At 60.1% G+C, this 135,276-nt stretch overlaps 6 protein-coding genes and 1 non-coding gene across 31 annotated transcripts in view; 6 read left to right on the top strand and 1 right to left on the bottom strand.

The window, feature by feature from the left end:
* The window catches only part of PNPLA7 (patatin like phospholipase domain containing 7), a 57,785-nt gene extending 43,681 nt beyond the window's left edge, over positions 1-14,104 (top strand). For 7 of the 13 annotated variants that reach the window (XM_064490815.1, XM_064490818.1, XM_064490813.1 and 4 more), the window contains 14 exons: positions 868-931; positions 1,022-1,190; positions 2,394-2,576; positions 3,168-3,286; positions 8,581-8,737; positions 10,309-10,425; positions 10,561-10,630; positions 11,229-11,345; positions 11,847-12,022; positions 12,388-12,540; positions 12,622-12,732; positions 13,120-13,204; positions 13,385-13,515; positions 13,690-14,104. In XM_064490815.1, coding sequence (XP_064346885.1) covers positions 868-931; positions 1,022-1,190; positions 2,394-2,576; positions 3,168-3,286; positions 8,581-8,737; positions 10,309-10,425; positions 10,561-10,630; positions 11,229-11,345; positions 11,847-12,022; positions 12,388-12,540; positions 12,622-12,732; positions 13,120-13,204; positions 13,385-13,515; positions 13,690-13,788 — 1,751 coding nt within the window. In that variant the 3' untranslated portion in view covers positions 13,789-14,104. The other 6 variants (XM_064490820.1, XM_064490819.1, XR_010382858.1 and 3 more) reach the window with 5 other exon arrangements.
* Positions 14,105-14,868: 764 nt separating this feature from the next.
* NSMF (NMDA receptor synaptonuclear signaling and neuronal migration factor) lies at positions 14,869-23,702 on the top strand. Of its 9 annotated transcripts, none has more exons than XM_064490827.1 (15): positions 14,869-15,140; positions 15,543-15,604; positions 16,280-16,780; positions 17,932-18,007; positions 19,057-19,125; positions 20,002-20,075; positions 20,412-20,505; positions 21,059-21,179; positions 21,298-21,381; positions 21,498-21,531; positions 21,631-21,701; positions 21,859-21,938; positions 22,075-22,202; positions 22,401-22,476; positions 22,562-23,702. In XM_064490827.1, exons 1-15 carry the CDS (start codon positions 15,070-15,072, stop codon positions 22,587-22,589), a joined length of 1,569 nt encoding a protein of 522 aa, XP_064346897.1. In that variant the 5' UTR covers positions 14,869-15,069; the 3' UTR covers positions 22,590-23,702. The 9 variants fall into 9 exon arrangements, with proteins under 9 accessions (XP_064346897.1, XP_031306927.1, XP_064346895.1 ...); XM_031451067.2 differs by having other exon boundaries at positions 14,872-15,140; positions 20,002-20,054; positions 20,412-20,501; positions 21,055-21,179; positions 22,075-22,177; XM_064490825.1 differs by having other exon boundaries at positions 14,873-15,140; positions 22,075-22,177.
* A 10,970-nt stretch (positions 23,703-34,672) lies between these two features.
* Positions 34,673-38,889, top strand: ENTPD8 (ectonucleoside triphosphate diphosphohydrolase 8). Its single transcript, XM_064490812.1, has 10 exons — positions 34,673-34,731; positions 35,984-36,129; positions 36,216-36,333; positions 36,736-36,886; positions 37,014-37,173; positions 37,266-37,496; positions 37,574-37,837; positions 37,982-38,092; positions 38,287-38,421; positions 38,498-38,889. The coding sequence occupies exons 2-10, from the start codon at positions 36,004-36,006 to the stop codon at positions 38,687-38,689; spliced, it is 1,488 nt and encodes a 495-aa protein (XP_064346882.1). The 5' UTR covers positions 34,673-34,731; positions 35,984-36,003; the 3' UTR covers positions 38,690-38,889.
* Positions 38,890-38,963: 74 nt separating this feature from the next.
* Positions 38,964-48,400, bottom strand: NOXA1 (NADPH oxidase activator 1). Its single transcript, XM_064490811.1, has 14 exons — positions 47,918-48,400; positions 45,919-46,001; positions 44,941-45,049; positions 43,669-43,803; positions 43,457-43,564; positions 42,582-42,641; positions 42,294-42,337; positions 41,647-41,779; positions 40,343-40,382; positions 40,077-40,135; positions 39,680-39,834; positions 39,408-39,522; positions 39,206-39,320; positions 38,964-39,114 (listed from the first exon to the last, which is right to left on the bottom strand). Exons 1-14 carry the CDS (start codon positions 48,092-48,094, stop codon positions 39,026-39,028), a joined length of 1,422 nt encoding a protein of 473 aa, XP_064346881.1. The 5' UTR covers positions 48,095-48,400; the 3' UTR covers positions 38,964-39,025.
* Positions 48,401-48,599: 199 nt separating this feature from the next.
* Positions 48,600-122,702, top strand: EXD3 (exonuclease 3'-5' domain containing 3). 5 transcript variants are annotated; one of them, XM_064490808.1, is made up of 22 exons: positions 48,600-48,752; positions 55,780-55,901; positions 63,561-63,625; positions 72,143-72,316; positions 72,668-72,835; positions 77,739-77,792; positions 78,801-78,916; positions 84,477-84,577; positions 89,510-89,583; positions 89,690-89,728; positions 91,443-91,609; positions 92,061-92,184; positions 92,459-92,669; positions 92,758-92,867; positions 93,374-93,536; positions 93,660-93,826; positions 94,107-94,262; positions 102,084-102,137; positions 102,351-102,482; positions 115,912-116,005; positions 117,634-117,759; positions 117,953-122,702. In XM_064490808.1, the coding sequence occupies exons 2-22, from the start codon at positions 55,811-55,813 to the stop codon at positions 118,264-118,266; spliced, it is 2,700 nt and encodes an 899-aa protein (XP_064346878.1). In that variant the 5' UTR covers positions 48,600-48,752; positions 55,780-55,810; the 3' UTR covers positions 118,267-122,702. The 5 variants fall into 5 exon arrangements, with proteins under 5 accessions (XP_064346878.1, XP_031306891.2, XP_064346876.1 ...); XM_031451031.2 differs by having other exon boundaries at positions 78,777-78,916; positions 117,634-117,672; XM_064490806.1 differs by having other exon boundaries at positions 78,777-78,916.
* TRNAA-CGC (transfer RNA alanine (anticodon CGC)) lies at positions 100,503-100,577 on the top strand. Its single transcript has one exon. It is a non-coding gene; the product is annotated as a tRNA-Ala (tRNA).
* Positions 122,703-123,564: 862 nt separating the features above from the next.
* On the top strand, positions 123,565-124,475 carry NRARP (NOTCH regulated ankyrin repeat protein). Its single transcript, XM_064490810.1, has one exon. The coding sequence runs from the start codon at positions 123,936-123,938 to the stop codon at positions 124,278-124,280; it is 345 nt and encodes a 114-aa protein (XP_064346880.1). The 5' UTR covers positions 123,565-123,935; the 3' UTR covers positions 124,281-124,475.
* The last annotated feature ends 10,801 nt before the right edge of the window (positions 124,476-135,276 follow it).

Below are 135,276 nucleotides of genomic sequence, written 5' to 3'. Positions count from 1 at the left end.
GAGCAGCCCTCCAGTGGGACCCTTGCCCCAGCACCCCTAGAGGGGCTGCTCCCCTGCATCAGCAGCCACACCGTGGGCACCACCACTGTGCAAAGCTCCCCTACTCCGTGTGTCTCTGAGAAAGCAGGTGCTGCCAGTTAAAATATAGCACGGTGACTTCTCACCTCTCACCCTCCTGGAGAAGCGCGGGTGTAAGTGCAGGTATGAGAGGAAGCCCTAGGGAGGGGAAGGCTCCAGGTGCCTCCTGCCGCAGTGGGCCTTCTGCATCCTCCCGGCGGCCAGCGCATGCCAGGCAGCCTTCCTGAGACTGAGCGCGCCCAAGCCCCAGCCCCTGGTGGCCTTCTCATGTATTCTGACGTTGCCCCTTGGGCTGAGCGGTAGGCTCTGTGTGGGCAGTGGCTCTAAGAGCCACCGATGGAGGTGGCGTGCTATCTCAGAGACACAATGTGAGGGCTGGTGAATACAGCTGATGGGGTGGAATCCAGCCAGCCTGGCTGATCTGGATTTGGGAAATTGTATTATCTTGAATTTTACAAGCCCGTGCTTCTCCTGCCCCAACACGTACACCCTCTCAGGGCTGCAGAGATTCGACCTCTTCATGTGTAGAGGAGGAGACTGAGGTTCAGAGAGGCTGCCCATCCCTGTACCTGGTGCGGCCTTCCCACTGATGCATCAAGCAGACTCACCTGCCCAGAGGGTCTCCTTCAGGGCCAGAGGGAATGTCACCTCTGGCCACATGCACTTCCTCCTCCTGGAAGCTTCTCATTGCTTTCCAGAAGAGCAGACTTCCAGGAGAAGGAAGGAGCTCACTTGTCCTCCAAGGGGGTTGCCAGCACAGAGTTCTGTAATTGGTGGTTGTCTTTTCAGGCCCCATCCTGCTGCTGACCAGTGACAACATAAAACAGCGCCTTGGCTCTGCTGCTCTGGACAGGTAAGTGGGCCCCACGTAGGGACAGCTGGCTCCCTGCTCTCAGCAGTCCCAGCCTAGCTTTACGTGCACCACCGTGTCTGTGCCTGCCAGTGTCCATGAGTACCGGCTGTCCAGCTGGCTGGGGCAGCAGGAGGACGTCCACCGGATAGTGCTCTATCAGGCGGACAGCACGCTAACGCCCTGGACCCAGCGATGCATCCGGCAGGCCGACTGCATCCTCATCGTGGGCCTGGGTGAGCAGGAGCCCACGGTGGGCGAGGTGAGCTGGCTGGTGGGTGGAGGGCCCCGGGAGTGGGGCAGTGGGAGAGGTGTCTGTGGGTGGGGCCGTGAGGTGGGTGGGGAGAGGTGCTGGGTGGGGCGGGGTGGGCAGGGTGACTGGTGGGGCGACAGGGTGGGGCCACGCGTTGGGCAGGGTGGGGCGGGGCGGCAGTGGGTGGGGTGACGGTCTGCAGGCTGGGCAGGTCTTGGCTGGGGGGGGCCACTCTCTTCTCAGACCCCCTTTCTCCCTTTTGCTTTGAATGAAATATTTCAAGACTTCAGGAAGGGATGGATAATAAGAGTAAACAACCAGATATCTGTTCTCTACGTTCTGAAAACATTTTTCTGTATTTTCCTCTGGTGATGGGCAGATACCCTGAAGCGGCCAGTCCCCCCGCCCTGGCCTCCGTGTTTCACATTTTTACTGTATGTGTATACAGCACTGTTTTACTGTAAATTTACAGAATTCAATTCTACATAGGTGGTATTCTGTTTTATGTTAGTTTGAGATTTCCTTTTTTCCTCAGCATTTCTGCTTTTGAGCTTTATCCATATTGTTTCACTGGTTTTATGGCTGTTTAGTTTCCTGTTTGTCACTGCCCTGCCCTCTGCCTGTTTTCAGCCAACAGGCTGTGGAGTTGCTCCACGACAGGCTGTGTGCAGGGGTATCTTCAGGGCACCACGGGAAGTGCTGCTGAATCAGGTTCCCCAGGTGTGGCCAGGTTGCTCTCCTCCTTGTGTGTGTGACATTGTGGACAAGGCCTGGGGCCGGTGTCCCCTGGCTCTGCACTGTCGGTCGTTTGTCTCCATCATTATGGTGGGAGTCAGCGTCTCATAGTCCTTCACTTCGCACCCCTTTCCTCTGTCCCACCACTCTGTCCTCATCACATGCTTCCGCCCCTGGTGCTGCAACAGCTCCACTCCTCATGGGTTCCTGTTCTTCAAGGAGTGGTGCTCCCCAGTGGGGGAGCGTCTGTAAGAGAAGTTCGCAGCGTGTGTTCCTTAGGTCCCCCCCCCCCCCCGCCATCCCTGGTTCACAGAACCGAGGCACCGCTCACCAAGCCTGTTTCGGGCTGGTTGACGAGGCAGCATCCGGCCCACACCAGGGACCTCTGTAGACAGCCCCATGCTAGCCTTCAGCCCTGTCCTGCCCCAGTCAGCAGGCGCTCCTGGGCTGCCTGACACTGGGCTCTGCTCTCCTCAGCTGGAGCGGATGCTGGAGAGCACGGCCGCGCGCGCCCAGAAGCAACTGGTCCTGCTGCACCGGGAGGAGGGGCCGGCGCCCGCCCGCACCGCCGAGTGGCTCAACATGCGGAGCTGGTGCTCGGGCCACCTGCACCTCTGCTGCCCGCGCCGTGTCTTCTCCAGGAGGAGCATGCCCAAGCTGGTGAGGGCCTGGGCCCCGGTGACCGCGACCACCCTGGGCTGGCTCTGAGAAGGGCACTCATCCACTGTGCTGTGAGCTCACACTTTCCTGAGCCTGATCATTGGAGTTCCTGTGGCCACAGGGTGGTTGTATGCCCCCCAGACAGGCGAGACCACTGGGGCCAAAACCCCAGAAAGAGAGGCCTAAGGTTCTCACATTCAGCAGAAGCCTCAGAGAGCCCTCAGGTCGGCACTGCCTCCTCCTTAGGGGTCCTCAGCCCTGGAGGCTGGGTGCACAGCCCCCCTGCCCCGCAGCTCATTGGACAGCATCCTGACAGCCATGTCTGTGCCCAGGCATCCATGTCCCAAGCATCCTCCACTGGGGGCTGGCAAGTTTCAGCTGGGCCTGGGGGTGTGTGGCCCAGCTGCCTGCGCTATCCGCTCAGCCACGGGCCTTTCTGGGCAAGTCTGGGCACCAGGGTGCTGACAGGGTCAGGATCAGACCGACTGGGTGTCCTGGAGAGAGCTTTGGGTCAGGATGGAGGTGACCAGCCTGGTCAGGTCTGCTGTGTGCAGACTCGGCCCAGCCCTCTCGTCTGCCGGCCTCTCTTAGGTGGAGATGTATGAGCGGGTCTTCCAGAGGCCCCCAGACCGGCACTCGGACTTTTCCCGCCTGGCACGGGTGCTGACCGGCAACGCCATCGCCCTGGTGCTTGGGGGAGGGGGAGCAAGGTGAGTCCTGTCCCTTCCAGCGAGCAGCTCCCCATGTGTGTGCACATGTGTGTGTGAGTGCATGCACGTGCAGATAAAGAGGCCTCCCTGTGGCCCCGGGAGACCAAGCACCCTCTGCACTCAGGGCCCGGTGCCTCTTACACTCTGCCAAGGGCCAGGGCGGGACTGTGGCCAGTGCAGCAGAGGATCATGTACTTCTCACTCTGACTGTCTGTTTGCCCGTTAGCCATTTGTCTCCTCTTCTGAAAACTCTGTTCTTATCCTTTGCCAGTCCTTCCATTGGGCTCTGGGTGAGTTTCTTTCCATTTTAATACACACCTTATAGAATAACGATCTGACCTGCTCAGAACCTCATGAAGCATTGTTTAGCTCTTTGGGATGGTGGGTTCCTTAAAGGGCTTTTATCCCAAATAACTTGCACCCCACATGATCAGCCTGACCCTTGCTACCCTTCCCTTGACCTTGGTGAAAGAGAAATGTACACGTAGAGCAGAACTGGAGGGGCCTGTGTGTGGTGAGGGTGTGAGGGGTCGAGGGCCTCTGGTCAACTGGACGGCGCCAGGAAGGGCACACCTGTGCTGGACCCCACCCCTCTGAGGGCCGGGTGCAGGGCCAGGGGTGCCCCATGGGGCGGAGCCCCTCACGCCCTCGCCGCGGTGGATGCTGGCACTGCCACCAGCACGCAGGGTGGCCCCTGGGCCACTGGCACGTGCTGCTTCTCCAGCAGGGCCTCCTGACACGCTGTGTCTGCGTGCCAGCCCTGCAGACAGTGCTGGCCACCCTCTCCCCCCCTCCCTCTCCCCCTCCCCTCCCTCTCCCACCCTCCCTCCTCCACCCTTCTCTCGCCCCATCCTGCCCTCCCTCTCCCCCTCCACCTTCTCTCCCCTCTGCCCCCTCCCTCTCTGCTCCCCCACCTTCCTTCTCTCTCCTCTGCCCCCTCCCATCCTGCCCTCCCTCTCCCCCTCCCCAACCTTCCCTCTCTCCCCTCTGCCCCTCCTCCCATCCTGCCCTCCCTATCCCCCTCCCCACCTTCCTTCTCTCCCCTCTGCCCCCCTCCCATCCTGCCCTCCCTCTCCCCCTCCCCAACCTTCCCTCTCTCCCCTCTGCCCCTCCTCCCATCCTGTCCTCCCTATCCCCCTCCCCACCTTCCTTCTCTCCCCTCTGCCCCCCTCCCATCCTGCCCTCCCTCTCCCCCTCCCCAACCTTCCCTCTCTCCCCTCTGCCCTCCTCCCATCCTGCCCTCCCTCTCCCCCTCCCCAACCTTCCCTCTCTCCCCTCTGCCCCTCCTCCCATCCTGCCCTCCCTATCCCCCTCCCCACCTTCCTTCTCTCCCCTCTGCCCCCCTCCCATCCTGCCCTCCCTCTCCCCCTCCCCAACCTTCCCTCTCTCCCCTCTGCCCCTCCTCCCATCCTGCCCTCCCTATCCCCCTCCCCACCTTCCTTCTCTCCCCCCTGCCCCCCTCCCATCCTGCCCTCCCTCTCCCCCTCCCCAACCTTCCCTCTCTCCCCTCTGCCCCTCCTCCCATCCTGCCCTCCCTCTCTTTCTCCACCCCTCCCCCACCCTCCCGCCTCCTCTTGCTTCTCCTAGATGCTCCCTGGTTGTGCTGCTCGGATGTGGCCTTGGAATCTCCCTTCACTGTGATTCTGGGAACTGCCCTTGTATCTCTCCTGTGTTCAGCTCTGTTTCCTGGATTCCATGTCCTCCTCTTTCTTGATATATTTCTTTGTTGGTAGATTTCACACTCTAGAAATATCCCTAAGAAGAGAGGCATGGGAGATAAAAGTTTTAAGACCATGCTTAGCAGAAAATATCCTCATTCTACTGTCATTCCTGAATGACAGTTTGGATGTGGAGCTCTAGGTGGAAATAATATTCCCAGAGAATTCAGAGTGTGGTTCCATTGTCTTTTTAGCTCCCAGGATTGCTGTTGAGGTCAAGGCCGTTTTTACTTGGGAGGCTATTCCTCCTGGCATCTGTAGGGGAGTCTCAAGTACTTGATGGTGGCCCGGGTGGCATTCTTCTCCCATCGGGCAGTTCCCAGGGGGCCTTTCAAACTGAGAAACTGACGTGCTTCAGTGCTGGGGCGTGCTGGCGGCGTTCCCCTCTGCTTTCTCTTCCAGAGCAGCGTCCAGACGACCGTCTTGCCCTGGCATCTTTTCTCTTCTCTCCCACGTTTTCCATCTCTGTTTTTTGTTCTACTTTCTAGGTGATTTTTCTCGAATGTATCTTCTACTGGATCTTTTTGCTCAAATGTTTTTAATGTCTGAGTGGTTTTTTGTAGTTTTTTCTTGTTCCACTAGTGCAGTATCGAGTTTCTCCAAAGATGGGGACGCAGGTTCTTACTCACTTAGGTTTTCCGCCCTGTGCTGGCCTGCGTCTGGCTTGGTCCCGCCGACCCCATGTGTGAGGTTGTGTGTGTGTCCTTGACTGCATCAGTGGCCTTGCTACAGGGGATTCTGTGGTCTCCACGATCTGCTATTCTTCCTCCTGTCGATGGACATTTGGGTTGTTTTCTGGTTTTGGTTGTTATGCACAAAACTGCTATAATCATTCTTGGACTAGTCTTTTTTGTGGACGTGTGTGCTTTTCTCCTGGGCTAATGCCTGGGAGTGGAGTGACCTGGCTTGGGGTAGTGAGCAGTTTTACCCGCCCCCCGCCCAGTTCTGAGAGTTTGGGCTGCCCATGGTCTTGTCCCCCTTGGTATCATCAGAGGGTTAAGTTGCAGCCAGCGCCGGGGTGTGCAGCTGTGCCTTGTGGTGACGTTGACCCGCGTGTCCCTGGGCCGCGTGCATGTTCAACACATTCCTGTCACAGGTGGCTTGTCGTCCACTGTTTTGTCAGAGGAGTTGTTGAAATAGTCTGAATACAGGCCTTTTGCCAGATATACTCATAACTAATATTGTCTCTCAGTCTTTCACTTTCTTTTCCTATTTCTTAACGCATTTTTTATGAACAGGTTTTAATTGTGATAAAGTGTGGCTTTCCAGTTTTTTATGGTCACTACTTCTGGTGTTCTGAGAGCTCTTGCCTGTCCGAGGGCACAAAGGTATTCTGTATTTTCTTCTAGAAGCTGGTACGTGCAGGTCTGTGATCCGCCTGAAGTTGCTTTCCGTGCGTGATGTGAGGTGAGAGCTGAGGTGGCTTTTCTCCCACATGGTAACCTCACTGAAGACTTTCCCTTCCCTGTGGAGCTGCTGAGGGTCTGGGCCAAGCCCCAGGCAGCTGCGTAGAGGGGAGCTGCACCTGCCCCGTGTCCCTGTGATGCGCCTTCTGTCCTGGCGGCGCCATCGCGCTGTCTCGATTACTCTAACTTTACAGGACATCTTCTCATAAATCTCCAGGTGCTGTAATTCCTTCAGATTATTTTTCTTTAAACTGTTTTAGCTATCCGAGGTCCTACCCCAGGTCCTTTGCGTTTCCATGTAAATCTGAGAATCAGCTAAGTATTTTGTGGGATTTTTTGCTATTGTAAATGGCATCCTTTAAATTTCATGTCAAATTCTTTGTTGCCGGTATGTAAAAATGGTATCTGTAAACTGATGTCGCATCTTACAGCCTTGCTAAATTCACTTCTCCTAGTAGCTTTTGTGGTAGCTTTTTTGCACTTTGACGTATACGGTTATGCCTTTTGAGAATAAAGACGCTATTTCCTCTCTTTCCAAAATCCACGAATGCCTTTGGTTCCCTCTCACCTGAGCCGCTGGGCGGAGTGCAGACCCCGCCGTGCCCTCAGTTTGGCGGTCAAGTGCGAGCGGGGCTCTGGGTCTGCAGACGCCCTTCGTGGCCTGAGGGCTTTTCTGTCTGTGCTTCGTTTTCGTCTCAAGTGGTTGCTTCCACAGGCCTGCTGGGATGATTGTGTGACTGTTCCTTTATTCTGTTAACGAGGCGAATCACACCGTGTGATTTTAAAGGAGCAACTCGCCTGCCTTCTTGGGAGGGACTTGTTTGCTTGTGGTGTGCGGCCTGTTTCTGTGTCACCAGACCCCCGAGTCAGAGCTTATGGGCCACACCCATCCTGTCCTGAAATGTAGGTCCACTTGTTTGCTGCCTGTACAATTCACTAGTAAGACCATCTGGGCGTGAAGTTTTGTGAGGATTTGAAAATTAAAGATTCTGTTATTTTGATAGTTACAGCACTGTTCAGATTTTCTATTTCTTGCACAGGCTTGGTAAGTTGTATTTTTCTAGGGACGTGTCTGTTTTATCTGAATTTCCCTGCTTCAGGCATGAAGTTCACACTGGCTTCTTACTTCTTACCTGAAGCATCTGTACAGAGGCCCCCTCCTTTCTCAGTCCTGATACTAATTATTAAGGACCCCCCCCCCCAAGTCTCTCTCCCTCTTTTTCTTTTTCTGGATCAGCCTTACCAGGAGGTATCAACCAAATCCATCCTTTCAAAGCACTGACTTTCAGCTTTGAGGACCCTCTCTTTTTCTGGGCCATTCATTTCTGCGCCAATCTCTTATTTCCTTATGTTTATTCTGTTTGATTTGAACTGTTCTTTCTTTCCCCACCTTGCGGGCCAGCGGGTGACGGCATGAAGGCTGGAGGGGAAGTCCGCGGTCTCTGCAGCTGGCCGAGCGGGCGGGGTGCGTCGGCCCTGGAGGCAGTGGGTTTAGTTTTTCCCGCCTTGGGTTTTCAGTGATGTAGGGACAGCTTTCTTCTGATTCACACTCAGAGTTGAGGGTGCTTTTTGAGCCTGAGGCTGACATTGGTCATCAGTTCTAACACTTGCTAACCTGTCTCTTGGGTATTGCTCCGTCCGCTCCCACTGTCTGTCCTTCCTTCCTCCTGCTGCGACCACACAGTCTTTTCTCACATGACACTATTTCTGGTTGAGTGGTGGACACCACGTGTGAAAACTGGTAAGGATAGTCTCAGCCCGATGCTGGCCTTCCTGTCCGGGCAGGGCTCATCTGGGTCCTGCTCACCCGGCCCTGGATGTGGCCCTGGATGTGTCCCCTGGGTATGGCCCTGGGAAGTGTACCAGCACCCCTTCCAGGGGCATCCACTTGCCTTCCCCACCCTGCCTAGTTCCGTTCAAAGCCCATTCAGGGTCATGACCTCTCAGACTCGGAGGGGTGGAGGAGGCTGAGAGCTGGCTGCCTCTCAGGACACCAGAGAGGCACCTAAAGGGGGTCGGCAGCCCCTTTGAGTCGGCGTCTCTGCCCATTTCTCTGTGACCCACACAGGACTCGGGCACTGAGTGCAGGGGTGGAATGGGATGACCCTCTCTGGGGTCCCAGCGGGCACGGTGGGGCACTGACTTCTTGCTCTGTGCTCCTGGGGCATAGAGGCTGTGCCCAGGTTGGTGTCATCCGGGCCTTGACAGAGTGCGGCATCCCTGTGGACATGGTCGGAGGGACGTCCATTGGGGCCTTCATGGGGGCCCTGTACTCCGAGGAGCGGAACTACAGCCAGATACGGATCCGGGCCAAACAGTGGGCTGAGGTGAGGACCTCCGCGCCATCCCTGCAGTGCTGTGGGTGGAAGGAGGGCAGGGGACCCATGGCCCCTGCGTGTGGCTCTGTGGGGCTCTGGCCTTGGAGTGAGGCTTGTAGGTTGGAGTGAGAACACAGAGGCAGGAAGCTCATCCGTGTTGGGGGTTGGCTCTGGCTGGTGTCTGATGTCTTAATTTATAAAGGGGGCTGAGGAGAGGTTAATGGACCCACAGTTCTCCGCACGGAGAGGCATGCCTTCCCCACAGGGCCCCCAGGGCACCGGTGTCAGTTGGGAGGCAGGGGGAGGCATAGGTCAGGGCCCTTATTGGGGTCTCTGTGGGAAGGGCGAGGCAGGGCAGGGTACACAGCTTAAGGGCCACCCGTTCAAATAATTCTGGCAGGTCTGGGGGCATCGGGGCTGTCCCCCGTTGTCTGGTACCTTTCCCCGGGTGACTTGGGCTTGGTGTGTGGGTTAGAGAGAGGTGGTCGGGGTGGACACTGGATGGGTTGGGTGAGTCCTGGGCTGTGACTCTCCCGGGTGTACAAGACCCCAAAGGCCAGAGCGTCAGGGACACGGAAAGTATGAAATACACATCGTTAGTACAATGGCCGCGTGATGAAGGGACGCCGGTACAGCCCAGGCTCTGGGAACCCAGACAGAGCAGAGGGGCTGCATGTGGGAGGGCAGGCTGCAGTCTGCCCTTCTTGGGCTCTACTTGTTTTTGTGGAACAGAATGGAGCCCTGGGTGAAACCATGAGTGGGATCGAAAATGTTTGCAATTTCCTTTCAAACAGAAAAGGAGACTGGTCATCCTCTGCGCAGGTCTCAGAGCAGGCTGTCTGTCCTGTTCCCTGAAGTGAGCTGTCCTGGGGGCCACAGGCTGCTGGCTTGTCACTCAGGACAGCCCAGGAGAGCAGTGGCCGCAGGGGCAGTGCTCCAGCCTCAGCAGGGTTCGGGTCACAGGCCGGGCAGCCCTCTCCCTTCCTTACTCTGCTAGTCTGTCACGGGTGTGGGACTAGCCAGGCAGCTTTGGGCCTAACGTCCCCGCATCGTGCGTGTGTGCTGGACGGAGGGGCTGCCCTGTGGGGCATGTGGGATGGAGCCCTCCCGGGCCATCTGCTGGCTCCTCCTGTCTGCACGGACCTGGGCCCTGACATGTGGGCGTGGTGGCCTGGTTGTGGGATCTGCCAGGCTCTGCTCTGTGGGCCCCTCTGGTTCTGGGCAGGGATGAGGCCCGTCCAGGACCAGGGCCACTGAGCGTCCACGCTGCCCTCCCCGGCTTGCTGGGGCTTGGCCTTCATTCCACCGTGGCCTCGTGCCAGTGTGCCTTCACTGTCCCCACTGAGCAGGCCTGCGGGGGGCCAGCTGCTGTTCCCATGGGACCTCCAGGCCCTGACACTCCAGCCACATCCTTCCGCTCCAGGCCCCCCAGGATGCTTCCTGGGTGGCCTTGTCCCTGCTCCCTTCTCCTGATGCAGGCTCTTGGCTGGATGACGCAGGGTGGCCTCCTGCCTGTGCCTGCAGGTTGGGGTGTGGGCCCTCCTGCTCTGCAGGGGTCTCATACGTGCTCCCCCACTCAGGATATGACATCAGTGGTGAAGACCATGCTGGACCTGACCTACCCCATCACCTCCGTGTTCTCGGGGGCCGGCTTCAACAGCAGTCTCTGCAGTGTCTTCCAGGACAAGCAGATTGAGGTGCCCCCACAAGGACCGCCTGAAGCCCCAGCAGGGCCCACAGCCTCCTCCTGCCTGGGTCTGGGTGCCCTGGGCCCATAGGGTGGAGGGCTGGCTATGGTGGGGCAGCCCCTCTGAGCCCCGCTTCCCTCACAGGACCTGTGGGTCCCCTACTTCACCATCACCACGGACATCACGGCCTCCGCCATGCGGGTCCACACCGATGGTGAGCACAGCTCCCAGACTGCAGGCTCCCCGCCTGGGGCAGAGCAGCTCAGGGGAGGGGCATTAAGGGGCCAGGTCCAGGCCAGGCAGAGGGAAGCCCCAGGGTCGCCCAAAGGAGGGAGGAGGCTGAGGGAGATCTGAACAGAGATGACTCTGCCGTGGACCCAGAGGCTGGAGGGTACGCACGGAGTGGGGGTCAGCTGCGGGGAGGGGGCAGAGCGAGGGCACACTTGGGTCACGGCTGTGTGTGGACTGAGTCAGCACTTGGGACTGCTGGACAGGCCCCAGAGGAGAGAGCCGACCATGGCTGGGCCACTGAGGGCCCTCTTCCAGGGCAGAGTGTCTGGGAGCCACGTGAACTGTGTCTGGTTGGGGGTGTGAGTCAGGCAGCAGGGCTGGCAAAAGGCGGTGGCACAGTGGGATATGGGGAGATCCAGAGCTGGCCTGGCCCTCTGGCCTCCAAGTCCCTCATCTGGCCGGGCCTGGTGCCCTCAACCAGAGGCCAGGCATGCAGGACTCTGAGCCAAGGGCCTAGGGTGGGAACTCACCTTGGGCATGAGGGCTCCTTCCCCTCCCGTGACCCGCTGGACCCTTCCCAGGCTCCCTGTGGAGGTATGTGCGCGCCAGCATGTCGCTGTCGGGCTACATGCCCCCACTCTGCGACCCCAAAGATGGACACCTGCTGATGGACGGGGGTTATATCAACAACCTCCCAGGTACTGTGGCGGGTGGGCGGGCTGGGAGGGCTGGGAGGGCCTGCCCCCTGGCCCTGTCTCAGCGCCCCGCTCCTGCATGACAGGGAATCCAGGCCCACGCACGCACATGCGCAGCACCACATGCTCCCGGCATATGGCTCCGTTTGTCGGCTCAGCAGTGCTTAGAACCGGGCCAAGAGAGGAGCGGAGCAATTATGCCCCGTCTGCACACAGTCAGAACTAACAGCCTGCAGGTGTCGTATTTGCTCCGGGTGAGGCCCCTCCTGGGGCACACCTGTCACCTGCTGGACAGCTCTGTTCACTGGCTGCCCTTCCACAAGCCCTGGTGACTGTGGAGAGGAGACCACCCTCCTGACCTCCCTCACTTCCCAACCCCCAGCTCCCTCCTCAGGTTCTCTCAGGCAGGCTCTGCCCCCACCTCCACTTCATCCCTGTCCTCCCCTACTCTGCCCCCATTCCCCAGCCCTGGTCCCATCTGGGGCTCTGTGTACCTGTCCCCAGTGGTAACCAAGGCCGTCTCCTCCCCAGCGGATGTGGCCAGGTCAATGGGCGCAAAGGTGGTGATTGCCATCGATGTGGGCAGCCAGGACGAGACGGATCTCACCAACTATGGGGACGCGCTCTCTGGGTGGTGGCTGCTGTGGAAGCGCTGGAATCCTTTGGCCACGAAAGTCAAGGTCGGGGCACAGCCCCATGTACCCACCCACTCCTCGTCACACCCTGGTGCCCGTGTCCCTGAGACCCTGAGACCCTGAGATGGGCAGTGAGGGGGGTAGCCCTTTCCAGGCTCCAGGTCCAGTGGGGCTGTGGGCACTCACTCACCGTCCCTGCCCACCTGGGACCAGCTTTCGGGAAGGGGACAGGCCTCAAGGCCCCAGAACTCCTGGCTGGGCACCCAGCCTTCCCTCAGTTCTAGCAGAGATAGATAGACCCCACTTGGGAGTGGGGAGGGGCAGGAGGGGGCCAGGGCTCCAGACACAGTGGCTCCACCCATGGCCACGTGGGGACAGGACAGCTGTGCTCAGTGGCCATGACATAGCAGGTGTTGAACATGGCGGAGATCCAGACGCGCCTGGCCTATGTGTGCTGTGTCCGGCAGCTGGAGATGGTGAAGAGCAGTGACTATTGCGAGTACCTGCGCCCCCCCATCGATGGCTATGGCACCCTGGACTTCGGCAAGTTCGACGAGATCTGTGTGAGTGTCCCAGCTGCCGCCTCCCCCAGGGCTCCCTGCTCACACACCTGAGAGGTCATGGGGTGCCCACTGTGCGTGCAGGAAGTGGGCTACCAGCACGGGCGGACAGTGTTTGACATCTGGGGCCGGAGCGGCGTGCTGGAGAAGATGCTGCAGGACCGGCAGGGGACCAGCAGGATGAAGCCGTGCGACGTGAGCCAGGCTGGGTGCTCCTTCCCCACCGTGACTCGGCCTCCACTGCCCCATATGGGAGAGGTGCAGGCTCCCTGCAGCCGCAGCCCCTCGGCACACCCTCTCACCTGCTTGGGCCTGTGGGCGCCACCCCTCCGCCCCCTGGGACAGAAGACAAGGGCGAGGGCAGTGAAGAGGACTGGGGGGCTGTGTCCTGACCTCTGCCCAGCAAAACCCTCTCTTTGCCCACCTCTGGTGCTCAACCCTTGAAAGGCTCCTGTGGGAGAAGACAGTGCCCACTGTCCATGCCTTGGCCCCCACCCCGCCCCCACTCTAGAACTAGACCACAGAGAGGGTGGGGCTGTGGTCAGCAGCTTGGCCAGATATCTCCTCTGCCTTGGCCCCCAGATCCTCACCTGCCCCAACGCCTCCTTCACGGACCTGGCTGAGATTGTGTCACGGATCGAGCCTGCCAAGGTAGCCACTGTTGATGGTGAGTTGGACCCTAGGACATGCCCACACAGCTAAGGGTGATGGTGGCAGCGTCCCCTGCTCCCCCTTGATACCCCCAACAAGCCGTCCTGGCCACCAAGCTCCCTCTGGCAGCCCCTGGACCTGTTGGTTGCATGTGGGGACCTGTGCCCCTGTGTCATGGTCCCTGCCCTCTGAGAAGACCAGCATGGCCCTGCCCTCCACCCAGACGAGTCTGACTACCAGACCGAGTATGAGGAGGAGCTTCTGGATGGCCCCCAGGATGCATACGCTGACTTCCAGAGTGCTCCTACCGACTTGGGCTCTGACTCGGTGAGCTGCTCAGACACCCTGCACCCCTCGGCCAGACCAGCTCTGAGGGCCGCAAAGCAGGCCAATGGCTCCCTTCCTGCTGCCCTGCAGCCCAGGGCCAGAGAATCCCAGCCTGGGCTCAGCCCTCCAGACTTAACCCTACTTTGACCTTGACCGTGTGTGGTTTACTTCCAGGAGGACGAGCCCTCACTCCGGCACCGGCACCCCATACTGGCTTCCCCCAAACCATCCCAGGACTCCTCATCCCCCTGGCTCTTCGACCAAGATGGGTAGAGGCCTGCTCTTGGATGCGTCCGGAAACCAGCGTGTCCTGTGGGTCGGTCTCGAGGCCCAGCTCCCACAGCTCTTCCACAGCCTGCCAGGGAGACCCCGCTGGGGCCCAGGGTCCCACCGTCCAGTGCACCCAGCTTCTCCCGAGCGGGGAGCCAGGCTGGTGTTGGAGTATCTGGGGCCTCTCCGCACTGGCCGCTCCTGGGGATGCACTGGGTCCAGACAAGCCCTGCACACACAGCAGTCCTGGAGGGACTCTGAGATGTCCGAGCCCCCGACGCTTCTGCTTAGCCTGTCAATAAAGGTAGATGTGATTGTGTGGGACACGTCGTACCTGCGCCAAGGTATCTGTGAAAGAGGGCAGTACCCAGACGGGCCCGACTGAAGCCAGGGGGCAGCCTGGCCCCCATTACTGGCCCACTGCAGGGGCCACAGCCCTGAGCCCGCGGTGGGCGTGTGCTGCCTGCCCGCCTGCGGGGTCACCGTGTGGGGGCCCCAGGCCAACGACTCCAGGCCAGACAGGCAGGGCATCCAGGGTCTGGGATGGAGCTGGGGTCGCCCAAACTAAGGATGAGGTCCTCCTAAGAGCTCAGGCACTGTTTCCACTCGGTACACAGAATGTTCTTCCCTAACATGTGACGCCTGCACCTCACTTTCTAGATCATTAAATAGCGGCGGGGAGTCCTTTTGCACAAAAAGGGATACCTGTCGGCCCTGTGACTTTGGGGCCCACGATCCGCACAGGTTTCAGAGCAGGGCACGTGGGTCTGCAAGGGGCAAGGAGACTCCAGAGCCTAGAGCTTCGTGGTCAGTTGACCACTGGCGTCGGTTTGCCAGCTCCAGAGGCAGCGGTGAGTGGGCGGAGAGCCAGGTGGTCCCGCCCCAGCCGCCTAGCCCGGCCCCTGGCCCCGTTCCTTGCCCGCGGCCGGAGTGGTGGGCGGGGCTTCAGCCTGTCCCCCTCTGAGCCCCACCCCGGCATGACGTCACGGGGCGGGGTCTCCCGGGCCCTGTCATCCACGTCATGGTGGACGGCCCCGTCGAGCCCCGCCCCGGCCTGACGTTGCGGGGGGCGGAGCGCCACCCGCGGGCCGGGCGGCGCTGTCCGGTGCTGCGGGACGTGCGGAGGGCCCGGCGCGGCCATGCGGGTCCCGAACCCGAACCCGAACCCGAGCCCGAGCCCGAGCCCGAGCCCGAGCCCAAGCCCCGGCGTGGCGCGGGTTCCCCGACGGAGGCGGCGGGCGCGGGGCGCGCTCTGAGGCCAGGGGATGCGCCGCCGCCTCGACCATGGGCGCTGTCGCCTCCCGGAGGAGGGCGCTGAGGAGCGAGGCCATGTCCTCTGTGGCGGCCAAAGTGCGGTGAGTGCAGCGGGTTGACCGCCAGGACCAGCGCCGCCCCCGTCCCCGTCCCCGCGGCGTCCTCCCCGGCGCCCCGCCCCCACCTCCGTGCGGCTCCCCTCCTTGAGGCTGAGATGGGCGAGCTGCCCGACCTCACGACCCCCCCACACACACATTGGGCGGCAGAGGCTGGACGGTAAGAGGCCTGAGCCCCCGCCTGGAGGTCCCGCCAAAGTGCACGGAGACCCAAGGGTCCTTGGAACCGCGGCCTTACAGCCCTGGGCTTTCTGGGGGTGGGATGGGAGTGCTTGCCGTCTGTGACCCGCAGCCCTCCCTTGCTGGCGCCTAGGGCCTGGGTGGGGATGGGGACGCCTGGGTGGGGGTCTTGTGCACTGAGGGCGCACCTCGCTGTCCACCCATCAGAGCAGCCCGAGCGTTTGGCGAGTACCTGTCCCAGAGTCACCCTGAGAACCGAAACGGTGCAGGTAGGAGCACGTAAGGTGGTGCCAAGACGGGGTCCATACATAGCCCCCTCCACCTAGGGGAGGGATGCTGTCTTACGTGCAGGCCAGGCCCAACACCTGCGCACCGTGGGGCGCCAGCAAGCAGCTGCTGTCCTGCTGGGCTGGCTTCCTCACGCCCCCTGCCCTCCCTGGCCCAGAGCCCCAGGAGGAGCTCCGAGTCACTCATCACCATGGCACCCACCCAGCCTGGGCCGTTGGCATAGCAACAGGCCTCCTGGCACCCCCAGGGCTGGCACCACTGTCTCTCGGGGCCAGCTGGTGGGGGGGAGGGGAGGTATTGGCACTGGGTGCACGGGTGCGGTGGCAGGCTGGGAGGTGGCCTGCTTGTTCCTGCCCCCCATCACCTACAGGTAGTACAGCCTGTCACCCCCACGCACGTATGTAAGGGGGGCTTGCGGCCCAGATAGGAGTGAGGTGTGAGCCTCTAGGGGGAGTGCGCATCTCGGAAATACCTCCTCTCAAGTCACCAGGGCCTAGGGTTTGGTCAGTGGGGCTGGGAACAGCCCTAGCCCCCCACCCCCACCCCCGCATCTGGACTAGGCACACACTGGGTCTCCATTCCATGCCTTCAGAATACCAGCAGACTGGGAGGGCAGGGCCAGCAGGCTGTTGGCTCACCTGGTGCCTCTCCCCTAGACCACCTGCTGGCTGACGCCTACTCTGGCCACGACGGGTCCCCTGAGATGCAGCCGGCCCCCCAGAACAAGCGCCGCCTCTCCCTCATCTCCAACGGCCGCTATGAGGGCAGCCTCCCAGAGGAGGCCGTTAGTGGGAAGCCAGCCGGTGAGGGTCCGCAGCCCCTTGTGTACACCATCTCTGGAGAGCCAGCCCTGCTGCCTGGCCCAGAGGCTGAGGCGATCGAGCTGGCCGTGGTGAAGGGGCGGCGGCAGCGGGAGCGGCACCCCCACCACCACAGCCAGCCCCTGGGTGCCAGCCCAGGCGGCAGCCGTGAGGACATCAGCAGGCCCTGCCAGAGCTGGGCGAGCAGCCGCCAGGGCTCCAAGGAATGTCCCGGATGTGCCCAGCTGGCCCCCAGCCCTTCCCCTCAGGCCTTTGGGCTGGACCAGCCACCTCTGCCTGAGGCCACCAGCCGCCGTAAGAAGCTGGAGAGGATGTACAGCGTTGACCGTGTGTCCGGTGAGGGGGCTTGTCAAGGGCATGGGACGCTCGTGCTGGGCTGAGGCTTGGATGGGTGCAGGCTGCCCAGGTCATGGCATGCAGGTGCAGCCCTTCCACCACGTCCCACGTCCATGTCAGGCCTCACGGCTGGCTTTGGCCTTGCCAGCACCAAGTCATTCTAGGAGTGCTTCTCCGAGGAGGGGGCCTGGGAAGATCTTAAGGGTTGAACAGACAGAAAACATTGGCTGAATTGAAAGACAGGGCTGCCTTAGGGGAATCCTGGGGAATAGTCCTTGCCCTGGGGCCCTCCAGGTGGGGCTCCCACTCATCAAGGGAGGCCCATAGGTGTCTGGGGCCTGGCTAGCACTCCCCAGGAGGGTGGCTGAGGAGCCCTGGAGGCCTCTGAGTCAGGAGGAGGCCCGTTGGGACATCTGTGTAGCCCCACACCTTCTGGCTCTGAGGTTGTCATCCCCTGAAGAGCAAAATTCTAACCAGCTGAGCCACCGCAGCCTCCCAGGAGATCTCTTGAGCCTCCAAATCAGCAACCCAACTGGGCAGCAGGGCGCAGACCCTGCGTGCAGGCAGTTCACCTCCACGGCCCGCAGTCCTCTGATTAGCACAAGCGAGGGGTGGGGAAGTGGTCAGGGTGAGAGGGCAGAGTAAACCGCACTTGGCCCACCCCGCCTAGCAGTTGTAAGAACCCTAAGAGTGGGCAGTCTCTACCTCACCCTCCTAGGAGGGTCTGAGGGAGAGAAGATCTGGCCGAGTGGACACCAGAGTGGGCTGCAGAGAAGGGCCTGGAGCCCCCAGGAGAGGCTGCAGCCATTGTCCTTGCCCTGCCCTCGTGCCCAGAGGGAGACAAAGTCAGCCCTGGGCACCCTGGAGCAGGCTATGCCTTCAAAGGAACACTCATCAGCCGTGGGCAGTGGAGGAAGAGCTAAGCAAAGACCAGCGTCATGAAGCCACTGAGCTGCTGCAGTTTGAACAGCTGAGCGGTTGCCCCAGGCCCAGTGGCATTGTGCCGGCCTCCCCCGCCTGGGGCAGGGCTGGGGAGCTCCAGTGCTTCCCCTGCGCTGCGGTGGCAGAAGCCCTGCCCTCCCTGCCAGGTTGGGGCAGAGACTTCAGGGACCTCCAGGCCACTCTAGTTACTGTTCCTGTGTCTCTTCCAGATGACACCCCCATCCGGACCTGGTTCCCCAAGGAAAACCTCTTCAGTTTCCAGACAGCAACCACAACTATGCAAGCGTGAGTTGTGTCTGATGTGAGGCAGGGGGCCTCTCCCTGGGGCTCAGGAACTACTGTTAGACCCTCTCCCATCCTCTGAGCCCAGCTGGTGGCTGTGTCTGAGCAGCCCCACGTGCCCACGTTCCGCCAGGTCTGCCTGCAGTGATGTCGGGCTGGAGGAAGGCAGGGCTGGCTGCTCTTCCCAGCCAGCTCCCCTATCCTTCTCAGACCCTTCAGTCAGTCTGTCCCTTCTGTCCTCCAGGGACCTGGCTGGGGGCTGCAGCCTACATGTGGGCCATGTGCACAGCAAGCGATCACAACTTAGGAGGCCCCCGGGGATGTACTCTTTTTCATCTTCACTCGTCTGGGTGGCCTGTCAAGGGGTTCCTTCCAGAGAGGTGCAGTTTGCCGCAGTGTCTCCCACCTGCTCCCCCGGGAGCTCACCACCACCTTCAGGCTGGATGGGGGCCGCTGTCTTTGCTGCTGGTTCCAGGACCAGAGGGGCAGTCAGGCCTCCCTGCAGCCTGACCAGGTCACAGCGCCTGGGCCACGGTGACCTCAGTGTCTGTTGTCCTTTCAAAGGCTGGCCCATAGCATAGCCACAATCCCGCTGGTGCTGAGAGTACCGGGAGGGGCCCCAAGTCAGTGACAGGAAGGGGACTAACTGCAGGGGCGGAGGGCTGAGGGCGGAGGGCCTCTGCTCACTGTGTCTTCTTTTTCACGCTGCCCCTTCCTGCCACGACCCCAGCATCTCGTAAGTACCCTGTGGGACCTCAAGCCTGAGGGCACGGTGGTTGTCCCTGGGGAGCTCTCCTGCCCCAACAAGGTCGGGCAGGCCAGGGACCCGGGCTGGGCCTTGACTGTGAGGGCGTGCTGTGTCCCAGCACGCACTGAGGCTGCAGCAGGCCTGCTGGGAGCCAGGCCGAGGACAGGGCAAGGCAGGCCAGGACCCTCTGCCTGGCCCGGTGTCCTGGATGCCCTGCTGGGCCCTGTGCACGCGCCTCTGTCCCCACGTCTCTGTCCCTCCTGCCTGCGGCCAAGGGCAGTGCTGACTCGTGGCGGTTTCCCAGGGTGTTCAGGGGCTACGCGGAGAGGAAGCGCCGGAAACGGGAGAATGATTCCGCGTCTGTAATCCAGAGGTAGGGCCTGCCAGCCACTCGCCACCAGGGTCCGTCTCTTGTCTGTGCTGGTCTCGCCTGGGCCCACCCGGCCCGGCAGACCGATGGGGGAAGGGCGGTGGCGACCACTGGCCTGGCCCTGCTCTGGGGACGCGACAGGCAGGAGAGGTCCTGTGGCCTGGGCCCCCAGGCCTGTGTTTTGGGGTACATTGACAGGTGGACTGCAGCCAGCTGGCCCACCTGTGCCTCCCTCTGACCCTTGAAGCCCAGAGCTGTGGGGTCAGCAGCCAGGCTTACCCTCCCCGGTCCCTACCTCGGGGATGTGCCAGGAGGCTTGTCTGTCTGTCTTGGATGTTGGGCCTTGGCAGGGCATAAAGTTTGGGGTGAGGAAAACCTGCCTCTGAGGTGGCCTGGGGACACAGTGGCAGGGAGGGTGCATCTGCAGGCCCCAAATCCCCCTCGGGGGGTGCAGTTATGCTGCCCTGGCCACTGTGCCAGGAAGCAGGAGCCCCCGACCACCTGGGGACGGAAGCTGGCAGGGTTCAGAGTGCCTGGGCCCAAGCCTGGAAGGGAAGGGAAGGGTGGGCAGCAGAGGAAGGGTACCGGATTGCACAGAGGAGCAGCCCTGGGATGGGGTGGGGCGGCGTGGCAGGAGCAGGCTTGGTGGTGTGTCTTTGTCCTGCCAGGAGAGGGGGGCCCTGGCAGGGTCTCAGTAGAAGAGGGACTGGGTGAGCCTTGGGCCAGTGGGAGAGCATAGGGGCGCGGGAGGGCATGCCTCAGGCAAAGGAGTGATATCAGAGACGGTGGCTGTCAAGCAGTGGGGAGGGGAGCGAAGGAGACAGGGGCCGCTGCCCACCTCCTCTCGGCCCTCACCAGCCCCTGTGCTTCCACCCGCAGGAACTTCCGCAAACACCTGCGCATGGTCGGCAGCCGGCGGGTGAAGGCGCAGAGTAAGACCCGGGGGCGAGCAGGTGGGTGGGTGGACAACGCTGCTCTTGGCCAGCTGGGGCTTCGTGTGCTCGCTGCGCCCCAGACCCGCGTCCGCAGACTTGCTGCAGCCCCTGGCCCCGCCCCGCCCTGGCTACGCCCAATGCCTTTCTGCCGTCCGTCCCCCCCCACTCCACCCCGTCCCGCCACACTGGTGTCCTCCAACTGCCCTGACCGCGGAGACCCTCCAGCATCCCCACTGCCTCCCCTAGCCAGCCCACCTTGCGTCCCTGCGGACCTCCAGTGGCCGTGGGCCCCGCCCCAACCAGGCCCCGCCCCCAGACAGGCCCCGGCCCTAACGGGTTCTGCTCTCACTGCAGCGTTCGCTGAGCGGCGCGAGCGGAGCTTCAGCCGGTCCTGGAGCGACCCCACCCCCATGAAAGCCGACACTTCCCACGACTCCCGAGACAGTAGGTGCCCGGCCAGGCCGGCCCTCCTCCCGCAGAGGCCCCTTTAGGCCATCAGCCCCGCTTGCCCGCCAAGAGGACAGCTAGGCTTCTGCGCTTCCGCTGAGCCTCAGTTTACCGTCTAAGGGGGCGCTCCCGCACCCCACTTTCTGGGCAGGGGTAACTGAGAGCTGTGGCTCCGCTGGCTGCCTGGCCTGTGTGCCACCCTCATGCCAGAGGCCCGGGGACCCGGGTGCTGCAGTGCCCAGCTCCTCCTCCGCCCGGGCACGCGGTCCGCCTGGCTGGGGCTGCCACTTGCACCCTGGCTCCCACCTGCCTCACACCAGGGCCCTCTAGCCTCCAGTTGGGCAGCTCCTGGCTGGTGGCATTGGCCAATCTGGCCGGGCTGGTGGGGACACCGGCTTGGCTCTCTCACCCACTGCCGGTTTCTTGCTGGCCCGGAAGACCTTCCAGGACATGGCTTATGGCTTTGTCCATCACCCACCTCTGGGGCTGCAGCTGGGACAGGAGGGGCTGCAGCTGGCCTGCAGTCCTAGTGACCCATCCTGCCCTTCAGGTAGTGACCTGCAGAGCTCGCATTGCACCTTGGGCGAGGCCTTCGAGGACCTGGACTGGGAGACGGAGAAGGGCCTGGAGGCTGTAGCCTGTGACACTGAGGGCTTTGTGCCCCCCAAGGTTATGGTGAGGCCCGGTGCAGCCGTTGCAGGCTGCCTAGCAGTCGGGGGCAACCTCACAGGGGCTCCTGCTGCCCGTGGGTTCGAGGTGGCAGGCCCTGAGCAGGTCCCCTTGTCGCCCCCAGCTCATCTCCTCCAAAGTGCCCAAAGCTGAGTACATCCCCACCATCATCCGCAGGGACGACCCCTCCATCATCCCGATCCTCTACGTGAGTGCCCGCCCTGCCCTGCCTTGGTGAACGCGCGCATGCGCGCGTGTGTGTTTGTGTGTGCGCGCGGTGCCTGAGAGGGGTTCTTATGTGGCTGTGGCTTTCATCTGTCCCAGGACCATGAGCATGCGACCTTCGAGGACATTCTGGGTATGTGTTCCCCGACCCCACTGCCTTCTGCTCCTGGGACTGGGGTGCACGTGGGCTGCAGGGGCACTGGGGGCAGCACTCACACTGTGCCTCCCCCAGAGGAGATAGAGAAGAAGTTGAATGTCTACCACAAGGGGGCGAAGATCTGGAAGATGCTCATTTTCTGTCAGGTAGGGCTCAGCCCCTCCCCGCCCAGGGGTGGGGTCGTGGATGCCTCTTCCCTGTGTGAGCACGCTCACATGTGTGCATTTGTGTGCATGTGTTGTGGGGAGCAGTGGTTGGACACCCCCGTGTGCAGTCGGACCAGCTAACTGCAGCCTCTTACAGGGTGGCCCAGGGCACCTGTACCTGCTCAAGAACAAGGTGGCCACCTTTGCCAAAGTAGAGAAGGAGGAGGACATGATCCAGTGAGCAGGGGCCGCTGTGGAGCTGGGGGGGGGGGGTGGAGCCAGTGTGCCATGCCCCCACAGTGCCTTCCTGGGTGCCCTCCTTGTGCCTGGGACCCTAGGCTGGAGGCTCCAGTGACCACCCCTCCCCCACCAGCTTCTGGAAGCGGTTGAGCCGCTTGATGAGCAAGGTGAACCCGGAGCCGAACGTCATCCACGTCATGGGCTGCTACATCCTGGGGAACCCCAACGGGGAGAAGGTACCGGGACCCCAACCCACCTCAGGTGCAGACCCCGGGCCCATGGGAAGGCTTGACAGGACACTTATGTTCAGACTCCCTTCCCCTCTCCTTTCAGTCCTCCCAGAGAAAGCCCCTGTGCTTGATCCTCGCCAGCGGTGGGGGACTCCTGCTCCCCAGCCACCCACCCCAAGTCCCTCTCTCTTTCCCTGCCCTGAACTCACGGCCCCACCTGTCCTTCTAGCTGTTCCAGAACCTCAGGACCCTCATGACCCCTTACAGGGTCACCTTCGAGTCCCCCCTGGAGCTGTCGGCCCAAGGTGAGTTTCTGGGCTGGCCCCAAGCCGAGGGAAAGGGTTTGGGAGGCAGCGGCCTGAGCCCCCCGCCTCGCCCCTCCTGCCTCAGGGAAGCAGATGATCGAGACCTACTTTGACTTCCGGCTGTACCGCCTGTGGAAGAGCCGCCAGCACTCCAAGCTGCTGGATTTTGAGGACGTTCTGTGAGGGCAGGGCTGCCATCAGCCGCTTCCTCGGACCGGCGCCTGGGGCTGGGCCGCTCTGTGCCACCCGTGTGCGTGGGTCCTGGTCTTCACGGCCACTTCAGGGCACCTCAGATGCCACTCAGGTTGCCTCCCAGGGGTCTGGTCCTCAACGCGCCACGGGTCAGAGGCCACGACTCCTCGGCCCGGGGGAGCCTCGCCCAACGCGGCTGGTGGATGCTCCGTGGCCTGGGGTTGCCCGGGTCTAGGCCTCGTCTGGAGGCTCAGCATCGGGTGGCTCCCCCGCAGGTTCATAGAAATAAGTGCAATTTTCTACCCTCCTCCCCCCGAGACAATTCAAAGGGAAGCAGCATTACTAGTTAACTAGTTAAGGCTATGTTACTAGTCATGGCATAGACCACCTGGCTCAGCGTGTGTTCAGGACCCGCTCCGCCCCAGCTCCCCAGCCCTACCGTATCTGATCACCAGCACCGGGGCGCCGTCTGCCGGCCTGGCTCCTCCCTGGCCGAGTCCCTGATCGTCTGTGCTTGGACTGCTCCTACCACCCTGCTTCTCTGACCTTGGCTGTGCCGACCCGGCAGGGCGCCTGGGCAGCAGCAGGGAGGGTTTGCCTGCCTTTCTCCCACAGGGACACCGGGTTGAGCCAGGCCCTACCTGCTCCCCGGCTCCCCCCACACCTGCCTGGCTCCCGGCTGCTGTCCAGCTCAGCTCTCGGCAGCCAAGGTCTGGAGGCCTCGCCTAGTGCAGAGGTCTGGGGTCTTGGTGGGGGCCCGGCTGGGCTGGGCCCTGGTAGGCAGGAGCCCTGCTGTGCAGCGCAGTGTGGGGCTGGACCCCCGCAGCCCGGGCCCAAGGGCTGGCAGCTGGTGGGCTGGGAGTGGGCTCTCTCTTGTACATAGCTGGGGCTTGGGGGCTGGCCCCCCTTTGCAGAGCCCAGTCTGAGAAACCTGGCTGTGCCCTCACCAAGGGAGGGCAGGGGCTTGTCCAGGGCTCTGAACAATGTACAACACCCCTTAGAGTGACCATTAAACCTGATCCCCCGCTGCGGCTTCCGCGTGGGTGTTCTCTCTCAGCGCCGTCTGCTCCCTCCGTGGGCCCAGAGGCTTCCAGGCCTGCTGGCGTGAGGTTGTTGCTGGAGTGGCCACCTGCACACCCTAGCTGGGACCGAGGGGCTGGGGCGCTAGGCCTCCCCAGCAAGGGCCCACTCTGTGAGAGGTCTAGGGGTGGGGCTCTGGAAGGGGTCTGGGCAGGAGCAGGTCCCCGAGATGGCTGCAGGGGCCGGTATGTGGTCCTGCAGGGCCAGGCAGGGTTGGGAGATGAGGGCAGTGACACCCCACCACCAGCAGTCTCTGCCCCTCCTGGACGCAGAGCAGGGCCCTGTTCCCCAAGCCATTCTCTGCACGTGGTCGGCAGTGTGGCCACCGCAGGAAGCCAAGAAGTGACCACGGGACCAGCTGGCCTCAGCCTCAGTCATCTCCAGGAGTGCCAGCGCCACCCCCTCCCTGTGGCCAAGCTGCTGTTGGGTCTCCGGGCCTGGCTACCCTGGAGGCTCCTGTGGACAGAGAAACAGGTGCCAGCTTGGCACATCCAGGGCCACCAAGTTTGGGGAGGGTGGGAGGCACGCAGTGGACAGCATGAGTGAAGGCTGGGTGGCCCAGGGTTCCGTAGAGCTGGAGGCCAACGGCCCTTCCTGGGGTGGGTGCGCCAGCTCAGGGGAGGCCCACAGCCCTGCAGCCTCCAGCTGCTTCCGGGGCCTTGCGGGTGGGCAGAGGGTTTGGTGCCACTTGAGTAGATAAGCTTTTAGAGCGTTAGATTGAATACGGAATGCCTACCTGCATACTTTCACTCACTACTCACTCGCCACAAAGTCGCACGTGGCTCAGGAATCCTCTGCACACTCTCAGTTTCTGAGATGTGACGTGTCTCCCCACCCCCCAGGCCTGGAGCCTGAGCGATGCTGCCAGGGGCATTTCTGTCTAGGGAAAGCCTGTGGTGGCCAGGAGGATAGCTCTCCACTGTGACCCACTCGCCCGCGCACTGTGTGCTCGGAAGGCACGGTTGCCTTACCCCAGGACCTGCCAGAAGCTTTGTCATGTGCCACTGCCCCTCTCCTGGCCTCTAGTGGGGACCCTGCAGTCTCGGGTCGGGCTGCTCCAGTGAGTGTGCTCACCCCGCGGTCTTTAGGGTCAGCTGTGGTGGGGAAAGGCTGGCAGGGTCTGCCCACAGGAGGCTTGAGGTCTTGTGTCTTGTTCACAGGGTTCCTTCCTTTACACCCCATAACCACCAGAAGTGTGATGGAGAAAAAGATGTTAAACCCAGAACGTGCCCAGAAACAAACCCAGTACAGATGTGAAGAGTGCAGAACGGGGTGGGGGGGTGTGCAGACGTGGAGGTGGGCTGGGCGGGGCCAAGGCAACCTCTGGGCTCCGCAGTGTCCCCGCACACCCACCCCAACTGAGACAGAAACCATGGCAGCAGCCAGAGAGGAGAGTAGGGAAGAAATATTTGCAACGGACGTGAAAGGTAAAGGATTAAGGTCCTTAACATACAGAGTTTTTATCTATTGACAAGAGACAAAAACCGAAAGGGAAAAGTGGGTAAAGGTCTGAGTTGTCGGCTCACAGAGGAGGACATTAAGTGGCTGGTGAACAGCTGGCAAAGGGAAAGTGCTTCCTGCCTGTCGGTTTGGGTGTCTGTACCCCGTGCTGGTGGCTGTGTGGAGAGAGGGTCCTGTGAATTGCTGTAGCCTTTTTGGAAAACAGTCTGGCAATAGCTCTTAAAGTATAGCAGGTGAACATTGAGCCAGCACCTCTCTCTGGGGCTTCTGCACAGACGTCCACTGTCACACTGTCTGTGTGATTAACTGGGGCGAGGCCAGGTCATGTGGACGTGGACGGCTACCCCAGTGGAAGCTGGTCGTTCAGAAGGCTTGTTGTTAGGGAGAAGAGAGGTCGGGCCTGCAGGAGGCCAGATACTCTCCGTTAAAATCCCAACTGGTGACGTCAAGCTCACGTAGGTGAGGTGTGTCCTGTTTACCCAGTGTGACACACACACCTTCACAAGTACCCAGAAGACCAAGCCTGATGTCGCGTCCTCGCCTCCCCCTGGCCCCAGCCTGCCGCACCCACCTGGGCTGCTCTCTCCAAGCCTTGCAGTGTGCAGGCCCAGGCCTGCGTGTCTAAGCCTCCTCAACAGCCCAAACAGCCACCCTTTGGCACCACCAGTGGGACAGAGCCCACCCTGGGGAGGACATCCAGGGCACATCTGCCTCGTCTGGAACCTTCCATCCCCCTTAGGCTGACGCTCACTTGGCTCCACCACTTGCCCTGCTTCCAGAAGGGACACACTGTGCCAACAGCTCCTTTCACTAGGTCTGTGTGCCCTGGGGGAGAGGTCTTCAGAGCCCAGGATTAGGAATATCATCAGAGCCACTGTGGGGGGCGCCCCCTGCTGGTCCCACCCCTTGCAGCTGTCACCTGGCTGAGGTCTGTCTGGGGACTCCAGGCAGGCAGTCACATGGACTAGACATGCTGTGTTCACAGGACCTGTTGCAGTAGGGCCTGGCTCAAGGGCCAGGAAGGGGGGCCCCAGAGGGAGCTGGGAGCTAGGGATCTAGAAAGTACAACAAAACTACCTTCAAAGGTATTTATGAGCCCCTGGCCCTGCACCCAGGTGTGTGTGTCCCAGACCCACTGCGGGTGCATCTGAAACCCCAGCATCCTCCACAGAATGGAGACAAGACCCCAGACTCACAGAGTGGTCTTCAGAACGTTGCACACCTGAAGAACCATGGAGATCTTGACCAGCAGGAAGAAGGCCGCCAGCAGGTCCCGGGGATGAGGAGGCACAGGTGTTGGAAGAGCTGGTGATCTAAAATAATGACACAGCCAGTAATCTACCAGCAGAAATGGGTTTATTTGGGAACAGTAAATACTTGGAGTTCAGGACAAGCAATCTATGGTGGATCACAGGCAAGTGCAGAGAACAAAGGAGAGGAAACTCTTATAGAGGAGAAGGGGGAGTTGGGAGGGGCTGATCTAAACAAAGAGTCTGTTGGAGGAAACTGGGAGTTGGAGGTGTAGTGGCTTTTCACTGGCTGAGCTGTAATGGTCTCTCGTTGGCTGGGCTGTTGCCGGGCAGGGAGAAAATCTCCCTTCCTCCTGCTGGGTAGTAAGTAGTAACCTTCTTCCTGTTGAGTCTGAAATTGAGGCTGAGCAGTAGATGTGAGAGCTCCCCTTTCTGGCCTCCTGACTCCATTTTAAATGAGGTTTCCGTCTCTTAATTTTCACATTTCCCCTGCTTTGCTCAAGATCTTACTCTGCAAGCATTGCTGATCAGCAGTCATGTCTTTCCTGGGTTCAGTGACTTTTTCTCTCTCTATGCCAGGAAAGACCTTTCCTGGGTGTCGTGTCCCACGTGGAAGTTCGGAAAGTGCATGGGCTGGAAACCTACTGAGGTCACATTCGAGTAACAGGGAGGAGTAGGAGGGAGATCTCTCAGGAATTTCCCATCTGAAGTCTGTGTCTTAGAACAGCAAGTGCACACTCACAGCTGAAAGAATGAAAAAGCACTTTGGAAATCTCAGTGGAGGGAAAAACGGCTGATAAGCCTTTCCCCAAGATAGCAAAACTTCAAAGATTCTTAAGTTTGGAACTAAATGTTTATCAGTAATACAACCTGTAGGTTATGCATTCAGAAATCATGAATTTGGATAAGAATCCACAGTCAGTTAAGAGTCTGGATGAAAGAGAGAGACTTGTGTGAATTCTGAACCTTTTAATAGGCCTGGTCCTGACATCTTGGGTAAGCTGTCTGATCAGATGTCATCTGCTTCAATTCCTGGAAATCTTTACTTTCAGGCCACCAGGTGGTGTGCAGGTCCAGTCAGCCCACAGCAGTGGGTTTCTCGGCAGAAACCATGGAGGCCAGAGGAAGCAGCACATTTTCAGGTGTGGAAAGAGAAGAGCTGTCGTGTCCATCCAGAATTCGACACGCACCAAACATCTCCTTCAGGAGGAAGGTGGCATGAAGACAGTCTGAGATGAAGGGAAACTAGAGAATGTGTAGGTGGCAGACCTGCTCTAAAAGGGCTGTTAAAGGAGATTCTTCAGACAGAAGGCACAGGGCACCACAAGGAAACTCAGAACACTGGGATTGAGGAAGATCAGCAGAAATGGGGAACATCATAGACTGTTCTCCCCTCAAGCTCTTTAAAATATGTTGGATGTTGGGCGCAGAATCGCAGCACGGTCTCGGGGATTCCAGCGTCAGACAGTGTGATGTTAAGACAGCGACAGCATGAAAGGTCAGGGCAAAGAGACCAATGTGGTATGAGGTTTCTACCTCCCAGCTGAGTGCCAGGTGCTGGTTGCGAGAAGACGGTGGGAACCAACAGAGCAGACACAGTCACAGTCAGAACAGAAAGGCTTAAACGGCATACTAAAAAAGTTCAGATAACCCAGAAGAAGGCAGGAAAGGGAGAAAAGAGGAACAAAATAATAATAAATGTCGGGCCTAAATTCAAATGACCATTTTGAATTGAATTTCCAAATTCGAATGACCCAGAATTGGATGTGATGTAAATGGGTGGGTCTCACAGCCCAGGAAGCTCCACGGGCTTCAGGAGCCACGAGCCAGGGATGGATGAAGGCCACGTGTATGTTTCTTATTGTAAATCACAACATCTGAAACTGTTCACAGGAAACTCACAGTAAATGCTGGAGAGGCTGTGGAGGAAAGGGAGCCTCCCACACTGCTGGTGGGAACGCAGTTTGGTGCAGCCACTGTGGAAAACAGTACGGAGATTCCTCAAAAAACTAAACATAGACTTACCCTATGATCCAGCAACCCCACTCCTGGGCATACATCCAGAGGGAACTCTAATTCGAAAAGATACATGCACCCCAACGTTCACAGCAGCACTATATACAACAGCCAAGACATGGAAGCAACCTAAGTGTCCATCAGCAGAGGACTGGATAAAGAAGTTGTGGTGTATTTATACAACAGACTACTACTCAGCCGTAAAAAAGACTGAAATAATACCATTTGCAGCAACATGGATGGACGTAGAGATCGTCATTTTAAGTGAAGGAAGCCAGAAAGAGAAAGAAAAATACCGTATGAGATTGCTTATATGTGGAATCTAAAAAAATAGGGACACTATGAACTCATCTATAAAACAGAAACAGACTTGCAGGCATAGTAAACAGTCTTATGGTTAATGGGGAAGGTGGGTGGGAAGGGATAGATTTGGGAGTTTGAGATTTACAAATGTTAGCCACTATATATAAAAACAGATTTTAAAAGTTTCTTCTGTACAGCACAGGGAACTATGTTCAATATCTTGTAATAACCTTTAATGAAAAAAATACGAAAACAAATATATGTATGTATATGCATGACTGGGACATTGTGCTGCACACCTGAAACTGACACATTGTAACTGACTTTACTTCAATTAAAAAATATGTAATGCTATAAATAAGTCACAGTAAAAGGATGGAAGATGATATACTGTGCAGATACTAATCAAAAGAAGACAGGAGTGAGTGGTTATGTTAATATCACACCAAATACATCTGAGAGCAAAGGGAATCACTGGGAAAGAGGGACATGACATATTGATAAAAGGGACAATTCTTCAAGAAGCCATAACAATTCTAAAGGTAGGTACCTAACAACACAGATTTAATAGAAAAAAATTTTGAAGCAAACATGGGCAGAACTGAAAGTGGAAACAGAAAATGCACAGTGACAGCTGGAGGGGGCAGCACTCCTTTCCCAGGAGCAGACAGGTGCAGGAGACAGCCAGCCAGCAAGGATACAAAGCGACTAAAAGAGCAGCTGGGCATGACGACCAGCACGCTTCACCAGCGGCAGGCAGCTCTGTGCGTGTTCTCCTCAAGTGCACGTGGAACAACCGCCGATAGGAAACACATCCTGTCAAAAAGACGAACCTGAGCAGATTTAAAATAATCAGTAACATACAGAATGTGTTCTCTGACTGCACAGAATTCAGGTGGAACTCAGTTAAGAGAGCGACGTCAGGGAAATCCCCCAGTCACCTGGGAATTAAGCCACACAATGCTAAATAATCCATGGACCAAAGAGGAAGTCTAAAACAAATCCTAAAACATCTTGACCTGAATGAAATGAAAATACAGCATAGGAAAGAACTGCGAGGCGCAGCTAAAGCAGCGTTTCGAGGGAAACGTGTAGTAAGGCTGCTTCCATTAGAAAAGAAGAAAGGTCTCAAGGCAGTAGTCTAAGCTTACACACTAAGAAATCAGAAAAGGGAGAGCAATATACACCCAAACCAAGCAGAAGGAAGGAAATAAATACAAGAGCAGAAACAAACAAGAAGCAATCTGAAAACCAAAGAAGAAAAAAAAAGTGTGAAACAGAAAGCTGACTCTTTGGGGTGATCAATAAAATTGAGAAACCTCTGGCAACGCGGGCGAAGAAAATGAGAAAAAACAAATTACCAATGTCAGGAATGAAGGAGGTCTGTAGCAAAGGGATGGGAAAGGAATGCATGCGTGACCCTCTTCACACAGACGCAGCAGCCCGAGTGAAGTGGACCAGGTCCCCAAAAGCCAGGAGCCACCGACACTCACTCAGCACGAACCAGGTGGCTTGAAGGGCCCTGTCACCACTGGAGAAACTGAGTTTGTAACTATCGTCTGAAGAAGAAAGTCTCAGATGGTTTCACTGGCAAGTTGTATAAAACGTTTAAAGAAGAAACACAAAGCCTACAACCCCCCACCCCCAGGAAGTGAAAGAGGAAGGACACCTTCCCAGCTCACCTGCAGGCCCGGCGCTGCCCCCATCCTGACGCTGGCACCAGAGAGAAGGCTACAGACTCCTGTGAACAGCTGCAAAAGCCCTTACTTGGGGTAACCTGTCCTGTAAAGTCACGGAAGACTGCAGGTTAGCCAGTTCAGAACCCCTGACCCTGGGAGAAAGGCAAGGGCGAGCTCCTGAGAGCCTCTGGTCACAGCATTTTGATCAGCTGATCAATGCATACCCTTGCTTTGTGTCTGTTTCTGTTTAAAGACACCTCACTTTATAATAATCAACTATATTTTATATGACCAATCATGTATGTATTTAACTCATTAAGCCTAGCTCACAGGCAGCAGGGCTGTAACTTGCCTGAACGGAGCTCCTCTGGCACGTCTCCTTGCCAAGGTGCGTCTGGCCTTCTCGCATTAGGACACCAGACAGCGCTTCAGCCCGACGCCTGGGTGCCGTTTCAAACAGAGAAATCGCCAGGAGAAGGCACAGCAGCACAGGAGCATGGCACTGAGCAGGCCGCGGGCGCCCTGTCCACGGTGGGAGCCGAGGCGGAAGCGGCCTGGCCTCACCCAAGCTCTGCCGGGCGTGGGTGCCGAGCTGCTCGAGGTTTGCTGCTCGTGTCTGAAGATGATCTCAGACGCGCTCGCTCCGAGTGTGACTCTGGGATGACAAAAACTGCGGAGGTTAGTGAGCACATCTGAAAGTAAAACCCACAAATAACCAGGACCGCTGCGCTGGCAAATAACATCCAGTAAGACACACAGGAACTCACACCCACAGCCAAGTGAAGCTGATCCCGAGGACGGAGGGCTCGCTTCACATTCAGGAAACTCGACTGGTGAAACCCATCACGTGGCACGACAGAAGAGGAGAAACCCATGGATATGCTTAGGGATGAAGACAGAGCACGTGACAGAACCCAGCGCTCACTCTGGTGAAAACTTCTCCAGCAAAGTGGAGGGAACGCCCACCCACGACAGGGCCTGTGTGAGACCTGCAGCCAACGCCATGCTTGACGCTGAGCCTCCGACGCTCGTGCCTTCAGGTCGGGAGCAGGCATGGGTGTGCCCTCGCCACCCGTCCGCACAGCTGAGGTCTCGCCAGCATGGCGGCAGGGAAGAGGATAAAAGGTGGCACATGCCGTAGAGGAGGTCAGCCGTCCCTCCTTATAGACCTGGGGGTTGTCCACGTCAGAAATCCCAGGGAGTCTGTGCATGAACTCCCAGAACTGAGAAGTGGGCTTGGCGAGGTGGCTGGAGCAGGGTCCACCAGGAGGACCATTGGCATCTACTTCCACTAGTGGACAACTGAAGACTGGATTTTTTAAAACTGCTGTTTAGCAGGGAGGGTCTAGCTCAGGGGTAAAGCACGTGCTTAGCACGCACAAGGTCCTGGGTTCAATCCCCAATACCTCCAGTAAAAAATAAATAAAAACAAATAAACTAACGCTGCAAAAAATAAATAAAATGAAAGATAAAAAAAATTCACATTATAGGGGTGCCAGCAAGAGAAGAGAGAGAAAGGACCTGAGACAATTTTTGGAGAGATGATCACTGGAAACTTCCCCAGCTTGGGAAAGGAAACAGTCACCCACGTCCAGGAAGCGCAGAGGGCTCCACACAGGGTCCACCCAGAGAGGGACACACCAAGGCACACAGTCATCAAACTGATAAAAAATTAAGAAGGATAAAAACCTAAAATCAGCAAGAGAAAACCAATGAATAACATGCAAGGGAGCTCCCATCAGGTTATCAGCTGATTTTTCAGCAGAAACTCTCCAGGCCGGAAGGGAGGGGCACGATGTATTTAAAGTGATGGAAGGGAAAAACTTGCAAACAAGAATACCCTATTCAGCAAGGCTCTTGTTCAGACTTGATGGAGAAATCAAAAGCTTCTCAGATAAACAACAGCTAAAAGAACTCAGCACCACCAAACCAGCTCTACAACAAATGTTAGGAACTTCTCTAGTCATCAAACCACAAGAAAGAGAACAAAAAGAAGAAAGAGGGAAAAAAGAAAGGCCTACAAAAGATTGCTTTGATGTTTGGGGTCTTTTGTGGTTCCTCATAAATTCTGGAATTGTTTGCTCTAGTTCTGTGAGGAATGTTGTATTCTGACAAGGGTTGCACTGGGTCTGTGGATTGCTTCGGGCAGTGTGGCCATCTTGACAGTGCTGATTCTTCCAATCCAAGAGCACAAGACATCTTTCCATTTCTTTGTATCTTCAATTTCCTTCATCAGTGCATTACAGTTTTAAGAGTATGGGTAACCTCCTTGGTTAGACTTATTTCTGGGTGTTTTGTTCTTTTTGATGTAATGGAAATGTTTATGCCAGTTATAAAATTCCAGTTTTTGAAGTGGAAAAAAAAAGTGAATGAAGGGCCACAAATGGCAAAACATCCTTCTTTCTTGTGGGTGAGCTGCCCTCTATTACACACATATGGTGCATCTTCTGTATCCACTCATCTGCTGATGTGCACTTAGGACGTTTCCACATCTTGGCGATTATAAACAATGTTGCTGTTAATAGTGGGGTGTATGTATCTTTTTGAATTAATTTTGATTTTGTGGTTGGCTTTATTCCTTTGATAACTATGCAAGCTCTAAATGTTCTTAGAAACAATGAACGGTGCATATATGCAAATTTTAAAAAATATGTGCAGCATATTGTGCATATGTATTTACATGCAACATAGGTAAATTGTAACAATTCTACCTGATAAAACTTAAAAATGAAAAAAAATCATTAGGGAGTGTTCAACTCCAAGAACAACAATAATTATTAAAAAATAAAAGAATAAATAGTGCCATTTACAGTAGCTCCCCACAAAAATGAAACACTTAGGTAAAAATCTAACAAAACATGTACTGGGTCCTTATTCTAAACACTAGAAAATGCTGATGAAAACAAATTTTTTAAAGACCTAAATCCTAAATAAATGGAGAAAAGCAAAATTGTGCTCATGGACTGGTAGGCTCAAAATGATAAAGATATTGATTCTCCCCAAAGTGATCACAGACTTTTGACGTAATGCCAAGTAACGAAAGGTTCAGGAGAATTTTTTGCCCGTCAAGAGGGGCAGACCGTAAAATATGCATGGAGGACACAGGAGCCGGAGCAGCTGAAACAGCTTTGATAAAGAAGAACAAAGCTGGAGGCCCAGACTGCACAGTGTGAAGACCTGTGACGTGGCTGCAGGAATCAGGACAGAGCTGGGAGGAGACAGACACCACAGAAGGTCCAGAAAATACAGCTCTTTGAACAAAGGTGCAAAGGAATTCGTCAAGAAAGGGTGGTTTTCTCAACATCCAGTGCTGGAGCTTCGGCCATCCGTGTGCAGAGTGGATGGACCTGCCTCAGCCGCACTTCTTACAAAGAGTAATTCAAAGTGGGTCACAGATTAAGTTACATCGTGAAAGTTGGTGACCTGAGGAGAAAGAAATCTTCATGACCAGGGGTGAGGCAAATAGTTCCTCGTGAACACGTGAAAAGTGCACCCACAGGAGAACGCATTGATGAACTGGGTTCATCACGGGTTTAAAAGTTTGTGAACCTCATACGTGACAAAGGACTACGTCTAGAAAGCATAAAGGAGTCTGTAAAGGGGCAGGAAGAAATCAAACACTGTCACTGTAAGGTGAGCGAAAGGTGTGACCACCAGCGGGGACGCCGTGTGCGGGGAGGACTGTCAGCTTCGAGGCCGCAGGTGCTGACTGAGGGCAGGAGGGCTCCCTCTGCGGCTGTCAGGGAGGCTGAAACGAAAACCTGTGACAGCGAGTCCTGAAAGAGTGCAGAGAAGCCGGGTCTCGCGCTGAGAACATTTGGGCAGTTGTGCTGTGCGCCTGGAACGCAGCCAGCCACGACTCCAGAGAGGCTGGGGCTCCTCCCAGGACCAGGTGGCCTTTGCTCCGGCCAAGCCCTAAGCCTCGGGCCTCTCCAGTCACCTGACTCCGCCCTGCTCCAGGCCTGAGCCCTGGCACCTGGCTCCCTGCTGGGGGAGAGCAAGTCGGAGGGCAAAGTCCCAGCAGCCTCCAGGGAGGGTCAGGGTGGCCCCAGGCAGCGGGGGGACGGGACCACCCCGGGCGGTGCCCCTGGGTGGGGTGAGCAGCCCTGGCCTCAGCGACCCGGGTCCCCAGGCTGGTTGCCGGCCTGGCCGCAGGCTGGGCCCAGCTGGGCGGTGACTGGCTGGGGGGTGGGGAGAGCGGGACGGCACCAGCAGTGCCCAGGGGACAGACGGCAGTCCTTCCTCCTGCTGCCGCCAGTCGTCCACCAGCCCAGGTGAGGGGCGTCCTGGTCGGGTGGGGGGGGGCTGACCCCACCCACTGGAGGCTCTGGCTGCCTCGCGCCCTGCAGGCTGGGGAGTGGGGTGGGGTCCCAGTGTTCCTGGCCCCTGCCTGTGACCAGGGTGCTGGCTGGGGACACAGGCTGGGCCCATCTGAGCCTGGCCTGACTGTGGCTCAAGCATGTCACCTTCTTCTCTGAGCCTCCATCTTCCCTCCTTGAAATGGGCTCATAACCCAGACAGCCTGCCGCACTGCCTGGCGGGCCAGGAGGAGGCCTGGGGCAAAGGCCGCTGCCTTCACCCGGGAGTCCCCACACCCCTGGCGCAGGAGGCACGTCAGTGAGGTCTGCATTCTCACAGGGTTGCTGACGCCACACAAAGTCCACACACCTCGAAGCTCTGGAGGCCTCAGACCACCTCCTCTGGGCGGCGACAGTGGCTGGCCTGAGGCTCCCGGTGGCCTTGTGCGCATGGCCTGCTTGGGGGCATTTGGGGGCTGGAGAGGCCCCGCAGGGCTTCAGCCACCGAGCTAGGTGCCTCGGCCCCGTGCGAACCTCATCCTGGGTCAGCTGGGCCAGCTGGGCCAGCTGCTGAGGGACCGTCCTGGGGCCAACTGAAATGTGTCAGTCAGATGAGAGACACCTGAGGCTGGGTTTTCAAACGGAAACCAGGTGTCGCTGTTCAGCACTCCTGGGTCTTCAGCTCCTTCAGCAGAGACAATGCGCTCCCTGGGACTCTGCTCACCTCACCCCTGGTTACCACGGGCTGCCCCGTCCCCTGGTTACCCATAGGCTGCAGGGCAGCACTTGGATGCCAGGCCATCCCCTGCCCCACCCGGTCCAGGCCTGGCTGCAGGGTCCGAGCTCTGGAGAAGACTGTCCTGGGAGAGGCCCCTGGTGGGAGGGAGAAATGGGGTCCTGGGCCCCCCAAGTTCTGTCTGGAGCTGACCGTCAGAGCTGGGGCTCCTTCTCCTGTGGGGGCAGGTGGGCAGGATGACACCCTGGGGTCGGCATTACAAAGGGCTGTGTCCGGGCCAGCCTTGGTGCCAGATGGGGCATCGGGGTGCACAGCCCCCGCAGGCCCCTCTGATGCCCGCAACACCTTGGGTAACCCAGCTCTCCCGGCCTGGTCTCTGGCCCTGCCCTTTTTGACCCAGCCAGGGTGTGTGGGCTGAGCCCCAGGGGGCATGGAGGGGCTCTCCATCTGCAGCTGGCAGATTCGGGGTGCCCACTGCTGCCCACCCCGCAGGTGCCAGTCCTGCCCCCACCATGGGGCTGACTCAGAAGGAGCGGGTCTTCACGGTCCTGCTGGGGTTCGCAGCCGTCTCTGGCCTTGTCACGCTCATTCTCATCCTGGTGGAGGCCACCAACGTCCTCCTGCCCGCAGACACCAAGGTGCAGCCCTGGGCCCCACGGAGGGAGGCTAGGCTGGGCTGAGCAGCGGGCGGCCCATGCCCTCCTCACCCTGGTGTCTCTCCCAGTTCGGGATCGTGGTTGACGCCGGGTCCTCCCACACGTCCCTCTTTGTGTATCAGTGGCCAGCAGACAAGGAGAATGACACAGGCGTGGTCAGCCAGGCCCTGGCCTGCCAGGTGGAAGGTCAGGGGGCCATTCCGTCAGCGGTGGGTGGCTGTTGGGAGCTGCCAACTGCTGCCTGGCAGGGATCTGGCACAGCCTTTTCTGGGGACCCCAGACACTCCCAGGCCTGCAGCAGCATCCCTCCAACCTCTCCGTCCCCCCGCACGTGGTCTCTCCCTGTGTCTCAAATCCCCCTTTCCCGTCTCTTGTAAGGACACTGGTCATTGGATTCAGGGACCTGGGGAGTCCAGAATGATATCATCTTAAAATCCTTAACTTAATTACACCTGCAAAGTCCTCTTTTCCAAGTAAGGTCCCATTTGCAGGCTCCGAGGGTGAGGATGTGGATGCATCGCTGGGGACTACCTTTCAACCTCCCACAGGCCTTTTCAGCCCAGCCCTGCCTGGGGTGCTGTGTTTCAGGGCCTGGAATCTCCTCCTACACCTCTGACCCTGAACAGGCTGGCGAGAGTCTGCAGGGCTGCCTGGAGGAGGCGCTGGCCCTGATCCCAGAGGCCCAGCACCAGGAAACGCCCATGTTCCTGGGGGCCACGGCGGGCATGAGGCTGCTCAGGTGAGGCGGCTGGCATGGGGCCCCGCAGGTCCGCGAGGCTCAGCGTGAGAGTGCTGGCCCCCGCCCGGGGCAGGGCGCAGGAGGTGTGGGCTTCCAGCCAGCCCCAGCCCCCGGCCTCTCTGTGCAGCCAGAAGAACAGCTCTCAGGCAGAGGACATCTTTGCAGCGGTCAGCCGCGTCCTGGGCCAGTCTCCCTTGGACTTCTGGGGTGCTGAGCTCCTGGGTGGGCAGGACGAAGGTGCCTTTGGTTGGATCACCATCAACTACATCCTGGGCAAGCTGGTCAAGGTGCCGCGGGCAGCCCCAGGGCCGGGGCCGGACTCCAGGCTGCGGGTCAGTGAGGCCGGCCCCGGGACTCAGTGTCCCCTGTCTGTGCTCAGTACTCCTTCTCCGGAGAATGGATCCCGCCTCTGGACGGGACGTTGGTGGGCGCCCTGGACATGGGTGGGGCCTCCACGCAGATCACTTTTGTGCCCGGGGTCCCCATACTGGACAAGAGCACCCAGGCCACCTTCCGCCTGTACGGCTCCGACCACAGCGTCTACACCCACAGCTACCTCTGCTTCGGGCGTGACCAGGTGCTCAGCAGGCTCCTGGCAGGGCTGGTGCAGGTGAGCTGGGCCCCGCGGGCCGAGGGTGCGGGGTCGCCAGCCAGGCTTGAGCTAATAGCTGCCTCCCGCCCCCACAGAGCAGCCAGGGCCCCCTGGTCCGCCACCCTTGCTACCACAGCAGCTACCGGGACACGCTGCCCTTGGCCCCCCTGTACGAGTCGCCCTGTGTCCACGCTGCGGCGCCCGCAGACCTGGCCCAGAACATCACGGTGGAGGGGATGGGGAACCCCGGGGCCTGCGTCTCGGCCATCCGGGGTCTCTTCAACTTCTCCAGCTGCAGCGGCCGAGGCGACTGTGCCTTCAATGGGGTCTACCAGCCCCCCGTGCGGGGCCAGTTCTACGTGAGCACGCCCGCTGCCCGCCTCGGGGCCTGACTTCCTTCCGGAGTCCAGGGGGCTGGGGAGCCTGGGACCCTGTGTGTGTGGGGCTGGGGCTCACCCAGGCTTGTCCTGCCCCCATGCCGCCCCCCATTTCCCCCCCCCCAGGCCTTCTCCAACTACTATCACACCTTCCACTTCCTGAACCTCACCTCTGGGCAGCCGCTGGCCACTGTCAATGCCACCATCTGGGACTTCTGCCAGAGGCCCTGGAAGCTGGTGGGTGGATGCCAGGGCTGCCTGACCCACTTGGGCCCCCCAGCTCCCTGGGCTGCAGACTTCACCGGGCAGGGGCTCGGTGGGACCCCATCCTGCTCCAGGCAGGAGACCCAGGGTCATGCCTCCAGGTGGGCCCAATCCCAGTGGGCCAGAAGGTGAGCCTCACCGGGCCCCTGGCTTCTCCGGGCCCGCAGGTGGAGGCGAGCTCGCCGGGGCAGGACCGCTGGCTGCGGGACTACTGTGCCTCCGGCCTGTACATCCTCACCCTCCTGCTGGAGGGCTACGGTTTCCGGGAGGAGACCTGGCCCAGCATCAAGTTCCGCAAGCAGGTGACCGCCTGGCGCAGGGTGGGCTGGGGGCTTGGGGGCCGCGGCCCGCAGCCCTGACCAGCTGTGCGGCCTACAGGCCAGCGGCATGGACATCGGCTGGACGCTGGGCTACATGCTGAACCTGACCAACATGACCCCGGCCGAGGCCCCGGCCCAGTGGCGGGCACAGAGCTACGGTGTCTGGGCGGCCGGGTTGGTCTTCATGGTGCTGACCCTCGCGGCCATCCTGGGGGCTGCTGCGCTGCAGCTCTTCTGGCTGCAGGACTGAGCCTGGCGCCGCCCCAGCCTCCCTGAGCCCTGACCCCTGGGGCCTTGAGGTCCCAGCACCCCCAGGACCCCACTCCAGCATGCCTCCCAGGGCAGCAAGTGCCCTTCTTGGGACCCTGCAGCCTTCCAGGGCCCAGGTGGAGACCGGAGTGGGGAGTGACTGCTGGAGACAGAAGGGGCCTGGCTCTTTGGGGGTTGTTGGCAGTGGGCCCTGGGGTCTTCCGGAGCCTCGGTCAGGCCCTCTCAGGGGCCAAGCCCAGAAGACGGACCACACCTTGGTGGAGGCAGATTGCTTTTATTAAACTCTCCTTCCACGGACTTCCTAGGGCTGACCTCCTCACGTGCGCTGGCCAGCTGGGACCACGAAGCACTTGGGGAAAATGCCAATTCGGCCATCACAGTGGCCCTCCAGCCACGCCTGGTCCACTGTGGGGGGACGTCGGGGTGTCTGCTCACAGAAACCACATGTGCCCCGTGGCCCCGCAGGGCAGTGGGGGTGGGTGGTGGCCTGCCCTACCTTCACACAGGACGTCCACCGTGTCTCCTGGCCGCAAGCCCAGGTCCTCGGGCCCCTGGGCGCGGTAGCTGTGCTGGGCCACCACCTGGTAAAGGACAGGCCGCCCGCCCACTCCCTGTGGCAGGGTGAGGGCTGCAGGTGAGCTTGGCACCAGGAGAAGGGCCGCCAGCCTGCCCCAGGCCCGCGCCCCACTGAGGCTCACCTGGCACTGGAGCTGCAGCCCCCCGCGGCCGGCAGCCGCACTTTGCCAGGCCCTCTGCAGCGCCTCCTCCCCAGTGAGTGGCACCCAGCACCTGTCATCACCAGGGTCTCTGTATCTGCAAAGAGACCCCTCAGAGTGGGCAGCGCGGGGCAGGGGCTTCGGGAGGGTGCTGACCTCTGACCTCCAGAGCTTCTGACGCGCCTAGCCCCTCCTCCAGGGCCGGGGCTGAGAGGTGCCCAGCTTGGAGCCCTCCGGCCCTGCTTTCCACCCACCTGAGCTGCCCATGCTGGGCCTGGGGAGGAAGGGCCTGGCTCAGCAGAGCCCGCAGGCTGGACAGGTCAGCTCCTCTTGGGGCCTTCAGGGCCAGGGTGAAGGCACACTGCACCATGATGGTCACCAAGGACTCAGGGCCCCCTGCAGCCACTTCCTGGGTCCAGGAAGAAAGGTGGTTGGTCTTCAAGGCCCCATATCTGCACGCCCAGGACCGGCCAGGGTGGGGGGCTTCGGGCCAGGGGGCAGGGCAGGGACTGAAGGGTGGGAGGGGCTGGGGCTGTCGATTTGTAAGGATTCCTCAGCTGGGGTCCCTGGGGGTGATTCAGAGGGATGGGGTCTGGCCTTGGGGCCCCCAGGTCCCTGGAGGGGGGTGACTCGAGAGCCTGTGCCTCTTACCCTAACACCCGCGGGGTCCTCAGAGGAGCCAGGGCCCGGTTCCCCAGCCACCAGCGGCCCTGTGGAGGTGGGGGTGGGGCTCAAGTGGCAGCCACTCCCCAAAGCAGTATGTTTTGGGAGTGGAAGAGTTGCTGGCACCACGTGTTCCCCAGAGGCCACCAGATTCCTCCCTGCAGGACAAAGAGGGTTCCCAGCCCCCCAGTACCTGCCTGGGGCTCCCTCTACAGAGCATCCCACCTGCCACCCGCCGCTCTGGATGCCCTCACCTGGAGGAACCTGCTGGCCAGCCTGCTCCACGGGGGTGCCCTGCAGAGAAAGCCAGAGGCTGGGCTCTGCTGGGATAGGGTGGGGGCTGGGAGTGGGGTCTTTGCTGGGCCTGGCCTCCGTGGGCAGGGGTGGAGCTCTGAGGGTGAAGACAGGTTTCCCCAGACTGGAGCTTGTCAGGGTAGTGCATGGACACTGTCCCAGCAGAGCCAGTAATGGGGGATATGGCCTGTGAGATGGCCTGGCCAGGCCGGAAGCCTCAAGTCCAGACCAGTTGTGGGTGACCTCGGGGCATGAGCCAGGTCCCTGCAGGCCTGGAGACCACAGACAGGCCACCTTGCACCAGTGGGCACCAGACTGTCTTCCCTGCCCACTATGATGTGGCAGTTCCAGCTGGGGGGTCCCTGGTGACCCCAGGAGGCTGAGGACGAATGCCAGGGACCAGCTGGATTTCATCCCCATGTTGGGACCTGAACAGTGGGCATGCGTGCTCGAGGGGCAGCAGAAACCCCAGAGGACATGTGTCCCGGCCACTCGGACCAGCTCTCTCAGATCCTGATCTCAGGTGGGGTCTAACAGTTGGACTATGTAAACGAAATGTGTAGATTCTTATCAGATTTAGCTGCTATTTAAAGCAACGAGGAAGCGACTGCCCATATGTCAGGAGAGTTAAGAGCCCGAACACCCAGCACGTGCCCCAGGCCTGGCGGGCTTCACCAAGCATGGCCGTGTGGGAAGCATGCTTCCGGGCCCCATTCTGTTCAGTGAGTGAGCTGGACTTCAGTGAAAGTAGAAATGAGGGCGGCCACCTCCTCTGCGCCAGCGACCTCCCCAGCTCCTGCTGCTGGCCGCAGGCAGTGGTCACCGCACCCACCCGGCCCACCTGCCCCAGGGAGAAGCCTGTGTCCCTTCCAGCCTCAGCCTCAGCCTCAGCCGGCACCTGGGGCATCGCGGGGAGTCCTGTGTCCGGGAAGGAAGGTGGGGCCCTGGCTGAGGGGCGGGAGCCTCACGTCTGGGACGCATGGGCTGCAGGCGCCCCAGGGCCCAGGCTGGGGAGCAGACCCCTGGGCTCCTGTGGTGCACCAATGAGCATCAGTGTCTCCTACCCCCTGTGTCCAGGCTCTGTGTCTGGCTCTGGCCAAGTCCCTGGACTGATGAAGCCAAAGCACCGTCCTCCGCAGGCAGTGAGGCCGCCTGCCCTGCCCTGCGACCCTCACAGTACTCACTGGGGCTGTCCCCAAGCTCAGCCTGGGGGTGGGGGTCCTCCCAGTACCATGGCCCTGCCTGTCCACCCAGATTCACTCACCTGCTCATCGGAGGTGGCCAGTGTGCAGGGGTCAGCCTGGCCAGCCTGGCCAGCGCTGACCTCCATCTCTGCATCAAGGGGTGTCCTGGGGTCGCAAAGGGTACCAGCCCTGTAGGGGCGGTTGTCACAGGCCCTGGGAGGGGAGGGGGCCCTCATTCTCAGGCCTCACTCAGCCCGCCCGGTCGAGAGCCTCTGTGAAAGGTGGGCCTGAGAGAGCCCTGAGCAGGAGAGGAGGCACAACTCCCTTTGGAGCACCCCTGTGAGGCTGCGTCTGGCGGGGCTGCTCGGGCCAGCCCACAGCCCAGCCTGCACTCTCCCCGCACCTCGGCTCCGACCACCCAGGCCTGAGCAGGGCTTCTGGGGGAGGTGGCTTCTACCCCTGGGGCAGAACGGACTCAGGACAGAGTGCCCCTGGGCCTCTGGACAAATAGGGGGCCCAGAGAGGGCTGAGAGGGGCAGGACGCCCCTTCCCCACACGGGGCTCTGGCCTGTCTGGAAAGGGGACGTGACAGTCCTGGCCACTGGCGGGGAGTGGCCATGCCGGGTCTGCACAAGGGCTCTGGTCTCAGGGGCTGGAAGCGGGCCTCACGCGGGGCCTCTGCCCCTAGGCGAAGCCAGCTCACCGAGGGGAGACAGCCCCTTCCTACCGTGTGGCAGCCCAGGGCCCGGCTTCACCGTGCACATCGTGGACCTATGGGCACAGAGTGCAGCCTCCTCAGGACGCAGGTCCCTGCAGGAGTGTCGGGGCAGGGGGCTTGGTGTCCCCAGCAAGGCTGCACGGTTTTCACAGACTTCACACAGGATGGGACGCCACCCCCCGAATTTAGATCAGAGGAAGGTTGGGGAATCCCTGGGGAGGGTTCAGAGCACCTGTGACACCTCCCTCCTTAACTGCAAAGTGCCAGAGAAGCCGGGGCTAGAAGGTGCCTACCCACCTGTGGCTGCTGAGGCTGGATGTCCTCATGCTGGTCATCAGGGACAGTGCAGGCCACCACCTGGTGAGGGACAGCAGGGGGTCGGCCGGGCCAGGGTGCCTGCCCTGCACCCCAAAGTCTCCGTGGCCCGAGGCTGCCGGACCCACACGGTGGGGGCAGGGAGGTGGCGAAAATATGTTTGATGAAGGACAATATCTGCACTTATTTTTAGTACAACTTTCCAAATAATTTTGTTCTCTAGAAACAGTCATCTCCTGCCATAAGAGGCCCCAAGTTGAGAGACTGTTGCAGCTCAGAGCCCCTCCTCCACTCAGGCCCCAGCAAAGACACAGCACCGAGCTCGTGGGTGACCCCGGGGGTGTTAGGTCTGGCCCAAGGGCCACCAGCCGGAAACCAGAGCGAGTCTTCTTGTGCACGCAGAGACGTCCCTTCCCCACAAGCCTCCCCGCCTGGGGTGAGCTGCCCCACCGCCCCACGGTTCTGCTGGTGCTGCCCCGCCCTCCCGGGCCAGCCCGGGGTCTCGCTCTCCAAGGCCGCCGAGATGCAGGGAGGTGCTGGGGCCAGAAGAACGTGGCCGGGCAGAGGTGGGCAGGGTCGGCGCCACCTTGCAGCGAGGGGAGCTCTGCGGCCGGGTTGCGAGACCCAGGTCTGTGAGCCCCGCCCGGACATGCCGCCCCTGACCCCGGAGCCCCACGCCCTCTTTCCACCCACCAAGGCCTTCATGACACCACGCGCCCTGCGAACGCAGCCTCGGGGCTCAGGACAGACTGTGAGCTCAGCGTGGGCCTGGCCGCTGACCCCTCTCTGGCCTGCCGGGCGCTGCTGTCCCCTGAGCTCCTGAGGCTCGAGAAGTGAGACTCTGCCCGCCCTTTTACCTTGGCCTTGCCCAGGAAGTCCACAGGCTCCAGGTGCTCCAGGCGTCGCCGGTGGGGCCGGAAGACCTCGCCCCCGGGGACCTGCCGAGGCTGCAGGGGGGCCTGTTTCTGGAGGGGATGGGACAGTCAGACTCGAGCATCTGCCCAGAACTGGGCCTACCAGGCCATCTGAGTCAGCTCAGGAGTCCAGCTCCCCTCACCTGCGCTCTCACCTGCACTTGGCCCAGGGCGACATCCAGGTCATCACGGGCCCCGTCCGGCCCCTGGGAGATGGCCTTCTCCAGGCTGCAGGTGGCCTCAGCCCAGAGCCCCAGCTGGCACTGCACTGCAGCCATGTTGAACCGCACCTGAGAGTGAGGGGGAGGTGACGGCAGGGGCCGGGACCCACCCGCGGTCCCACCTCTGGTTCTACTTCCCCCGCCCTCCTGGCCTCGCTCCCAGCCCTGGCCCTGCTCCAACCACGGCGCCTCCCAGACCCAGCTGCCCAGGGCTCTTCCAGGCAGCCAGCAGATGGGGAGCCTCTTGGCGGCCCAGGCTACAGACCCCAGCCGGAGTGGGCCAGCAGTCTGTCCATCACCCTGCTCTGGAGGCATCCTCTTGGCCTGTCTCCCCAGTTATGCGTCAGGCCTGACCCCCTTCACGGCCCCTCCTCCCTGTGCTGCCCTGCTCACTGAGCCTCCGCCTTTCCCTGTCCTGCTCCCTCACCCCGTGTGGAAGGAGATGGGGGACGGATTGGGTTAGCTGCTGTGCTGGGGGTGTGCTGTGGATTGCAGCAAAGTCGCCTGGTGCTCCTGGGAGCTGACCCCTCGGCCAGCACGCGGGTGGAGGACAGTGAGTGTGTGCCCCGTCAGCCCCTGTCCCCACGGTCTGCAGGGACACTGTGCTCCCAGAGCTGCTGCCACAGGGCCTGGTGGGGTCATGGCCGCCCGCTCCCCACAGCCTGCCTGCACCTTCAGCGCCCTGGGCCAGGGGACAGTGGGCTGTGGGCTCCACCCCATCAGGACTTGCCTCGTGGGCGGCTTGCTGGGACACAGGTGGTTTCCAGAGGGCTGGAAAGGCAGTGCGTTTCCGGGAGCACTGAGAGCGGGGGAGGCATCCTCCCAACGCCCCTCCCTCTAGGCCAACACTCCTGGGAGGCCAGGAACAGGGCTGAGCCTGGAGCCAAGGGCGGGCATCAGGGGCCCTCAGCCGGCTGCACTCCCGCCCAGCTCCACCTGCCTGTGGCCTCTTACTGACTCTCGGACCCTCCCTGCCCTCTCCCGGGGGGTGGGAGCGCTCCACCAGGGTTTGGGGCAGCTCTGGCCAGAGGGAGCATCCCAGTCAACGTGGCCCCGCCTGTGACAGTGGGACGCAGATGACAGGGCCTACAGGACTCGGGGCCTGGAAGGACTACCTGGGTCATTGGCCCCCAGACAGCACCCCCTGTGCCCCAGCTGGTCCCACCTGCCAGTGGCCCGTCCCTGCACAAGCCAGTGCAAACTCACCTCCCAGGCCTGCAGTTTGAACCGCAGGCCCAGCTGGGTGTAGTCGATGGTAGCGTTGTCCCTCAGCTGCGCCAGAGCCAGTTGAAAGTCGGACAGGGCCTCCCAGAACCTGTGGGCAGCAGGGAGGCCCTCACTCAGGGGCCACAGGGAAAGCGGTCGAGCTTTGCCCCATTCCTCCTGGCCCCGCTCCATCTGCCGTGGGACAGGTGTGCTTACCCAGGTCTCCACACATGGGGGGCACTCAGGTCCCGGGGACCAGGCCAAGAGGTCAATACATGGATGGGCTGTACAGAGCACGGGGCTGAGACGACACCAGCTCTGCTCTGGCTCTGACCTCGGCCCCCTGCTCCCCTGCTCAGGCCCCCGTCGGCACCCCAGGCCCTCTCCCTAACCTCAGTCCAAACCAGAGTGCCCAAGGCATTTCCCGCCTGCCTCTCGGGCCCCTGGCCCCTGTGGGCCTCCCCATGCAGAGCCCTGCTGGAGACCCCCAGCCCCACCAGAATCCCCACCTTCCCGGGGCAGGCTCCTGGGTTGATGAGAAAAGGAGGTTGCTCCCAAGCCTGCCTACCCAGGATGGGACCCTCTGTGGGGCTCGTCCTGCAACCCCGATTCCTTCCCTGGGAAGGGCCTCAGCGCAGAGAGCCCCCACCACCTCTGTGTCCTGGGACACTTCAGTCCCACTGCCCTGCCCTCAGTTTCTACGCCTGCAGAGAGGGCATAATCACAGCTCCCTGCTACACGGAGCCTGGCGAGGAGCAAAGTGGGGGAGGCCGGAGAAAGGGCTCCGTGACCCACAGCACAGAGGCCGGGGCCCCATGTGCCTCTGCTCTGCATCACCTCCTACAGGACCCCAGCGTCCTCTCCTGGGCTCGGCTGCAGCCCGGGAGGAGGGCTGGGCGAGAGGAGGCAGGAGCATGAGAAAGGGCTTTGCAGAGACAAAGAGCCATCAGAATAGGAACAAGGCATTGCTGTGCTCACCTCTCCAGCTGGAAGTTCGCCACTCCTCGCTGGAAGAAGCCGACAGCCATGCAGGTGTCCTTGGTCACCGCCTGGTCAAATGCCTGGGGACAAAAATGCCTGTGGAATGCCAAGGTCTGTAATCCAGCCCTTGTGTCACAGATCCAGTCCAGGCAGAGGGGATGCAACAGGTCAAGGGATTCTGTCTGCCCGACGACAGCCACCTGCAGGAGGAAGTCTCCCGTGCCGGGCCAGGGTCCCCGAGCTCGTGCCTGGTGCACACAGCACGGCCACAACCCGAACCGGCCTGAGGTCCTGAGGTGCCTTGCAAAAGGCTCAGGGTTCAGTTAGGTGGTGGCACAGGTCCACTTGTTTACCATGAGGACAAGGAAACACTCCAGCGTGTTAATCATAGTTACCTCCAGGGGATGGAGTTATGCTAGATTTTTGTCTTTTTAAAATCCTATTTTTGGTAGTTCATACAATATGACACACCTCTAATCTAATAGAATCAGGAAGAACAACAATACGAAAGGCTCAGCACGCACATAAAGCACAGCTCTTCCTTAAAGTGGATTCAGAAACCACGTCTCCTGCTAACGAGGGCAGCAGCCATCAGCTAAACACCAGCAAGAGGACGTGGCAGCCGGCAGGCCAAGCACAGGCAACGGGAGGGCCGCCATGGCGCTGCTGCAACAAATCTGGCCGAGTGGGGGCTTGTTGAACTGAGTGTGACCCCAGGTTAAAGGTCCACATGCAGGCAGCGATGTGGCCACTCAGGGCTGGGGAGACCCGTTCATCTCCACAGGTCCTCCGGGTTCACACCGACAGACTGCAGTCCCAGCTCCGCACCCCATCCTGCCCTGCTTTTCGGACGCGGTTTCATTCACTGCAGCTGTCCCATCCGCTTTTTAACATCCCCGTGTTTCTACAAACATGCCTGTGCTATTATTCCTTCATTGTGTTGTCTTTAGACAGCACTCCGACTCCTGCTAGAACAGAGGAGGATTAACACTCACCCCCTCTGCCCTGGACCTTTGTTCCCTCTCTCTAGTAAATCACCGTCTAGCATAAGTGGTGACTGGACAGGCCGTACCCCAGTGACTCCTGCTGAACCAGCTGGGGTCAGTGATAGCGTTTCCTTTCTTGGGAAACACTTCACAGCGGACAGCTGTGAGAAGCAGCAGAGCGGGTTCCTTGCACACGTGACTCTGTGTCCCCGCAGTGAGGTTCTCAAGACACCTGCGTCGCTGATTCCCTCTTACGACGCCTCAGCTCTTCCCACTTCTGTGGTTTTCAGCAGCTGTCACCCACGGCCTGAGCAACACCGGAACCTGAGTCCGTCTGTCAGGGGCACTTGGGGACTGGAGCAGTGGGCGAGGTGCTGCTGCCTTTTGTCTCGCACCCATGGGGCAGGTACCACCGCGATGAACCACGGGACGCCTGAAGGGCAGGGAGGGGCTCTGTGCGGCCCCCAGGCAGATGCAGGTGTGTGTGTGCCCCGTGCACCCCAGCTCTTTGTTCTTTTTCGGGTAGTGGGTGGCAGACAGGTGTGTACTCAGATCTGGGGTTGGACACCAACCAGATAGACCTTGTCTCCTCACCACAGGTGTCTGCTGAAGCCCCCGGGTCCCCTTCCCAGCCCCATTCAGCCTGGAGCCTGTTTCCAGGCATGTTAGCATCTGAGCTAGTGTTCACCCTGAGCTTTCCCCACGACTGCAGAGTTGGCACATGGTCACCCATAGTGGAGGCAAGTCAGGGAGCCCCACACCCCCATTCTGGCCCTGATTCAGCTCAACCTGCTCCCACCTGCCTCAGGTGTTCATTGAGACGGAACACTGGAGAGACACTCCCAGGTGGCCATCAGGGAGGAAGGGCAGGGACTTGAGCTCACTCCGGCTGCTGGGTCTTTATCCCACCGCTCAATGACCCCCACCCCAGGGCCAGAGAACAGCATCCCCAGGGGTGGGGTCTCTGAGACCTACCCTCGGGGCGCCTGGTCGTCAGGCCCCCGGCTCACCTGCAGCGCGGCCTCCGGGTCCCCAGCCAGCAGGTGCACGCAGCCCACGTTGAAGCACAACCTGGCGGGCGGCTCCGGGATGCCCGAGAAGAGGCGCAAGGCGCAGTCCCAGTCCCCGCGCTCCACGGCCTGTGCGCCCTGGTGCCAGTCGCGCACCAGGTCCCCGAGCGAGGGCATGGCGGGGTGGACACCAGCTCGGCCGCCCGCGGAAGTTGGCGCTTCCGGGCCAGAGCGGGGGTGGGGGGTGGGAGCGGGGAGCGGCGGGAGGCGGTGGGGGTCGCGTCAGGGGTCCGGTGGGATGGCTGCGGGCCGAAGACCGCTGAGCAGAGGCCCCGAGGTCCAGAGACCACCGTGGAGCCGCGGGGGTCCTCGGAGGGAGGCAGAGAAGTCGGGGACGGACGCGGGCGCCAGGCACTAGGTTCAGGCCAGGTAGTGGAGCGCCAGGTGAGCCACGCCCACGGCGCCCCCTGGCGGCAGTACGGCCCCGCCCCCAACCAGCCCCGCCCCGCCGGCCTGACCACGCCCCCAACTGTGGTCGGGCTCCTCACCCCAGTCGGCCCCGCCTCGCCGGCCTGGCCACGCCCCCAAACGGCAGCCTCGCTCTCGGTGGGTCTGGCCTGGGCCCCGCCCCGCCCCCGGGTCAGCCCCGCCCCGCCCCGCCCCGCCCCGCCCCTCGGGACGTCCGCCTGGGGCTCCACGCGCTCGCTTCCCGGGCCCGCCGCCCACAGCTCCGCGGCAGCGTTGGCCTCGGTGCGCTGCGGAAAGCCATCCGGGCCGACTGCTGACTCCGCTGCCGCGGCCGGACCAAGGTTCCGGGCGGACCCCGCTGGCTCAGGTGAGTGACCCTGGGGCGCCGACCGAGTCTGCGAGGGGCGGGGGCGGAGGCTGTGGAGCACGTCTTGGTCCAGGGCACCGCCCACAGGCGGCCTGGGGCCTCCGGCGCCCTTGGCCAGCGCTGGACGCCCACACAGCTGGGAGAGACCAGAGGGCAGGTGGGCGCTCACCCTAGCTGGACAAAGCCTGTTCTAGGACCCCAGGTCGCAGCCAGGGGGAGCGCCGAGGTCCACCGTGGAAGGGCAGGTCGGGGTGATGCGCAGCAGCCCCTCTGGGGACCGTCCGTCACGGCGCCACGTCCCGCCCCTGAAGACCCGTTCCCTCCCCGTCTTTCCCTCAGCCGGCAGGACTGGCCCACCCCCAACCCTCCCGGGCTGGTGCTGCCACGTGTGATGGGCAGGCGGGCCCCACGTGGTGTGGCCCGGGCTTGTCCCTGGTGGACGAGCAGAGAACTGTGTACCCCGCGCCCCCAGGCAGGCCTCTCATCTGGCCCTTGCACAGTCTCTTGTCGTCCTTAAAAGTAAAACAGCTAGTTATTTTATCAACAAAATGGGTTTATTTGGGAACAGCAGAAAATTGCAGCGCAGGACAACTGGGCTACAGCAAGAACTGTAAGTTCGGCTAACAAAGGAAAGGAATGGTACTTTACAGAGAAACAGGAGGGAGCTGGGAGGGGCTGCTGAGAAAGAGAGCCCCTTGGAGGAAGTGGACTTCAGGGTGGCGGGGCTTCCTGGCGGCTGCGCTGGGACCGGCTCTCATTGGCTGGGCTGTTGCTGCGCAGGGAGAAAGCGTCTTTTCCCTCTGGGTAGGACACTTGCCCTTCCTCCTGTTGGAGGCGCAGGTGCTGGCTCTGCCTGTTTGGGGTCTGCAGACTGAAGGAGTGGAGGCCTGTGAGCGGCCCCCTTCCACCCTTCCCAACTCCCTTTTAATGAGATTCCCTTATTCACGATCACACCGTGGACACCAGAAGGTCCTCCTGGCATAGGGAGGGAGGTGGTGCGGGCTCTGGGCTCCGTCCAGTGCCATGAGCCTCTCCTTAAAGCTGGGGACCCCTGCAGGTGCCTCGACCTCTCCCTTCTCAGCACGTGTCCCACAGACACCCTGTTTATGTCTTACACGCTGCCACGTTGTTAGCACCTGTTAGTCAAGTTCCCCCAGAGAGAGAGGGACCGATTTTTAAGGAATTAGCTCAAGCAATTATGAGGGCTGTTGAGTCCAAAGTTTACAGGGTGGGCCGGCAGGGTGGAGACCCAGGGAGGAGCAGCTCAAGTCTGGAGGCAGATTTCCCTCTTCCTCAGGGGACCTCAGTCGTTTCTCTTAGGACCTTCACCTGATTGGACGAGGCCCACCCACATGGTGGAGGGTCTCCGCTTTACTACTGTGGCTTTGCCTACTGTTTTAAACATTAGTCTCATCTAAAACACTTCCACAGCAACATGTGACTGTGTTTGACCAAATGTCTGAGCACCATGGCCTTGCCAGGTTGCCGCACAGAATTAACTGTCACCGCACCTAGCCCTGGAACAGCTCCCGTAGCTGGGCTCTGCCCTTTTACATACACAGGAGAACACCCTGGCCTCCGGGGGCCAGGAGAGGCTTGTGTCTTGGATGGCTGTCAGAGCCCAGATCCCAGCTGTGACTCAGAGACCCAACTTGTCTCCTCCTTCCTCAGGTGGGCCCGGAGGGCCAGCAGGCCTGTGACTGGGAGCCACTCTGCTCAGTTATGGCTGAGGCCCCTCCGGCGTGGCCCTGGGGCAGTCCTGACCCTGCAGACTCCCCCACTGTGGACCAGGGTGGATGAGGTAGACCCACCAGGCTCTTGGGAGAAGTGACCGAGATGAGATGACGCTTGTGATGCAAGGACCCTGCTTCCTCACCAGGGGGATCTCCGAGGCTCCCAGACTGCTGGCCTGGAGGTGGGCAGGTCCCCCCACCCCACACAAGCTCCTCCCCTTACCGAATCCCCAGCGTGGTCGCTGTCTTCCTCAGACCAGACCTCCCACTCCCATCCTCCCTCATTTCCCCCACCGCTGCCAGGGTCACCGTCACTCCTGCAGCTTTGCCCTGTCTGGTCTCAGGATTCCCACCTCACAGCCCCCGACCACCCCTGGGCCCAGCTGCCCCCTCCCCCTGTCCCTCGCAGGGCTCTCGGTTGCCCATGGCTAGAGCCCCACCCCACCCCTGTCCTTGGAGCTCACACCCTCCACTCTGAGGGTGTCCAACCACAACGAACAGGCAAAGGTTGCCAGGTTGGGGTGTGGGGATGACTGCTGAGGGGAACAGGGTAATCTGGGGCAATGTGCTCTTGGATTTGGGGTGATGGTTGCACACACCTGAATGTACTGGAGGCACGGTGTTGTGTACTTTAAAGGTAAATTCCATGGTATGTGAATTTTATCTCAATAAAGTGATGAAAAAATCACTGAGATGTTGGCACAAACATCAAAACCAATTTGAAAGTCAACTGAAATGGCTTTCAAGTTAGTGCTGCCATGTAACTGAAGATTCAGGCCCAAGTGGCCCCACCTGCACCCCATGTCTCAGGGGATCCCGGACGGCCCTGGGTGGTGACCCCGTCCCGGCCTGCATTTGGAATCTGGGGACAGAAGGGTGACCTTCCCTGGTGCTGTTGTGAGGAGCAGTGGCTTTGGAGTCCAGGCTGTCTGCCTGGCCTGGGTCTGGTCAGCTGCCTTTGTCAACCCAGACCAGCGTATCCAGCAGAGATGTGTGAGCCACGCACATGGTTTTAAATGTTCTACAAAGAAACAGTGGAATTAATTTTAATAATGTGTTGAACCCCAGTATACCCCAAATATTACTATTCCCACATATAGTCGATGTAAAAACTCGGTACGGAGACCTTGTGTGCTGTTGTCCCGGGTGCGTCCTGCGCTCAGAGCGCAGGGCGTCGGAATTGCCAGATCAGGCCTGGGAGGGGCTGGGGCTCCGCGGCCTGCTCGGCTCCACAGCACTCCCGCCACGTGTCTCGTGGGTGGTATGGGGCGTGGCCATGGTCCCCAGGCCCTGCTGTCAGAAGGGCTCGTGACGTGGTGGTGAGGCCGCTCTAGGGAAGTGGCCTGGGGACTGTCAAGGCCTGGTCACCTTCCCCCAGATGAAGGGCACAGGGGACAGGGGGTGGGCGGATACAGCCGACGCCCCATATTTGCAGAAAGCCATGCAGAAAAATGACAAAGGAAGCATGATTTGGCATCCATCAAGGGTCACCAGCCTTGTTCTCCTGGAAGAGGTGGGCGGATGGACAGACGGACAGCAGGCTCGGGCCTGGGCCCCACGGTGGTCGTGCTGACCCTCGGCCAACGACAAGGTTCCTCGTGGGGCCCTTCAGTGCTGCCTTCCCGGGTTGCCTGAAGGTCAGCTTTGGCTCAGGACAGTGGAATCGTCCCCTCGCTGCCCTTCCCAAGCCAGAGCCACGTTTTCTGGGCTCCTGGCCAGGTCTCAGGCTTTGCTGCCACGTCCCCTCCTGCTCACGAAGCCGCCGTGGGGAAGGACAGCAGGCCTGAAGAACATGCCCCGCCCCATCTCACCAGCAGGGTGCGGCCCCGCGAGGCTGGACCTCCTCCGACGGGGCTGTACGAGAGGTCCTGAGGCTGGGGGGGCACTCTGTCTGCAGGTGGCAACGACCTGGGGAGGGTGACCTGCTGAGGTATCTTCCTTCCCCTGCTGGGTCCCCTCAGGGCCTGACTTGGGGAGGGGGCTTGGGGACACCTGTACTCTGGGCTCAGGGCTCTCCTGCTCAGTCAGTGTGCCAGGCAGGAGCCGGGGGGGGGGGGGGGTCGTGGGGCAGGCACACCTGAGGGCCCTGGATCGTGCAGCACCTGCAGCAGGCGTCAGGCGAGGCTGTGGGAAGGCCAGACAGTCTCCCAGGTAGCTCCCAGCTAGATACTGGGGCCAGCCCTTGGGGGAGGCAGTCTGGCCTGCATGGTGTATCTCTCTGGAGACTCCTGGGCACCCTTTCTCAGGGGCCGAGTCTGTCTCTGGGTGGGTTTGCCACTGGGTGGGAGCGGGGATCTTTGGGACAGATGTCTGGTCCTGCAGCTCAGCTTGGCCCCTCTCAGAGAAAGTCACAACGTTAATGAGTTGCCTTGGTAACTCTGATTTAAAGGAAGTTCCAAACCTGCGGGCTGCTCACCCTGGGGCTCCGGGGAGGCCTGCCCACCTGGCCCTGAGCTGCAAACCCAGCACCACCATTCGGCTGGAGACCACTGCACTCCAGGCAAATCCTTTTCAGTTTAAAATGAGGTCAGTTTAAAAAGTCAGCCATCGGGGGAACTTGCCCTTGGTCTTTGCCAGCTGTGTGCTTTCTCGGCCGCTGCTGCCTGTTGTCAGATTCGGATTCCCGGGCCCAGGGCCAGAACCAGGTTGCCTGGGGAGGGTCGAGCTGAGTTTCCACGGCCTCAGTTCTCCCAAGGGGGGTCTGTGTCTAACCCCCTGACCTGGGGCTGGCCTCTGGGAGGGGAAGGTGGTCCCAGCAGAGGGAGGTGGAAACACACCCGCAGCAGATCTTGGGAGAGATTGTCTTCACTTCCCCCTAATTGAGCGGATTAGAAACAAAACCTCCTTCCACAAAAGGGCCGTTTGGCTGTTTGCCCCTTCCTGGGTGACCAGCCAGGTACGCGGCTGCGGGGCAGGGCCGTTGGGGCCGTGGCAGTTCGTCCTGGGCTCAGGCTTATGTGCAAGGAGCCTGACTATGAGGCAGTGGGTGGCCTGCCAGCCTTGGCTCATCCCGTGGGCCCTGACTCGGGGTCAGCAGGACCAGCCCCAGCCCAAAGCTGGGCTTTGTGACCAGGCTCCGCCTCTTCAAGGAGGGTGTCCCGAAGGCCACACGAGGTGCAGCGGCCAGGGCCTGGCTGAGCTGCGATAATGGAGCAGGGCTGTAGGCAGGAGACCCTCTCGGATGGGTGGTCTGTGGGTCCTGCCTGCAGTGGGACTTGGAAAGTCCTAGGGGAGGAGCCCCGTCTGGGGTTATTTAAATAACCCAGTCTCATGGGTAGTGGGTGCTTGGCCCCACATTTTCTGGTGGGACACACAGAAGAGTGCCCCGCTGGAGCCCTGGCCCCCACCCTGCCCTCCCCGTCCCTGTCCCTGTGTTGGGGATGCACCCCCACGGGGGTCTGCTGCAAGTGCTGTGAAGGGTCAGGGGCTCCAGAAACAGCAAATAACAGTGTTGACTGCATTGAGCCAGCCGGCCGGGCCGTGTTGGCCCCACGGGGCTGGGGCCTGGGGGAAGCCAGACTGCTGGGGGAAGGAGAGGAAGATAGAGGAAGAAAGGGGCAGTGCTCCTGGCCCACTCTGGGAGGGGCCCACGGGGCATGTTGGGGACCCTCTGGTGGGCCCAAGGGTCACCCTCCCCCAGGCCAGAGGTGCCCAGAGGTGGGTGGGGTCACGGAAGCACAGCCCATCAGTGGCCTGTATACTCTCCGATATAAACAACAGTCCCCAGACTCTGGAGGAAAAAGCTTCTTGGAAGAAACAGACTGTGTAAACAGAAGAGAGGGTGTCGACACAGCGAACAGGTGGAAGCCACGAGGTCCTCGGGGCGAGCGGGGACTGAGCTCTCAGGCATGATTAAAGTGTGGCCTGGGCAGGGATGGACATGTCAGCTGTCTGGGTTGTGGGGTGGTTTCACGAGTGAACACATCTGTCGAGACGCATCAGATGGCACGTCTGAAATACATGTGGCTTACCGTGCAGGAACCACACCACCACAAAGGTGTTAAAACAATGGCGACAGCAGAAATGAGTAAGTAACGAAAGGGTTGCAAAACAGAGTTGAGGAGCTCTCCCCAAAAGGTGCAGAAGAAGAAAGACAAGAGAATTAGAGGTTCTCCCAGGATGCCTAGCGTCCTGGTCAGGGCAGTTACAAGAGGAGAGGACGGAGGACGGGGCCAGGACGTTTCCCAGGACTGACGCACACGAGCCTGCCTGGTGGGGCCTGTCCTGTCCGTCCTCCTGACCCCTGCATGCTGTCGGGGAAGGTCCCCCAGGAGGAGACCAGCTCCTACGTCTTCAGACCTCTTGGCACCAGCATGAGCTAGAAGGACCGCCATTGTCATGTATGGAGGGATGGCTTCTCACCTACAGCCCAGGCACAGCCAGCCTTCCAGCCAAGGCTTAGTGCACAGTGAGGACGTTCCCAGACCACCGACGCCTGGCTGTGTTCCCCCCTTGCAGGTCTTCTCAGGAAGCTCCTTGAGAATGTGCTCCTCTGGGGGAAACTGAGAAAGATGAAGACTGAAGTCAGGAAATGCAGGATGCACCAGGAGAGAAGGGGGGGGGGTGGTCCCAGGGCGGCGGCCGTGCCACCAGGAGGGAGAGCAGCCGTCCAGGTTGAGACAGGAGGGCAGAGGCTTGCAAGCAACGCCTCTGGAAACAAGTGATTGACTTCCAGGCTTGTTTGAACGTGCTGAGGGAGGGCCCGTTAGTGATGGTGTCGTAGGAAATCCAGCAGGGAAGCGGTGTGTCATTTTTTCTTCAGTTCCCCTCCGTGCCCATTTTTTAGGCAGGATAATTTCTTTTGCTCTGTCTTCAAGTTCTCTGACTTGGGAAGAAGGAGCCTTGTGGGTTCTCTCTTCGGGGCCGTACTGGGTCTCAGGATCCACGCCGGAGGCGCCATGTGTGTTACTGTGGTACAAATAGAACTGCTTGTCCAGGAGTCTTTATAAGGCCTCCTGTAAACAGACCAAAGGAGGAAACGCTGGGTAATCTCTGTAAATGTGGGGAAGGGCCTTGTATAAAATACATGATTGCAGGAAGCCTGGTGGTCCCCTGGGAGTGGTGGCACTGGCCGGGCTGATTTAGAGCTGGGTGTGCCTCTGCAGGCTCGCTCCTGGGTCCTCGCGGTGGGTCCACCTCTGAGGTCAGCATCCAGCATCCCCGGGCCCAGCAGGGGACACCGAGGCCACCGGAACCCCTGACACCTCCTCGAGCACAGAAGTGGGTCCTGTGTGACTGCCCGTCAGGGTCTGTCCCACTGTGGGCCGCTGCAGCCTTGCTGTCCCTCTCCACAGGTCCTGAGCAGCCTGCGGCCTGTCCCCAAGGATGGACCCCGGAGACCCTGCCTGTGACCCTGCTAGTGACCCTGCCACCAGAGACCCCACTGGTGACCCCACTGCTCAGTCCATCCCCACAGGTGAGTCTGTGCCCCTCAGGGCCCCAGGTTCAGCTGGCTGCACTTGGCAGGGCTGGGCCTGGGGTACATGCAGGGGATGCGTTGCATGTGTGTGGGGTGCATGTGTGCACTGGGTGGGGACTCCAGGTGGGGGTGTCTGGTGACATGGCCTTGTGTGGGCCTGGGACACGTGGAGTGGCCTTGGGTGTGGACACAAGCCCGCAGGTAGCTGCTCCTGGGGCCTTCCTGTCCTGAGGGTCACTGGCAGGCACTAGTTTTGCCCTGGGTAAGGTCCCAGCAGCCCCTGGGCATGGGGAAGGTGGCAGTGGACCGCCTGCTGGCCACTTGCTTGATGGCCGATCCCAAGGGTGGGCTGTGACTGGACGGACTCCTTGGGGAGGAGGCTGGAGCCCACACTGAAGGGTGGGGGGAGCTAGCGCATGGACCTGGGGGGAACGCGGGGTTTTCTCTGAATCCTGGCGCTGCATGCACAGTAAGTCTGCAGCCCCCGGAGCTCTGGGCTGGACACAAAGGCACAAAGGCGGTTCATCCTCTCCTCTCGCCAATAGAGAGGAAGGGGAGGGAGCTGGGAGGAGCCTGGAGAGCGGGATCCCCAGACAGGTGCTTCCAGCACGGGAGCCCCAGCCCCTAGAGGATGGTGCAGGGCATGGGCCTGGGTCTTGAGCCAAGTGGGGGCCTGTCTTGGCTCCGGAGTCCCAGGGAGAGGGGCATTTTCACTTTGATGGTGGAGGATGTGAGATGCAATCAGCAGAGCCCCAGCCCCTCCTGTGCTGGGCACCCACTGCCTCCAGACGCTCCGCAGCGGCCCCCAAACGTGGTCATCGTATGGGGGGGGGTCTGCTCTGGCCACTAGGCCAGCCAGAGACAGGAGCAGGGACCCAGGGGCTGGGGGTAGCAGGTGGTGTCTTCAGGCCCCAGCCTGGACCCCTCCCTCTCTCAAGGCCTCACCCTGGGTGGGGAGTCAGACCTTCCTGAGCCTGCCCCTACCTCTACACAGGCCTCTGCCTGAGCGTGGGCAGAGCAGGGCCTCCCCTGGAGGATCCTCTTGGCCTCAGCCCCCACCCGCTGGAGCTGACAAAGGGGAGCCATCCCTGGGCACTTCGGCTGCTGACAGGGTGTGCAGCCAGGAAGGACGGCGCCCTGCAGAGACCCCCGCAGCCACCCTGATGATGCAGACCGAGGGGCTGCTGCAGGCTGGCACCCCTTTTCACAAGGCTGCCCTCTTGTTTCTGGTCGCTACTCAGGGGAGCCCTTCCCGGCTGAGGCCCCCACCGTGCAGTGTCTTCAGGCCCTTGCCACCACCCTGTTGCAACTCCAGGATCAGACACGGCCCCCGGCCTGCCCTGGTGCCCACTTGCTGACAAGGCACCCTTAGGAAGGCCTCTGGGACAGACCTCAGGCCAGGGCAGCCCTCCTGAGAGGGCATCTCACCAGGGTCTGGCTAGCACCCCCAGAATGCCCCAGGCCCCTCTGCCCCTCTGCCCCTCTGCCGGTCTTGCCAGAAGCAGGACCGTCCTTGTTCTGTAGCCCCCACACTCTGACACCGGAGGCCCAAGGCCCAGCCAGCTTGCTCTGACCGTCAAGAGGGCACCAGCGTCAGAGGGTCAGCCTCCCCAGCCTGTCCTGCTGCTGGTGGCCAGAGGGCAAGGAATGGGTCAGTGAGGACCACTGTCCTTTCCCCAACGTTCCCCCAGTCCGCTCCCTCCGGAGCCAGGAAAACATTTCCCAGCTGAGTCGTCAGCTGGGCTCAGAGATCATCTCCTGAAATTGAGGCCTTCGCAGCAGTGAGTGCAGTGGAGTTAGAGAAGCCATGTCCTCGAAGTCCAGCTGGTTTCAGGCCCCGGGCAGCACTGGGGTCTCCTTCCTTGGGAAACTGGGAAGTCTGGTGGATGGAACTATATCATTTCTCAGCAGGGAGGGAGGGGAGGGGGCCACAGCTCCAGGAAGCGGGTTCCGCTCCTCCAGGCCCTTCATATGCCTGTGCTGAACCCCGGAACCTCCAGCAGCTTCCCAAACAAAGGCCCTCACCTGGCCCACCCGGTGGCAGGTGTTGGTGTGGAACTAGCCTTGGCCGTGACACGATGGGGGCCGTGAGCCCAGGCGACTCTGCACCACACCTTCCTCGCTGTGTGACCTTGGGCCGGTTATGTAACCTCTCTGTTTCCTGAGAACAATAGTCGTGGCCCAATGCTTATCTTCATCTGTGAATGAAAGGCCTCCGCCCAGGGTGCTGTGAGGGTGTGAGCCGTGGTCTTTCTTAGTCTTTTATCCAGTGGAATTTATTTTGCCTTGAGATACGAGGGATGGGTCCAACTTCATCACATTTCTAGAGGGAAGGTCCACCCTGCCCCGCTGTCCCGGGCTGAGTCCCCCGTGTTTGGGGGTCTCTCTGCTCCCTGCTCTGTTCATGTGCCCGCATCACGATGTCTCGATGAAGCTGGTATGTTTCAGTATCTGACAGGAGCAAAAACCTTTCGTTGCTACTTTTAGCTTTCTTTTTATTTTCTATATAGACGACAGGATGAGCTTGTTTGGTTCTACAAGAATCTACTGGTGTTTTTACTGGATTTCATTTTGTTTATGGTTGGAGAAGGAGCATCTGGCACCTTGTCGTGGTGTGAGGCACATGGGTGCCAGACACCCCTCCCCGCACCCTCCCCCAGACACCCCTCCCCGCACCCTCCCCCAGACACCCCCTCCCCGCACCCTCCCTCCTGCAGGGTGGGGTCTGCTTCCAGCCCTTGAGTGAGGGTGGCCATGGCGGCACATCTGACAGTAGAAGTGGCCTTGCCCAGGAGCAGGACCAGCCTTCTTCCTGACTTGCAGAATCTGTGGTCCTCACAGGTGATCCAGGCTCTTTGGGCCATTGCCTTTCTGTTTGTTCTTCTGCCCTTAGGCCTGCTTTTAAAAATAGATCTTGCACTTTCTTTGTTACTTTTCCAAACTAGGTTTGTCATCTCCCTAAACTCTTGTCTTCTAGCAGATTTTCTGACTTGCCAGTGAGACCTGGAGGTGGCGTGTCGGTCCCCTGCGCCCACCTGGGTGGGCAGGGTTGCTGGTGGGGGGCCCTCCCACTGCTCTGGGACGTTCCGGATGTGCAGTCATGTCCCCAGGCAGCAAGGATATGACCCCTTGCCTCTGCCTTCCCAGATCCATGCCGTCTTTTTCCTTCTCCCATGATGCTCAGGCGCCTGTGCTGAGGACAGGCGCACTCTGTCTCTGGGGTGTGCGGTTTGCTAGATGAAGCAAGATGACCCGCAGACGGCCCAGTGAGGCCAGACTCACGCTGCCCGCCGGGATGGGGGCTCCGAGGGGCACCAGCTCTTCACCTGCACCTCAGTCCTTGCTGTGTCCCCTCTAGGGGAGGGCCGAGCCCACTGGTGCATCTCAGCCCCTCCCAGATGTGTGTGGACACTAGACCGGGCCCTGGGGAGATGGTGCGGCCCCCCCCACCCCCCAGAGGAGCCGTGTGCCCCCTTCCCGGGGAGGCAGGAGGCTGCCTGCATGTGGCTGAGGGGCCCGGGGGACTAGCGCCAGTGCTGGGCCGTGTGGTGGGCAGCGGGGGAGGCTGGTGGCCTTTGGGAGGTGCTGCCAGGCCTGCAGAAGGGGTGGGGGCTCACGCTGCAGCCCCTGGACAGGCTGATGGCCCACTGGGTCCCTCTGCTCTGCTCGTGGGCGGTTCTGCTGCCTGCCAGCAGCTGCCGGGGGGTGGCCGGGATAGGGACGTTCCTGGGGCTGGTGGACGTGGACACTGGGATGACTGCAGCTCCTGGCTCCACTGCGGGCTGTTGGGCCACCTGCCGAGAGGCAGCCGGGCTCAGTGTGTTTGGTGCTGTCTCCCGCTGGTGCCGAGTGGAATTTCAGGCGGGCTGTAGGAGCCTTGGCCTGTCCAAGCTCCAAGCGTCACGGGTCACTCAAGGAGACCGAGGGGAGGTCCGGGCTCTGGGTGGCTTTGTGGGGGCCATGTGTGTCAGGCTCCCTGCAGGAGGCCAGCTGTCCCCTGCCTAGCTGAGCCGCCCCAGCCAGTTTCTAAGAATTTGTTGCCCCCAATTTCCCCAGGAGAAAGCACCCATTTTATTTTGTTTCTCACCACCAGTTTCATGATAGCAAGTGACAGGGGTCTTTGTAGAAGTTAACTTGGCAGTGGAATCTCCTAGAATGCGTCGTTCCTAAAGTAAGGTGACTCAGCTAGGTGGTGGTTTGTACCAGATGGTGTCTGTCTGCCCACCCTTCCTGTCCCCAAGTCCCTCCCCCTCCCTCGGCCACCTCAGGGGTGCCCCTAGAGGCAGCCCGAGCCCTGGGGAGCTGGAGGACAGAGCGCGCAGGCCGGAGGGCGGCCCTCCAGGGCCTCTGCCTGGGGTCCCGACTGAGCCCTGGGCCCTGGCCCCGCACAGTCGGAGCCTGAGCCTCCCAGCCCGCATGGGGGGGCTGCTGGGGTGCCAGTGAGGCCGGTGCTGGGCGGGGAGCAGCAGCCCAGGGCGGCCGTGGGAGTTCGGTGTTTGAACTTGAGTTTCTCAGTGTCCTCTGGACACACAGCTTTCCGCCTACACCTACCCACATGCTCCTGGGGCGGTGTCAGGTGCCAGGCCAGAAGCCGCCTGCCCCGCCATCCCTGACCTGCCCTTTAGTCGCCTGCCAGCAGGCCCAGGACAGCAGGGAGGCCCAGTTCCGGGCCTGGGGGGCGGGGTGCTGCGACCACAGCTGATGTCCTGGGCTGATGTCCACCCTGTGGACAGAAGGCCCCCCAGCGTCAGACCCCCCACCCTGTGCCCACCCTCCCTCAGCCGGTCTCCTGCAGGATGTCCCTGGGGGAGGGGGGAAGTGGGTAGGAATTCTTCATGTAATCATGTCCCAAGGTCAATGGGGTTTTCTCCAGGTTTCCTTCAGAAGTTCTGTCTGCCTTCACAGTGAGACCTACAGCCCCCAGTGGGTTTTCTTCTGGGTGTGAGACAGGGGTGACATCCCAGTGTTGTCAGTAGGTGTATGCAGTTTCCCGACCCTGGGGCCACGCTGGCCGTGCACCCGCTCCCACGCAGACCCAGCTGTGGCTCTCAGTCCAGCCTCCCTGGGCCGCCGTCAGCCTTAGTCCCCACGGTCCTGGCCTGGCTCCCTGTGATTGTTGAGTGGGGGTTTCCCGGCACCCCACACCCACTACACTGCTGCTGTTTGGATTATAGAATTTATCGATTGATTTGGGGAGAATTGACAACTTTGCATTGTCGATGGTTTGTCCCTTCCTTAATTAGGTCTTTTCATTTTTTTCTCAGTAACAGTTTGTGCTTTTTTGCAAGAACTTTTTTTCTAGATTTACCTCGAGAAATTTCGTTGTTGTTGTCAGCGGAGGGACTGGGGACTGAACCCAGGACCTTGTGCATGCTAAGCACATGCCCTACCACTGAGCTATCCTCACCCGACCTGAAGAACTTTTTTATGCTACTATAATTGACTTCTTAAAAATATTCACTCTGTCTGTTGCTTGTATAGAGGGAACAGGGGATTTCTTAACATTGGCCTTGGCGGACCCCAGTCTTCTCACTGACCCCCTAGCTCTGCCTTTTCCAGAGTGTCATGTGCTCCTCATCGCACAGTCTATAGCCTTTTCAGATGGGCTTCCCTCACTTCATGTGCATGTAAGTTTCCTCCACGTCTTTCCGTGGCTCAGTGGCGCCTGTCTTTCCAGTGCTGAATCACATTCCGCTGTCTAGAGCGACCAGCGTTTGCTCGTCAGAGTGGCGATGTTCTGTGTGTTCCTTTCTACGTTCTGCCTTTGCTTTTCTTGCTGCTGTCAGCGGCGAGGCCCCCAGGGCCTCGCTGGAAGGGCAGCGGGCGTCCTCCTGGGGTTTCTGTCCTAGGGGAGGGAGCGCCTTCAGCCTTAAGTTCTATGTTTGCCGAGGGTTTTCTACAGACACTTTTATCTGGTTCAGGAAGTTCCTGCTCTTCCTTGTTTGCTGAATTAGTTCTTACATTATGGCTTTTATGGAATTTACTTTTATGAGATGCTTGTTCTGCATCCGTCGAGAGAGTCACATGACTCTCCTCCTTTATTTCACTAACAATCTTCAGTTGTCCCACCAGCCTTGGCTTCTGGACGGACCCTCCTGTGGCGGACGGTGAGGGTGTCACCACTGGTGTCCTGCCTGGGTCCCTGAGCCTGTGTCCCCAGTGGGCTGCACTCCAGACCCTGGTTCAGGTCTCCTGGCCTTTCCCTCTGTGTCTGGCCTCCTGCAGGGGCCAGTGGGTTATTTTCTCCCCGATTCTTGGGTAGATTTGCAGGCGAAGCCACCGGGGCTCCTGAAACCCCAGATCTGACCTGGAGAGTCTGTTAGTGACCTCCCCTCCCCCATCGTGGGGGCTGACAGTCAGGTCCTGACTCTGACCCCTGACCCTGACCCCCACCATGTGGGGAAACATGGCTGTGGTTCTGACCCCTGGCCTTGACCTCCACCATGTAGTAGGGTGGCTGGGGGCCTGGCAGCCCAGGACTAAGTGCCAGGGGCCTCTCCCACCTCCTGGGTTGGGGTCAGGGCTGCTTTCTCTCCTGCCTCCCCGGGCTCTGAGCAGCGGCCCCTGCCGGTTCTTGGAGGAAGGATCAGTTTTGTCTAATTTCTCAGTGAGGCTGGGAAGGTCACAGTGGGCGGCACCTGGGCCTCTGCGGCGGATCTTGCACAGCGAGGGGGGGCGGGGTCTGCGTTGCACAGCGAGGGGGGGCGGGGTCTGCGCTGCGCTGGTGCTGAGTTGAGGGCGGGGCCGGCGAGGTGCTGCTGAGGCTGCCGGGGCCCGGAGAGGCGGTGGGACGGCAGGGAGGGCAGTGCCGAGAGCCCTGCTGGGAGGGCCCTGAGGGATACGGCGCGGGGCGGCGCGGGGCGGCGTGGGGCGGGGCGGGGCAGGCCCTGCGAGGCAGCCAGGGGGCGCTGGTGGCCGTGGGTGACTCGGGGCTGGGTCCCCCGGCCCCTGGCCTCGGAAGCAGCTTCCTTTCCCAAGCCAAGAGCAGGCAGCAGGGGCCTTTCCAGGCCAGCTAGCCCTCTATGGCACTGACCTTGGACCTGGCCAGGCCTTTTCCAATGTGAGGGTGACCCCGACCTCCCCTGTGCTCGGGTCCCAGCAGGGTCCCTGGCCAGCACCGGGCCAAGGCAGCGCCCACTCCATGACTCCGTGCCCCCTTCTGCGGCGGGGCAGGGGCTGAAGAGAGCAGTGGTCTCGCTTTTGCGCGGGGAGCTTTGGGGAGCAGCCAGCCTGCATGGGGCTCGCCAGGGACTAGAGGGGAGACGTGGTGGGTGGTGGATGAGGGTGGGGGCGGTGTACCACCCTGGGGATGCCTTGATGGACTTGGCCAGCCCTCGCGGGTCCCAGTCGGTACTGCGGGCTCAGCCCTGGTGTCCTGTTCGCACCGCGGCTGAAAAGTGAGGCTGGGGCTCCCTGAGCTGTGGGTGGAAGCCCACCCCTGTGGGCACTGCAGGATGGAGCAGTGCTGGATGGCTGGGCCACGGGCCCTGGGGAAGGGGCAGCGGGGAGCTCTGGCCACAGAGGGCATGAGAGGCTGTGGGCACTGGGCAGCATCCGTGGGAGCGCTGGGCCTTGGCCGAGGTGGGGCCAGTGGGCTCTGCTGTGGCCCCAGCCTGCCCCTCAGCCCCTCCTACGGCCTCTGTCTTGTCCCCCCAGGCCAGGACCCTCTCCTGTTCCTGCAGTCCCTGCAGATGCTGTGGTCCACGCGGGAGCTGCGGCAGGTGAGCACATGGGGTGTGGGCACCTGACCGCCAGTCTCTGTGGGCTGCCTCGTCTGAATGTTCTCGGGGACACACGGGGGTGGGAGCCCTGGGGCGAGGCCAGCGAGGTGCTGGGAGACACAGGCCCCTGAGCTCAGAGCAGGAGAGAAGGGCCTGCACTCAGCACCAGCTGCCGCACAGCAGAGCGCCTGGCAGGCCTTGCCAGCAGCCTCCTCTCCCAGGGAGGGTGGCAGGACCACCTGTCTGGATGGTGGCGGGAGGTGTGTGGTCCAGCAGGACGAGCCAGCCCTGGCGGGGAGGCTGCCATGGTCCCCCACTGCCACTTGGGGGTCCTGCCCCCCCAAAACCATTTCCCACCATGGCCTGTGCTAGGAGGGCCTCTTCGCCTTGGCCTCTGGGGCGGGAAAAGCACTCCCTGACCCCCCGTCGATCCTTCCCTGCACTTTACTCCCTAGAGGCAGCAGAAGGCAGTGGCTCTCCTGGCTCCAGGGGAGGACCCAGAGTCCCTGCTGCCCAGGCCACAGGCCCGCAAGTGGCTGGAGGGACAAGGCCCCACCCTCTGGTGCCAGCCTTGCCTCCTGCTGCCCGCCAAGGGCGGGCAGAGAGCCTAGACCAGGGCAGGCTCTCTGGGCAGTGTCCAGAGCAGGGAGCTCCAGGAAGGGCTGTGGGCTGGCCCAGGGAGGAGCCTGGGAGCTGGAAAGGCTCCCACACCTCTTCATGGTGCAGAGGGAGCAACACCTGGGAGACAGGCAGCCGACTTCTCTGTGCGGAGGGGCAGGTCTGGGCTCTTTGCCCGTCCGAGCTGCGTGGCGTTGGTCACCGCACTCAGGCCTGCGAGCAGCCATCTCCGCCTGTCAGCTGGAGAAATCCGAAGTTTTTACAAAAGCCAAAAGCTTCATTTTCTGAAGGGGTTTATGTTTTATTTTATTTTATTATTTTTTTAAAATTGAACTATAACCTACAGCCAGCATAGTACTCAACGGTGAAAAACTCAAAAGCTTCCCACTAAAATCTGGGACAAGACAAGGATGCCCACTATCACCACTCCTATTCAACATAGTCCTGGAAGTCCTAGACACAGCAATCAGGCAAGAGAGAGAAATAAAAGGGATCCACATTGGAAAAGAAGGGGTAAAAGTGTCACTATATGCTGATGACATGTTACTATATATAGAAGACCCTAAAAGGTCCACACAAAAACTACTAGAGCTGATCGAAGAATTCAGCAAGGTAGCAGGTTACAAGATTAACGTTCAAAAATCAGTTGCATTTCTTTACACTAATGATGAATCAACAGAAAAAGAAAGTAAAGAAACAATCCCCTTTAAAATAGCACCCAAAGTAATAAAATACCTGGGAATAAATCTAGCCAAGGAGGTGAAAGAATTATACCCAGAAAACTATAAACCATTGATGAGGGAAATTAAAGAAGACTTTAAAAAATGGAAAGATACCCCATCCTCCTGGATTGGAAGAATCAATATTGTCAAAATGGTCACACTGCCCAAGGCAATCTACAGATTTAATGCAATCCCTATCCAATTACCCAGGACATATTTCACAGAACTAGAACAAATCATAATAAAATTCATATGGAACCATCAAAGACCTAGAATTGCCAAAGCATTACTGAAGAGAAAGAAAGAGGCTGGAGGAATAACTCTCCCAGACTTCAGACAATACTGTAGAGCTACAGTCATCAAGACAGCATGGTATTGGTACAAAAACAGACATATGGACCAATGGAACAGAACAGAGCGCCCAGAAATGAACCCACAAACTTTTGGTCAACTCATCTTCGACAAAGGAGGCAAGAATATACAATGGAATAAAGACAGTCTCTTCAGCAAATGGTGTTGGGAAAACTGGACAGCAGCATGTAAATCAATGAAGCTAGAACACTCCCTCACACCATACACAAAATTAAACTCAAAATGGATCAAAGACTTAAACATAAGACAAGATACAATAAACCTCCTAGAGGAAAACATAGGCAAAACATTATCTGACATACATTTAAAAAATTTTCTCCTAGAAGAAATAAAAGCAAGAATAAACAAATGGGACCTAATGAACTTACAAGCTTCTGCACAGCAAAGGAAACCAGAAATAAAACAAGAAGAAAACCTACGGAATGGGAGAAAATTTTTGCAAGTGAAACCGACAAAGGCTTGATCTCCAGAATATATAAGCAGTTCATACGACTCAATAAGAAAAAAATAAACAACCCAATCCAAAAATGGGCAGAAGACCTAAACAAGCAATTCTCCAAGGAAGACATACAAATGATCAAAAAGCACATGAAAAAATGCTCAATATCACTAATTATCAGAGAAATGCAAATCAAAACTACAATGAGGTATCACCTCACACCAGTCAGAATGGCCGTCATTCAAAAATCCACAAATGACAAATGCTGGAGAGGCTGTGGAGAAAGGGGAACCCTCCTACACTGCTGGTGGGAATGCAGTTTGGTGCAGCCACTATGGAAAACAGTGTGGAGATTCCTCAAAAGACTAGGAATAGACTTACCATATGACCCAGGAATCCCACTCCTGGGCTTGTATCCAGAAGGAACCCTACTTCAGGATGACACCTGCACCCCAATGTTCATAGCAGCACTATTTACAATAGCCAAAACATGGAAACAGCCTAAATGTCCATCAACAGGTGACTGGATAAAGATGTGGTATATTTATACAATGGAATACTATTCAGCCATAAAAACCGACAACATAATGCCATTTGCAGCAACATGGGTGTCCCTGGAGACTGTCATTCTAAGTGAAGTAAGCCAGAAAGAGAAAGAAAAGTACCATATGAGATCGCTCATATGTGGAATCTAAAAAACAAAAACAAACACAAACAAACAAACAAAAACAAAGCATAAATACAGGACAGAAATAGACTCACAGACAGAGAACACAGACTTGTGGTTGCCAGAGGGGTGGAGGGTGGGAAGGGATAGACTGGGATTTCAAAATTGTAGAATAGACTACACTGTATAGCACAGGGAAATATACACAAAATGTTATGGTAACTCACAGAGAAAAAAATGTGACAATGAGTGTGTATATGTCCATGAATAACTGAAAAATTGTGCTGAAGACTGGAATTTGACACAACATTGTAAAATGATTATAAATCAATAAAAAATGTTAAAAAAAATTGAACTATAGCTGATTTACAATGTTGTGTCAGTTTCAGGTGTACAGCAAAGTGATTCAGTTACACACATACGTATAGATATATTCTTTTTCAGATCCTTTTCCATTAGAGGCTATTACAAGACACTGAATACAGTTTCCTGGGCTGTACAGTAGGACCTTGTTGTTTATCTGTTTTATGTACAGCGGTGGGCCCCACTAAGCCCAAACTCCTGGCTTGTCCCTCCCCCCAGAGCATCCCCGTGGTAACCATCGTTTGTTGTCTATATTTGTGAGTGTGTTTCTGTTTTGTAGAGTCATTTGCATCTTTTTCTTAATATTCCACATGTAAGTAATATATGACACTTGCCTTCCTCGGCCTGATTTTCTTCACTTAGTATGATCATCTCTGAGTCCATGGGTTACTGCAAAAGGCATTATTTCATTCTTTTTTTTCAAATGGAGGTACTGGGGATTGAACTCAGGACCTGGTGGATGCTGAGCATGCAGTCTACCACTGAGCTATACCCCCCCATTTCATTATTTTTTATGGCTGAGTAAAACTCCATTTTCTGTATATACTGTAAGCCAAGAGCTGTTTAAGTGTGCAGTTGTGGACCCCATGGCTTTGAGCTTAAGCCTGCCAGCAGGAGCCTTGCCTGTCGTGGGGCCTGGAGGGAGGACTTGTGACTTTTCTGCCCTGCGCATCCTCCCTGGTGAACCAGCCTCAGAGCACCCCCCCCACCCCATTCTCCAAACAGTTCACCGAAGACAGGAGCCACGGGCTCCATCTGTCGTGCTGGTGGCCGGGGTGTGAGGGGGACACCTTGGTGAAGACTGGGTTTCCCTGCTGGTTGTGGCGCGTTCGGAGCCTCCATTTCTGGATTTATTTCTCCGGGCGCTCCCGCCTCCGTGTCATCACCTTGTCGCCCTGAGGCTCCTCACAGTCTCCTGCTCTTGCCCCTTCCCGGGCCGGCAGCTGATGGGGTGTGCGATCAGCGCCATGGTTTGTCTGTGCCCAAGCCGCCATTCTGCCGTCTGTCTCCATTTCTGCTGCTGCATTTCACGCCGTCGGTCCCCGCTAAGCTCCGTTTGTCTTCACGTGTTGGGTTCCACTGTCCTTCTCTGTTTTCTGATTTTCCTTGTGTCCCCTTTGACCAGCAAGCTACTCATCTCCAAAGACACACAGCGGTACGCCTTACGTCTGCGCTGCTTGTTTCCGGCGTGAAGGAGCCTGGTCCAGGTGTTTTTATTTTGGGTTGCCTGCAGCAGGCTTGTTGGTGGTTCTCCCCGAGTCCACTACACTTGGCGGTCGGTTGTCTCTGAAAGCTTCCGCCTGGAGGGGACACAGTTTGCTCACCAGGGCTGGTCCTGGGCTCCAGTGATCAGACAGGAACTATGCTGCCCCGTGTCCAAGCTTGGATACGGGTGATACCCTAGGGCCCAGAAGCAGAGCTACGGTCGGGGGAGTCTGTGCAGTGACCATGAGGTGGTGGGGCAGGCACGTGGGACGGGCTCGGAGGGTGCAGAGGGGCGCTGGACAGACTGGAGATGTGTGTGTGGCCTGAGCCCCGAGGGTGAGGGTGTGGACGACCCAGGGTGTCCTGGGGGCCAGGAGGGCAGTTGTGTGGGAGCAGGGTGCCCTGAAGGTCAGCGGTGCCCCTGGAGGTCTCAGGGACCGGACAGGACAGGGGCCTGGGGGCTGGTTTTGGAGAGCTCTTTGGGGGTTTGCCACGTGAGGAAAGAAGTGAGCCGATGGGGGTCTGTGGTCCTCTCTTTAAGACAGAGCAGAAACTGCAGGTTAGGGCACTGACGGCAGGAGCCAGGGCGGAGGGAACAGACAGGAGGCAGGTAGATGAGGGAGGAGAGCCGGGGGGGTCTGAGAGCCCCCCGGATTGGGGGGGTGGGAGAAGCAGGAGGTGGAGGTGGGGCAGAACAGTGCTCCCCAGAGTGGGGCCCCGGCACTGCACCCCTGGGAGCTTGTTAGACGTGCTCGTTCCTGGGCGCGCCCCAGCCCCACTGAGCCCGAACAGCGTTAATAACAGGCCCCCTGGGGCTCTGGCCCAAGGCCAAGGACTGCGAGCACCAAGCCCGCGGAAGTCAGGGAGGGCGCCAGGGACAGTCAGTTCACCCCCGGAGTGTGAGCCAGGAATGGGGACCCAACGGAGTCGGGGGAGCGGCTGCTGCCCAGGGCCCAGCCAGGGGGAGGCGGGAGGGGGAGGGGGGTCAACGGGGTCTTAGAGCCGGGGGTCCACAGGATCATCTATGTGGACGTCGAGACCACCAGGCCAAGGACAAGAGCTGCATGGGAGGGGGGACGTGGGGACACAGGGCCCAGACTTAAGTCCCTGGGGCGCCGGGGTCTCAGGACCCTTGTGTGTGAGGCCTGCCCCGGGACCGGGCGAGGCAGGAGGAGCCCCGCCACCGCGCGGGGCCGCTGCGTCTTGTTCTTCGCTTAGTTCCGATGGTTCTTTTCTTTCATAATTGTAGGCGCACTTATTTTCTACTTTTGTTCCCAAACCGATGCCCTGTTGCCCCTTATTCTCAGCGCTCTAATCACCCTGCCCGTGGTTCCCACTCATGGTGCGCTGTTCCTCGTGTGTCCCGCGGTGTCTCACTGTGAGCTCATCTCAGCGAAGCTTTCTCCCCTGGTGGCCAAGGGCCAGGTCCCCGGGGTGTCGCCAGGACGGACTCTCTGGAGCACACACTGAAGTAAATCCAAGCCCATGTGCTGTGTGGGGCCGTGCTCAGGAGGGGCTTTGCTTTTGTTCCCAGAGTCCAGGCCAGCAGACAGGTGCCCAGTCACCCTCCCCAGCAGAGCGGCTCACCCCCTCCCCACGACACCGCCTGGGGGCTCCTGCCCGCCTTGTATCAGCACCCCCATGCGACCTGGGGACCCTCACCGTGCCTCATTCCTCACAGACCTCCTTCCCTCCTTGGGTCTTTGTGGACGAAGAGTTGCCAGGTTTCCTGAGTTCGCCCAAATGCTCCAGGGGAAAGTCTGCATTTCATTTTTGGTAATCACGCCAAGTTGCCACAGTGCAGAGGCTTCAAAGTCACGCTGAAGCCGAGTGGATGTCTGCCCTTGAGCGTCCTGGGGGAGGCCATCCGGTGTGTGGCCATGGCCCACATTCTGGCTCACAGACCGAGACACCAGCCACGCAGTCCTTTGACCTGTGGGCTGAGCACAGTGGAGGCATTTGTGCGGGGAAGGCTCACACAGACAGGACACAGGTGACACCTGGGGCTCCAGACATGGGGAATGCTCCCAGGTGAGAGCTCCAGGCTGGCCTGGGCCCCAGAAGCTATCGGCATGCAAAGAGTTGAGAAGGGCCATGGGGCCGAGGGCAGAGGGGTCTGTGGCCCCCTGATGACCACCTCTTCATCGCTCTCGTTGCTGGGCGCCGGGGCCCTGTGACCCAGGCTTTGTCAGCAGGACCCTGGGGAGGTCACATGGGCTGCTGGAAGGTCTGCACTTTCTGGGGAAGACGCCAGGGAGGATCAAGGAGGCACCTGGGTCCTCAGCGGTGACGCAGCCAGGAGCTGGGCCTGTGGACCCCCATGGGGGTGTGGCTTGTGCAGGGCTCCACCTGCCTTGGCACCTAGGCAGAGCGAATGTCACCTCCACGGTGGTCCCGGGGAAGGTGCAGGGCCATTTATGCTTGGGGTGTAGAGGTGCATCTCTCCACCCCAGACCCCTTGGCACTGGGCACTGTGGGCCGAGGTCCGAGATGCTCCCAGCAGCAGCAGGACAGGAAGCCTGGCCGCCTCGGGGCCACAGAGGAGTCACGTCCAGCTTCCTGGGGCCCAAAAGCTGCACCATCAGGACCCCCCTGAGCTGCTCTTCGGAGCTTCTCAGGGGAAGGGGCAGAGCCGGCCCTCAGCTGCAGGGCCAGCAAGTCAGTGGTCATCTCAGAAGGACATGCCCACTTCCTCCCTGTGCCCTTCCCAGGCTTCTGCTGGCCACCACGGGAGAGCCCCTCTGTGGAGGGGCTGGACGCCCCCAAGGGAAACAGCAAGCCCTGCGTGGAACAGGTCTGGGGCTTGGGGACTACCCCACTGGGAAAGGGTCTGTGTGGCCTCGAGGGGTCCTCTTGGGCATTCTTCTCTCCTTCCTGCAACACACCCAGACCCAGCTGCCTGTCACCTTGGTCACAGGAGGGATTGTGGCTCCTTGGGAAAAGCCGCCTTTTGTGGGCACTGGTCAGTGGGCACTTGGCCCAGAGCTGGGGGAGGGGTCTTTCTCCAGCCCCTACCCTGGCCCGAGGCTGGCTGCACATCCTCTGCTCTGCCGGTGGCGAGGGGCCGGGCAGGCGAAGGCTCCGCCGGACTGCCCCCAAGAAACTCCACACAGTGTTTGTAGTGATTCCTGGAGCCTGCCTTCCAAATGGAGAACCTGGCTTGTGGGCAACAAGGAGCCGCTGTGCTGGAGGCTGAGGGTGGGGTCCACATGCCTGTAAGCCAGGACCAAGGCCAGAGCAGCATCCTTCTAGAACTTTCCTCCCCCCTCCCTTGCTGCAAGGGGGGAGCCATCTGGTGGTGGCACTGCCCCTCCTCCGGCAATGTGGGCCAAAGCCCCATGGCTCTGTAGGAACCGCAGCCCCTGCTGGTGCCCCGAGGCCCCCGAGATGTGCAGGTGGCCTTGCCGGCCCATCCTGGGGGGTGACAGCTGTCCTCAGGGTCTGTTTGAGGCTGTCTCAGGTGAGCTCCCTTGGCCACAGCAAGGGCAGCCCCTTCCAGAGGGGCCTTGGGAGGGAGGGCTGCCGCTCACAGCCTGCTGCCTCCTGCCGCCCTGGGCTGGTCGAGGGAGCTGCATTCACCTGCGCAGCTAAAGCCGGTGGAGGGGAGCGGGCTGGCTGCAGCGTCAGGGCCCAGGCTCACGTGGCCACGCGGAGGACGCCGGCTGCCGCAAAGTCCGTCGTGGAATGCACGCTGTTCCCTGGACACGTGTGGCAGAGAGCACAGCTGTTCCTTCTTGGCTCTGACATGCCGCCCAAACCTCCGGCAGCGCAGGAGGTGAAGAGGAAACAAAAGGCATTTTTAGTTTGGGATTTTCTCTCCCTTTTTTGTTCCCTGTTGCCTGCTGGGCTCTGTTGCTGTGTTACTGTCCCTGAGGGACCAGTGCCGTGTCCTGTGAGAACCACGCAGGTGGTCAGGACGCGAGGAGCGCTGCCGGGGTCCGGCTTCGGACCAAGCCCGGCCTAGCCCCTGGGGGACCATCAGCCTAGACAGTCCCTGTGTCCGGCCTGGGTGCAGCTGATGGGCCATCTCGGCGGTGTAGAAGGCGGGGAAGGGTAGTGCTGGAGAGATTGCACTTTGCGTGTTTCCATGCAAGGAGGAAGAGCTTGTGACAAGGTCTCTCTCCCCACAGCTCCGGGAGGAAGCCTGGAGGGGATTCGCTGCTCTGGATGACCCGCTTACCAGCCTCCTGGACATGCTGGATGGCAGCCAGGGTTGGCGGGGGAGGGGCCCCTCCCTGGAGGCCTGGGTGGCCTGTGAGCTGAAGCGCTGGCTGCAGACCCGGCCGCGTCCCAGGCCGGCCCAGGTGAGCCTCGTCTGTGGCCCCCGGCCTGGTGCAAAGGCACGTCCCTTCCTACCCGGTCTGCCTCTCGGCACAGTGGGCTTCGCGTCCTCCTGACTGGGTCTCTGCAGCCCGGGAGCATGCCCACAGTGGGCATCTCCTGACAACCATGTGCTGGGCCGACCTTGGCCCCCTTGCCTGCGACCTAGCCCTCCAGGCCCTGCCCGCCCTCAGGGTCCACCCGCAGGCCCTGGGCTGCAGGTGCTGGCCGTCCCGGGCCAGGCCTGATCAGGCACCAAGCCCCTGCCTACATCCGGCCCCGTGATCCTGGCCATAGGCCACTGCCTCCCTTGAAGCTGGGTCTGGGATTTCCAGGGAAGCCCGGGGCTGAAGCAACTGCAGGCCCGTGCGGTCAGGGTCCTCGCCGAAAGCCCCCCAAGTCTTGTGGAGCCGCTGGTCAGCATTTTCCAGCTGCAGGATGCAGACCGGAGCCCCCTGCTGGCACACATCCACCGGCTCCACCAGGAGGGCAGGTTCAAAGAAGTGAGTGAGACTCTCCCTGTGGCTCTGGGCCCTGGGGGGCGGTTCAGGGACACGCCTCCTCTTCTCTGGCCATAGGCCAGTCTTCGTGTGGGCCGGGGGTGCGCAGATGTCAGCCAGGCTGGGGCACGCAGGGCCTCCCCGCAGTGTCCTCGCCAGCCCTCTCCTGCGGGGGACTGTGCAGGGGGCTTAGGTCCGGTGTGCAGGGTTTCGGAAACTAGCCACCCAGGGGCCTCGCTCAGGTTTGTGCCTGGCGTGGAGGTCCTGGGAGCCCTTCACACACTGACCCAGCTGAGAAAGAGGCTGGACACAGCCCCCCTAACCCCCCGCCTGGTCTACATCACAGGCAGGGTCCTTCCTCCCCAGGTACCCACGGGGCTCCCACAGTCGGTCAGCCGGGTAGGGGCACCCGGCTGTGGTCCCGAAGCCCACGTGGCAGAGCTGCTTCCCTGGGACTCCACGGCCCTTCGTTAATTCCCAGAAACGCTCCCAGGGGTGGGGGTGTGGGACAAGCTGGCAACAGTCCCTGCCACACGGGCCCCCCACGGGCCCAGATCGGACGGCTGAGCCTGCTTCTGTCTCCTGTCCCTGCCCAGACTCACCCACCAGGTCACTCGGGCCCTTGTTGGTGTGGCCTACGGGCGGAGAGTCAAGGGCAGACACTCACTGCAGCCACGGCCATGCCAAGCGGGTGGACTGGCCACTTTGCTCCTGGGCTTGGTCAGTGACAGTGTGTGTCCTGGTGTCTGAAGGGCACCTGCATCCTCCTGGACCTGTCAGGGACCCTGCCCTGAGGTGAGGGGCTGCGTGCTGGGTGGTGTCCACTCCTGTGTGTTTGCTGGGTCACTTGGGCTGGGTCAGGCCAGCGGTGGTGACCTGTGGGGGTCTGAGTCCTGAGGGCCCTACTGGCCCCCCCGCCACCACCATCCCACCGGCCCCAGACAACCCGGGACTGGCCCTGGCAGGACACTCATGTTTTTCAGACCAGTTGCGGGGCTTGGGCTGGCATTTGGGGCCCAGATGGCTCGCCGTGTCAGTTGAGAGTCACCCAGTGTGTGTGATGCAGGACAGGCTGGGTCAGGAGGACAAACGTGGGCTCAGTGGCTGCGGGTCTCCGGGTGAGAACCTGGGGGCTTCTGGAAGGGCTTCGCCGGGTTTGCGGAGTCTCCTTTATGAGCAGTGCGGTCTCTGAGGGGAAGATGGAGCCCTGAGGTCCGTGGGCCAGCAGTAGGCGAGGAGGGCGTGGCAGGCTCAGTGTCCTGGGGCCTGGTGAGGACCCCTGGGAGTGACTGGGCCCCTTGTGAGGTAGCTCTGATCTGCAGCTGCGGGTCCAGGGGTGCCCTCTCCCTGAGGGACGAGCCCCGAGTCTGGTTCTGGGTCCAGCACCCCCACCGCCTTGTCAGGCACGGAGAGGAGCCCGATTCAGGGGCAGAGCTGCTCCCGGGCGTGGGGTGCGGCCAGCGTCTTCCTGGGAGGAGGCCCCGTGGGGACTGAGCGGCCCGCAAGGTGCACGGCCCAGGCCGGGTGGCAAGATGGCGGCTGCGGGGAGCCCAGGCTGAATGGGCGCTGCGCCCGCAGGGAAGGCCGGAGGCAGAAGGCAGGCTAGTGTTTCGAGTCTCCTGTTACACTCCAGCCTTTCAAAGAGCGTCTGGGCCTGCTGAATGCGCCTCCCTTGCGCTCCGAGGCAGGAATCCCACACAAAGGGGGCTCTTGTCCCGCACAGGCCCCTTCTGCGAAGAAAAGCCATTGTCCCGGAGCGGGGCCGCCCGGCAGGCGGTGCATGCTCCAGTGCCCACCGCCGCGCCCGCCCGGAGGGGCCACATTCAGGCCTGTCCGCCCGGATTAGCAGGGACTCACGACTTAATGTGCGGCGATATTTCACGTCCAGGGCGGCGGCTGGCCCTGGGCGGGATGAATGCCTGCTTTTGTCTATGGAGTTATTTTATTTACATTTTTTAAACAGCTTATCAAGGTAAAAAGATAGCTTTGCTTAAAAAAAAAAAAAAAAAGCCCCTTGGCTCCAGGCCTGCGCTGAGCCATGGAGGTGGGAGGCAGGCCTGTCCTGGGGCCTGAGGGTGCCGGGTCTGGGCACCTGCCTGGCCCTCCTGCTGGCCGAGCAGGGAGTTCGATGCGATGCTTTTCCCACTGTCACTGCCCCAGCTCCTCCAGGTCTGCTTAGTTATTTTCGCCTGGTGGCTCTGGGGCCCGTCCACTCGGAGGTCCTCGCAGCCCCGCCCTCCCCCAGGAAAGCCCACTCTGGGCAGCTTCCTCCTGCAGCTTCGGGCCCCTCCCCTCCTCCCCCTGTGCCTGCTGTGCGGGCCAGGATCTGGGGCCAGTCACAGGCACCTGGGCCAGCAGGAGATGGTCTCCCCACACCTGCTGAGCCTCCAGCGTGACCAGGCGGTGAGTGCTGGACAGTCGTCACCTCAGCAGAAGTTCAGACCGAGAAATGACCAGAAACCAATTCTAAGCCAGGCCCAAAAGAACCAAGGTGGAGGCCACGCTGGGGGTGGGGCAGGAGGAGGTGGCTGCCAGCTGTACCCCCAGGTAACCATGGCCACCCCCAGTGCAGTCAGGGTGCCCTCCTGTGGCTGGGTGAGGCCAAGCGGCCCCCTCCTTGTCCTATGCACCCCCTCACAGCCTCCAGGATGCAGATACCCCCAGGGCCGCGGGTGCAGAAAGAGGACACTTCCCAGACTGTCCCTGGGGCGTCCATGGCCTTCCAGCCCTGGGCACGCTGACCACACCCCTCAGCATCCACGCAGGCTGCCTGGCTGAAAGAGGGCACCCTGGGTGAGCAGAGCGCTCCAGCCGGACCTGGACGGAGGGCTGCTGCTCTGGAGGAACAGGGAGGAGAGGGGCTCCCAGACCCCTCTGTCGGCGGCACCGTGTGGCCGGGGTTGTGCACCCACCTCACAGGTGCGGCCTGAGCTGCACACCTGCGTGGATGGGGCCAGGCTCTGAGCACTGCTTGCCTCTCCACACTGGCTCCCACACTCCACACAGACAGGGGACACTGAGCGGACTGAGTGGGCACCACTGACCGGGGCCCTGACTGCCAGGACGCAGGTGAGCCAGTTGGGGCCAGCGTGGCGGCCCCGGTGCTGAGGTGCTGCTGGCTCCTAGGAGGAAGGGAGCTGGGCAGACAGGGAAGGGCCATTGGGGCTGGGTGAGTGCTCCCCCCGGCTGCCCTCCAGGGGCCCTGCTGCTCCGAGGGCAGTGCCCAGCCTGCCCTCAGCCCCACCCTGACCACCTGCAGCCCAGGCCACCGTCTCAGGCTACTCCCCAAGCCTGAGGCCTTGTTCTGGGACTCAGAGGGGTTCCTGGGGTGGGGGGGTCCACTGAGGAGCTGGATCCGTGGACAGTGGAGCCTGATAACCAGGCAGAGCTGTGAGGAGCCGTGAGGAGCGAGGAGCTTGCCTCAACTCACTGCCCCACCTCCCCCTTACCTCTGGGTCACCAGCCCAGGGCCTGGTCTGGAGAGTGGAAGGGTCCTGGGTCCCAAGTCATCCCTCCCACGGCCCCCTCTCCAACCGTGGCCTGGCCTGGCCTGACCAAGCCCAGGTGGAGATGTTGGCCCAGCAGGAGCCCGGAAGTCACACAAGGGGATAGCAGATTCAGGACACAGGTAGTGGGGTTCTGATCACCCCAGCTTTTGAACATGGTGTGTGGGGCCACCAGAGTGTGCACTGTGGCCTTCCTAGGTGGGAGTCCAGATCTCCCTCAGCTTCTCAGGGGCTTCCTGTCCAGAATCAACAATCAGAGCCATCCAGGGAGGCTGGCGTGCCCCCAGGGATGGTCCCCATGTTGGGGCACGGCCCCCCTCCCCTCGAACCCTAGCTCCTCCCCTGGCCCTGCCCCCAGCCCCTCCCCCAGGCCTATTCCTGGTCAGGCCCACCCACCTCCCCCGCTTCTGCACCCCCTCCTCCTGCCTCCTCCCCCTCCCCCAAACCCTGCATGCCCCTCCCAGGCACTGGGCCCCCTGGGGCCTGGCCGAGGCTGAGCTCCTGGACCCAGGCCAGGCCGCTGAGGCGCCGGGTCAGCGCCGCGCAGGGAGAGGCCCCCAGCCCCTCGCCCCCGCCCCACGATCCGGCCTGGTGGAGCTGCCTTTCCCAGGCCGCTATTTTGGGCCTTTCTGTGAGCCACAGGGGGCGGGGCGCAGGCCACCCTGCCAGTTATTTTTGCTCATAATGAGAGCTCGATGTATGGACATTATTAATAGCCGCAGCCGGCGCTACGTGCGGGCGCTCAGGGCCCAGGTTTTCCCTGTTGAGTCGGGGGAGGGTCCGCAGCCCTGGGCAGGGCAGCCGCCAGCCGCCCACCGGCCATCCCAGCCGGCACCACTCAGAGCCTCTTGCCCTGTGGATCCTGGGACAGCTCTCTGCCTGCCGCCAGCACCACTGACAGCCCCTTGCTCTGGGGACCATAAACAGCCATGCCGGGAACTTGCCTGGGGGGGGTGTGCTTCCGGGAGGAGTGGGCGGGCGGGAGCAGATACGGGGAGAGCAGTGCAGAGCGGTGTCCGGGCCCTGTGAGTAGGCCATGTGGGCTTCTACTCCTGCCTCCCTGTCCTCTGCCCGCCTGTCACAAGCCCTGACCCGGGCCACATGGCTCAGCACGCACCTCGAGGCCCTGTTCAGGCCACACCCCAGCCTGGGGGGCGCACGGGGTCCTTCCACCCACCCCACCGTGTGTGGATGCTGGCCCAGCACAGGTGGGCGCGTGGGCCAGTGTGCTTCCTGATTCCAGGCCCTTGGCCTGGGGGCCACGTGGCTGGAACAGGCCCCGTCACTGTGCCTGCAGCGATTGGGAGGTGAACGGGCCACCCTGCAGAAGGGAGCACCCCCAGAGGCTGCCTGTTCCCCCTGCCCCGGGCCCTGTGTGACCTGCCCCCTCTGTTTCCCAGGCTGTGGTGCTAGGCACGAAGCTGCAGCTGCAGCCAGACCTCGACTTTGAGACGGTGAGGGTCCTTCTTGTCCAAACTGTGTAGGTTCCAAGTTGCATGATGCCCAGTTCTCCAGAAACATGGTTTAGGGGGTCCCCGCCCCTGACCTCAGGGCTTTGCTTCCCACAGGCCAAGGCCAGGGGAGCTGGAGGGCAGGGGTCACAGGTGACCATCTGGCCGTATGTGGAGGGCCCGAGGGGAGGGGCCCGCGAGTGCCTCTGAGCTGTCAGTGGGCTTTGGTGTAACATGTTCGGAAAGCACTGACCTCCAGGAACCTACCAAGCTCCCTCTGCTCTGGGATGGCAGGCCAGGCTCTCAGGAAAGGGGGTCCCCACAAGGACCTCCCACTTGGAGTCCTGCCCTGAAGGATGGGCCCCTGTCCAGTCTGGGCTCTAGACTGTGTCAGGGAGGGGAAGGCGAGCAAGGAAGAGTCTGGGGCCACTGGGAGGCGCCTTTGTTGCCTGGTTCTCTCAAGGGGAATGGCCAGGATGTCCCAAGGCCCAGCACCATGGCCGGGGCTCCCTCAGGGCCTCCTGGAGGGCTCGGGCAACGCAGGGGACTCGTGTGCAGATGCCGGGCTCAGGGCCACTGCTGGTGGGTGGTCTCCATCCTGCACCCCCAGCTCGGTGCAGACAAGGAGACGGCAGGCTCCTGCAGGACCCCTTGCCTTTGGGAGCCTCCTGACCCTCATGACGGAGATGGGGATGAGCACAGGGCCCCCAGGGACGAGGACCAGGGAGCAGCGGGGCATGTGTGTGTGCACGTGCACGTGTGGTGCGCAGGGGCCTGGGTGTGGGGTGCAGGCCTGAGGCTGTGGGCTTTCACGAGGCCCCCAGACGCACTGCTGGGCCCTGGACTCCCTCGGGGAGGCAAGTCCCGTCGACCAGCCTCTGGACCCTCTTGGTTCTGACACTCCGGCCGCTCCCTGCACTGGGTTGGAGGTGAGTCTGACTGGGGTCTTGACCGAGGAAGGAAGGCCTGAGGGTGTGTTTCCCACAGATGAGCACCCCCCTGCTCCTCCAGGACAAGGTGCACCTTGTGGAGCGCTACGTGGACAGCCTCCCGGACCTCCAGCAGAGACTGCTGGCCCTCCTGGACTCCTGGTGCCAGCCTGGCTTTGACATCAGAGTCGTCGCCAGGTGAGCCCCATGGGGGCCTGGGGGGGCCGGGGGCTTGGCAGGGGCAGCAGCGCAGGGAAGAGGCACACGCACGCCCCGATGCCCTCAGCCAGGCCCGAGTCCCAGCTGGGTCAGCCTGGGCCTGGGGGGCTGGCGCTGGCAGCCTCTGGGTGAGAGGGGGTTCGCTGCTCCAGATGAATAGAGTTCCCCTCGGGGACCCCTTCCTTCCGGTCCTGGAGTCGCACCGCTTGTCCACCAGCTCCTCTCCTCGTCCCTTTCTCCGTTTATGAGTCTTCGTGGAGCACGTGCCGAGTGAAGGCTACCCCAGCAGTTACAGAGAGAAGGCAGCCTGCCAGGGGGAGCCCAAGTGCGCACACGCGTGTGTGCGCAGGACACGCGCGGGTGTCGCCTGAGCGTGGGGCGCGCGGGTGGTGTCTGGGAGGAGAAGGGCTTCCTCCCGCGTACCTGGGGTGGCCTGAGGGTGAAGCAGCACCGGGGGCCTGCGAAGGCTCCCTGGGCAACCTCCTGCCAGCAGGCAGCCCCGGACCCGCGCATTTGACAGTCGGGCCTTGGGCTCCAGGCAGGCCTCCCTGCCCCCACCCCGCCCCGCCCCCGGAGCTGTGGGCAAGCCACTCTCACTTTCTGGGTGTGTTTCCTCATCCTTAGGGTGAGACTGATTCTGCCCGTCTCAAAGGGCTGTTGTGACTTCACACCCTTCGAAGCAGACAGCGTGCCTGGCAGCGGTCCAGAGGCGTGTCGTGTCGTCGCCATGCTCTTACGGTGTTAAAAAAGAGAGACGCGCGGGTGGAGCTGACAAGTGTGTGTCCCGATGCAGACGAGGGAGGTGCGGGTGGAGAGTGGGAGGGTAAGGAGGGCCCTGTGGGGTTAGATTAAACTGCAGATATTGGCTTAAATTAATGATTTTTAAGATGTCCTTGTTCTGTGCTCTGAAAGGGCTCACAAGCAATGACACCCCGTAGCCGCGAGCACCCCCGGCAGCCCGATTCTCCCCTGAAAGGAACAAGGGAGAATGAAGCAGCGATGGTGATGGAGCACCACACCGTGGATTTTAAAAGTCGGGGGTGACGCTCTGAGGCGGGGACAAAGGCGCTCCTCTACAGCGGGCGTCAGACAACAAGTGGGAAGGAATGGTGAGGTCAGAAATCGCCGTCTTGTCTCCCCCAATGAAGTGACTGATTTAGGTGCAGATCATAAAGAGATAAACTAAGAAAGAGACAAAATACAAATTACCCACATCAGGAATGAGAGAGAGTGTAACTACAGCTCCTACCCACATTAAAGTGGTGGTAAGAAACGTTGTTTGCAACTTGATGCAAGTATATTTGACAGTTCAGATGTCACAGACCTAATTCTTGGAAAACACAACTTATAAAACTGATAATGGAAAAAATAGAAAATTTGAATAGTCCTACGTCTATTAAGCAAATTGAATTTATAGTTTAAAACTTTACCAGAAAGAAATCTTTATACCCACATGGCTTCACTGGTGAACTCCTTCAAACACTCAAGGAGGACACTGTACCAATCTTCTGTGAGTTCTTCCCGAGAGTAACGGAGCGCACCCTCACTTGTTTTGTTCAGCGAGTTAGAGCCTTGATACCAAAGCTTGAAAAGTACATGAGGGGAAAGCAAAGTTGAAGTCCAGTGCAGCTCATGAGCAGAGATGCAGAGATGGGAAACGGGATGATCAGCAACCAAGGCGACTGACAAAGAGCTGGTCAAGGAAATGAGAAGGCAGGCTCAGGGGGGGATATTTGCAAAGACACAGCTGATAAAGGGCTGTTACCCAGAATATGGGGAGTTCTCTTAAAACTCAGTGGGGACAAAGTGAACAGCCTGATTTAAAAAACGGGCCAGAGATCTGAACAGATACCTCACCGGAGAAGATGCACAGGTGGCAAACAGTCACGTGAAAAGATGCTGCACAGCATACGCCGTCAGGAAAACGCAGATCAAAACAGCGAGGCACCGCCACACACCCATGAGGCTGGACCATGCCCGGACACGGACGTCAGCACACGCTGGGGAACGTGCGGAGCAGCAGGAACCCTCATCACTGCCGGTGGGAACGCAGCGTGGTTCAGCCACTTTGGAAGACAGTTTGGTGGTTTCTCACAAAACTATTGTTGCCATGTGACCAAGCCATCACATTCCTTGGTATTTACTGAAAGGCACTGAAAACCTCTGTCCATACGAAAACCTGCACATGAATGTTTACAGCAGTTTTGTGCATGACTGCCAGAACAAGGTGTTCTCCAGCAGGTGAATGACTACAGCAACCATGGTCCAGCCAGACGACGGAATGTTTTTCAGAGCTGAAAGGAAATGTGGATGGACCTGGAGATCATCATTCTACGTGAAGGAAGCCAGAAAGAGAAAGTAAATATCATATGATATCACTCATATGTGGAATCTAAAAAAAGGAAAAAAGAAGACACTAATGAACTCATCTACAAAACAGAAACTCACAGACACAGTAAGCAATCTCATGTTTACCGGGGGAGAGGGGATGGGAAGGGATACATCTGGGAGTTTGAGACTTGTAGATGTTAGCAACTATAGATAAAAATAGATTTTAGAAGGTCTTCTGTACAGCACGGGGGACTGTGTTCACTGTCTTGTAATAACCTTCTATGAGAATGAATATATGTGTATAAAAGCACGGCTGGGACCCTGCACTGTTCATCAGAGATTGACACATTGTAACTGGCTGTATGTCAATAAAAAATAAATTAAAAAGAAAATAGAAAGAAATGAGCTACCAGGGAGGGTTAAATTAAGAGTATATGCTTGAGAGATACACAGTATTGTATAAAAAACAGATGAGCAACAGAATCCACTGTAGAGCACGGGAAACAACACTCAATGTTTTGTAATAACCTATAATGGAAAATAATCTGAAAAGGCAACATATATGTTATTTTAATAACTGAATCACTTTGCTGCACACCTGAAACTAACACAATATTGTAAATCAACTGTACTTCAACTTTTTTTTAAAGAAGCGCTATCAAGCCCTGAACAGGCATAGGGAAAACTCAGATGCATATTATGGAGTGAGAAAAGCCAACCTGAGCAGGCTGCACACCAGGGTTCCAGCGACATGACATTGCGGAAAAGGCCAAACTACAGACACAGTGCGGCGGGGGGGAGGGGTGAACAGCCGAGCACGGAGGGTTTGCGGGGCCGTGAAACCACCCTGTGTGATGCTGTAATGGCAGGTACCTGTCACTACGCAACGACCAGAGGGAACCCCGAGGTGAACTGTGGACTTTGGGTGCGGATGACGTGTTCTAGATGGACCACCGGGCGGGAGAGGCTGGCTGCGAGCAGGGCTGCGCGCGCGGTCTACAGGAAGTCTCTGTGCTGCTGCTCGGTTGTGCTGCCCTAAAGGTGAAGTCTACTTCTTTAAAAAGTTAGTGCACCACGATCAAGTGGAATCTACTTGAGGAGTGCAAGGTTGATACAACATTTGAAAAGACGTTGTAACTCACCCTTTTAACAGATTAGATAACAAAACTGTAGCAGTATCTCAACACATGTAGAAAAATTATAAAGTTCACACCTTATTTATGATTTAAAAAATGCTCAGCAGACTACAAATAAAAGGAAACTCCTTTGTCTGATAAAGGACGTCACTGAAAATGAAAAGAAGCTACAGCAAGCATCGTTTTTTTAAGTTTTATCGAGCTATGATTATGATATAGGGAACTGTGTGTTTGGAGCGTGTGATTTTGTATCTTTTGATGTATGTGTGCCTCCGTGAAACCACCACCACGTTAAGGTGCTGAACACCCTTTCCCCGTCCCCCGGGAACCTCAATCGGCTGTGTGTTACTGTAGATCCTTCCGCTTTCTAGAACTTTGTACGAATGGAGTTATGCTGACCAGCTTCTTTCCCGCTGCACGGCTATTTTGAGATTCACCCTCACGACTTCACTTTCCTGCTGAGCGCTGTCACAGCGAGCGGACGTGCCGTGGCTGGCTCGTCTGTGGACCTGTCGGCGGGCGTTTGGGGTGTCTCCAGGCTGTGCCTGTTGTGCACATGGCCTCGGCGACTGCTCATGCCCGTCATCCTGTGGGCGCGTGCTTTCGGTGCTCTTGGGCAAATGCCTTGGGGTTGGATGCCTGGGTCACGGGAGAGATGTGTATTAGTTTTTTGAGAAACTGTCAAACTGTTTTCCAAAGTGGTCGCACCATTTCGCATCCCTGCCAGCACTCGGCGTTGTCAGCCTCTCCAGGGGTCGCTGGTCTGATACACACGTGGTGGTGTCTTGCTGTGGTTTCGATTTGCTTTCCCTGATGGCTAATAACAGAAAGCTTTTCCAGGTGCTGTTTGCCCTCATCGTATCTTCTTCGGTGAATCAGCTGCTCCGTCTTTTACACATTTTTTACTTAGGCTGACTGTTTTCATGTTACTGAGTTTTGAGAGGTTTATAAACATAATCTGGATTAAAGTTCTTTATCAGATGTGTTGCTTGCAGACATTTCACGCTGTGGCACATCTTCTCATTCTTTTAATGACCTCTTTCAAATAACAACAAAAGTCACAGGAAACAAAGGAAAAAGAGAGGAAAGTTCTTTTATTTTTAAATTAGAGATTTTTTTCAAGAAGGCCCAACATCCCAATAATGGAAACCCCAGAAAGAAAGAAGGAAGAACCTGGAAAAATTCATTCCAGACCCAGTCCTGGGTTGGGAGGACATGGGGGCCAGTCTTAGCAGGTTTGTGGTGTGGCCCAAGGTGGATGGAGAGAGACCCACAGTGGAGACAAGAACCCTAAACCCTCAGAAAGAGCAGGAATCAGCTCAGGTTCTGGGAGCAGCGCCTGCCTGCTGCTAAGGGAATGTTATTTCAACCCAGAAGTCCCAGCCCAGCCAACTTCTCAGTCCAGCGCGAGACAGAGCACACCATCTCTAGTACGTTCCTCAGCCAAGGGGGACTTCTGCGGGTTCACTCTGCACGGCCTGGACGTGAGAGGGGCAGGGGCCTGGGAGCAGCCAGTGACCGGGGGGCTGGAGTGGGCTCTGTCCTCAGGACAGGAGACTAAGGAAGCAATGAAACCAGCAAGTGTTAGACTGCAGAGCAGAGGAGGGGTGGCTTAGTCACCAGTAGCATGTGCACGGTCACAGTATCGTACACGCAGCGTGTGCCGAATTAACTGGGAATTGGATGCTGTCGTTTGGGGATGGGGGCCATCTGAGGGGAGATGTTCCTACAGAACACCTAGCACTGACTCAGCAGGAGACCACAGTACAAGCTGCTACTTGAGGGCAAACACTAGACCATCTCAAAATTGTCGGCAGGTGACCAGTGCCGGGAGGGGCGTGGTGACGCGCCACCTTTTCTGTGGGCCGTGTGAAACAACTGGGCTTTTAAACTGTGCATGTGTAGGGTGCGTGCTTAGCGCACCTGGAATCTTGGGTTCAGTCCCCAGTACCTCCATTTTAAAAAGAAAGGAAAAAACTGTAGGTGTATGACTTTGATGAAAATAAAACTCTTGAAATGTCTTAACTGAGAAGAAAGCAGTGCTGGGCAAGAACCATGTCTCTCTCCTACAGACGGTACCCGCAGGTGACCTCTGTGAGGCTGGAGAGGCTGAGTCCCAGAGAGCTGAGTCGGCAGGTCCTGCACCTGCTGGAGCGCTACGGCCTGGACCCTGGTGAGTGAGGCCCCTACACCCTGCACCGGGGGCGGGCAGGCCCTTCTGCACATGCCCAGGGATGCCAGGGCTGGTGCTGCTGGTGGCTCAGGATGCCAGGATCCACTCACCCCAGCACCACCTTCCTGTCTCCTGCTTCCCTTCAGCAGACTGGGCTCTGTGAGCCCTTCCACCCACCTGGCGTGACTCCTGGGAGTCTGGGCCCCTGGGGGTGAGGACCTCCGAGGCTGCACCTGCACTGCACCCCCTCCGGCTCCTCAGCCCTCCCCATGGTGATCACGGGCAGCCTGGTCTTTCACTCGTCTCAAAGGGAAAGTCTTACTGATAGCGTTTTGTGGGTTCACTGTGTTAGATTATGGAAATTCTCACTTCCTAGTCTACTGAGCATGTTGATCAGGAACGGATGTTGAGTTTTATCAAATACTCTTTCTGCATCTATTGGATGACGACATGCTTCTCCCTTTGGTCTGTTAATGTGGTAGACCACGCTGATCAACTGTGTAGCATCGAACCAACCTTGCATTCCTGCCGTGGCCCCATCTCGGCTGTGGTGCGGAGCCATTTACACACACTGCCAGGTTTGGTTTGCCAACTTTTTTTTTGTTGAAGGATTTTTTCATCTGTGTTCACAACTGAAGTTGGACTCAGACTTTGATCTCCTGAAATGTGTGTGCCTGGCTTTGTGTACGAGGTTAAGCTGGTCTCTGAAAACACGATGGATAACCACCCCTCCTTTCTTTTCACTGACAGTGTTTGTCTGAGATTGGAGTTATTTATTCCTCAGAGGTTGGGTGGAAACGGCCTGTGAACCAGGTTGCCTTTCCTTGTGGAAACTGTTGATTCGTCTTAGTCAGCAGTGGGTTTTTTCCAAGGCAAAACCTGTCTTTCAAAAGTGTGCAGCATTCAGAATGTTAGTTTCTTGGGCCTTCTCTTTTTTTCTCTTTATTTCTCCTGATCAATTTCACTGGAAGTTTCAGCCTTTTCAAAGAACCAGCTTTTGCTCTCCCCCTCCCCCCTGCCCTGGTGAGTTTTGAGATGTAATTGGCATATAACATTTTATTAGTTTAGGTGTGGAATGTGATGACTTGGTATGTGTTTATATTGTGAAATGATCAGCATAGTGAGTTCAGCTAATATCGATCACCTACATAGTTACAAATGTTTTTTGCTGTGATGAGAACTTTTAAGATCTGTGTGCTATTGTTAACTACAGTCACCATGCTGTGTATGACGTCCCCAGAACTTGCTTACCTTAAAACTGGAGGTTTGTACCTTTTGACCACCTTCCTCCATCTCACCAAACCCCCACACCCACCTCTGACAACCACCAGTCTGTTCTCTGTTTCTCTGACTTTGATTTTTTTTTTACATTCCACATATGAGTGAGATCATACAGTACTGGTCTTTCTCTGACTTATTTCACTTAGCATAACAGCCTCTGGGTCCATCCATGTTGTTGAAAATGGCAGGATCCTTCTTTTTACAGCTGAATAATATTCCACAGTGTGTGTATGTACAGCAACGTCTTTGTCCAGCCGTCTGCTGATGGGCACTTAGGTTGTTCCCGTGTCTTGGCTGTTGTGAATAGTGCGGCTGTGAACAGGGGGACACAGATGTCTCTTTGAGATACTGATTTCATACCCTCTGAATAAATACCCAGAAGTGGGACTGCTGGATCCTATGGTGGTTCTATTTTTAATTTTTTCAAAAACCTCCATACTGTTTTGCACAGTGGCTGCACCAGTTTAGTCTCCACATCCCCCCCCAACACTTTTCCTTTGTTGTCTTTTTGATAACAGCCATTCTGACAGGTGTGAGGTGATTTCTTACTGTGGTTCTGATTTGCATTTCCCTAATGGTTAGTGATGTTGAGCACCTTTTCGTGTGCCTTTTGGCCATCTGTATGTCTTCTTTGGGAAAATGTCTCTTCAGTTTCTTTGCCTATTTTTTAATCAGATTGTTTGGGGTTTTTTGCTGTTAAGTTCAGTGAGTTCCATATACATTTTGCATATTAACCCCTTATCCAGCCCATGGTTTGCAAATACTTTCTTCTACTCCATAAGTTGTCCTTTCCTTTGGTTGATTGTTGCCTTGCTTTGCAGAAGGTTTTTAGTTTGATGGAGTCCACATGTCAACTTTTGCTTTTGTTGCCCTGCTTTTGGTTTTTTTGATTCTGTTATGTGCCCTACTCAGCCTACTAAACTAAATCTTAAGTCTTCCTAATTATATTTCTCAAGTTTCAATATATATCCATTATTGCTCAGCTCAACATATTTTCTAATTTCTATTATGATTTTTCTTCTTCTACCCATGGGCTAATTAGAAATGTGTTTCTTAATTTCTGAGCTATGTGGCATTTTAGTTCTTTCGGGTGTGGTCCCTCAATCTCACTGTGGTCAGAGACCAGACTGTGCTTTGTGTGAGGCCAGTCCTTTGGGCTGAAGTGTGTTGCCAGGAAGAAGCCTAACTTCTCACCTGGGAAAGTGGTCTCTCTCTCTCTCTGGCTGCCTGTAGGATCTTCTCTCTGCCTTTGGTGCTCTGCAGATTCACGTAAGGAGACCAGCTATGCACTTCTTTTTGTTTATCTTGCTTGGGATGTGTTGAGCTTTTGAATCTGTGGATTGGCGCCGTCGGTCTGTTCTGGACAACGCCCAGCCCTCGTCTCTTTCCGACGTCCCCCTTCTCCGCGTCTGTCTCCTCCCGGGGCTCTGAGTGTGCTGGCCCCACGCTCTCTTCCAGGCGCTGTCCCTGTCGTGTGCTTCTCATGCCTTCTCTTCGATGTCGTCTGATCTCGGTCACGTCCTCTGCTGTCTCTTCCACTTTGCGAGTTCTCTTTTCATCTGTGTCCAACATACTATGAAATCCACCCCCGATTCATATTTTGATTGTCGTGTTTTCAGCCCTGGAAGTTATCACTTGGTTCTTTTTCTGCTGTTTCACTATGTGTGGTTTCCTGTTGCCTGAAGACATTTCTGACTCTGTCTTTTCTTTCTTTGAATGTCTTGCTCGTGGTTATTTTATGATCTGTATCTAAATTTCGGCACCGTCTCTGGTCGTCATCCTCTCGTTTCTCTGCCTCACTCCGCTGGAGGTTTAGTTTGCTCCTGCCACCCTTGAAGAGGCGTCTGATGAAGGTACCTCCCTTCAGAGGGGAGGACGATGGTTGGGGTTTTTGCAAAGATAAAAGCACACCCTTGAGAGGTTTTGATTCATGAACAGCCCCCCCACTGCGTTTGGTGCGTAGGTGGGAGAAGCAAGCAGGGGTGTGGACGGCTGCGGGCTGGCAGTGCGGGTGCATCAGGGAGCCAGGAGCGAGGAGCTGCCCGCTGTGCCCACAGAGGGCCTCCACCTGTGGCATGCGAGCCCCGTCAGAGGCCTGGCCAGGCAGCCAGGCCCCTGAGGAGCCAGGGAGGCAGCTGAAGGAAGGAGCCAGCCACCCTCAGGCTGCAGATGAAAACCAGGAGGGTGAGTTCTAGACTCAGAAGCTCTGGAGAGGGTCCCAGCGGCGCAGGGTCCCAGGACCACCTCTTTGCAGAAGGGCTGGTGGTTCCTGACTTGAGGCGACACAAGGCAGCATTTCCAAGGTCCTAAAACTGCCTGCCCGGGGGAGGGGCACCAGCGCCCCCGTGGTCCTTGCTGTGTGTCCACTGTTGTGGCACGGGCATCCGCGTGGACTGACCCCGTGCCCTACATGGGAGGACAAAGTCTGACACAGTGGAGGGCTGGGGGCCTGCTCACCGCTCTGGCCCGCGCTCCCCGCAGGCCTGGCCCCGCAGCCTGGCAGGCGGTCAGCCGGATGCATCTGGTTTGCAGCCCGTGTCGGGTGATTGGGCCTCTCTCACCCTCACCTTCTCCTTTACGGGAGAAAGGGCTGTTCGGGTTTGGATTAGCCGGTTAGTGCAGGCGGCAGCCTGAAGCCCTGCCGCCGACACAGCCCTGTGTCTGGGAGGCTCTTGACAAAGCACCTCACTGGCAAGATGACGTGTAAAATTGTAGAGACGTCAGGAAAGCTGCCTTCTGTCTGTCTCGGAGTGAGACTTGCTTCTGCAATGACTTCGGATGCCTTTGCCTCCCTCCGGAGCGTCCCCTCCCCCCCTGAGTAATTCGTTCCTCTGTTCATCTGTCCTCCCTTCCTCAGGCTTGCAGTGCGGCCCCAGGTTCCCGAGTGGCCTGTGGGGCACACCCACAGGCCTGGAGCCCTCAGTGCCCTGCATTCCTGCCTCAACAGGACCTAGGGGTGGGGGGATGAAGGGCACCTGGCCTCCCCCCCAGCAGTCCCCAGCCTCTGGGCAGCCCTGACCTCTGCCAGGCTGGGATGGGGTCCCTGCTGCTAGGAAGTCCCGGTGCTAGATGTGGGGTGCTGGCTGGGATGGCCACACCCCTGGAGAGCAGTGGGTCCTGGCCAAGGTCTGGGGAAGGCCAAAGCCCCCGTGGGAGGTGCAGGTGGGCAGGCTCTGTGGTCATCATCCGACTCAGACAGCCAGGCTGTGAGGACAGGTGGCCCTGGGGAGAAGGGGCGTGGACAGTGGGTGCCCTTCCTGGCGCCCCCTGGGCTCTGACCAGGACACGAAGGTGAAGCTGAGGGGTTAGCATAGGTGTATGTCCATGAACAAGACAGCCCCTCCCTCGAGAACTTGACATTCCTGGAGAAAAGGCAGGAAAGCCGTGGAGCGGGGGCTGCCTCTACAGAGGGAGGGGCTCCAGAGACCCAGAGAGAGGACAGCGGTGAACAGCGTGGGGGGCAGTGGCCCGAGGTGCTGGCAAAGGTGGGTTGCCCTCCTGCCGTGGGGGCTGCTCTGCTGGTGGCATCCAGGCTGCCCGGGGGAGGGGGTGGGGGTGAAGGGAGCGGGAAGACTGGCAGGGCCCACGAGCCCCCTCCTCCCCCCGGACTCCTCACCCGCCCTCCACCCTGAGCCCTGCCCTCCCTTCCAGCTCTGTGTCCCAACGTGATCACCCAGCAGCACCTGGCAGCCCTGCGGTACCTGTGCCACAAGCGGCTGGTGGAGGTGTGTGTGCCTGCGACAGCGCGCCTGGGCTGGTGGCAGGGGGTGGCTCGGAGCAAGGCGGGCTCTCCTGCTCCCGGAGTTGCCACATTGGTGTCCGCTTTTGCAGAGAAGCCTGTCTCAGGAGAGCTGGGCCGAGCACGTGCAGGTGAGTCAGGCCTAGGGGAACCCCGGGTGGTGTGGGCGGGCCAGGATGCAGGTGCCCACCAGCTTTCACAACAGCTCACACAGCTCTCAGCCCAGGTCTGCTCCTCCAACGGCCCCAGCAGGTCGGGCAATGGACAGTGCAGAAACAGGGTCCCTCGCCTCCCAGCAGAGACGCTGGCATGGGGCCTCAGGTCTGCCCACTGCTCTGAGAAGGGGGAGTGCCAGAGGCAGACACTGACAGGGAGGGCAGTGTTTAGTCCCCCCACCCCTGGGTGAGGCAGGGTCAGAGTGGCCTGGGATGCAGGATCTTCCCCCGCCACCTATGGACAGAGCTCCCAGGCCCTGGGGGAGGACGAGTTTGCTGGAGGTGCCCCAGTGTTCACCAAGAGAAGATTCTAAGCTAGCCTCAGTGCCCGCCCGGCCCATGGCTCTGTGCCCTGAGGCCCAGTGAGCCCAGTGACCCGCAGAAAAGAGGCAGCCGCCTCTTAGGGGGAGGCAGAGGCACACAGAGGGCCAGACTGCAGGGTCTGGTCCTGGGTATGGGAACTGTGGATCCCATCAGGATAGTGGCCTGGGCGGTGCCATTCTGCTGCCTGTCCTTCAGGCCTGAGCTGGAGGGGTCGTCACCGGTGCAGGGCTGTCCCCGGGGTACGGTGTGCACAGGAGCTCCGCGGAGGTCAGTGCAGTTTGGGGCCACCTCCCTCCCCAGCACACACAGGACCTGCTGTCCTGAGTGGCATCCAGCGGAGGGCAGCACTGAGCCACCCCTGGAGTGGCTGGGCAGGGGCCGTGTGAGTCACCAGAGAGGAATGCGGACCCCTGGGCAAGGCCAGGAAGGCCGCCCCCCCCCCTCCGGGTGCCAAGGCCGATGGGGCGGAAGGGCAGCGGACATCCTGAGGGACGTGGAGGGGTTTCCACATATTGTCGTCCACGTGGGAACCCGCCGCCTGCGGGAAGTGGACGCCGGGGCTGCGGGGGGCAGAGCCGGCTGGGGAGGTGGCCGCCTGCCGGCCAGCAGGGACTCCTCAGAACATTGGGGGTCCTGTCCCCTCCTGTCTGAGTTACGGTGACCTGTGGCCTCTTGCATGCAGGGACTCGGCCCCACACCCCCACCTGGATCCCTGTGGGCCAGGTGGGCCCCCTGCTCCCACACAAGGCACTGGGGTGGGGCAGCCAGGCAGATGCAGCCTTGCAAGCCCCCATGGCCCCTGTGCCCACTCTCTGGACAGTGGGTGCAGGGGTGTCCCATGGCCTCCCCCTCCCCCCTGCACACAGTGGCCGCCGGAGGGCAGGGGTGAGGAGGTGTGGAGGGGCAGAGGCAGATGGAGAGGGGCAGGGCAGACGACGCTCTAGGAGGTGATGCTGGTCCAGGTGCAGGTCCGGGAGCCGGGGGCCAACAGGGCAGCGGGGTGGGTGGGGTCTTGGATGTGGGGAGAGAGGTGCAGGCTGAGCGTGGGGTAGTCGGATACAGCTGTGGGCTCAGGACAGCGACCCTTCTCCCCAACCGCCTCACCAAGGCCCCTCAGCATCTCGGTCCAAACCTGATTGGTCACCATGGGGCCCCACTCACCAGAGCTGCTGGCCTTCGGGGGACAGTCTCCTCCCTCTGAAGGGCTCAGGGCCAGGTCTGAGGGGGTAGGTCAGGGCCTGGGGGCTCCCGGGATGGGCCGGCTGCTGGGGCAGAGCCAGGCAGACGACCCGCTTCCATCCCCCAGGGCCTGGTGGGGCAGAACCAGTGGCTGCAGGAGCAGTTGCTGCAACTGCTGACTGCTCATAACGACGCGGCCGTGGTGGCCCGGTGTGTCCTGGACCTCTCACTCCCCACAGAGCAGCTTCCGGCCACGGTGGCAACAGAGCTTAACCGGCTCAGGCTCCAGGAGGGGTAAGCACCTGCCAGGCTCGGGGGACCCACGAGGAGGATACTACCTTGGGCCCCCACCCTCAGAAAGTGTCCCCAGGGGTCATACGTGTCAATGGCTTGGGAATTAGAAGTGAGAGAAAACCAAGAAGGGGGTGCACACTCTGCTCCCAGAGCACAGACACCCACAGAGCAGGAGAGACAGGTGGCACCCCTCCTCGGTTCCTGGCCACCCGTCTGTCCAGAGACCCTGTGGCCCGACCCGCAGCCCAGCTAGACACTCCCTGGGGCCTGAGGACCCGGTGTCTGCATCTGGGAGGGTAGAGGTGTGTGGGAGGAACACCCTGCAGGCCCCGGCCGGCACCGGCCTGCGCACTGCCCTGCGCCTCCGGGGCCTGTCCCGGGAAGTGCTGGTGGGGGTGGGCACTGGAACCCAGGGTGGTGGGGGGAGTGCTGCGTCTCTGCTCCTCCCCAGGACCACCGAGGCGCCTTTTGAGGACAGGGAGGATGACCACTACCAGCTGCCTATCGCCAGGGAGGACATCCACTTCCTGGCCTCATGGGAGGCCCTGTCCAGGCACCAGGAGGAGCTCCTGCAGGTGGGTCCCTTGGCTCTTGCTGGGCTGGCCGGCCCCAGGGGCAGCTCGTCAAGGCCTCTGGGTGCTCTGTCCACACCGAGTGCTCCAGCTTAAGGACTCCAGGCCTGAGGCCTGCGCGCTGGCCGCTACCCACGGGCGCTTGACCCCATCTGTGTGGGAGCTCACAGGGCTGGGCAAGCCCCCCTGACAAAGGCTGCCTCACCCGAGCTTCGGCCCTTCGGGGGGCCGGACAGGTCCTCGGCCACGCTGCTCACGCCAGCTCCTCTGTCTGCAGCCCGGCCAGGTGGTCGGCATGGACCTGGAGTGGAGGCCCTCGTTCTGTGCGGGGGGCCGGCCCCGGGCGTCTCTCATGCAGGTGGCCGTGGAGGGCCGCGTGTTCCTGCTGGACCTGCCCGAGCTCTTGAGTCCGGCAGGAGGGCCGGCGCCCCGGGCCTTCTCCCGGCTGGTGTCTCAGCTGCTCTCAGAACCTTCTGTCACGAAGCTGGGTGAGTGCAGCCCCCGCCCCGGCCCTCTGCCCAGGTACCAGGGCACCCTTCCTTGCGTGCCGGTCACACCAGTGGCCCCTGCCTGCAGGTTATGGGATGGCGGGGGACCTGCGGAGCCTAGGAGCTTCCTACCCCGCCCTGGCCCACGCAGAGAAACAGCTGCGCGGCAGCCTGGACCTGCTGCAGGTGCACAAGCAGGTCAGTGCTGCGCGGGGGGCGCCGTTCCCTTCTCTGCCGAGCTGCCCGCACCGCGAAGCCTGGGTGAGGGCCTTCCCCGCAGGCTGGGGGTGTCTGTGGCCAGGACTTGCTCAGGGCCAGTCTGTGCCTTCTGGGCAGGCCCCAGCCCCGCTCTCTGGCCACAGGTCACCAGGGCCCCAGAGCACAGAGTCCCCCAGGGAAGGAGGGTCACCACACGTCTCCATGCTCCCCCAAACCAGCTCAGCTTTGGGCCCCACCCCCAGAGGAGCTCTCGGCACACACCCTTTGTGTTTAAGACATTAGTCCAGAGCTGGCCAGCAGGCGGGGGACCGTGGTCCTAAGACCCCAACACAGCCTGCCTTGGCATCGACGCCCTCCTCACCTGGCACCGTCCGCAGTGGAGGACACAGGCCTTCCCCAGAGCCCTTGTGGGGCCGCAAGGGTGTGTTATAGCCGTCCTCCCTCCGGGACGGGTCCCTCACCCCCCGGAGGCACTGTCTTGGCAGATGCGTGTGGTGGACATGCCAGCCCCAGGTGTGGACGGAGCCCGGGGGCCGCGGGGCCTCAGCCTCCTGGTGCAGCAGGTGCTGGGCAAGCCCCTGGACAAGACTCAGCAGCTCTCCAACTGGGACCGGCGGCCACTGGGTGAGGGGCAGCTGGTCTATGCAGGTGAGCACCCCACGCCCCGCCATGTCCCTGAGCCCCCATCCCCGCCCCTTGTGCCCCTGTACCCCACACCCTCACATCCCCACACCCCCCTACACGGAGGCTGAGGCCAACCTTGCCTCCCAGCCACTGACGCCTACTGCCTGCTGGAGGTGTACTGGGCACTATGCAGAGAGCCCGCCCGCTTCCACCTGTCGGGGGACCTGGCCAGGAGCCTAAGGCTGGGACGCAGCGACAGATCAAGGATGCAGGAGCCGCCCCGCCTGCAGAAGGCCTTGGCTTCGCCCCGGCAGGTAGGGGAAGCCCCCCACCCAGGTCCAGGGTAGCATCTGGCCTTGCACGCATGTGTCCCCTGAGGCCCCTGCCCCACTCCAGTGCACACAGGACCTCCGGGAAGTGAGTGCAGGCCCCTCTCAGGGTCCCTCATGGGTGAACAGGTGTCTCTGTTTAAATCTACTTTTCTGTTCTCTCCCGCACTGAGTACGTATTGCTCGTGAAGAGCTGACCACCTGGCCCTCAGGGCCCTTGCTCCCCTCTGGGTCCAGAGTGGCGCTGAGTAGGGCTGTGTTGCAGGTGCCGGCGGAGGGGGTTGCCATCCCCGAGGTCCGGGCCAGGGCCTTCCGCGTGGTGTGTGACAGCATGCTGCAGGGCCTGGCGCGCAGCCTCCGCTGTCTGGGCGTCGACGTGCTGGTGCTGGGTGCCGGCGAGGACCACCGCAGGGCAGCCGAGGTGAGCGGCCCTGGAGTGCGGGGCACCCCGTCCCTGCCCGTCCGTGAGTCCCTCGGGAGCAGGGGCAGTGTGTGCGGTTGCCGCAATGCCCTGGCTGCATTGCCCCTCCCCCGGTTGCCAGGGGTGGAAAATCACGGCTGCCTGGCACCCGTGGGCTGCGGGCCTGGAGCTCTTGAGGCTCCTTTTGGGGGCGCCTGATGCAGGGCCCTGGGTAGTCCTGGCGCCCTTACGGTCCTTTGCCCCCAGAAATACAATGTGCCCATGAGGGCGTTCCCCCCTCTGGGAGCTGGGAGTGGACGCCACTGTCAGGTGTGCAGGTGCTCCCCCTGCAGGAGGCCCTGCCCACACCCACGGCGGGACCCTGCCTGGGGGCACCAGCCCCAGGGTCACGAAGAAGCCCTAAGCAGGGCTGTCAGAATTCAGGCATTAGAACATGGCTGGTTTACTGAGACGTAATTCACACAGCACACAATTCACCCAGTACAGTGTGCAAGCCAGTGGCTTTTGTCCCTTCACGGAGCCGTGCGACCATCAGCACAGTTTCGGAATGTGCCCAGGGCCCACGAAGCCCCCACGTCCTCCCCAGGGCCCGGCTCCATGGACCCGCCTGCTCTGCTCCCTGCACATGAGCGGACACGCCTGGGGCCTTGCGGGTCTGGCCTCTTCCACACAGCATGTTTTCTCGGCTCATCTGTGTTGTAGCGTCTGTCAGGTCTTCACTCCTTTTTATGACCAAATAACGCTCCCTTGGCTGGACCGCAGCGTCTCCATTCCCCCTGCCCTTGACGGACACTCGGGCTGTTTCCACTTCTTGGCTGTTGGAATTGTGCTGCTGTGAGAGGACAGAGGACCAGGTCATAATTTTGACTCTTAATATGTGGTTTCCTTTATGCGTTTGATCACCTTCTCCTGGGAAGGCGTCCCCAGGCTCACCGAACAGGTGGCCGGGACACAGAGCTGGTCGGGGGCCCCAGGACCGCAGAGCAGTGGGGTCGGTCCACCAGCATGAGGTCTGCCACCGACACCACACTTCCCTGCGCACTCCGCTCCGCCAGCAGGTGCCGTGTGTGTGTGTGTGTGTGTGTGTGTGTGTGTGTGTGTGTGTTTTGTGTGTGTGTCCCTGCGCACTCCGCTCCGCCAGCAGGCCCCTTGTGTGTCTGTGCGTGTGTGTCTGTGTGTCTGTGTGTGTGTCTGTCCCTGCACACTCCACTCCGCCAGCAGGTGCCTTGTGTGTGTGTGTGTGTGTGTGTGTGTATGTGTGAGTGTGCACGCCAGTGCAGCTCAGCTCCCCGGCTCCTTCTGGCAGCCCCCACCCTCACTAATGAGGAAGCTGAGGCCGGAAGGACGGAGGAGGTCTGCCTGGGGCTACAGGAGGGAGGGGCCCGCTGGGAGGGAACGCCCGCCTCCGTTGCTGGCCTCGCATCTGTGAGCGGATGTCCACTCTGTCCACATCCTCGGCCCCCTGTTCCGGAGGCCTGTGCCGAGTGCCCGGGGAGGAGGACATGGTGGTGCTGAGGGTGGCTCTGGCCGCCATCCCTGTAGGAAACCCCTCTTCCCCAGGCAGGGTTGTGTCCAGCTATAGGGGCTGAGACCAGGAGGACCAGCCTGACTTCTCCAGGACCCAGACCAGAAGCCAGGGAGGAGGGGCCTGCCCCCTGGCCCTGAGAGTCCCAGGGTCTCCAGCACGTGGGAGGCAGGTTTGACCCCTAACCTGCACCCCCACTCCCCGTCATGGCTCTGAGCTTTTGCATTATGTGGCCGAAGGGATTTGCAGGTGTGACTTTGGATTATTCGGGTGAGCCTAGGGTCACCACAGGAGCCCTTAACACGGAAATGGAAATCAGACTCAGTGCAGGGGAGGGACTCGGTGGCTGGTGCTGCGTGAAGGTGGAGAGGTGCGGGCTGCACAGCCAGGACACCCGACCTTCATCCTGCAGCCCCAGGGCCCGGATCCCGCGGCACCTGGAATTCCACGTGTGAGCCCTGAGCAGGGAGCCCACGGAGCCCACGGAGCCCCCGGTCCCATGCCACAGAGCTGTGTTGGAGTTTACGGTTAAATGGCTGTGGCCGCATTAGCAAACTGATAGATTTTGGTGCCAGGAGTGTGGTGTCACTGTGACAGATGCTAAAATGTGGAAGCAGCAGGAGAGGCTGGAGAAGCTGCACAGATCAGGACAGAAGGAGCGATGGGGCCCCACCGGGCTGAACAGACGTGGCGAGGAGCTGAGCTGGGCTGCCCCGGGGCTGGGGGTTCAGACCTCAGAACATGCGCACAGCACCGCTCAGTGTCAGGCCACGCGCCGTGCCCCCCGAGGGGCCTGGGAAGCCAGATCGAGGCTTGGCCCATGCCTGGCTACAGGCTGATTTTACCCACGTCTTTTCCACGAGGCTTTTGACCTGCTTCCGGCCCCTTGGCCTTCTGATCTGAGCTCTCAGGGTCTTTTGAGGGCATGCTTGGGGGCGGGGGGGAGGCAGGGGTTACTGTCACCCGCGTGTGTCAGCATTCTGCACAGCTGGACAAGTGTGTCCACTTCTTACCCCTGTGACGGCCTCAGAGGCAGGTGACTGCAGCCCTTCGAGCATGTTCTGGAGAGAACACCTCCGGCAACGGGAGCCCCTTTGGCTGTTTTTCCCACCTTAACAGAGGTCCTGGAGGTTGAGCCCAGGACCCCGCGCATGCCAAGCACTCGCTCCGCCGCGGCGCCGCCGCACCCCCACCCAGCCCCTCTGGCTGCTTCCCTTTGCTGTGGATCTTTCCCGATCATGTCTCTGCCAGCACCCCCCAGCAGGTGGGCTGGCTGCTTTGTGGGGAGGGGTTCTGCTCTGGGGCTCGGTTTCTGTACCTTTCACGATGAGCATCATTCACACACTGTGGGTGAGGGAGGGGACGAGGGCCCTCCCAGCGGAGCAGAAAGCACAGGGCGCTGTGTCCTGTGCTTGGAGGGGCAGACGTCCCACAGGTGAATGGGAGACAGCCAATGAGACCTCCGGGCTGTGCGCCAAAGGTGCAGCCAGGGGTCCTGCTGCTTGTGGTCCAGTGAGAGGAGGGTCCCCTGGATGGAGGAGCCACCAAGCAGGGAGGAGCTGGAACTGACGACCCGGAGGCTGTCAGCCCATCCAGAGGGAGAAACATGCCCAAATTCAGGGCTCACTCCCCTCGGTGTGGCCTGGAGAGGGGCTGAGAGGCTGCTCAGAGCAGAAGGTTGGAGTGTGCGTCGCCCGTCAGGGTGGGCCTTGGCCACCTTAGCAGAAGCCAGAATGAGAGAAGACATTCCGCTGGTGCAACAGCCCAGGCCGAGCCCACGGTGGCAGTGGCTCTCGGTCGGCCCCGCCGGGCGCCCCACCGTCATCAGCCAGCGCCTCGCAGTTAATCTGTGTGCCTCCAGCTGGTCCCACTTCCCCAGGGGCCTCGACAGGTACAGATGTCAGGACCAGAAGTGCACCCAGAAGTCTCCGGGAGGTGATCACTGAGTAGTCCTGGGGGTTCTGGGGCCTGTCGGCTCATCTGATCGATTCAGGGCACTCATGAACGTGTCTCCAGTGGTGAAGAGGTCGCTAGTGGCCCATGGTGTGATACGGCCAAGTTCCTCAGGACATGGCCATCAGACTCCCCATGGAATTCCTGCAGGAGGACAGGCTGTGCGTCTGCTGCCTCAGGATGTCTTGGACCTGCGAGCCCGATGGGGCTGCTGGCCGCTGTCCCTGCGCTGGACAGAGTCGGGGAGGGGCGAGGGCAGGCTCCCAAGGCCCAGCTCAGGCCCGAGGATGGGCCTGGAAGGACGCCCTTCAGTCCTGCAGCTGCAGCACTGAGACTGCTGCGGCCCGAGCACCGAGCCCCAGCCCGCGAGTGCATGAATGGCAACACGGTCAGACTCAGTTGCTACAGACGGCTTTGCCGTCTTGCTGGGGTAAAGTCGCACCTCGTGGTCTTTGACTTGCCTCTCTGATCATCTGTGGAGCTGAGCATCTTCCATACGTACACTGGCTGCTCGGCCTCTGTTCTGTGAAGGGCCTCATCCAGGAGCGGGCGGGTTGACACCGTCCTGGGAAAGGCCTGTGTGCAGGGCAGGTCCTGGCTGGTAAGCAGCTGATGGAAAACCTCCCCGAACAGTGGGAGCGGCTGGCCGCACCTGGCCCGTCCAAATGGCCTGGCCTGGCAGACGCCTGCTTTCTTCCCAGGGTCTGTGGCTCCGGTAGACACCAGGCAGAGGTGCCTGGGTGCCGAGCCCAGCGTAAAGTACAGGTGCTGAGTCGTTAATGGGTCTGCCTGGTGGAGGCGCGTCCCTGCGACGGGCCCCTCCGGGCAGGCTCGGGGTGGGACCTGGTGCCCCCTGCTCGCTGTCCACGTGCTGTCCACGTGCTGTTTTTGCTTTGCATCCTTCCCTGACTTACGCCAAGTCCTCCTAGGGAGTCACCCGACCTGGGTGTGGTTTGGGAACTGTGGCACGTCTGGTGCCGCTCTGTCCTGCAGCCCCTGACCTCACAATTCATCTTGGGCTCTGTGGGGAGAGCCCACCTCGCTCCCCCTTGACCTTTGCCCTCCCGTGAACGTTTAGAAACAGCCCCTCCATGGGGCTGTGCTGGGAGCTGCGTGGACACCATGAGCCTCGTTTGTGGGAAGTGACGTTTTGTGACGTTGAGTCTTCTGTCTGTGAATGCTGGTCTGACCCCTCTCAGGGCTCCACGCACATTTTGTGACCATCTCTGCAAAGCCCTGCCCGGACTCTGTTACGTTTCACCCCAGGAACGTTCTGTCCTGTGGCTGTGACATGTGGCACTGCTCTGTTTCCTGCTGAGACCAGGGAGTGCAGTTGACCTTCAGTTCTTAGTTGCCTAAGACTGGATCTAACATCCAGAAGCCTTGCGAAACTCTCCTGTGTTCTACTGAATGGGCTGTCAGTTCTTGGGGTTCTCTTTGTGGATGTGTCCTTTACGAACAGTGATGGATTTATTTCTTCCTCTCCAGTCTTAGGTTTTCTTTCTTTCCCGTACGTATCCTATCATAGTAGTCGAGACCTCCAAGGCTGTGTCGAATAGGTGGGGACAGGGGCCATCTGTCTTGTTTCTGGTTTAAAGGGAATGTCCCTCCGTGAAGTGTGGTGGTGGCCAGGCCCCCACACCAGGCGGAGGGGGCTCCCCTGGGCCCACGTCGGCCTCACATTTCATCACGGGAGAAGCTGAATTCTACCCGATGCTTCCTCTGCAGCCGCGGGCTCGCTCTGGGCTTTGCTCCCTGCGATCTGTGGCGGCGGCGAACCTGTCTCACTGGGAGCCGGCCGGCCAGCCTGTCACGTTGCTGGATCCCTCTTCGGGGCCGTGTCTGACACACAGCTTCTCCTCGCTCCATCTGTTCTTCTGGCCTCACGACAAACTGGGAGTTTCCCCTCCCCTCTGTTTTCTGCAACTCCGAGTAACACTGAGATGACCCTCTCAGGTGCTGGCTGGCTCCGCAAAGCCTCCTCGCCCTGACGGGGGGAGGGGTCCCCAGGCTGGTGCTGTTTTCCTTGGTAGTTACAGGGCTGCTTGCTGTCTGCGCCTTGAGTCACTTTTGGAAACTCGTACCTCCTCTGGGGTGCGCCCATTCCGCCCGCCTTCTGAGCGTGTGAGGCTGTCGCTGCACTCTTCGCGCTCTGTGGCACCTGCAGGGGCTCAGCTTTACCCTGCTTGTCGCTCACTTGGGCTCCGCTTTTTCTTGGTCTTACAGAGATTCGTCAGTGTAACGTCTTTGCAAATAACTGGTATTTGCCTTTGTTGATCTTTCTGTTGCATTCTTGGTTTTCATCTCATTAATTTCTGCTCTTATCTTTATGGTTTCCTTCCTTCTGCTTGCTTGGGGTTATTTCCAAGTGGAATGCTTAGCTCTTTAATTTTCAGCCTTCTAAATTTTATGATGTAAACATTCAAGGCCATAAATTTTTCTCAAAGTACTGTTTTCACTGCGTTCGGTCAGTTTTGATAAGTAACACTTTCGTTACTTTCAGTTCTAATAATTTTTGTGTCTGTTATAATTACTTATTTGAGCTAAGAGTTCTTTAAAAGGCTGTTTTCCAGTTTCAGAAAACTTGGGGTTTGCGAGCTTTTTAGTTACCTTTTTAAAATCGATTTCTACCTTAACTGAATTAGAGTCAAGAGGCATAGCCTGTTTCGTGCCAGTTTAGATATTTGTGAAGACTTGCATGTAGCCAAGCAGATGATTGTTTCTATAAATGTCCCACGTAGACTTTAAAAGGATGCATGAGGGGACGGGTGTAGCTCAAGTGGCAGAGCACATGCTTCGCATGCATGAGGTCCTGGGTTCAATCCCCAGCACCTCTTCTAAGAATAAATAAACCTAATTACCTCCCCCAACCAAAAAAAAAAAAAAAATTAAAAGGACACAAGTCTCCTGCAGCCATGCTCACTTCCCTCTCTCACAGGCTCCATAGGCTGAGCTTACTTAACGTTTGCTCACGTCGTCTGTATGTTGTCTGGCTCTTTTTCTGGCTGATTTTATCAAGGACCAGGAGGGCTGTACTGAAGTTTCCTATGACAATGGGTTTATCAAATTCTCCTCGAAGTCACGTCAATATTTGCTTTATATGTTTTAAAGTTGTTGTTAGGTACATGTGCATACAGGCTTTAGAATTCTTGCATTTTCCTGTTGAGTGAAACCTCACAGTCATGAGGGGAGCCTCCCTGGCCCTGGTGACGCTCTCTGCCAGGGGGTCTGTGCGAGCTAACGCTGAGACCACCTCCCCGGCAGTCTTTGGTATTCAGGTGTGTTTTTCTCACCCTGTCACGTTCACCTTCCTTTGCTCTTAAATATTAGGTGTATTTCTTACAAACTGCCTCTCGTTGGATTTAAAAAAAAGCTAGTCTGACAATCTTTGCTTTTCAACTTATTAGTTTAGTCCATTTACATTTATTGTAACTACTAATATTATTTGTGTTCAGTTATGGTATCCTAATTTGTGCTTTCTGTTTCTCCTACTTTTTTTTTTTTGTTCTTTTGTTCCTTGGTTTCTTATATTCTTTCATCTTTTTCATCCTTGTACTATTTTTCCTTTTATTAGCTTAAAGTTATAAATTTTATTTCTGTTCTTTTAGGGGTTACCCTAGAAATTTTAACATGTATATTTGAATTAACAATGTCTAAAGTTAAAATTAATCCAGGGATCCTAGATCAGTTTGGCTTTCTCACTGTCTTTCCATTTTACCTGCTATTGTGGACACAGCTACAAGGCTGGTTCTTGTTTCTAGGCCTTTGCCGTGGGCAGAGTGATGAAATACTTTTAAAAAACATACAACATTCATCAAAAATTCATACTGAAGCTTTCTGTTCAGATCTAGGGTTGACTGGGTGACTGCCTTAATCTTAATCCAAATCTCCTTTCTCTCAGCGGAAAACCCGAATGCTCACCACACCAGCACTATCCATGTTTTATGTCACAACTCACACAGGAACGTTTCAGAATAGCAAGTGTCGACGTTACTGCCAACAGCAGTGTTACTGCAGAGTGTTTCTCAATTTTGGTGTGTAGTATAGTGCCCGAGGGTTTCGTAGTCGGGTCACTGTGGCTTCATCTTCTTTGGGTTTTGAGAGATTGATTTTTAAGTTTAATTTTGTTAGCATTTACATGAGATGTTTGTGTGAGTCTAGGACCAAACCTGTAACAGGAGGGGTGCCCAGGACTCGGGCTGCAGGAATCTGGCGGCTGCTCAGGCGCCAGGAGGAGGCAGCTAAGAGGCAGGGGTGGGGGGCTGGTGAAAGCGGAGGCAGAGGCAGCCCCAGTCCCCAGAGCCCGTGAGCTGCCCCACTGACCAGCGCTGCCTCCTGCACAGGTTGCCAGGCAGGAGGGAAGGGTCATCCTGACGTCGGGGCTGCCATACCAAAAGGTGAGGACCCCACGGACCACTCACATCTGGGCCTCATCTTCCCAGGGGGGCCTCAGCCCAGCCCCTCAGCCACCCCCGCCACAGGGTCTGCTTGCCGTGGGGCTGACTGGGCACCGCTGCCCCACCCTGGGTGGACGGATGGGAGGCTCTTGGCCCCAGATCTGGGGAGGTGGGGGCCTGGGCCCACCGCTCAGCATCTGCCTGTGTCTGCAGCTTCGGGCCCAGGTCGGGGCTGGGCGCTGCCTCTCGGTGGACTGCTCCCTCAGGGCCCGGCAGCAGGCGAAGGCCGTGCTCAGGCATTTCAATGTGCGTGTCACCCCTGCGGACATCTTCAGCCGCTGCCAGGTAGGTCCTGCATGCCCCAGGCTTGCCTCGGGCCAGGGTGTGAGCACCAGGCTGCCAGGGAGCCACGTCTGTGACAGGTGAGGCCCTGGCCAGTGGCAGGATGGCGAGCAGTGGCCACTGCCTGACCTGCAGTTTTCTCCTCCGACCCCCAGCCCCAGCCCCAGCCCCAGGTGCCTTTGCGCTTAGTGGGGGTCGGGGGTAGGGTCCCTGCAGTCTGGGGTCAGGAGGTGGCAGAGTGTCAGGGCCAGCATGGCCAGGGTGGGCAGCTGCAGGCCAAAGGGGCAGCTCAGGTAGGGTGTCCATCCTGGTTTGGGAACTTCCTCCTGACCCAGGGTTGGCCTCCTGACGTCGCCTCTGGCTGGGGCGTGTCCCATTTTCCGAGGGCGAGGTCCAGAGTCTGGACCACCCTGGGTGCACCCTGACGTCCGGGAGGGTCTGGGTGAGGAAATCCCCGGTTGGCGGAGCACACCCAGGGTTAGGGTCCAGCGGGGGGGCCTGGGGCGTGGGCACCCTGTGCTGACCCGTGCTGGGGAGAGGGTGCATGGTCCAGAGCCGTCCAGCTGAGGGGGTTGATGCAGCCTTTGTCCCTGGCCCTGCCAGCTGGGGTGTGGTTGCCCTTGGCCTCAGCGTCTGCACCGGGCAGCCGGCGGAGAGGGCCGGGGCCAGCACTGGTGCGCTGTGGTGGCTGCTGGTGCAGCGCACTGGCTATTCCCCAGAACATCCTGGACCTCAGGCCACAGCAGTGGCTGCCCAAGCCCAGCTGTCTGGTGGAATCTCAGCCTGGCCTCCCCCATCCAGGCGCACAGGGATGGCAGGTGCCCAGTGGAGTGGGAGGGAGAGCAGAAGGAGGGAAGGCCCTGTTCGCAGGTCCTGGGGCCCCGGCCGTCCAGCCTGGGGTACGGTCTGTGCAGAACCTGGGGCGCCTGCCTGGCCAGGACAGCAGGATGGCAGGATGGCTGGTGGCCCAGCCAGGCGGCAGGAATGCTTTCCCTTGGGCTTAAGCTCAGGAGGACAGGAACTGTGTCTCTGCTCAAGCCAGCAAGTGTTGTAAAGACCCCAGGACGTCCGGGGACCTGGGGGGCATTTTAATGAGCTTTTCAGAGCTTCTGATGGTGAAAACAGGAAGCTGGATGGCCTGGAGGAAACCCCCACCAGGGCCCTGGGAAGCCGCATGCTGGGGAGCAGCCTGATTCTTCAGACCCACGAGGGCCCGGCACCCAGGGCAGCTGCAGCCTCGCTGCCCACGCCCCCGAGTGCCTCCTCACGGCTGCACCACTCCACCAGGGCCCTGGGGAGGTGGGCTCTTTGGGCGGGGGTGGCATGGGGCCGATTCAAAGGTCGGGAGGCAGCACTGCATCCCAGCAAGGGCACTGCCCCAGGGCAGAATACGGTTCCTGAGGGGGCCGCGGGGGCCCAGGGAGGCGTTGGGAGCTGTGCGGGCTGTAGCGGGGGGACAGTTGGGGCATCTGGCTGCAGGGCAGACGGCGGGAGACCCGCAGCAGGTGAGGAGGAGAGGACCCAGTACGGTTCTAGGGTGTTCTGGGGCTCTGAGGGTTCAGGCTGAGCCCCTGGCCGGCTGCAGGGAAGGTGCTGGGCCTGGGCTCTCAGAAGTCTGGTCTGGAGGGCGCCTCGGGCATCAGGGGCCTGGCGGCACCGAGCTCTTCAGGCCATGGGCCAATGGGCTGCCTCACTGCCCAGCTGGGCCCTGCCTGGCGCTGTCCCTTTGTGGTAGATAAGCAACCCGCGTGTGGTCGGCTGGTGAGGACAGAGGCAGGGCCAGTGGCTTGGGGCCCGGAAGCAGAGGGCAGGAAGCTGCACAAAGGACACACCAGACTGGTGGAGGGGGGGGGGGGTGCCAGGTGGAGACCTGTGTGTGTGTGTGTGTGTGACCACAGAGAGGGGCTGGCGCTGCACAGGGGTAGGTGAGAGCCCAGGTGTGAGGCTGGGTATTGGCACCTGATGGGCCTTTGTCAGGACGGGGGGACCAGGGCCCAGGAACTTCTAAGACCCACAGCTGTCCAGCAGCTTCCAGCTGGGCTCAGCTCCAGAGCAGAGCAGGCTGGGTGTGCCCCAGGGCAAGACCCTCCCTGGGTGGCAGACAGCCGGTTGGGGACGTCTGTGCATGTGCCCAAGGACCCCAAAAGGCCGACGTGACAGCACCAGGTGGGCAGAGAAGGTGGTCCCTGAGAAGCTAGGATTTCTGAATTCGAACTCAGCCTTATCATCATGGAAGCACCCTCGGCACTGTGGGAGGACCGCTGGCTCTCTGTCAGTGCACTGGCTCCCACCGTGGTTCTCAGCCCTGGTCACCATGAGGGGAGGAGGCTCACTGCCCAATTGCAGTGGCGTCTGGGCACCAGGGCTGGCCGGGCCTCGGGCTGCGTTCCCAGAGCCCCTCGCCATGGCGTTCCCACCCTCACCCCAGGAGCTCAGCCTGAACAGCAGCAGGAACAGCTGACCGCCCGGCCTGCACGCCGGCTGCCCTGCTCCCTGTCCAGTGCCAGAGCAGATCCTGACCCCAGGGCCATCCCATGGGGACCAGCAGCCCCCTCGCAGGTGGACACCAGGAGGCCCAGAAAAGGAGCCACACAGACGCTCCAAGGAGGTGGTCTGAGGCCTGGCATCTGGGCGGCTGTGCAGCCGCAGCCCCTCTCGGCCCCTCAGGCCACAGTGAGGGCTGGGGTAGCCCGGAAGCCCATCTGGACACACAGAGCGCTGGCCACAGAGAGCGGCACACTTAGGGCTGACCCAGAGAGGGCCTCTGTGCTGTGCTCGGCCGGCAGGGCCCTGTCCGACACCCCCAGAGGGCCTGAGCACCCTGGCCGCTGGCTACGAGCCGACGGTGCCCCTGCCCAGGCCACGCTGGTCACCTCCCTGGAGAGCTCCGGCCGCCAGGCTGAGTTTCCATTTTCTTTTCCTTCTTTCTGCTATTTTGGTGCCGTTCCCAGAGGGAAAACCCACTTGACACACAAAGCGTTCCCAGAGCCAGCCGGCTGCTCTCCAGGCTGAGCATCGCGGTGCAAGGATGGAGCGCGTGAGGATGGAGTGGGCCGCGTGCCCGCCACGGTGGCGTCCTCTGTTGGCAGGGAGAGGGCTGCCCGCCCGCCCGCCCCAGGGGCCCGGCAGTTGGGGGCAGCAAGTCTCTCTTGGGGGCAGGGTCGTGACCACTGAAGCTGGCGACCTGGGTATGGGATTGCCCATCAGGAACATCTGCCAAGAGGACGTGCCCAGTGCCGTCCACTGTGGGAAAATGTTTTATCAAAGAAGTCTGAGTTAAAAAGAAGTCTAAGCAGGGACCCAGACCTGAGCAAGCATAATGTCTACTCTGCTGTCCCTCTAGTCTCCTTGCTGTCGTGGGGAGTGGGCTGTGGCCCCTGCTGAGGGTCAGTGACGTCGGCCCCCGGAAGTGGGCACCGGGAGGGGAGGCTACTGTTGGGGGGGCTCTCACAGAGGCGGCTGAGGGGTCCCTGGGGGAGAGGGCTGGGCAGGAGGAGTCTGCAGTTATGGGAGGCTGGGCCTGGGGACGAGTGACCCCAGGGCTGGGAAGGGGCCCTGGCAGAGAGGTGAGTGCCACCAGGCTGATCTCTGGCACAGGAATGGGTGCAAGCAGAGGGCCCTGGGACCTGAGGCTGTGAGTGGGACTTCTGGTCAGCTGCCCCCAGTGCCCACACCCACAACTTGGGGGCCTGCAGTGGTGGGGGCCCTGGAGCTCAGGCCCAGGGTCCAGCAGGGGCGCCCGGGCATGGAGACCCTCCCTCTACCCTGATGACCAACTGCAGGCGTAGGGACAGACAGGAAGAGGCAAAGCGGCCACTGACCCCGCCCCTCCCCGGCCTTTGTGCTTGGCGGCCCCCAGCCCCGTTCCCACACTCGGTGCCCCCGGGGTCACGCAGGCACAAAGGCTGTGGGAGGAGTGGCCCCCACCCTGCGCAGGGGAGACCCCAGGCCTGGCTCCTGAGGCTGCGGGGGGTGGTGGGGAGAATACCGGCCACAGGGCCTCTGGAAGTGGATGGGCTGGGAGTGGTCACAGGCCTTAAGGCAGTGGCAGCCACCGGGCAGCATTTGTCAGGGGTTGGGGCCCAGCGTGCCCCGAGACTCAGGACGCCAGCTGGGGTGACGGCTCCATTGGCAAGCTCAGCAGAACCTCCCCGCCCCAGTGATCACCCTGTGAGGCCTGCCCCACAGCCTGCAGGGCCTCCCTCTCTGCCCACCCCACCTCCAGAGAAGCCCTAGGTCTCAGCTGGAGCCCAACCTCGGTTCCCACCAGATGACTCCTGGGGGACTGAGGGCCTGGACCCCACTGGCCTAGGGACTCCCGCTCCTGGCGGCCCTGATCCATCCGACCCCTGCTTCTTCAGGAAGGGTCCTCAGCCGCGTTGCAGCCACACTCGCAGCTGTCACACTGAGGTAGGGCCGCTGCTGGATGTGGCCGCCTGGCAGTCAGCCAGCACTGCCTGCCCCACGTAGGATCCCCATGTTGTCCGAGACGTGTGATAAGGCCCTGGGAGCTGCCTGGGCTGGAAGGCCTGCTGGTCAGTGCCTGGGGAGTTCTGGGGTGAGCCCTCAGCCCAGCTCACACCAGGCACCCAGCTCCTTTCTCCTTCTGTGTCTGTGTGGAGGGTGCCCAGGACCTGGCAGTCCACGCGACTACTCTCAGGACCCTCGTCTTGACCGTGTGCTTCAAAAAGGTGCTACCATTAACAGTCTGGGGCCCCCCAAGGACGAGGCTTCTCTGACACTACCCCTTGGATGTAGACGGATATTCAGTTTTAAAAAGGGTGGACATGATTCAAGTCAGGGCTCAGAGGGCACGGACTCACCCGACAGAGGACAGGCCTACAGCCTGGACCAGCCACAGTGCAGGGTGGGATGGCAGCAGAGATGTGCGTGCACAGACACGCAGGGTGCGGGTGGACATTGGTGGCCTGGGCAGGCAAACCACAGCCAAGATGCTGGCCCCAAGCCAGTCAGTCCAGTGTGACATGGGCCTGCGGTGGAGCTGGTGCAGCCAAAGAGAGGACAGGCCTCTGGGAGTGCGAGTGCCCACATGGGCAACCTCAGCACTGTCCTCAAAGGCCTGTGGTCAGTTAAGACACCTTGGGTGACAAGAGGACCCTGCTGCCCAAAACACAAAGCCCAGGGCCTTCCATCCCTCTGCTCCGAGCCTCCGCTGGCCGATGTCACAGTCCTGCTCCCTGACGCCACAGCCACAGAGCCATCAGGAACCACTGGAGAGATGCATCAAACGCCAGCTCTAAACCTGCCACTCAAGGGGCTCTACAGAAACAGGGCGGGCAGGCGGGCAGAAGCTTGGTGACCTGCCTCCCGCCGGGCGAGGGGTGGGTGGGGCAGGGCATCCTATCACAGTCTGCAGGGGGCCGATGTCCCCGCGGCCAGGGTTGGAGTTAGCTGGAGGTTGGGAAGACCACCGTACCCCAGATGTCAGCACATCGCAGCCTGAGGGCTAAATCGCCAGCTAAATCATGTGAAAGTCAGACTTCAGCATCCATAGGGAAAGTTCTGTTGGCGGCAGCCCGGCCGCTGTGTTCACAGGCAGCCACAGCTGCTTGTACGCAGACGGAGCAGCCTTCCCAGGACAGTGCCTGCCCCCCAGCCCCGAGGAGGGGGCCTGTGGCAGGGATGACGGGCCCAGGGGCCTGGCTTGTATCTGACAGGGGCCAGGCCTCTTCCTTTGGAACACCTGCCCCCAAGGCAGAGGTGGAGGGAGCCCGGCTCAGGAGAACAGTCCTGACTTCTGCAGGACCCACTGTCCACTCAGCCCTGGATGGAGGAGGCAGGACAGGCTTGGCGGCCGTGGACTGGGTCTGGGGAGGGTCCTCAGAGTGACAGAGTAGGGTCTGCCAGACAGTGCCTGTTCTGTCCGTGTCCTAACAGCACGGTGATCTTTGGAGAGTTGGCCAGTGTAGTGGGGTACCCTGTGAGGGGGCAGACAGTGGGACAGATGTGTCACCTCCACTCCCACCAGGCCACTTCCCTCCCCAGTTGCACAGAGTAAGACCAGCTGGGGTGTGGGGGGCATCCCCTTCCCACCCCCTCCCAAGCAGCCCTGCTCAGCGCCCACCCACCACCCTGAGTAGGCCCACTGGGGCTGGAGTTCTGCTGAGAGTCCACTGTTGAATAGTTGGTACAAGTGTAGACTCCGAAGGTCTCCAAGGGGAGACAGGGTGTCCACAGGGGTGCAGTGTGGCTGGTGGGGCGTTGACCTGGGCAGGATGGAGCCTGGGTGTATCCCGGGCCAGCCAGGGGCAGGGAGGGGCCTCAGGAGAAGGAGCCCTGCTCTCCTCCGTGGAGCTGGGGGAGTGGGCTGGGGAGGGTGCACTGTGGGGGTCCCTCCAAGAAGTGGGGGAGTTGGGCTCAGGCAGGGACTGTGACTTCCTCCCCCCATCTTGGCAAACGGACTGTGAGGTGCAGGTGGCAGTGGAAGGGTGGGCCTCTCCTGCATGGCCTGACTCTGGCCCTGGGAGGGGGCAGGAAGGAGAAGGACCCCTGCCCCTGTGCTCAGCCTCACACCCAGGCCCCCACTCCTGCCAGCCCGCTGTCCACACCAGCCTTCCCTGACCTCACCTGGCCCTGCACCACACCTCAGCTTCTGCAGCACCTGAGCATCCACTTTCTCCACCGAGCCCGTTTAGATTGCACTTCTTCCAGGAAGGCCTCCAGGCCTCCAGCCCAGCCCTGGGATGACACCACCACCCTTTGGAGGAGTTCTTTGGGGATCCTCTCTCCCTGGGCTGAGAACACGGGGGCAGGAACTGTCCCCCTGGCCGCTTGTGCAGACCTGTCATGAGTGGGTGACAGACCCAAGGCTGCAGGACTTGGGTGCAGGGCCTGCCACCTGCTGTCTGAGGGCCCGGCTCCACTTGTCTGCGGGAGGGGGGACAACCAGGGCCACCCCTGGGCCCTGCACCGTGTGGGCCCCTCCCCAACTTCACCAGCCTGCCACCCCTCTCCACCGGCTGGCGCCCGGCCTTCCTCCCCCAAGGCCCTGGGCGGCGGGGGTGCCCCGCCCCGCCTCGCCGTCCCCCTTTGGCCCCGCCGGCGCGGGAAGGCTGGCGGGCGGGCGGCCGTTTGCTTTTGAATCTGGGCCGGGCGCCCTGAGTGGCCCTTTCAAAGGCCGGCGGGGGCGGGGGCCGTTCCCAGGCGCGCCCCGCCCTCCGCGCCGCCCCTCCTCCCGCTTTCCCACGCGCCCGCCGCCGGAGGTTCTCACGGCCCGCGCCCCTCCCCCGTCTGGGAACGGCCCGCGCCTGCCGTGCTGGGGGTGCCCCGCAGCCCCGTGAAGGGGGCGCCTCCCGGGCTCCTCGGGGACGGTGGGAGGGGGTATATGCCACCTGGGGGGGGGTGCTTGGGGACCACCGGGAGGGGCCGTGTGCCGCCTGGGGGCGGCGTTGGGTGGGGGAGGGGACACGGGTTTATGCTGCGTACGGGGCGTGCTGGGCACCCCCCCTCCCCTAGAGGGGACTGTGTGCCGCCTGGGGGTGCTTGAGGGAGGGTGTTATGTGCTCCTAGTGGGGTGCTCAGGGGCCACGGGGGAGGAGAGGTGCCTGTGCCACCTAGGAGGGTGCGCCATGTGGAGATGGGGACAGAGGAGAATACTCCCTAGTGGGATAATTGGGGGCTGAGGAGGGGCTGCTGGAGTGGGATTCAGTGGGTGTCCTGGGGGAGGCACTGAGGGGGCTGAAGAGGCGTGGGGAACCACCCCAGGGCCTGAGTCCAGAGGGCATCACCTGGCCCAGATTCCACCTGACTTAACCCAGGGCATGTGGTTACCCAGCCCCTCGCCTCACCTATGGGTTCCTGGCCACGCCTACCCTGTGCTGGGGACAGTGAGCACTGACTACTCATTGGGGTCTCCCTGACATGCGAGCAGGTTCTGGGGCCTTCTGTGCAGGCCTCTCTCGCTGCCTCTGTTCCTCCTAACCACCTGGGAAGTCTCGGTGCTGGACTTGGCAAATGCAAGGACAGACCCCTGCTAGATGTGATCTTAAGAGCAGTATCCCGGCTTTATCTGAAGTTCACAGTTTGGCCCATGTTCTCTCTGGGCCCTGTGGTAGCGGGTTGTGGGGAGGGCTGTGACTGTTCTGAGTCAGAGTCCGCAATGAAGGCTGGGAGGACTTGGCCACTTGTCCAGGCCCCATGGCTCACACCCCTCTGGCTGCCTCAGTGGACATCAGCCCTGACCCATTCTGGTGAGCTGGATAGTGGGGTCTCAGCCTGACAGGCCTTAGCCTGAGCTCGGCTGTCAGCCCCACTGCCCCCACACAGTGGGATCTGCAATTCCTGGTCCTAAGTGGGCCCTGGCCTGTGGCTGGCACGGTTGGAAGAGGAAGGGGGTGAGGGCTTGAGAGAACCAGGCCTGCAGGGTGGGGAGTGGCCGCTGAGTGGGAGGCCCGCCCACCTATTCTGTTTGCAGCCACTTCCCAAGGCTCAGGCCTGCACCTGAGAGAAGGGGCTCAGACCTTCCCATGTGTCCTGGCTGGGGTGACCCTGGACAGGCAGTACCTCTCATCCAGGCCCTGTGTCTCCCGTGCTGCATCCTGGATACCGTGTTTGCCTTTCTGTCCAGGGCACTAAGACATGGTTTTTCTCCCATTGTCCCAAATGCCACTGTCCCTTCCCCATCTGCTTGGAGGGGTGAACCACCCTGTCAGACTCCTCCCACCGCAAGTGCGCCTCCTACCCTGCACCGTGTGAAGTGCTGCAGGCTGCTCCGGGGAGCGTGGAAATCACACACCAGCCCCGTGCTCTCACCCGACACGCCATCACACAGGCCCCGACACACGCCGTCATACGCACCCCGTGTTCACTCCCCTGACTGGTGCTCAGGGCACTCTTGCACCCCGAGGACTTGGGTGCTCACAAGACACACCCCGCAGAATGCCGGTCTCACACACGTGTGCCCTGACCTGGCCCTTTCGGGGCCCCTGGGGCCCCTCACACACTGCGGGCTTCACCACCCTTGGCCCCTCCCCGACTCTGTCTGCAGAGACATTGTGGTCCCGCAGAGGGGAGGGGAGGACGGCGGGTGGGGGAGGGGCTGGGCCTGTGGGCGGAGTGGGCACAGAGCGAGGTCCCTGCAGGGCCACCCTCCTAGGTGTTGGGTAGTGAGGGCAGAAGCCACTGGCTGGAGCCGAAAACCTGTCTCCTGGGGGCAGAGGAGCATGATCTGGGGTTTTAAAGCCTTCCCGTGCAGGCATCACCCTAACCACACACCTCCCTGAGGTCCTGGGGCCTGGCCGTTGGACTAGGTGGTGCACCCCACAAGTGCCCACCATCGCCCCCATGGGCCAGCTGTGAAGGGGGTGCTGCAGTACTGGGGCCAACAGGGCTTTTGTGGGCCAGGCCAGCTTGTCTTGGAGATTTGTGGCCCTGCCCTGGCACTCTGGGGGCAGATGGCTCAGGGCCCCTCAAAGTGCTGTGGGACAGCGTGGGAGAGTGAGGTGTGGAGCAGACCCAGGGCAGTGCCTAATTGCTTCCTCCAGGCCATCCTGCCCCATCCAGCGAGGTGTCAGGCCAGCTCCTCAGGCCAGGGGCCTTTCATACTAGCCCTTTGTCCCTGCACCCGGCACCATTTGTTGGGCCAGCTCTGAGGGGGTCACACACGCCTGCTGGAGGAGGCCTCCTGGACCCACCAGTCTCAGGACCACAAGTGAGGACAGTGCGGGGTGGTGCTTGGTGGGGACCAAATGGGCAAGTGTCCTGGGAACAGTGACGCCGAGGTCCTGAAGCTGAGGTCCACTGTGTCCCCGCTCCTCTGACACGAGGATCAGGGTTTGGAGGCCCTCGCCACGTGTGGTGTGTGGGGAAGGTGCCGGAAACCCTTGACCCCATGCTGGCTTTTGTCGCCTAGTGGTGTAAGGGAGCGATGTTTATTTATTTTTTTCTGCCTTTATATGCGTTGCTGTAAACTTGCTCTAAGTGAGAACGAAATGGTCCATTATTCTAGAATGTGCCATAGCTTCTCAGCCCAAGCCCCCGTCCTCCCCGCCTGTGGGGTCAGAAATCCCAGAACAGGTCTCCCAGGCGCTGGGCACCAGATGGACCGAGCTTCACGTCGCCCACCCTGGGCCTGGTTCCTGCTGGGCCGGGAGAGAGGGGTTTGGAGGAGGCGGCTGGTTACCGGCCTGTCTGCGGGCTGGGCAGGGAGCCCCGTCTTCCTTGGGAGTGGGCCCCTCACTAGGCTCCCAGCCTGGAAAGGCCACTTCCGGCTGCCCTGCCCCCTTGGGAGCACTGCTTCTCTCTCACGCCTGGTGCCCTAGTGGAACCGGTGTGGCTCACCTTCCACTCTCCCCTCTCCCGCAGACCCCTACTCGGTGAGGCCCAGGGCTGATGGGGGCCCCAAGCTGTTTGTAGGCAGCCAACAGTCCTGAGCCAGGTGGCACTCTGCAGCGCTCAGCCTTGGGAGGGCCAGTGGGCCCTGGGTGAGAGTGTCCCACCACGTTCCTGACCCTGGCCAGGTCCTGCCTGTCACAGCCGTCTCCTCACTGTGCACCAGCTGTCCTCTGTCGGCACAGCAGACACCCCAAACCATGGGCTGCAGCGAGTGCGCATCCAGGACAGGCGGGAGCACAGATGTGTCTGGGGACAGCGGTTCAGGGCAGACGCCGTGACCCTGCTTCTCGCTCAGCTCTGACTCCTGGCTGCAGTCACTCCCCTGGGTGGGTGTGACTGGGATTCCTGGACTGGGAGCTGAGAGCAGGCCAGCTCATGAGCGTGGCTCCCAGCACCTGGGAAGGGACCCCTCACGGCCCTCCCGCCGCGCCCCGCCAAGTCTCAGCCTCAGAGGAAAGGACAAGTGTCCCAGGTGCCTGTCCTGGCCACTCCTCACACACCACGAAGCCCAGGCAGGGGCTGGGTGCACCTGCCAGGGAAGTGGCCACAGCAGCCCTTTCCCGTCTTCCTTGGGCCTGGAGGGAGGAGGGGCTGCAGAGGAGGGACCACCAGGTCTGGCCTGCCTGGCTTTGGGTCAATGGCCACCATCAGCCCCCTGGGCCACTCCTTGCCAGCCACCCAGTCCTGGGATGCAGCCTCTCGTCTTGGGCTCGTGCCCCTGCCCCAGGCAGTCCCCAGTCATGCCCTGAGTCCGGGCGGCACGGTGGGTGTTGGCTCCAAGCAGCCTCGGAAGCCGTGGGAACCAGGCAGGCAGGCGGACCCCTGGGACAGGGAAGCCAGGAACCTTCCCAGCTCCTCCTCCCCCAACCTACCTGACCCCTCCCACCCTGCCAGGCTCTTGGGGTGGAGGCCCGCCCTCCCCTCAGGCTTCCAGGCTAGATGGGGGTGCAGAGACTGGGCGGCACCTACCAGGCCGCACCGTCCAGCCTGTCCAGGGCACCCACGGCCCTCTGCTGGTCTCTGCCCAGATGAGCTGGCATCGAGGACAGGGGTCTGCACATCCCCTGCAGCGAGTGGGCAGGGCTGACACCACCTGCCCACACCCCCTTAGCTGGAGGCAGGAAGGGTGGGAGCCCTGGCTTGGGGTCGTGGCCAGCCTAGAGTGCGACTGTGAGCAAGGTGCTCAGCTTCTTGGAAGCCCCTTCTCCATGCTGGAGGCGCACAGGCTCCATCCTGCTGGGTCGGGGAGGGCCCTCCGGTGGGTGGGCAGTGAGCCCAGAGGAGGCTTGTTCTCTCCGTGAGCCCCACGAGGCCAGGGCCGCAGCCACCCTGGAAGGGTGGCCATTGTCCACCCCGCAGCAGGTAGTCGGGCAAGGGTTGCTGGACAGGGAGGCCCTGGGTGCCGAGCCCTCCTACAGACGGGGGCCACAGGCAGAGGGCGGGCGGGTGGCCCGGAACCGGCTTTTCCAGCCAGGAGTGGGGGTGGGGGCAGGGCCTCCCAGGGCCCTACTGGGGTGACAGCAAGGCCCGACAGTGGGCAGCAGCCGTGGGAAAACGAGCACCGGTGGTTCCCGAGGGTGGGGCCAGGCCTTTGCGGACAGCGTGTGGTGACTCAGCATGAGCTGGAGGCCCCGCCCAGGCGCGCTTACCGCCAGTCCTGGAAGGCTTGCAGACCCCTTGCACAGGACCCCACCCCACCCTCTTCCTCGCTACCCTAGCCGTCTCTCCTACACCTGCTGGTGCTGTCCCCTCTGGACAGGGGAGCACGGGCCTCTGAGGCACTTGGCTGAGGGCAGTGGCCAGAGGCTAAACTGCCTGTCTGTTTTAAGCTCTTCCCTAGCTGGACCTGGAGTGACCACGGCCTGACTTGCAGCCAGGGCTCTGCCCACACTCCTGCCCCAGGAGCCCCCTGGACCTGTGATCAGGATGGCAGGGCCCACAGCGGTCTCCCTGTGCCAGAGGCCAGCCCAGAGTCTGGCTGGGGGAGGGGCGGCTCCCCAGAGAGACCCTAGGGAGGGTCCTGCCTGAGAATCAGCCTCGTCCCCCAGCCTCCCAACAGAGGGGCCCTGCCCTCCTCACCCATGCCCCATGGGCTGTGATGCTGGCGGCAGAGCAGTAAGGCCACAGATAAAGCAAGCTTCCATGGGACGAGGGCATGTGGGGGCAGGACAGGAGCCCCTGTGGCTCCAGGGGCCTGGGGCCACTGCCTATGACCCAGCCCAGAGCCCCCAGGTGAGGAGGGGGCCAGGGCGATCACATGAGCATAGATCGTGGCCCCTCCTCTGTGTGGACCAGCTCACCACCTCCCACAGCAGGGTGTTTGTCTCCATGGGTACCTGCGTGTACCTGCCTGGGAGCCTAGTCCCTCCCACTCTCCTGACAAGCCCTCCCTGCCTCGCCCTGGGAATCCTGGGTCCAGACCCATCACCCTGCCAGGCAGTGACATCAGGGAGCAGCCCTGCGGTGGCCCCACAAGCCCAGCACCCAGGGACAGTCAGGTCAGTGGGGCTGAGCTGAGCTCCCTGCAGGGGCTCATTGCCTGTCCTAGACGAGGACCCTGACCCTGCCCAGAAGCAAAGGTGGCTTTACTTCTAACCCCTGACACAGTTGGTGCCCAGCAGGGGCCAGACAGTGCCAGCTCCTGAGGTAGGGCACATACCAGGCATCACTGAGAAACGTGGACACTGAAATCGCCTGGCTTGCCCCTGGCTGAGGAGTCGGAGCAGCTGTAGGGCTGCCCACCCTAACCCTGTGATGCTGGGCCCTGCATCCCCCACTGCGTTGAGCTGTCCAGGGAGCCCAGGCCTGGCTCTGGGGTTCGAGAGGACAGCCTGGGTGATGGCAGATTCCTGCAGGGTCTTAGGAGCTGGAAGAGGCCACCCAGGGCCCACTAGGAGCCAGTGCAGTCAGGGAGGGCTCCCAGGAGGTGGTGTGCCCCATGGTACTGCAAGGAGAGGAAGGGCTGTCATTTGCCTCTGTGAAACCCCTTGGGCAGACCCAGAGCTGGAAGTAGTACAGGGCTGGGGGGTGGAGGGAAGGAGAGAGCCTCTCCCAGCCTCAGCACCTTCTCTGTCCCTAGGCCTGTAACTGTGACCAGTACCTGAAAGTCTCCAAGGACATGATGAAGCAGCTTGTGTGGCTTGGCAGCCACCCAGAAGGCCCCAGCAGTACAGGTGAGTGTGCCTCACTCAGGTGTGAGCTTCGTGGGGTCTATGGACAGTGGCCCAGCTGCTAGGTGCTCCCAGGGCTAACCTACAGGGATGGACAGGGAGGTGCCAGCTGGGGGCAGTGGTGGAAAGACAGGGTTCACAGCCAGGATCGGGGCCCATGGCCTCTGCTCCTCTCCGTTCGGTGCACAGGCCACTGGCCCAGGGGACCAGGAAGCTCAGGCACTCAGAACCCGTCTGGGATAGTGTCCACCGCTTTCTCGCCAGTGGACCCTGCTTAGACACCAGTCACCCTGCCCCACACAGGGAGTGCACACACTTGTCCATGCATACCTTGCCCGTAAAGACACATGCGTGCCCGAGCCCACGTGTATGCACACGCACACGCAGAGCACATACGTGTGTGCCCGGGCACCACTGGCCCTTGCCAAGTGATCTGAACACAGATGAGCCTGGGCAAATAGGAAGGAAGGGCCAGCCCAGGTGTCCGCCCTCACCAAGGCAGGTCCTATTCAGCAACCCAGCCTCAGTTTCCCTCAGTGGAGGCAGGATGGGGTGGGTGGAAGGGGACCTTGGGGCAGTCCGAGGCCAGGGCATCTTCATGTCCCTCTGCACAGCTGGTGTCTCTCCAGGATGCTGCCATCCCACTGGGCTGCTTCGGTCCCTCCCCCCTCTCTTTCTGAGGTTTGGGGCCAGAGCAGGGGCCACCCACGCCGTGAGTGACCTGCCATAACGGTCAGTGTCTAGCCCTGGGCATCTCTCAGCTCTCCACAACGTGCTCGTAACATGCTTGAGGCCTGGGAGGGGAGGGGCAGAGCCGCCAGGCTCCAGCCCCGAGCCCCCAGCAGCCCACCCAGGGGCCCACACTTGTGCTGGGCAGCACCCTGGCGAGCTGTCTTGGGGGCCGCCAGGTAAAAGCCAGGGCCAGACATGTTGGGGTGAGGCCAGGAGGCCAGATGGAGGTTACGGCCTCACTGGGCTCCAAGGAGGCAACCAGGCTAGGGGGGGGCCTCATCCATTCAGACCCTGGCTGCGTAATTCGGAGCCATCTGCGGAGAAATGTTTACCAAGCAAATTACAAGGGTCAGGGGGTCTGGGGTCACCTCTCCCACCTGCTGGCCGCGCTGCCTCAGCCCCCCACTGGCCCCTTGGGCCATCTCCCTGGCCGTCACTCTGGGCCCTCAGTGGGGGTGGGACTCAAACGCAGTTAGAAGGAGGCTGCCTCCTGGGGTCACTCCTGGCACCTTGAGCTCCAGTGGGTTCCTTGGACCCCTGCCTGCCAGCCCGGCTGCTGGTGGTTGCAAAACAGGCTCCTTGGCAGTGGGCTTATCTGCTCATCGCCACGGATGGGCCGCCCACGCCTTGCCCTGCCTGCTAGTTTTCAGGCCCCCAAGTGCCCTCATCGGCAGATCTTGTGCCCAGAACATGTTTCCCAAGGACCTTTGAGCCCCAAGAATGTCCCAAGGTGTGAGTTCCCATGGGAGCGGACTGGACTGGCACCAAAGCTTCTTGGCCCCCTGCCCTTTGCCCTCTCTGCTGGGGGTGTGGGAGAGGCTGGATACTTCAAGTTACCCTGTGGGCGCTGGGGCTGCCAGCCGATCCTTAGGACAGACCCTGACGTCCTTGATTGACAGGCGACAAGACCACCCAAAATGAGGATGAACGGGAGACAGGTGAGCCCTGGGACCACCCACCAAGGACACACGGGGCCCTGGCACCTGGCCCAATGCAAGATGGGACGGAGGGGACCACGCTGAAGGGTTGGTCCCTGGGCCCTAGGTGGGATGGTGGGAGGCAGTGCCAGGGAAGGCTTAGAAGAGAGAGGAGTCAGTAACCGGTGAACCAGAGGCCCCTGGGCAGGACGAGGCAGGGGGCTGAGTGGTCAGGGAAACTCAGGGAGGAGACCCTGGAGAGTAGGGTAGGGACTCAGGGCGCCTGCTTCCACCGGTCCAGGCTCAGCCCCAGAGGAGGCCCCCGGGTGCGGCACCTACGACCCGCCGTGCCGCTGGCTGGAGGAGGCGGACCTGCGGAGCCGCGCCCCAGCCACGCTGGGCAACGGCACGCGGCTGCAGTTGGCAGGGGTGCCGGCGGGCGTGCTGCAGCGGCGGGCGCTGCGGCACTTCTACTGCTGCACCGGCTGCGGCAAAGTCTTCTGGGAGGGCTCCCACCTGGGCCGAGTCGCCGCGCACTTCCAAGAGGTCCTGGAAGGTGCCCCCGGCTCCCGCGAGCCAGGCCAAGCTCCCGGCCCAGCTGGCAGCTCCGACTGAGGGCTGAGGACTGGACCCCAGGACCCAGGGCCGGCACCACCCTGGGCCGCGGCAACAATAAAAGCGGAACAGCTGCGCAGGCTGTAGCTGTGGCCGTCCTCCGTCCACCGCTCACTGCACACACCTGAGCACTGTCAGTCCCTCACAGCTGTCCGCGACCACAACGTTCTGAGGTCAGGACGCTCGGACCCTGAGCCAGGAACTGCCTGGTGCTCGGCCATGAGGCAGCCGAGAGGTGGGAAGGGCGTGCCTGCAGGAGGAAACGGCCTGGACAGAGGCCCGAGGGCTGGCCTGAGGTGTCTCCCCAAGTCTGCTGGAGCTCAGCGGGCCGGTAGGGTGGGGTAGGGGTGGACAGGCCCCCTCAGGCTGGGTGGTCCACCCACTTTTCTGTGGCGGTGCGTGCTGCCCTTCTCCACCACACCACACCCCCCAGCCTTCTAAAGACACGGGCCAGACCTCCAGGCCAGGAAGGACGGCAGGTCCTGGGGCCCCAGCCAGGCTGGCCCTGGGGGCCTCCTGGGACTCCAACTGCAGGGAGCGCGGATGGCGGATTCTGGGGCCCTTCCTGAGGAACAGGCCCCAGCCTGGCTGGGTGCAGGAGGAGGACAGTCTGAGGGGAGGCCTGCAACCCCTAGTCCGCTGCCCTGGCCCCTTTGCTGGCCAGGGCGTGACCAATCTTCCCCTTGCCCCCGAGCCAGGGCTGCGTGGTCTCCTCTTGTGACAGAAACCAGCGATCACAGCCATGTGGGAGAGCCTTGGACACTTGTGCACCGCATCTCCCACCCAGGGGGAGACCCAGGCTCAAACCCACTGCTGACTTGCAGAGGGCCCACGGGCTGGCGCCAGGTGGAGCGCGGGGCAGGTGCCCAGAGGGGGGCTCCTGCCAGCAGGGGACCTGAGCCCAGACCACGTCTTGCCCTCACTGGCCTCCTCCTGGCTCTCCCCCAGGAGTGCGCACCCACCCTGGCTCACATCCCTTTCCTGTTCCCGCCTGGAGCGGAAACCAGCTCAGATTCTGCCGAGGAACCAGGCGGAAGCCATGGGGTGGCGGGGGCCTAGGGGCCAGTGGCTGGGCGGGGGTGCCACCTCTCCCCAGGGCGGGGTGTATCGGCTGGCCCAGGGGAGACAGGCAGTGCCGTGCCAGCCTCTGCCCCATCCCTGTGTTCCTGACCCCACCAAGGATGACACCATTGCCTCTGAGCCCCCCAGGGGTGCCGCCCCAGTGAGGGGTCAGGCCTGAAGAGCATGCGGGTGGGCTCCTGTCCTTCAGGGCCCCTGCTGTGTGCCAGGTGTGGACTCACTCAGCTCCCAGCAGCCCCAGAGCCAGCTGGACCAGGGCGTCGCTCCACAGATGGAGAGAGGAGGCGCGGAGGCGCGGAGGGCCAGCTCAGGGGAGAAGGCACGGGGGAGGGGCCAGCTCTGCCACCCTGGCCTTCCGCCACCCTGAGGTCACTGCTGAGCCCAAGGGGCAGGCAAGGGTGCTAAGGTGAGTGGGAAAGCCAGATCCCAGCCGACGGAGCGGGGATCCTTTTGCGGCTGGGGTGCTGCCTCCAGGAGCAGGACCTCCGGCCCCACATCCTGTCCTGGGGAGGCAGCCCGACCACACTCCTTTCACCGTAAGTTTAAGAGGAAGGGGCTGGCAGTGCCAGCCCCAGCTGCAGCCTTGAGACTGCTCTGACCCGAGGCCCCTGGGCTGTGGCTGGCCTTCGACAGACAGACAGGCCAGGACCACAGGCTCAGGGAGACGTGGGACGGGACTGTGTGTCCTTCTGGTCCCTCCAGGCAGGTCTGGCCCCAGCCCTGCTCTGCTCTTCAGCCCTGCGTGACCCTCTAGAGAGAGGAGGACAGCTGACTGGGACCCGCTCTAGGTGTGGTCCTTACGCCACGGCTATACCGTCCAGCCTGCCTTCCCGCCTCCCCACCCCTCTGCTGCCCAGACTGGCTGTGTCCCTCCAGGGCTCACAGGCTCACTGCCAGCCCACCCTGTCTCTGTGGCACCGCACCCCTGGCCCCAGCCCCCACCCTGGGTCCTGAGCTACGGGGAAGCGCCTTCTCGCCCCATGCCTGCCTTAGGCCCCTTCCTGGGCTAGGGGTCAGACACGAGGCCGACAGGGAGGGCTGTGGCCCCGGTGCCAGGCCGTGCCCTGAGCAGCCAGCCGGGCAGGCAGGAGCCGCCACAGCGATTGTCTGCTGCAGTTCCTGCCGGGCGTCCTTCCTTGCTCAGGCCGCCGCTGGCCCGGGGCTGAGTGTTTGTTATTTGATCTCTGTCCTCTCTGGGCCCTTCTACCAGGTGTCTGGGCTGCTGGGAAGAAACACTCTCCTCTTTCCCACGCTCCCCGACACATTTTAATGAATTAGCTGGAAGCCCCGCCCCCACTGCCCGCCTGCCCGCTCACCCTCCCTCCCCTGCTGAGTGCTTTAAGGTGGCCACAGGCCTCAGCCCAGCTCCGGCCAGCCGCCCCTTCCGTGCTGTCCTTACTGACCGCGCCACCCAGACCTCCCCAGCCCAGGTCCCAGGACATCTCCCACCGCCCACTGCTCTGAGCCTCGAACAGAAAAGCACCCCCAGGGGGAGGAGTGAGCCCTCTCCAACTCCGGACTCCATCCCACCCTTCCAGGGCGGCACCCCTGTGCCAGCTCCCAGGTGCAGGGCAGAGGTCCAGCCTTGTGGGCAGAGTTGGGTCTGTCCTCTCAGATCCCAGGTTGAGGCTTCTCTTTCAGAGCCAGTGAACTTCTTGCCTGTTTGTGGAGGTGACACCACCACCAAGGACTGCCACAGACACAGAAGGGCTTCTCCGAGTCCCAGGGCAGGGCCTGGCACTCATGGGCTCCTCCCCTTCCCCGCAAGGCATTTGGAACAAATGTCCTCCTTTTGGACATGTCCTTCAACAAATATTTAGGAAGTGCTTGCTGGGAGCCAGTGCCCCACAGGCCCCTCTCCCTGTCTTGTCCTTGATGGGGCAGCTCCAGGGACATGGGGTGTGGACCAGAGTCACCCTGAGCAAATCACCCTCAGGCCGTGGTGGGTCTCCCACTGGTTCCCCATAGAGTGTGGCCATCACCCCAGCCCCACAGATCAGCAGTGGGGGTGGGGGGCTCAAGTGGCAGGCTGGGCTACACCTGTCTGACCCACACTCTGAACCCTGGGTAGGGCGGGCAGCAACCTCAGGCTAGGCTCCATGGCCATTTTGGCCACACTGTCCCTGGCGGAGGCACTGAGCTGGGACTTCATGCCCGAGGTGGCAGCCTCACGTTCCCACACTGAGCTCACAGGGCCCCTTTGTCTGTCCTCCCTGATGCTGGCCACGGGTGTCAATGGGACTTTTCTCCAGGCGCTGCTCCGGGGCCCACAGGGTCTCCAGATGCTCTCCCTCAGGCCAGGGGGCCTCGGCCCACCTGGGCCGGGGCTGGTCTGTAAACCCACCACCTTCTGGGAACGGCCCTGGGCACAGCCGGGCCTCGGCAGGCACACAGAAAACATAGATGTGACCAGAAGGAGCTCCCGGCCCCGGACATGCTCTCAGAACGAGCGCCGTCCCCGCCATGCTGTTCCAGAGCAGCGGGGGCAGCAGAGTGGCGTGTGCCCAGCGGGTCATGGCCCTACACAGTGTCACACCTCCCCACTCTGAGGGTCCTCGTCCAGAGGTGAACATGGGCCTGGGTGGACAGAGCCCAGGATGCCTTGTCTCTGGTGCTGGGGAGGCAAGCCAGGGGGTGGGGATGGTCAGGCCCCCCCCCCCCCCCAGGATGGCCAGAGTTCAGCAGCCCCTGATCCCAGTCCCCCTTACTAGGCCCAGGGACATGTCCCCACGGTATAAGCAAGGCAGAGGGGCTCCCAACAGCAGCAGACACCCAGGTCACTCCCACGGCCAGGCCCAGCACAGGGCCTGGGCTGGGGGATTCCGTCTGCTCAGCCCCGGGCTTACCCACCTGCATAGTGGGGAGCTCCTGGGGAAGGTCTGAGCAGAGTGGCTGGACCACCGGCCTCAGGAAGATCAAAGCGTGGGACTCAGGCAGCCCTGGCCACCAGAAGGACCCCAGGGGAGTCAGACAGGATCAGGTCTGAGGTCTTGCCCAGTTTTACCAATGGTTTGGCTCTGACCCCTTCCAGGTCACGGAGCAAGGTGGTGGCACAGGCGTGGGTCTCGAGGCCTGGGGGACACGGGGCAGACACCCACAGGAGCCGGTCCTCAAACAAGGCCTGGCAGGGTGGTCTCCCCAGCTGAGGTGCAGAGCTGCCCCCCCACCCCCGGGAATTCCCAGCTGGCCTTTGAAGGAATTCCAGACTGGCTGCAGCTCCACTGCCCCGGGCCTCCTGCTTTGAGAGTCATTCCTCCTTAATTTCCAGAGACCACATCGGGGCTATAAACTGTAAAATCCTAATGAGGAAATTTGGCGGCAGTGTTAGAGTGTCAATAAAAAGTGCCTTGACTGTTTGGAAATGAGTCATGTCAGAGCTCCCTTTCAGAGCAGCGTGGCGCCTTACCTGGGGCTGCTCACCTAGCCATACCTGACCTGTCCCGTGAGTGCTGACGGGGGACCCAGGGGAGGGGGCAGGCCCCAGATCCCCGCGACTGCCCCCCCACTGAGGAGCTTCCGGCCAAACTGCCCCCAGTCTTGGGCCTCCTAGTCTAGAGATCAGCTTCTTCCTCAGGGCAGGGCTGAAACAGGGTCTGGCCCCTCATGCCAGTCAGGTTCGGGCGCAAACTCGGGGCGAGCCGCGCCGGCCGGAGCGCCGTCTTAGCGCGAGAGGGCCTCGCGTGGCTGAGGCCACACGCCCGAGCTGCTGGCCAGGCTGCCACCCTCGTGGAAAGGGGTCCCGCTGGCCCGGGCTGCGGGGCTCTCGTCACCGCGAGTGCCCGGGGAGCTGGGGCTCCAGGGCCGGTGCTCTGGGATCGCGGAGAGATACCCCAGGTCTCTACTCTTCCCCTACCTCCTCCCCGGGGTCTCAGATGCCCGCAAAGTCCCACCCAGGGGAGGCCGCCGTTGGGTCCCCTCGGGGTCGTGCTCGGCCCGGGGCCAGGCCTGTTCTGTCCGCGCAGAGAGCCTGGAATTTCCCGGGTGGCCAGAGTGAGAGTGGGTGGGACTACAGCGGAGACGCGTACCCCACAACGGCCACCTGGCTCCTCGCCCCGCGAGGCCGGCGACCAGCGCCCCCTGCCGTGCGGCGCGCCCCGCCGGACACGCCCCGGGACACGCCCCGCCCCGGCCCCGCCCCCACGCCGGTGCCTTCCAATCAGCGGGCTGCCGGCGCGCGCGTCACGGACGCCCTATTGTTATGCAAATATAAAGGAGGTAAAAGGCGCCCCGGCGCGGCGGGCGTGTGAGTGCAGCTGTGCGTGGGGAGGCGTGTGGGGCCCGCGTGGGAGCCGCAGTCCGAGCGAGCAAGGACCGGGAGAGCGCGGCGCCGCCGCCCGGGCCCGGCCTGCCCCGCGAGCGCAGCTCCTGCCCCCGTCGCCCGCCCGCCGGGCGCAGCTGGATGTGGCGGGGGTCCCGCGGCGGCGGCCCCCGGCCCCCAGCGCCTGGAGCGCCCAGGGGCGGCGTGCGGGGCCCGGGGGCGCCGCGCCCTCCATGCACCGAGGTGCGCCTGGAGGCAGCTGGGGGCCCGTGCTGCAGCCGCTACACGAGCTGAGCCCCGACCCGGCCTGCGGCCTGCGCCCGGCGGCAGCATGAGCCAGGCCGAGCTGTCCACCTGCTCGGCGCCGCAGACGCAGCGCATCTTCCAGGAGGCTGTGCGTAAAGGCAACACGCAGGAGCTGCAGTCGCTGCTGCAGAACATGACCAACTGCGAGTTCAATGTGAACTCGTTCGGGCCCGAGGGCCAGACGGCGCTGCACCAGTCGGTCATCGATGGTAACCTGGAGCTCGTGAAGCTGCTGGTCAAGTTCGGCGCCGACATCCGCTTGGCCAACCGCGACGGCTGGAGCGCGCTGCACATCGCCGCTTTCGGCGGCCACCAGGACATCGTGCTCTATCTCATCACCAAGGCCAAGTACGCGGGCAGCGGCCGGTGATGCCGGCTCGGACCCCGACCCGCATGCGGGGCCCCCCACGTGTCCTCCCTGCTGTACCTTCCCGCCAACTACCTCGGTGTGCGCCCGGCCCTCGGCGCCCGCAGCCATCAAGAGTCCGGCGCGCACGTCGGCGCCCACCGGGGCCGCGCCGCACCCGCCCGCGGCCCGGGGTCGGCGCCCCCCGCGGCCGCCCGGGACCGGCCGGAGCGCTTCCCACGGCCCCGCCCGCCGCCGCCGTGCGGGTGGGGGCGGGGCGCGGGCTCCAGCCCCTTTGAAATCTGAGTCTCGCGACCAGCAAGTTCGGAATCCCGAGACACCGGATCCTCCGCTCGAAATGTTTTCTCCTGAAGGTGGAAGGACCCGTGGCCGACGCGCGGCGGCAGAGAGGCTCTGCTGTTCCCGGGTTTCTAAACTATTTATCACGTGTGTGCGTATTTGTGGGTGAAACTAGTGCGCCTGATTTTTTTGTTTGGAAAATACTGTGCGTGGTCAATATTCTGGGCGGAAGATGCAGTTTGGGTGTTTTTTTCCCCCCTAGTCCTAAAACTAAAAACTTGAGTCTGTTATTTCTTGGTTGCACTGAAAATACCGCCCAGCCTGACGGTTTCCCTGTGCTGCTCCCACCCTCCGGCTTCTCGCCCCCTCCGCTCCCCCCTCTCCCTCCCCTCCCCCCTTTTCTCTCTCACACACACACAAATCCGCGTGAGTTTTGGAAGCCCCGGGCCTCCCGCCCCTTTCTCCGGTGAGAGGTCACCATCCCCCAAGCCTGCCGTTTTGTAAAGCTTCCGCGGGAGCCTGGGTGCTCGGGTGTGGCGGTGACGGGGCGGTGGGGGGGTGGTGGGGGGTGGGAATCAGACCTTTTCTAGTGAGTTCTATTATAGTTAACAGTCGGTTGCACACTTTTTTAAAAAAAGTAAATGGAATTGCCACGATTAACTGTCATAACATTTATGACAGAATATAAAATATTAACATATTTTAAGCCAAGTTTCAGGTGTATTTCGAATCTTGGTTATAAACCCAATTTTAAAGGGCGTTGTATCCAGCGTTGTGAAGGCAACTTTACCCATATTTATATTTTTATAAAATACCTATAAGACTGTGAATCTCTTGTGCTAATTGCTGAGTGAGCTGAAGGGCCGCTTTGCCCCTCTTCAGCCGCCCGGGGCTTGGAGCACCCGGTTCGAATCCGAAAATCCTGCCACAGGGGAGGGGCCGCCGGGAGGGGCTACGCGGGGACCTGGGATGGAGGCGGTGCTTCTGCGTCACTTTCTGTCCCGAAAGGCGCCCTTCCTGGTCTCCGAGGTTCCAATTTTCTATGCAACCCCACACCCCTTGTTGTTTTGATCCTGAGAAATAAAAGGGAGGCTGAATTATTCAAATTTAAATGAGGCTTCCCCTGGGTAGAAGTGCTGCTGACCCTTCGTGCAAAAATGGGGAGCACTTGAGGACACAGGTGGGTGGAGGCCCTTTGTGCGTGGCTGGTCAGATTTGGGCAGTCATCTGTGGCTTTTTATAAAACTGTGTGAGGAGAATATGTTGATAATGTCAGTGAAACAAGCAGACATTGAAACTGAGGCACAGACTACTCCAGAAGGAGTTTTTCTGTATATTTTTTCTAGATGCAAATACCTTTTTAATTATGTTAATTAATGTTAAGACTTTCTAGGCTCACATGGAAGCTGTGTATGGGTCCCAGTACGATTACGTCGAACTGGATGAAGTCTGCAGCACAGTCCTGAGTGTACGATATAGACTTGTAGCCCAGCGTGAAAAATTTATAAATAAATTTTTCATTGATCTTTTTATATTAAAAAAAGAAAGTTTGTGGGTTCTTCTTGGGCTTGGCACCGGGAAGAGGGTCAGGCTGCAACGTGCTGTTTGCCAGTGATGGCTGCGCAGTGCTTGGCTTGTTTCCACCTGAAGACCGAGCCTGGGAAGCTGGCTCAGCCTCAGCTCGAAGACCCCCAGCCGGTCTCGCACCGGACTGAGGGCCCGCCCACCTTCTTCCAGCCGTGGGAGTGGGCACCCGAGAAAGTCCAGAACCGTTTCCTCTGCTCCCTGGCAAAGCAGCTGAGGCCTCTGCGTGGAAAGTTCTGCTTGACGCTCTTCCCCACCCCACCCCCCAGCCGGCCTGAGGTGCCAGTGGTCTTAGTGAAGGGGTCAGGCCCTTCTTGTCTCCCTGCACCACCACCCCCCCCCCCCAGCTGCTTTGGGTTTATGCTGGACCACCTGCTGCACAGAAAGGGCATCTTTTAAATTGTGGGAACATCGGAGTTGCTCACTTCTGATGAGTAAAAGCAAAAGGCTCCTCCCTCTGCTCCAGCCTCTGGTGGTGCCTAGAGAGCAGGAGGCCTGCACGGGCCTGGGCAGTCGCCCCCAGCACAGACCACAGTGCAGGGCCTCTGAGCCCAAGCCTGAGTCGGGCACAGGAGGGGTTGCAGGGGAGGATGCCCACCCCAACGAGCGTGGCCTGCCCAGAGGAGACTGGGAGAGCCAGTGAGTTGAGGAAGTTTTCACTGTACCAGGTAACATCTTGTACCGCTTTCAGACCCCCTGCAAGATGCCTGAGGGTGTCGGCTTCCCCTCAGGAGGTGGTGCAGCTACATTTTGTCCCAGAGATGCCCTTCCTGCATTCTTTGCATCTCCTGTTCTGTTCTGCCCTCAGGGTTTTCCATGCATATTTTCATTTGGTTAAACTGGCGTCTACTGGCTCCCCAGCCGGCCCACTAGACTGGGGCCAGCTCTGCCCTTGGCACATTGGTGAGTGGAATATTTGATACAAATGAGCCCCCAGGGGACGCTCCACCGGGGACTGTCAGGCCAAGTAGGAAGGCCTGCCCCGAGCCTTCAGGGGAGTGGGCTGAGGGTGCTGGGGGTGCCTGGTCCCGAAGGGAGAGTTGCTGCAAGAACTTGGAGGTTGGGGCATCCGGAGATGGGGAGTGAAGTCAGGCCTGGGCACCAGCTGGGCCACGGGGGCGTGCGGGACCATGCCTCCACTTCCCAACCAGGACACTCGCCACAGGAGAGGGAGGAAGCCTGCTCAAGAATCCAGGCAGCTCTTGTTCTTGGTGTTACCTGAGGTGGGGGGTGTTTGCTGTGTCCCAGCCAGTTGCTGTCCCTTAAAATTCTCAGTCAGTCTGTGGAGTGAGGACACTGAGGCCGCTGCCTTGGCATGTGGCTGCCACTACATGAGACTCAGTCTCCTGAAGTCCTCTCTTACGGAAAACACATTTGACTCAGAAAGGCTTTGTGCTGCTCACAGACAATTTTCTCCCCTGGCCCAAAAGAAAGCCAGGCCCGGCTCAGCCCCACAGCTTGCAGGGGAGCCCTGGTGGGGTTCTGCTGCCCTTCTACCCAGGTGCTGTTCTGTGCACAGACTGCTCCCCTCGCCTGGGCCCCCAGCTGGTGGCTGGCAGTGAGGGACTCCAGGTGCCACTCAGGGCCCTAGGCAGCAGACACTAAAACCATGGGTGTCCTTCCCGTGTGGGGTCAAAGCTACAGACAAATGAGTGGAGGATGCAGGCTCCTTCTGACTCCAGGACCTCGGGGCTCAGCAAACAGGAGTTGGCGCTCACTGTGGCAAGTTGGCCAATGCTGTCACCTGGGAGTCCCTGCCACCCCTCCTCAGGCAGGCGTACAGGGTTTGGAACATCTTTTCAAGCCTCTCTGTGGCCAGGGTGAAAGAGAAGGCGCAGTTGACTGGCTCTGCCTAGCTTCCAGGATCTGCAGGTGTCTGTAAGAGGCCAGGTGAGGGTCCTAGGGGCACCAAGGAGATCAGGGGTGGACGGGTCTGGCAGGCAGGGGCTGGGCCACTGGGAACCCCTGGAGTGGCAGCCACAGAGAAAGGTGACAGAGCAAATGAGCAGGGACAGGGCTGACTCCACTCCCCCAGCCCAGAGTGCTGGACGCTCCTGTCCAACTGTCCATCTCTCTGACCTGACCTCGGCTGGACGCAAGCAGTGTTTACTGCTGGAAGGGATGCTAGAGAGAGACCAGGAAATGCAGGAGAACGGTCAGCCAGAAAGAGCGATGTGACGAGTCAGCAGCACTGGGGCCAGGACAGAGCCGGATAGAGGGAGGGCAGGATTTTGAGGCCAGAACTAGGAACCGAGGGCCAAAGAGACAGGTTAGGAGGTGGACAGGAAAGGGGGCTGCCCTCTGGGCTCTGTCTCTCAAAGGCCTTGCTGCTAAGCGCTGGGCGGCACAGACCCGAGTGCACACAGGCACAGGGCCTCAGGGAGGCCAAGACCCTCGTGATGCCGCCGTGGAGGCTGCGGAGGGGAGGCCGGCGTCCGCCTGGGCCTTGAAGGACAGGAAAGGGGGCCTGGCGCTGGGGGCAGCCGGGAAACAAAGCCTGAGGCTTTGGCGTAAGGGCGCGGGCCATAGGGGCCTCGGGATGTCTGGGAACTGCCGCGACGGCTCCTCCGGAGACCTCCAGAGCAGCCCCTCCCGGGGCTTCGGGGTCTCGGAAGGCCGCCCTCCCCCACCACTCCGCCTCTGCCGGCCTAGGCTCCCGGTTCGCCCCCAACACTTCCCTCCCCTCAGCCGGGCGCATTCTTCTGCTCGGCTGTACGTCGGACCGTCCCTCCGCGCGTCCGTCTGTCGGTCTTTCTTCTCTCGCCCCCTCCAAAGCCGCGGCCCCCATTCATTCCCGAGGCCTCTGCCCTTTCCTGCGCGCGGGTCCCCGCTCGGCGAGCAGCTGCTATGCTAATGAGGACGGGGGTAGCGGGGAAGGCGGGGAGCGGCTAGCGGGGCGTCTGGGGGGGAGGAACGCGGTGGGGGCACCGTTAGGGGAACCCGCACCGGCAGAGGAGGGAGCTGGGCAGTGGGGGCCTGGCCAAGGGCGGAGGCAAGCGCTCCAGAGGCCGGATCTTCGCATTCAGAACCAGCGAGGGCCACTCGAGGGCGGTGGGGAAGAGCGCAGGGTGCGGTGGGTGCGCAGGAGCCAGCCCTGCCTCCCCTGCCCAGCGCCCAGCGCACCCACTAGCTGAGCGTAGGATGCGAAGGGTAGAGACCAGCTGTCATCTCTGTTCTGAGGTCGTGGCCTGGGGAGGGCGGCTCGCTCTGGAGGCCCCCCACTCCCGCGCTCACCAGACGCTGCTGCGCGTGGGGCTCCCGTGCGCCCCGCGTGGGTGAGAGGCCTGAGCCGAGACTGACTGTCGGAACCCCCGCCGCCTCCAGGCCTGGGTGGTTGGACGCCGGAGAGGAAGGCTCCCCCCTCCCCTCCCCAAGGCGGCGCCTGACGACCCGAGACCTCGGCGAGCGGGGGGAGGGGCGGAGGCGGCCCGAGCGGGACATGGGGACCCTGACCGCCGCCCACCTGACGTCCGAGGGGCGACGAGGGATGGGGCAACGGGCCCGAAACCTGGCTCTTGGGGCCCGGGACGCCCCCCGCCTGGAGCGAGTGGGGCCAGCGAGCAGCGTCCGCAGCGGGTGGCGGGATTTTGGATGCAAGGCTCGGACCCGGGTTGGGGTGCCTGCCCAGGACCGGGCGGCCCAGGCTGTGCTGCCGCCCTGCGGCCGCGGCGGGCACTGCCCCCAGGGACCCGGGGTCTGAGGCAGAGCGATCCCCCACCCCGCTCTTCGCCGCGCGTGGGCGCCCCTCCGCCTGCCGCGGACGCCCGGCCGGAGTGGTCGCGCCGCCACACACCACCCTCGCAGGCCTGGACCCCGCTCCCCGCTGCTCAGGGCCCACTTTCGTCTCCCGAAAGTTGGCCAGAAAGTTGGCCAGGGCACTTCGCAGGGTGGCCGCGGGGCCAGGGCCAGGGGCTCCGGGGATGGGAGCGCGAAGGGTTGGGGCTAGGGAGCCGAAGGCGGTTCCAATGGGGGCGCTTGGGGCCAGCGAGGCCAGCTCTGAGCGAAGAGCTGGGGCTGCAGCCTCGCGGGCTGGCTTTACTTTGTGTGAAGACAGAATTGAGTTGGGGGAAAGCGCTGGAAAGGCTAAGAAGAGCCCAGGGTCACTTAGGAGACCCCTGGGGAAAGCCTAGCAGTCGTTGCTGAAGGTGGGACACTGGCAATCCGTGCGGTTTCGAGGGGTGGCGGGACCAGAACCTGGGGGCACGTCGTGGAAGGGCTGCTGGCAGGGAGGGCGCTGGGGTTGGGCCAGCGGCGTGGTCAGCGATTCTGAGGAGGAGGCAGGTGTGCTGACCCTGTTGGCGGAAATTCTAAAACTGCGCCACCGCGGGAGGCGTGAGCTGAGTTTCATTCAGCGCCTGAGAACTGCAGCCCAGCAGACAGCCTCTGGGTAGCTCTGAAGGACTGCTGGGAAGGGGCGGTGGGGAGGTGGGGAGCGGCTGGTATGGATGTGGTTTTGGTGGTGGAATCCGCCCACCCAGCGCACATCTCAGTAGGAGGTTACTGCCAGTCATAAGAAGCATGGATCTCCGTTAATGACTGTAGTGCTTTTCTAAGTGTGGAAAGATGCAAGAATTGGGTTATAAAATTTTTTCCTGAAATGTATCTAACTCTCTAAGGGGCCTGTTTTCCCAAAGCACAGAGTGCCTCATCCTGTTCTTGCTCCTGAATTCCTTTCAGGGTGCACTGGAGGTCAGCGGCTGCAGTGGTTAGTGACTGGATCCTTGGAGAGCGGGTGGTGGGCAACATTCTTTGTTTTACAGCCCCACAGTGGCTCCTGGCTTCTGCCATCCCCGGAAGGAGCCCGCACCAGGGCCTGGGGAAGTGACCCCATCATGGGCCTCATGAAGCAATTGGCCATGCTGTGCTGTTCTCCCATTTGGTCAAATGAGGAAGGGAGGATGTTCCAGGGCCCCAGGGCCCAAGGGCCACAGAGTGGACGGTCAGCAGCACATGGGCTCTGTCACAGCCCTGTGGCTATGGCCACCACATCTCCCTTCAAGACACAGACCACATCCCTCAGAACCATCAGGACCAGTCATGGAGTGCTACCAGGTCCTCCCACAGAGCCTGGAGCCTCAGCACAGGGGGCCGGTGGTGGACAAGGCTCTGATGACCAGGTGGCACTGGAACTGCAGAGTCTTCCAACCACCTCCTCTCACTGTATCCCAGTCAAAGGAAGTGGCTGTGCCGGGCGTAAGCAAGGCAAGTACTTCTCTCTCTGCTTGAACTCCTGCCTAACTCAGAGATGGAGCCTGGAAACCAGGTGTACTTTCAGTACACTTCTCCTCCAGTGGGTAAAATCCACCTCTGCCAGTCTCTGGGCCTCCTCATTGGTACTCTATGGACAAGAACCCCCAAGGGAACCAAGCCCAAAATGTCCCATAAACTTTCCAAAGAGGTATGACAAAATTCAAAACAGCAGCCATGTACACAAGACAGTATGTTTCCCATCAGTGAAATTGGAATAGGTGGTCCTAGGGCTGGCATGTGCCTTTAGAATACAGGCTGTTGTTCTGGTAGGTGGACCTTTCATTCACATGGCTCAAAATGGCAGCTCATGTCCAGCCATCAAATCTACATTCCAGCCAACAGTGAGGAGGAGGTGGAGGAGGAGGAGTGAACTAGGGTAGGGCCTGGCCCCCCTCCCTCCAGGACACTTCCTAGAAGTCACTTTTGCCAAATCTGCTTGCACCCCATTGATGAGAACTTAGTCACATAACCTCGCTGCAAGGAAAGCTGGGAAATGTAGTCTTTATTCAGTCCTAAAATGGGGCGCTAGAGGAAGAAGAGCTGCAGATTTGGGGGTGGTCTGTGCTCTCCCAGGTGACATCGACATCCAGCCTGTTCTGTCCGACATTGCTGGCTGCGTGCTGGGCTCCACCTGTCCTTCCCAGAGGGCATATATGCGACACCCTAACTTTGGAGGTCTGTACTGAAGAACTTTCTAAGAATTAAACTGTCTGACAACGGACTGAACAGAATGAAACATGGAAGTAGTCCTGAGTGCCTCTGAGAGCCGGCCCCGGGTGCGCTGGGATTCACCTCCCAGGCCTGGCCTGCCAGCCCTGCACAGCCCCCCGGAGAAGCAGGTGGAGGGGCCTGTCCTGTCAGGGACACTGTTGCGCCCCAGGTGCGCCCTCCACGTAGATGTGGCGCTGCAGGTGAGGCAGCCACCAGGAAATTAGACAGCAGCCTGTGCTCTGCTGGCCGGGACGCACCCCAGGACGCCTCAGCCCCCGCCGGCGGCCAGAGCAGGCCGCGGGCAGCTGGAAGTCAGCCCTCTGCCCTCGGCCTCCCGCTCCTGGTTCCCCGCAGCCAGCCTCCGGCTCCCTTATCTCGGAGCAAAGTAATAAGTAACCCAGGACTTGGAATTCTCAAGGTCATTTTGTCCATAAAGTACTCCTCAAGTGCTCCCGGGGTGTCTCTGGGGGCGTGGCTTCTTTTCATTTTAATCGAGGTGCAAAGAAAATCGTTAGGTTTATCATTCATATTCCTAAAAATCAACTTTATTGTGGCATAATTTACACACAATAAAGTGCAGCCATTTAGAGCGTGATACGTATGGACAGATGTTTATGCCCCTGTACCTAACACCATAATCAAAATAGACAACATTTCTGTCACCCCCAGAAGTCCTCCCTGGCGGGGTCTCAGTCAGCACCTCCCTGCCCCCGGCCCCAGGCCCCCCCGCCCTCGCCGCCATCCCCGGGGACCACAGGATGGGCTGTAGAAGGGCGGGCGTGGTCTGGGTGGCACCTTCTGGTCCCGGTGCCAGACACACTCACGTTGCAGTAATATCTGGGGCGTGTAGGTCTTCCTTCTGTTCTTCTGGGGTTTGTCTACCAGAAAAGACCTGGCTGATGCCACGCAGAACCCAGGAACATGTTCACTGGTAGTTTTTCAGTCGACAGAATTCTCAGTGGACGTGCTGGCCACGCAGGAGCACCTCAGAGGGTCCTGGGTGGGCGGGCACAGGTGGTGCCCTTTACATTTCCACAACACCCCATTCCCTCTCCTGGGCCCTGAGCTCAGGACTGTCCTCAGAAAGTCAGAAACTTTCAAAATACTATTACAATAGTATCACAAAACATAAAATACCTCAGAATAAACTTAATGAATGATGTGTAAGTTCTCACTAATGAAAACTGCAGAGCATTGCTAAGAAAAATTTCAAAAGATCTAAATTAAAGGAGAGGTGTATCGTGTTCATGGTCTGGAAGACCCAGTATAGTTACGATGTCATTCCTGCCCAAGTTCAGCTAGAGAGTCAGTTCAATCAGTCAGAATGCCAGCAAGTGCGCGTGTGTGTGTGCGCGCGTGCATGTGTGCGTGTGTGTGCGTATGAACTAACAAGATGATTTTAAAAATCCATCTGCAAGGGCAAATGACAAATAACAGACAAAATAATGTTGAAGGTAAAGAACAAAATAGGAGGATTCCAGGGGCTTCAAGACTGGAATTGGCCAAAAAGATAGAGGAACAGACAGATTGCAAAGGGAGGGCACAGCTCAGTGGTGGAGCGCGAGTCCTGGGCTTGTTACCGGTGCCTCCAGTAATAAAAACAGAGAAAACAAGAATAAATAAACCGAATTACCTCCCCCAAGAAATGCCACTAAAAAAATAAGATTAATGCCAATTGAGAAATAGCCTCGAAATGCACTGTTAAATTATTCTTAGCACGTGGGCCAGTGCAATTCAGTGGGGTAAGAAAAATCTCTTCAACAAATGGACAGTGAACAACATTTATCCTTGTGGGAAAAGAAAACTTTGACCCTTATGTCACATCATTTCTAGAAATAGAGATGGACTACAGACCTAAATATAAATGGTTTCATAATAAAATTGCCAGAAGAAAACATAAAAGAGTATCTTTATGTCTTCAGGGCAGGCATACTTAGTAGAGAAGATGCAGCACACATTTAAAAAAAGTGATAAACTGGCCTTTCTCAGGTTAAAATTTTCTGTTCCTCAGGAGACACCATTACCTACTGTAGAGCACAGGGAACTATATTCAATTTCTTGTAATAACATATAATGGGAAAGAATCTGAAAAAATATGTATGTATGCATATGTATAAGTGAATCACTTTTCTGTACACCTGAAACTAATATTGTATGTTTCTGCTTTCTTTGGGGGGGGGAAGTAATTAGGTTTATTTATTTATTAAGTTACTTTTTCATGGAGGTACTGGGGATTGAACCCAGGACCTGGTGCATGCTAAGCACCTGCTCTAAGCACTAAGCTATACCCTCCCCCTTGAAACTAACACTGTAAATCAAGTACACTTCAATAAACATTTTTTTAATAAAAATAAATAAATAAAAGCAGTAAGAAAAAAGAAGCACCATCAAGTGAATAAAAACGGAAGCCACATGCTACAGAAAGTACCTGAGACACGTGCATACAACCAAAGAGTAATAAGCAATATATATTTATAAATAGAAATACATAAACATGAATATATAAAGGAACATACCCAGAATATACAAAGAATTCCTGCAACGTCCAAAGAACACATGAAAACCCCCCACCTCGCCAGTCAGCAGAGAGACGCAGACTGAAGCAACAACACCCTCCGGGTGACTAGACTACAGCTGGACAAGCCTGGGTCACCTGCTGCCGGCGGGGCCTGGGGCCCCGGGGCTGCGGGCACTGCGGGTGGGGGTGTGAGGCGTGCAGCCCCACTGGGAATCAGTCTGGCAGTCTCTCAGAGAGGTTACTCCTGGCCTCTCTTTTGATCCATATATTTAAAAACACATGAAAACACAGGGAATTCTGTTCAATAGCTTGTAGTAACCTATAATGAAAAAGGACGTGTAAACAAATGTATGTATGCATATGGATGCCTGCATTATTACGCTGCACACCAGCAATTGATGCAACACTGTAAAATGACTATATGTCAATTTTTAAAAATTGGACATTAAAAAAAACCCCACAAACAGAACACATACAGGAGTGTGCATAGACGTTACACTCCTTATCGCCCCAAACCACAACCAACCCAACCGTCCGTCAACTGGTCATTTCAAAAGCTGTGAGCTGCCCACAACGGAACACACTCAGCAGTAAGAAGGAACAAAGCTGTCACTTGTGGCAGTGTCAATGGAACGTCAAACGGCAGCTCAACAAGGA

This window comes from Camelus dromedarius, chromosome 10, assembly GCF_036321535.1.
Source record: "Camelus dromedarius isolate mCamDro1 chromosome 10, mCamDro1.pat, whole genome shotgun sequence".
NCBI classification, from domain to species: domain Eukaryota; kingdom Metazoa; phylum Chordata; class Mammalia; order Artiodactyla; family Camelidae; genus Camelus; species Camelus dromedarius.
This window is presented reverse-complemented; position numbering and strand designations above follow the sequence as displayed.

Bases quoted from the DNA above. Each gene is read 5' to 3' on its own strand.
- NRARP (XM_064490810.1), top strand. From the start codon at position 123,936: ATGAGCCAGGCCGAGCTGTCCACCTGCTCGGCGCCGCAGACGCAGCGC.
- NOXA1 (XM_064490811.1), bottom strand. From the start codon at position 48,094: ATGCCCTCGCTCGGGGACCTGGTGCGCGACTGGCACCAGGGCGCACAG. The intron at 43,804-44,940 runs GTGAGTTTGCAC...CCTCACTCTCAG, and splicing joins TCAAACTGCAGGCCTGGGAG to GTGCGGTTCAACATGGCTGC. The intron at 39,321-39,407 runs GTGAGCCTCAGT...ACCCTGCCACAG, and splicing joins GGCTGCAGCTCCAGTGCCAG to GGAGTGGGCGGGCGGCCTGT.
- ENTPD8 (XM_064490812.1), top strand. From the start codon at position 36,004: ATGGGGCTGACTCAGAAGGAGCGGGTCTTCACGGTCCTGCTGGGGTTC. The intron at 36,887-37,013 runs GTGAGGCGGCTG...CTCTCTGTGCAG, and splicing joins GCGGGCATGAGGCTGCTCAG to CCAGAAGAACAGCTCTCAGG. The intron at 37,174-37,265 runs GTGCCGCGGGCA...GTCTGTGCTCAG, and splicing joins TCCTGGGCAAGCTGGTCAAG to TACTCCTTCTCCGGAGAATG.
- EXD3 (XM_064490806.1), top strand. From the start codon at position 55,811: ATGGACCCCGGAGACCCTGCCTGTGACCCTGCTAGTGACCCTGCCACC. The intron at 78,917-84,476 runs GTGAGCCCCATG...TCTCTCCTACAG, and splicing joins GACATCAGAGTCGTCGCCAG to ACGGTACCCGCAGGTGACCT. The intron at 92,185-92,458 runs GTGGGTCCCTTG...CTCTGTCTGCAG, and splicing joins ACCAGGAGGAGCTCCTGCAG to CCCGGCCAGGTGGTCGGCAT.
- NSMF (XM_064490825.1), top strand. From the start codon at position 15,070: ATGGGCGCTGTCGCCTCCCGGAGGAGGGCGCTGAGGAGCGAGGCCATG. The intron at 15,141-15,542 runs GTGAGTGCAGCG...TCCACCCATCAG, and splicing joins TCTGTGGCGGCCAAAGTGCG to AGCAGCCCGAGCGTTTGGCG. The intron at 21,532-21,630 runs GTATGTGTTCCC...TGCCTCCCCCAG, and splicing joins GACCTTCGAGGACATTCTGG to AGGAGATAGAGAAGAAGTTG.